This window comes from Gopherus flavomarginatus, chromosome 2 (assembly GCF_025201925.1).
Source record: "Gopherus flavomarginatus isolate rGopFla2 chromosome 2, rGopFla2.mat.asm, whole genome shotgun sequence".
Lineage (NCBI taxonomy): Eukaryota > Metazoa > Chordata > Testudines > Testudinidae > Gopherus > Gopherus flavomarginatus.
Genome location: NC_066618.1, coordinates 213,336,913 through 213,468,479, shown reverse-complemented (window position 1 = coordinate 213,468,479; position 131,567 = coordinate 213,336,913). Strand labels below are relative to the sequence as shown.

The 131,567-nt window shown below is 42.0% G+C and overlaps 1 protein-coding gene and 1 long non-coding RNA gene across 3 annotated transcripts; one reads left to right on the top strand and one right to left on the bottom strand.

The window, feature by feature from the left end:
- Nucleotides 1–12,694: 12,694 nt before the first annotated feature.
- On the bottom strand, nt 12,695–121,677 carry MYOM1 (myomesin 1). 2 transcript variants are annotated; one of them, XM_050942091.1, is made up of 38 exons: nt 121,542–121,677; nt 117,347–117,989; nt 101,118–101,255; nt 92,928–93,138; nt 92,125–92,282; nt 87,644–87,736; nt 84,140–84,228; nt 83,950–84,012; nt 82,815–82,979; nt 82,047–82,208; nt 75,611–75,752; nt 71,436–71,635; nt 69,296–69,352; nt 68,661–68,785; nt 66,686–66,869; nt 65,833–66,007; nt 63,582–63,703; nt 62,276–62,602; nt 60,205–60,401; nt 57,749–57,875; nt 55,920–56,104; nt 54,731–54,845; nt 49,217–49,373; nt 48,101–48,207; nt 47,907–47,951; nt 43,110–43,246; nt 41,151–41,295; nt 35,699–35,758; nt 35,355–35,422; nt 32,557–32,670; nt 31,722–31,809; nt 29,513–29,551; nt 29,314–29,419; nt 27,625–27,788; nt 25,719–25,755; nt 25,376–25,398; nt 23,451–23,506; nt 12,695–13,713 (listed from the first exon to the last, which is right to left on the bottom strand). In XM_050942091.1, the coding sequence occupies exons 2-38, from the start codon at nt 117,925–117,927 to the stop codon at nt 13,420–13,422; spliced, it is 5,256 nt and encodes a 1,751-aa protein (XP_050798048.1). In that variant the 5' UTR covers nt 117,928–117,989; nt 121,542–121,677; the 3' UTR covers nt 12,695–13,419. The 2 variants fall into 2 exon arrangements, with proteins under 2 accessions (XP_050798048.1, XP_050798049.1); XM_050942092.1 differs by lacking the exon at nt 62,276–62,602.
- Nucleotides 42,115–64,041, top strand: LOC127045742 (uncharacterized). Its single transcript, XR_007772808.1, has 3 exons — nt 42,115–42,345; nt 55,723–55,811; nt 62,084–64,041. It is a non-coding gene; the product is annotated as an uncharacterized LOC127045742 (long non-coding RNA).
- Nucleotides 121,678–131,567: the final 9,890 nt, after the last annotated feature.

Genomic DNA, 131,567 nt, shown 5'->3' with positions numbered 1-131,567 from the left:
TTAGAAAACATACACAGAATTGCATAGGCTATGCAAATATATATACATTTTAAAGTTATAGGTCAAATAGCAAGCCTAATTCTTCTTGATAATGTTGCTTTTTCGCATCAGCAATTGAATCAATATTGGAAAACTTTATGGGTCAGATTCTACTCCCCAGATACACACTTGCAATTCTCAGTCAAGTTAGTAGGGTTAATATTCACTCCTTCACTGCTGCACAAATATGCCTGTTTCAGCTGCTGCAGTTTTCTAAAGAACAACTTATTTGAATAGAATGTCAGGACTATGACCCAGCTATATTTTAATAATATCTTTCCTGAACATATGGTATCTCGGAACTAAGATTTAAAGATGTTAAATACATTCATCCTAAATTAAGTCCGGTTTCCCCTCCATTACTCTTTGTTATGTTCCTTATTCAATGTCTTAATTCAACTTTGGATAAGGGCAAAATAAGCATGTTAGTGTTTGTCCCCATAAAAGTATTTTCTTCCTCGATCCATGATATCTTTGCTGCACACAACAGAAGGAGCTTTTCCAGTTAAGAGGAATCTCCTTTCTCCTTTCTGGCACCAGAAAGGTTTAACTGCTTCTTCCCCCCTCCAAAAAATAAACCCTTCTTCTTTATGTTCTCAAAATGAAATCTTAAGCTGGAGCCTATTATAACATTAAACCAAATCCAGCAGCTGACTGACTGCTCAGATGGCAGAAAAATCTTTACTGGCAGGTGGTGTCACTTTAACTGATAATTCAGCCCTTCCATTTCAGCCTGTGACACAGATCGCTCCTGCATTCTGAACAAACCACTACCAAAACCTTAGTCAGGCCTAAAGAAACAAAAGATGTTTTATTTGGCTGTTGCCCACTTCAGGCAGGATACCGCCTGCTTCTACAGGCAAGTCATCAGTAGCAAATCAAAAGGACACATCAGAGCTATCTTCTCTGAGGGAAGCTCTGGCAGGCAGCCTTCTTTTATGCCATTTCCTGTCTCAGTGAGGCCTCTCCCACAGAGTGAGAGCTGAAGGTCTGCTGTCCTTCCTAGTCAGTCCCTAGCTGAGCTGTGATCCACGCCTCCCCCATTACCTTCCTTCCCCACAAGCCTGAGCCCTATGGTAAGTATAGCAGAGTGGGTCTGAGTCCACAGCTGCTCATTAACCTTTTCCTGGCACCTGTGTTGTACACGCTATCAAACAGCTCCAGAAAAGAGGGTCCTGATAATAGGGAAATCCATTTCAGAACAGTAGGTGGGATCTGTGAAGGGACTTAGGCATTACAAGGCTGAGCATCATGTTGTCTAGATAATCACGAGAAGCTGCAATCCACAAAGCTACATTAGGCACCTAGGCTCCCTATACAGTGGATGGGAAGAGATAGGTCTCAGACAGCCATCTACAAAAGCCAGCACACTAGGCAAGGAGCCACCTAAGCTAGCCATTGTGAGATGCCGACAACAAGGATATGTGCTAATCCCCATCCTTCTGTCATAAACAGATGATTAAGGGTTAATGTCTCTTTTACCTGTAAAGGGTTAACAAACAGGGAACCAAACACCTGACCAGGGGACCAATCAGGAGACAAGATACTTTCAAATTTCGGTGGAGGGAAGCCTTTGTTTGTGTTTTTTGGGTTTTGCTTTGTTCTCTCTGGGTCCTGGAAGGGACTAGACGTGCAACCAGGTTTCTTGCCAATCTCCCTGCTACAGTCTCTTATATATTCAGAATAATGAGTATTTAGTAGAGAAGGCAGTTATAGTCTTTTGATTGTTTTCTGTATTTGCAAACGTGTAGTTTGCTGGAAGTATTTTAAATTGTATTTTTGCTGGGGGGGAGGCTTCTTTCTAGTGTCTATAAGCTGTACGACCCTGTATCTTTTACCATCTAAATTACAGAGATAACTTTTACTTTTTTTCTTTCTTATTATTAAAAGTTTTGCTTTTTAAGACCTGTTTGATTTTTTCCCCTTGTTGAGGCTCAAGGGAATTGAGTCTGTACTTAACAGGGAAGGAAGAAGGGTGGAATCCGTTTGTTTTAGATTCACGGAGCTTGAATCTGTCTATCTCTCCAGGAGCCCAGGGAGGGAACACCTGGAGGGGAAGAGAAAGTGGGGGGGAACAAACCTGATTTCTCTGTGTTGTGATTCAAGGAATTTGAATCACAGTAATCTTCCAGGGTAACCCAGGGAGGGGAAATCTGGGAGAGGCAACGGTGAGGGAAGGGGTTTACTTTCCTTGTGTTAAGATCCAGAGGGTCTGGGTCTTGGGGGTCCCCGGGCAAGGTTTTGGGGGGGCCCAGAGTTTACCAGGCACTCCAAGTCCTGGTTGGTGGCAGCTTATCAGATCTAAACTGGTAATTAAGCTTAGGGGAATTCATGCTGGTACCCCAACTTTTGGACTCTAAGGTTCAGATTGGGGAAATATACCATGACACCCTCTGTCAGCGATAAGTGCCTAAATCCAGGCTGCAGGGAAGCATCTAGTTCTATTTAGCAATCTACGAATGGGAACCTGCTGCCTCTAGTCAGACAGCACAGGTTCCGAAAGATGATTCATGAGGGAATAAGTTAGGAACCTACCTCACACCACACAAAAAAGGGACAAGTAGTACCTACTTTAACTGTTGGTCCAGTGGTTAGTGTGCCCACTTGGGCTATTAGAGACCCAAGTTCAATTCCCCCACTCTGCTAGAAGGCAAGGAAGATTTTGGATGGGGGAGGCTATAGAAATATGCTGATATAAGGTTCCCTCCATCTGTCCTGATGAAGTTGTTGCATTGTGGATAAATAATGAAAGAATGGCTGGAGCACGTGGACTGGACCCAGGGTACTCCATCTCTCAGGTGAGTACCATAACCACTGAGCTAGAGAGTGATTCTCACTGGCCTAGTGACTTATTTAAATATTTATCCACAATGAAACAATCATTGGAGCGGGGGAGGGGCAGTGTTCCAGATCGCCTGGTAAGAGGGCAGTCAATATTCTTCTTGAATTCACCACCCAGTATTTCCCCCAATAAAATATTTAAAATAATGAGAAGACCATAAGACTCTCACGCTCAGGATTTTCAAATGCTGGTACACTTAAAACAGGAAAAAGGCTGAAAATTTCCACTCCCTTGTCACTTTCTCATCTTAACCTTGTTCTGGTTCTTTCCCACTCTGCTTTTATTATGAATAGATTTTGTAAGACGATTTTGAATGCAAAAACCTTTAATGATGGAGATTTTAAAACGAATTTCACTCAGTTGGAATAATTGTGTGAGTGGAGACATCCTGGGGAATCAGTGGAGGAGATAGGAGATGGAGGGAAAGGGAGAAGGAAAGGATAAAGAAGTGAGAAGAGGGACTAGAGGGAAAACAACGACATGTGAAAGGTGCAAGAGGAAGAACGTGTAAAGGGGACAAGACACAGACATAATGGAATGAAAAAGTCACTGTAAGGAAGTATTGCTTTTGATGTCTCTCTTCCACTCCTTTATGTCTCTATTCTGAACAGCCTCCTACATTCCTTGTTCTTAATTCTTTTCAGCTGTGTAAGAACCTGAACAGAACCAAACAGTTTCTTCTTGAACATTTTCCTCTTTATGTTTTCTGTTGCTTTTTGCTCCTTTCTACATTCATAAACATCACTTTGCCTCAGTTCTCCACCACAGAGAAATCTGTGGAGGTTATGTTTTTTTCCCAGCCATTCTAAGAAAATAGAAATGTAGCTTAAATGAAGTATCATTTGTGTATTCAGTTTATAGCTGTTGTTCAGGGAGAAACTCTGATTTATGCTAATTAGTTTAAGTACTGTGCCTCAATTTGCGGCTGGCTGCCACAAAAAATACGCCTTTTTGTATTATGAAATTAAGTTTTACCAGTCAGAGTTCATAGACAGAGCTTTCTTGATGACTAATCAACAAATCTGGAACTCATTCCCACAAGACATCAAAAAACCAAAAACCATAGAGTCATCACTGGAGTGAAATGCAAACTCAGTTCTACAGTCTAGGCTTCCCACAATAACACCACAAAAATAAATATTTATTTGTATGCATATAAACAAAGGACCAGACCCTCCTGACTGGACCATAGAAAAGAGAAATTCTTCATGCCTCCACTCTTCTGATCTTTAAAATGTACCCTTTAAAGTTTTGGGAGGTGATTGTATACCGCAGACGTCCAACATTCTCACTTTTTGTATCTGAAAAACTCAGTGCCTATGTTGTTGAATCCAGTTGTTAGATCATCAAGAGATGAGTTTATGATAGGATTGTAAACTAGAATATGAAGAACACTGTGTGCAGGAAAGAGATATTTAGATGATAAAAGGCATCCAAAAGCATTTAATGATCAGGATGTGTTTTCAAAATACAGTCACAGATAGGGTTGCCACCCATCCAGGTTTTACCCAGACAGTTTGGTTTTTGACTTCAGTGTCTGGGTGTCATTTAGGGTTGCCAGGTGTCCAGTTTTCGACCAAAAAGTCAGATAAAAAAGGGGACCTGGCTGTTTCCGGTCAGATGTACTGACCAGACACCAAAAGTCCAGTTACTGTGAGGTGAGGGTAGGTGCCGGGTAATTAATCCATGCCAGCTTCTGTACAGCCAGGGCCAACTCCTACCTACAGACAGGCTCCTTGTCAGGCTGCAGCAGCTCCTGTGACATCCCCCAAGCAGAGGAAGCCCAGCAGGATGGCAGGGGCACAGAGGGTGGTGGAGACGATCCAGCGAGGGACAGGGGAGAGGAGCAAACGACAGGATCGGGACCTTGGGGGGAAGAGGAGGAGAAGAGGGTGAGGCCTTGGGGAAGGGGTGGAGCAGGGAGCGGGACCTCGGGGATCTGGTTACCAGCAATTAGAAAGGTGGCAACACTAGTCACAAATGTCTGTACCTATCTGACTGCAGGATATAGAAATATTTCACTTTCTGTCATCATATAATGGACTGAAGACAAAAGAACAAAATTCCATGCTGTATCATGGATAATGGGACATATAATGAGCTCTCACATTAAAGATTCAAAACACAAGAAAAGTATGTATTCAATACCATGGCAAACTGAGTACACTCAACAGTTTGTATTTCAGTTTTATTGCAAGTAGTTTAGGGTCATGAAATCAGTTTTACAGAAACAAGATAAAAAGAATTTATTTTTAAAAGCACTTTCTTGCCTATGTGAATGACATTAAGTTAGTAATTTAAATAATAATTTTAAAGATTGTATTTAATTATCACAATTTTTGCTGTATGTTTACCTTTTGCCTTTCACTCACCTCTGATAATGACATTAGACCGGCTAGCGAGTATGCCCTAACAGAATATTGTTGTGTCCGTGTTCTGAGCTTTGTAGAGGAATTAAAAACAAAACAAAACAGAAATCTTGATCTACACCTCTACCTGGATATAACACGACCTGATATAACACGAATTCGGACATGACATGGTAAAGCAAAGCTCCGGGGGGAGGGGCTGCGCACTCCGATGGATCAAAGCAATTTCGATATAATGCGGTTTCACCTATAACGCGGTAAGATTTTTTGGCTCCCGAGGACAGTGTTATATCGAGGTAGAGGTGTATTTTCAGTGATAAAGCAAAAAAACCCTCTCATTTTCTATTCAGTGTGGGCTTTGATAAAAACAGCAACAATCTATTTTGTTTTAAACCAAAACTTACAGGCCCAATCCTGCTTCATTTAAGTTAATAAAGAATTCTGTCATTGATATCCATAGCCTAACTTTGAGGCTTCCTCTACTTGAGAATGGTCATCAGTTCAAACCTTCAAAGAACATTCAATGGAAACAAGTCAATGGAAAAGCCCCTACTGAGTTGAATAAGAGCTGGATCAGGCACTGAATGTAGGGTGACTAGATGTCCCGATTTTATAGGGACAGTCCCAATATTTGAGGCTTTTTCTTATATAGAAGCCTATTACCTCCCACTCCCGTCCCGATTTTTCACACCTGCTGTCTGGTCACCCTAACTGAATGGCAAAAGCCTGCATTATTGTTATATTTATCACGTATATAGCACCGCATATATTCATGGTACTTTGAAACAGGCAAAGACAAATTCCCTGCTCTGAAGAGCTTTAAAGACCGATTCATAAGATTATGCAAGTTTCAAATAATCACAACAATAAAGAAGAGTTAAGACACATACAAAACAAGCAGCAAATGCCAATTTTTGCATAGCAGTGACATTTTGAAAGGGCAGAGTTTCTCTAGCTGCTCCTCTCTCACTCAACAACATAATCATTATTTCTCCTCTGGACTAGTTACAATGTTTCTGCTGCAGTTAAAAGCCAATACATGCCTAACGATGTTTGTATCATTTGAGTTGCCATTAAAAAAATGTCATAGTGTAGAACCACTCCTTTCAGTGTTTCTGTATCAAACCAGTGTACACTAGCATATATGATTTGTCAGCCTGATTTGCCTGTGTGCTACTCCAGTTTTCTATTGATTTGAATGGAGTTACAATGATGTAAAACAGAAGTAATACAGTAGTGAGCAAGGCCCCAGGTGTCAAATAGTAACTGTGGCTGGTGGGAACAGTCTTAGCAATAGCTCAGTCTGAGATGTATGCATTCTTAGGGGTTGTTTTGTTTTCTGTATTTCTTGCTTAATCCATACTTTGCTGTGTATTGTTTAGCATTGGGGCGACTCTAGGCACCAGCACGCCAAACGCATGCCTGGGACAGCAGGCCATGGGGGGCGCTCTGCTGGTTGCCGCGAGGGCGGCAGGCAGGTTGCCTTCGGCGGCATGCCTGCGGAGGGTCCGATGATCCTGCGGCTTCGGTGGACCTCCCACAGGCATGCCGCCGAATCCGTGGGACCGGGGACCTCCCGCTGGCAAGTTGCCAAAGGCAGCCTGCCTGCTGTGCTTGGGGTGGCAAAATACCTAGAGCCGTCCCTGTTTAGCATCTACTAGCAATTTGCTGTCTCTCAGAGTGAATCACTCTGTATCACACATCTTAAGTTGTTCAAGTTCTGGTTTGTCTGGTGACAACCTCCTTGTTTACAGGAAAGTTGTTAGCATTGCCAGAGTGAAAACTTACTCAAATTGCCTCCAAAACAAGGCCCAATTTAACTACCATTTAAGTCACTGGGAGTCTTTCCATTGTTTTTAATGGGAGTTACATGGGGCCATTGGATCCCTGTTCAATAAGAAGCATCAAAGTATCAGCAAATGATTTAAACATTTTAAACTTTTCTTTCTTGAATATATTTCTGTACAATTTCATTAAAAATGGCTGGTATTTAGGTTTTTCCATATTCCAAGATTTGTCATAGAGCTTATACCCTGGAAATATGTTATGAGCCTAATTCTTTTAATTGGATAATAATCCTCTGAACTATCGGAGGAAAACCCAGAGGACTCCCCTAGGTAAAGCAATTAGAATTTGGCCTTGAGGGTCTTAAAATCAATTTAAAAACATTCCATAGAAATGTACAAACTTCAAAAGGTATGAGTTATCCAAATACCAGTAACCACACACACACACACACACACACACACACACGTTAAAAATGGTTAAGCTTGTGTTACAAATCAACAGAAGACATTTTGAATGCATTATTGTTCTTTTCACCTTGTTTCTAGGCATCCACTTTTCAACTTCTGCGATTTTTATGCAAAGATAGCTAAGTAGCCAAAGATCTGGGATTCCTTAGCACAAACCTGAATCACTGACTTATGTATGAATATTGTAATGCTGTAAAGCATGATGATTAGTATGCATTGGCCTAACCCTTCTACATAGCTCTATACAATATCAATGCATGCCTTTTGCAGAGTAGTAAATATGATGTTTCTTGACAGGATATATCATAAGGTGTTCTAATCACGCTTGTGATTGTGCCATTGCATAGAATCATTTTATCAAAGCCTGAATCACTGGCCAGCCAGATACATTCTAAAGAATATTTAGAAGCAACTGCAATGTATTTAATCAATGATATTAAGATGTGAATGTACTCTAAAAAAATCTATAACCCACTGCATGTGAAGCCATTACAAGGGTAATAAGCAGAATTAGGAGGTCTTTCTATAAACATATTATGGAGATGCTAAATTCCATGAAAGTTCAACGCAAGATCGATATCTATTTCATAATAAAATCATTGTTACACACATACAGTAACATCACAGTTTTATTCAGGTGTTTGTTTCTACTGATTTCTCTCCCTGTCTAATCAAGCTTCCTGGGGGATGAAGAATTATTTCTGGTACTGTTGACTTCACATCACCCTCCTTTGCTGCTTGCCCGCTACCATCTCGATCATCTCCCTCTTCCACAATCAGGATTTCATTTGGATCAGGTGTCTCTTCTGTAGCAATAATCTCTTCTACATGTGGCTTAACAAAATCTGATTTAGGAGAAGCAATACAGATTCTCACATATTTACTCTGCTTGACATAACACAAAGGCATGTAGAGTGTTGATTTGTTTTAACTTTGTTTATGACCTTTTGCTCTTCCTTTCCCTCTTCCAACACCTATTTAAGGAGATTCTGCACTAGAACTCATGTTGTAATTTTATATAGAGAGCCTAAAGTGAGCTTGTCCTTTTACAGACATGTAAATAAACAGATCCATGCCTAAAGAGTTTGTATACTAAGGGACAGAACCTGAAAACATTTACTCACAGAAGAAAATTGGCCAAGATTTTCTAAAGTGACTCGTCATTTTGGGTGCTTAACTTGAGACACCAAAAGGGGCCTGATTTTCTGAAAGTGTGGAGCACCCAGCTCTCTGAAAACCAGACATCTCAAGTTAGGCATGCTAAACACTTGTCACTTTTGAAAATCTTGCCCATTATATGTATATGTGGTTTAAGAACTCACATCTAGGAAGTAATGATCTGCATAGACTTCTAAGAGCAGAATGTCACTTATTTTTCTTCTTGGAGCTGCACCCGTATAAATGAAGGAGCTCTTACCTTCTTTCTCCCCTTCATTGTGATAATTATTTGTGGCAGTTGCTTTTTCCCTTTTAGCTATAGTAATTGTATTTAGATTAGGTCCCTGCACATCACCATCATGCATAACCATGCCAATCTGTGCCATCGCAGGAGTCACAATCACCTATACCAAAGCAAGAACAAAGAATGCACAAGAAAGAAATGCAGACACATCAGAAATTACCTTTTAAACAGCAGTGATAGAACCCCTATAATCAGTATATTCAGAAATGGGTATCAGCCTAAATTCTTCATCCAGATATACATACACAATGTCTGTTGAAGTGAAGAGACACAGACTTTGACCCTTATTTAGTAGATGATCAGTGTATCTAATTAATGCTCTCCATTACACCATTCATAATGGGAATATTCCCCTGTAGCTCTGTCAAATATATGGAGGAATGATGGGGACAGATTTCTGGAGAGAAAACAAAATTCTGCAAGAAAAATTAAACTATTAAAAATATACTTGCAAGAAATAAGAAAGATTAGTTCTTCTACTACTCCAATGAGAAGTGGCCAAACTATGCTCTCAGCTACACCTCTGAAATCCTATTGATTTCACTGATCATGCAAAAGTGTAACTTGAAGCAGGTTTAGTCAATTGTGCTTTATAATTCCAGCATAAGGAATGATGTAATTATCAGCTTTCAATTGGCTTCATGTCATACTGAGTGAAAGTATCAAATTCATTGGCAACATTTGTATTTAAAAAGGTTGTTCATGGAATATTAAACAATGAGGCTACTTTTCCCTGCTTTCATTTTGAAAATAAAAAGTAAGGAGCACGTTTACTTAGTTTACTATATAGAAATTCTGTGTAAACAAAGTTCCAGTTGATCTTTTTAATTCCTTAAGCCTTCATCCAAAGTATTTACACATCTGCTTAAACTTTAAGCTTGTTAGTTGTTCCATTGAATCCAGGGGACTACTTGTGCTTAAAGTTAAGCACATACTTAAATGCTTTGGTGGACCAGACCTACCAGACAAATCCTGCTTGCCTTATTTACGTAAGTGTTGCAGTTGAAGTCAGTTACTGCACAAACATAGACAGGTTTTGCTTTGGATGGATAAATTCAAAATCTTCAACCTTTCTTAGAAATTAGTCAAAATGTTACTAATCCAGTGCAAAAATGACGTACATCAATGTTGATAAATGCATTAAAATGTGTCCTGTTACCTGAGCCATACAGAATTTAGTAATTTCAGTTCACAAAGGTTTGCACAATTCCTTCTCTTCAGTTTTGATCTACAGGGGATTTGTGCCACTTGAGTGTCACTTTTCTGCTGATTTCTTAGCAATCTATTAGAAACTGCAAGTTCTTCAGGATTTCAAACAGAAGTCAGCCTAGGTTAATTCAAAATGTCTGTCTGTCAAGGTCATGAATCTTTTGGAGAGAACCTGAGGTCAGCTTCAGATTTATAACAAAAAAACCCAAACTGGGCGAATGTTGCATGGTTTTATGTTTCATGCTGAATGTTTTATAGTCTTCTTAGCTTTAAAATTTGAGATTTCTTTTTCTAAAAGTATCAGAATTACCCTGTTACTCTTTCATACACTAGACTTCAGAGGTCAATCCTGCAACCAATGAAATCCTCACATGAATAAGGGCTACACACTAAACCACAAATGGCAAGGATTTAATTACCATCAGCACTTACCTGTTTGATCCTCACAGAGCTGCCATTACTACAGCAAGGGAAACTGCAGGATTTGTGGGTTCACAATAGTTGAGATGTTATAGGAGATAAAAGTGTGTGAAAAGGTGAGCATATATCATGCTTAAATAAAATGCTGTAAATATGTTAGTTCTATAGATTTTGTTGTGACAAATCATGCTGCTGTGAGATCTATTCTGAAAAAAAATACATAACATGGTGTATTCCACCTATTAAGATAAGTTTGCTCTCAAGTTAGAGACTGAGTTGGTAATGACTTAAGATACTGGAAATACATATGAATTCCATTGTTCCAGCTCATTTAATAATGAGCAAAGGCACTTTTGTAAATCACTGACTAATATACGGTATTACCACTGCCACCACAGAAGGCAGTTGTTGCAAAGGATCAAAGATTTGGATTACTGATTATATAAAGCTTTCAGCTAAAAAATAGTTTTTCTAGGATTTGATGAATACCTACTTTGTAACCTTCGTAAGAACAATGGGGAAAAAACTACAGAGACTATGAATTAAGAAAAGTAGAGTTAATCTGTTATTGCTCATGTCTGTGAAGGCTGAGGCATTCAGTGAAACTAGCTGAATTTTAAGAAGTGAACTGACTTTATTGGAGCTTCATATTCTACAGCTTCTACTCTTTGTCTACTTTATTATAAGCAAAAGCTGTAGGTAACAATAAATTTCAAAGAATACATTACCAATTCATTCCTGATTTTCACCCACAATGGCCAGTTAAAGACAAGGTACAAAGTTCTTGGGAGCAGAAAGACTGCTGGAGGAAGATTGTTGTTGAGCTAGGCTGCCACAATCTCCCTTCTACCAGAGGCCCATAGGAACCATCAGAGCATCTCACACAGGTGGAATGGGGGTTTAAATGTGTGGTTCAGCAGAGCTGGGTGATGTGCTGAGGTGATCTGGCACACCCACACTGCAGTGTCCACTGGCAAGCTTCTGATCCTGACCCCAACAGAAGCTTATGCTGATCTTTCCTAGAGCAAACCTCAGGAAGGGCAGTGAGGGAAAGAATACATGCCTTTCTCCATGAGTGAATCCCCTCCTGAAATGGAGCAGGCCTTGCTGTCACAGTGTAATGTAAGCTATGCCTCTCTGTACCTGATAGGGTGTATCTGCCAGTGGCCCCTCTTCAGAAGTCAATAAGTTCTCTGCAGCAACAGGGCTTGGCACTTATATAACATTTCATCTTCAAACAAAAATTATTAATAGTCATAATGTCCCTGTTGGTTAAGTAAATAATACTGTCCTAATTTTATATAGGGGAAAACAAAACAGAGAATTTAAGAGACTTGGTTAAGTCAACTTCACTGGAGGCACAATAGGGTTAAATCTGGCCAACGAATCAATGGTAGAACTGAAATTAAGAATTTAGGAGTTTCTGGGTCCTATCACTATGCTTAGTTCACCAGACGATGCTGCTTCTACTCTACATGGTGTAACTGAGAAAAATTTCAGTCACCACAGCTTATATCCCTTGGAAATAAATGTATAAAAAGACAATATTGAATGTACAATTTATCAGCTTACATTACTTCTATTACTCATTGCTAGTTTTCTGTGGTGTTAATGTCCAGTAACAGATGTTAATATGCTGAACTTTAAGAAAGGGATTTTCTATGGCCTCAATTAAGCAAAATACTTATGTACATGCTTAACTTTAAGTACATGAGTAGGACTGTCAAAATCAATGGAACTACTCATGTGCTTTAACTTGTGAATGTGCTTACGTGCCTTGTTGAACTAGGGTGACCAGATGTCCCGATTTTGGGTTATTTTTCTTATATAGGCTCCTATAACTCTCCACCCCATCCCAATTTTTCACACTTGCTGTCTGGTCACCCTAGTCTGAAGTTGGTGAAGATCAGAATTGAAACATGTGGAGGTTTCAGTGATTTCACTCTGTGATTTATAGTAAAGACCAAAGTGAAGATTACCACAGTCAAAAGGGCCACTACAGGAAGTTGCAATGGTGAAGAAGTTGTTAGCTGGAAGGTGTGGTGAACAACTACCAGACCAGTGACCAACAAGACAAGACAGTGAAACAAGGCGGAAGTAGAGATGAAAGAAATGTGTTCCGTTTATTTGTAACCATTGAGGAGGAATCATACACTGTTGTTGACATGAGTTCACATTAATATTATAGCAACACATAGGACATATTTGTTGATTTAGCATCCTGGGGCTCATTCTCATTTATACTACAGCCCCTTACACTACTCAGACAGTATAAACAAGCCTTAAAGTGGTTATAAATTACATTTACTCCCATTTCTTTATACTGCCAAAACTGTGTCAAAGGGCCTTCGTGTAAATAAGAATCAGGCCCTCTGTTTCTAATAGCTATAGTACACTGCAGATACACTACTTTACCAAAGTCTGACCAAATCTAAATCGTTGCTCAGAAAACCATCTCCTTTAAGCCTTGATCATTCTTAATCCTTTCAGCCACCTCATTAATTGCCTCCCTTGAAACTCTCCCTCACTATTCTTGTTTGTGTTGTATCGAGGAAGAGGGTTAAATCTTGGACCTGATGTTGCATTCAGTAGGAATTTAAGATTTGCAGGGTTAGGCTCTGTGTGGTTAGCTATAAGAGAATGGTGTTTAAATATGTATTTGTAAAGGCACTATTTTACTTGGTGTAAATAAGTGTAGTAAAAACACAAGTGAAGTGAGTGGAAGGATCCAAGGCTATTTGCTATGCATAAAACAATTTACACACATGAATTATGCCAGTATATTCAATCTCTCCCCCGGACTTCTGTTTCCTAGTCTCAAATTCACACTTTCTTTTTATCTCCTTTACTGGGCTCAGGCTTAGATACTTCATCTTCTCCCTCAGGTATGAACACACTTACTGTGAAATCACTTGTTTCTGTGCCGTATTTGTTTTTCACCAAAATGCTGTATCTCCCAGAGTCGATTGTGTTGACCCCAGTCATAGTGAAGCTGGCGCTTTTTCCAGATTCGTATTTCAGGATGCAGTGGGCATCTGCTGTCAACGGTTTCTCATTCTTCAGCCATGTGACCTCTGGGACAGGATCTCCCCAGACATTGCAAGTAAGATTAAGCGCCTACAAAAATGTACAAATGGGTTACAAATAACAATTGTTAATTGATTTTTTTGCATCCATTTGGATGAATAATTCCCTCAAAGTCCCCTCTTAGCTTCCTGCTATTAGACAATGGATACCCATAAGCATCCAAGATCAATAATTTCTGATGTAGTCTGATCCATCAGGAAGGAAGAGAATGAACACAACTAATTAAAAAGCTCCATTAAAAACCTCTTCCCTCATGACCATTACCGCAACCCCTCTGCATTGTTTAATGCAAAAATTAAACATTAGCAGCACCTGAATGTTAGGCCTTAAATGAAAATTTGAAGAACCATCTTCAAATTGGATGGATTTGTTCAGGTTAATTCTATAAGTATACCACAAAAATAAAGGCAAATCTCCCTAAATATAATCAATGCTTAATCATTAAATGATCATGAATTAATCTCAAATTTAAGAATGCCCTAAATTATATCCTGACAATTTCACAAACAGATCGAGTTGTTTTACAGACTCCCATAAAACTGCATAACATCTAACTGCTACTATTTTTATCTGAAATCAATACAGTTTTCAGGGCCAATTTCTGCTCTTGGATGCTCACACACATATTTCTCTTTGAACTTAATCAGAGCTAAGTCTGCATGAGTGCTGAATTTGGTCCTAACATTAAGGCATTATCTTCATTAGCAGAGGGCCAGTTGTTAGAAAGATCACCTTGACAGTTCACTAACTGCTGCAGGTTTGCAAATCTCTCTCATGCACTGGTAGTCAGAGCTCCTTTATTTTTTCTCTCTCAATGCCAACCCAGAAATACCCACAGGGAAGATATTCAGACATGTAAATGTGTAGCATGCCATTCACTTCAATACAAAGGATGAAACTGGTCCTTAATTATTAAAGAAAGTACTAAGTTAAAATAAAATTAGGATACAATCACTAAAGAATGAAGGCTCTCACAGCTGGGGCATATCCTGTCCCTTCCCTTTAGGGACATATAGGATCTCCAGGAATGGAACCTTATTTGTCTCAGAATGTTGCATTAAGTAAGAGCAGTTGCCTGGAAAGGAGGCTTAATGTGTCCTAAAAATGTCATCCTGCTTAAGTTAGCTGCTACTTCTCCCAAGAGATTCAAAGCCCTGGTGGCTTTTTCAAGCCCTACTCCTATTTGTAAGTTTCACTCTTCCAATCACAATGCCATATGACTTATGTGACTGACTGCGACTAATAAATACAGCAATAAATATTCACAGCAGATTGTCGGGAATCAATTCATAGTAAAAAAAACAGTCACAAAATTATCTCTCATTGAGGGTTTGGCTACCCTTGCAGCTGTACAGCGCTGGGAGTTAAAGCTGTCTTCATACAGCTGTGTAGGGAAAGCGCTGCAGTGTGGCCACACTGACAGCTACCAGCGCTGCAGTGTGGCCACATTTGCAGCATTTGCAGCGGTGTTGGGAGTGGTGCATTATGAGCAGTAAATTCAAATAACGAGTACATTTGCTGACCAACATTCCACAAGCAAAAAGAAAGGCTAAATAAGTCAAATCAATTATTCTGTGTGAATTAATGACTTCTCTCTCTACATCCCTGGTCCCCCCAGTCAGACACAGGTGAGTATGCTGGGGTCTAGGATTCAGAACGTGTCTAATTTTTTCTTTTTTGCTTAGGTTTTCCACTGTGTGCAAATATTGCCCCTTCTCTTGAGTCAATGTATTGAATTCAGCTCACTAAAATGTTGTGAAAAGTAGTTAACTGGTGATTGTGTTCAAGATAGTCACTTCAAAAGCTAACATCTCAAGCTGAAGTGTTAGCTTTAATTCTGAATACCCTGGATGTGTGTGTTGAGCTGGGAGTCAAGCAGTGGGTAATGTCTGTTTCCTGGGGTTAAACATTTCCTCCTCTCCTTTACCCCATTTTTTAAAATAATTAGCTTGTAAACAATTACAGTACAAATTCTTTCAAAGACAGTATGCAGGAATCAATAATAGGTCACATATAAGAAAATATAAAAATAAGGTCCATCAAATCTTATTTGAAAAGTCCATAGAAATGAACACTTCAGAGACAGTCAAGTGTAGAGAAGTATGGTTTAAGTGGAACTTGAATGGTGTGCGGGTCTTAGGCTGGCACTCTGCACTGAGGGGAATTTCATCTCTATGATGCTGAGCCCTCCAGGCAGAGCTTCAGCCCTAACATTCTGAACAGAAAAATCGATCATAATATCAGTCTCACTGTTTCTTTTCTTACATCTGTAATATATTGCTTGCAATGTAAAATATTATTTAAAACAGTCCGTTTCAAATGTAGTTTGAAGGGTTTTATTCCAGAGAAAATCATCTCTTGTGAGACGATAGGAGTGGAATGTAGTGAAAAACGAGAATCAGCTTTCTGTTCCAACTTCCTCTAATTCAGTGGCTCTCAACCTTTTCAGACAACTGTACCTCTTTCAGGAGTCTGATTTGTCTTGAGTACCCCCAAGTTTCACCTCACTTAAAATCTACTTGTTTACTAAATCAGGCAAAAAAAATACAGAAATGTCACAGGACCCTATTACTGAAGAATTGCTTACTTTCTCATTTTTACCATATAATTATAAAACAAATCAATTGGAATATAAATATTGTACTTACATTTCAGTGTTTATTATATAGAGCAGTATAAACAAGTCATTGTCTGTATAAAATTTTAGTTTGTACTGATTTTGCTGGTTCTTTTTATGTAACAAGTTGTAAAACTAGGCAAATACTAGATGAGTTGATGTACCCCTGGAAGACCTTTGCATACCCCTGGGGGAATGCATACCTCTGGCTGAGAACCACATCTCTAAATTACCTGCTCCTAATGCAGATTCAGGTGACTGTGGACGGGACTTAAAATATTCCTACCCCTGTTGTTAGCCCCAGTTAGAGTCATGGAAAGATCAATGGTAAAAAATATCCAATAGACTTCCCTCTTTCCCTTCCTGCCTCGGGAATAATGATGAAAGGTGAAAGAGATCCACCCATAAAATCAAGAAAAGGGGGAGATAGAAAAAAATATCTCCTCAAACGTAAAGTACTTCTTCATGGTGGGCCTCACTGCAGCGGATCCCCAGAAACAATAAACAAAACTCCAAGAGATTAAAAAGGGAATAAGAGGGAAAAAAAATCCCTCCTCCTCCAAAAAATATGTAACTTGGTGAGAACAGAGAAAAGGTAGACTCTGGGTGCCAGGAGGTCAAAGCCTGCTGAAATGGAGACCCTATCTGGTCTCCAGCAGCAGCGATGGTTGGAGAGTAAGTGGGGCTCTTAAACCTGTTTTCTTGGAGTCCTGTGGCATTAAATAAACATGTTTTTGATTGCAGAGATGCTTAAGAAGCTGAAGAAAAAAGGGAAAAACTCCCAAATTATTCCTGGCTATTCATGGTCTCTGAATATGGACAGCTCAGCCACTATTCATGGTCTCTGAATATGGACAGCTCAGCCACACCTGGACTCTGCAGCCAGTGAAGAGTCTATAGTTTCATTCTCTATTCAGTACTTCTATATCAGGGGTTCTCAAATGGGGGGTTGTGTCCCCTCAGCTGGTCACAAGGTGGTTACACGGGGGTCATGAGCTGTTAGCTCCCTGGGGCTGACAGCCAGGGCCGGTGCAAGGAAGTTTCGCGCTGTCATAAACAGATAGTTAAGGGTCAATAGAACAGGAGTACTTCATGTCTCTTTTGACTGTAAAGGGTTAACAAATTCAGTGAGCCTGGCTGTCACCTGACCAGAGGACCAATCAGGGGACAGGATACTTTCAAATCTTGAGGGAGGGAAGTTTGTGTGTGTGCTGTTAGTTTTTTGTTGTTGTTCACTCTGGGGGCTCAGAGGGACCAGACGTGCAACCAGGTTTCTCTCCAATCTCTCTGATACAGTCTCTTATAAGTTCAGAATAGTAAGTACTAGGTAGATAAGGCAAGTTAGGCTTATGTTTATTTGCAAATGTGTATTTGGCTGGAAGGAGTTCAAATGTGTATTTGGCTGGAAGGATTTTAATTTGTACTTGTATACTTAGGCTGGGAGGGTATTCCCAGTGTCTATAGCTGAAAGACCCTGTACCTATTCCATCTTAAATTTACTGTTTTTTCTTTCTTTAATTAAAAGCTTTTCTTGTTTAAGAACCTAATTGTTTTTTTATTCTGGTGAGACCCCAGGGGATGGGGTCTGGATTCACCAGGGAATTGGTGGGGAGAAAGGTTAATTTTCTCTCTGTGTTAGGATTACTTTCTCTCTCAGGGAGAATCTGAGAGGGGGAGAGAGAAGGAGGGGGGAAGGTGAATTTTTCTCTCTGTTTTAAGATTCAAGGAGTTTGAATCACAGTGATCTTCCAGGGTAACCCAGGGAGGGGAAGTCTGGGAGAGGCAACAGTGAGGGAAAGGGTTTACTTTCCTTGTGTTAAGATCCAGAGGGACTGGGTCTTGGGGGTCCCCAGGCAAGGTTTTGGGGGGGGGGACCAGAGTGTACCAGGCACTGGAATTCCTGGTTGGTGGCAGTGCTACAAGTACTAAGCTGGTAATTGAGCTTAGAGGAATTCATGCTGGTACCCCATCTTTTGGACGCTAAGGTTCAGAGTGGGGAATTATACCATGACACGCGCCCTAGGTGAAACTTCCACCTTGAGCCCCTCTCCCCAGCCCTGCGGCAGCTCTCAGCACCCCCCTCTGCCCTGAGGTGCCTTTCCCCCCGTGGCAGCGCCCCCCCGGGGGAGCTCCTGCCACCTCCCCACCCCAGCTTACCTCTGCTCCGCTCCTCTCCAAGCACGCTGCCCCCACTCTAATTCTCCTCCCCTCCCAGGCTTGCTGTGCCAAACAGCTGGTTGGCACTGCAAGCCTGGGAGGCAGGAGAAGTGGAACAGTGACAGCGCACTCGGGGAGGAACGCTGTAAAAAAAATTGGGGCCACTGCTTTTTAGTGCTCCCAAATCTTGGCGCCCTAGACAACCGCCTAGTTCACCTTAATGGTAGCACCGACCCTGCTGACAGTCCCAAGCCCCCATTACATTAAATCCCCCCATTTTTAATTTATAAGGTGGGGGGGTCACACTCAGCGGCTTGCTGTGTGAAAGGGGTCACCAATACAAAAAGTTTGAAAACCACTGTTCCATATTGTGTCCGCATTCTTTGACACATAAGGGATCAGTATTGAATTGTCCTTATTGTCACTGCAAGGTTCTAATGAGTTACTGTCAGTGACGCAGAGAGCTGTATTGGATGCATCACTCAAACCCTAACGGTCTATAGTTGTGCCAATTTTTCCCTCACTGAGAGAAACGGCAGCACCAATAACACTTCTCTCCTTCAAATTGTTTCTTAAAATAACTTCCCCTTTTGCTTAGCCTTACGTCACTGATCTGATCACCGGTGCTGTTTATTCCCACTCTGATGCACCCACTTTATTGTTTGTGTTCTGCCTATTTATGTGGAAAGATAATTCTTATATTTCAGTATGAAGATAGTAAGCTCCCTGGTCATTTTAAAATCTTATGGGTGGGAGTTTCATTACAGTGGGCCTGCTGCCAAGGCCTGATCCTTTGTACCTAGCATTGCATCTATCTGTTTTAGACATTTTTACCCTTGGGACAGAGACCTTATCAACATATGTGTTGGTAAAACACTATGCACGCCTATGGCATTATAGAAATCACTGATTATAAAACAGGTCAAATCCTGAGGTCTTTCTTCTAGTACGAGCTGCAAAACATTCTGTCCTGCTCCTGTTGGGAAGGGCAGCTTCCCCCTGCAAGGATCATTCCCTTTCTTCAGGGGAACTCTCCATCACTCGTGCTTGGCGTAATGAGGGGGAAAGAGGAAAGGACTAGAAACTCCCTCTGGATAGTTGGCAGGAGATTTTCACACCCTCAAGGAGACCAGGTGACCTATATTCCAAATTAGCAGATCTCCTAACAGAAACTCAGATTACAAAACAGGATAAAAACTTCTGTTTTTAAAAAGTCACTTCTTACTCAGTTAACACACCCATGTAAATCACTGGAAGTTTTGCCCGAGTAAAAACAGAATGAGAATTTCAAAATTACAGTAGTACCCACTGCCAACTCAAATCCTCACCTGACATGCTGTGATTTGAGATTTAGGCTTTTTAGATTACATAACAAGACTGAAACCATTTATGTATATCAGTGCAAACATCTTTGTCCATCTGGAACATTATCATATGCTGTTAAAACAAACATCAATTCATATATTCCACTACACACAATTCAATACAAAAAATGCATGTAAATAACATTTGGTTATGTTTTTAAATTAAAGGGCCAAATCTGCATACCACTGGAAATTCAAAGTCAAGGATGAAAAATCTGCTCCCCTCAGTTTATATGATTGCACTAGATGTAGCAGCTGTTATGTATACTGTGATAAAAGAACATCATAAGGCTCCTTGTAACTGCCACACCCTGCATTACCTCACTCTACATTTTAAAATGTCATTGAGGATTATAAGAGTTGCATGAATTACACACCAGGTGTAAACAGATGCTCCCATCTCTCCAGAATACAAACACACACTGGGGACACATGGGCCACTCCCACCCCTACAAGTACTATTTGTTCAGTAGACAATTCTATCAATATGGAAGTAAGCAGTTACTGTAACTTCACTGTATATGGTAGACTAGAATGCCTTCAATGTATATAATTTTATTTTGGTGGGTTTTATTTTATTTTTCTTTTTGAAAACTTCCTGGCTCATGTTATAGGATGGTGACTAGCAAAATTATATTTTTTAACCAAGTCTTTATTTCAGTTATATAATTACAATCATACATCAAGTGTTAGTAAAAGGCTATTTTTTAAACAAGCTTCATTTCAAAATGGTCAGAACATTGTGTATTTGTATAATTGTGTTTTCTTAAGAAGAATAGATCCCTGTCTGTGATCTTGAATACCAAGATTCAACGTGGAATGAATTTTTATTACCCATTCATACAATATTGAGACTATTGTTCCATTATGTATGTGCTGGGACACACTGAATTATATGGGCAAGATCATGAGCCTACAGGGCTAGATTATGGCTACTCTGTATGAGGAGGCTGAAGTGAGAGAATGACATGAGCCTCCCCTCTTCTGTCCTATTGCAGACATCAGAATCAATCCTAGTCTGTGTATTCATGGCTCACAAGCATCAGGAAACTCTAGCAGCTATAGTATTAGTAGATACTGTGTAGAGATGGGCTGAGAGCAGGACTATGTTATCAACTGCCAGCACTGATCTAACACAGGGGGAAGAATATCTTGCATTACAGCAGTGTCAAACAAATGGGCCATGGGCTGGATCCAGACCTCATGACACACTCCGATTGTACAGAAACTAAGTTTTCTATTTTAAAAAAAAGAGTAAATTTCTAGCCCTTGTGACTGAAGAGATAACCTTCCAAATGTGAACTAAACATAAACCAATGGCATGTCTGCCTGAGTCTAAAGAGAACCTGAAACAATGAGTTATCAGGATGAACTCCTCTGTCCCCTATTAATGGTTTATGTGTCAGATTTAAAGCCCAGCAATGACATCTATCAGTCAATGCTGACATTTATTGTAGTGGATGGAACAGGATAAGGGGTAAGAGTAAAGCTCTTAAGAGTTGGCAGTTGCTGCAGAATAGGAAATACAGGAATAAATAAAAGTTTAGTTACTACATAAAATCTGGATTGTTCCCTTGATCTCTGGGTGAACCTCCCATTGCCCTGCTCTAACATCAATTCCTTCCTTCACTGACAGAGCACAGAGGCTCCAGTTCATGACCAGCAAGCTTTCTGTGTTCCCTGTGTAGATCTCATGCAGGTGTATAGGGTGAAGTAATGAAGCAGGGCAGGTGTCTGAACTCAGCAAATGATAAACACAGCTACCTAGGCAAGAGAAGGTGAGAGTTTTCTGAGGAGGCAAAGTACCACACCCATTTGCTAGAGGGCTGTAGCCCAAATGGAGATTTTTCTGAGCCTTTGTTTTATGTCAAAACTTTTGAACAAGACTTGAGCAGAGACTTTTCTCTTGTTTCTTGACCCAGTCCACCAACTTAGATGACTATACACAAATCCTGTACTATATTAATTGTAAAAGACTTTATAACTCTGTCTACATTTCTCGTGAATAAAACAAGGTCTCTTAACATCCTATTGAATCCATAGTTGTTGGTCCAAAGATACTCATCCTGAGTGCTCTGAGTTTTTAGTAACATCCAGCCTTCCTCTATTCACAACATCTCAAATATCCTTGTGGTTTTGAGTAATGAATGTGGAAGCCTTTACAGCTCACTTTGCATAATTCCAACCAATCTCCCTATATATATCACTGCATTTTGCTTCTGAAAGCTCATACTTAACTGTATTGTTTTATTTCAAATCTTCTCTGGCAAAGAATTCTCAACTGCTATAATCACCCAGGTTTTCCCACTGCAATCGCATATCAGACTCATCTCTTAGCAAAAGCACCTATTTCAGCTGAAAATTGGCAAATTCACTCACTTTCCTCCTGCCTTCTTCCCCACTCTGTTGCAGTTGCAAGAATTCTCTGTGAGAATATCTAATTACTATAGCATTCCCTTCAACTACTAATCAACACCACATACAATATTTGTACCAGTTCCACCTATGATGTCTCTGGCAGACAGTGGGAATTAAATGGCCTGATTTGGTTCCAAACACTGAGTGCTTGAGAGCTGCAACATTACAGGCATCAAAGCTTTTTTAGTGAGAGTGTTGCTGAGATGGTGCAGTCATGTGGTCAGTATGTCTGACAATAAGATACAAAGGCTGACTGTTATGGAGAATCGGACTGGAACTCTTTGTAACGTTCTCTTGATCTGCCCTTAAAATGACATTCTCAAAGCCAACATCCAATCTTGCAATGTTGACCTCAACACCTGGGAGCTCTTAGCCCATGACAAGATCCATGGCAGCAGCTCTGCCACCTTGGACTGAAAGACTTTGAGAGCTCATGGATTGCTGCAATCAAGGAGAGATGTGCAAGGCATAAAGCTAAAAGCAGTGCACATTCATCTACACTTGTCTTCACCTATGGCACCTGCAGACAGGGTTGCAGGTCTGAAATTGGTCTTTGGTCTCATCTAAGGACTCACAATAAGTGACTGTAGCTCATCTGTCAAACTCAACAGTAGATTTATCATCATCATCATCATCTATAAATCCAGAGTAATTAGATTGACTTCATTTGTTTTATCTCAGATTTACCCTAGTATAACAGATAAGAATGTCTCCTTTGTCTCTTAGGATGGTGAGGTAGGAGGTTGTGTAGGTTTCTACCACACTTTACTCCCCAACTCTTCAGATCTGACTGGTGCCATGCTTTGAGGGACTACCATCATCCATACAGATTGACTGGCTGTCTTGGGTGTAAGGAATTCAGCATTACTCAATATCCCATAGAAAAAGGCAACTATGAAGTCTCTGTGCATAATGTAAATTTTTAAAGATATGGTTGCATCTGAATTTCCTAAGAAGTACACTGTTCACATTTTAGTCCTGACTGGCATTGTCATCTCACTTTTATCTTATGCTTAACAAATGAAACTGCCCCAAATACATAAACCTATCTGTCCAAGAAATTCAAATTATGTACAGATGATAGAGAATGAATAAAAAATGCAACATATTTTTTAAATGGAACCTTTGAAATAATTCTTATGTTTTCCCCTTTTTTGCAAGATATAGAAGCTGCTCAGCTACAGTATAAAGCTATAGTTCATTTACTGTACCTTGCCTTCCTGGATGGTGACAACGTCGGGCAAACCTCCAAGTATCCGGGCACGATCTGAAAATACATGAATGAAGTTTCCTTTAATGTCTGCAAAAATAACTCTGTCCCAGATTTCATTTCCCCTCTAGCACTGTTCTTTTATCTTATTTTTGTACAAGTCTCTGTATATGCAAATGAAGAGAGTTATTCAGTATTCCTAGCACACCATTTATACATGTAAAATCATGTCACTGTGCTGCAAAAAGCAGACATCTTAATATCTTACTATCAGTCACCTCCTCAGTGAAATTAAAGTATGGGCCTTATCCTTACCTCCACTGAATTCAGTTTGAGTTTTGAGTGCACAAAGAATATAGAATCAGGCCCAATGTTTCTAAGTTTCCAAGGTAAAAGTCTGACAATTCAGAGTTTATGAAAAGAGATGAGTTGCAGCCAACAGAAGAGACTCTCAGAAACCAGTGAAGTTTAGGGTTCAGATCTAAATAAAAAGACAAATTCTGATCTCAATTCCACCGGTGTAAATCTGGAATAATTCCATTGACTTCAGTGGTATTCCTCTGGATTTATCCTGGTGTAAACAAAATCAGAATCTAGCCATTTGCTTTTAGTTTCAAAACCCTACTGCAATCCGATATAAGTAAAGTGACCCTAGCATGCACATTCTCTGCTGCAGCTATTCAGAAAGTGAAATTCAACCTTTGTTAGTAGTGAGGGAGCTATGAAGAGGCAGAAAGTGGCTACATGGAATGCTCCCCTTCAACATAGGTGTCCTTCCCCCTCTGTAAAATAGAGACCTTGTGGAGAAATGTGTTGAAGCCAGAGGTGGAAGGAGCAGGAGTGGGGAGCTAACCTATACCCAGGGGCGTGCCTTCTCCCCACTATCCATGACCACCCAAAGTCAGAGTCAAAGTACAGCTGAGGAACAACATCTAGGGGCAGCACGTTTACTAGTCCTGTCATATTGGTTTAGGTGTGCATAGTGATGAGGGCTGCAGCAGAGTATGAAGAAGCTGGCCAGGATCTTTAGGGTTAGGGACTCAGAATGCTGTATACCAATTCCTCTCCACTGCCTTTTCAGACTTCATCTTTGCCTACACTATCTCTATGCTGGTCCCAAACATATAGAGAGAGGGGTGACTTTGCTGAGATGTTGCATTAATCTGTCCCACCTCATGCACTTTTAAATAGAAGGGAAAGTGTGTAGAGCTTAAGCTTTGTAGTTAATTTATAGTGGCTTTGTTAATTAAACTAATGATTAAATAATTTTTTTCTCTTTTTAAATTACTCTGTATTTTGTTTCAGAGTAGCAGCCGTGTTAGTCTGTATTCGCAAAAAAAACAGGAGTACTTGTGGCACCTTAGAGACTAACAAATTTATTTCAGCATAAGCTTTTGTGGGCTACAGCTCACTTCTTCGGATGCAATATTGTGTCTTCAGGGTAATGCTGTGATTGAGATTTTTAAATGCACAGATGTCAGGAAGCTCAAACTTCTGGTTCCCAGAGCACCTGTGACTTGGCCCAGTTATCCATATGTAAAATTTTTCATCGGCGCTTGTGATGTGAAGCCATTTACCATGTAGGATAATTCAAAAACAACTAAATAATTTTCTTCAGACTTTCAAAAACAAAGTCATTTTTGTGTTGAAAGCAGGTATGAGAAATTTCAGCTCCAAAAAAAGGTAATTTTTAGGGAAAGTTATTTGGCTGTGAAAACAGAAGCTAAGACTGGAAAAAGTTAACACCATAATTATATGGTCACTAGCTGATTGTTATAATATTAGCTATCAAACAGGTCACTTTTCCTGTTTCTCCTTGGATTCAGGATAAACTAGTTTTATCAAACGCACATAACCATAGCCAGGAGAATAAAAGAAACTTCATAACCGGTTTATGGAGAACATTGTAAAAGAAAGCTCACTTACTTTTTTCTGCAACAGCAGCTTGTCTGTAGTTGAGGGAAACAAAAAGAAAATTAAATTTTAGTTGAGATTAGTTTAGGATGACTAACAAATGGCTAATCTTTGAGACTGCTTTAAATCACTTAAGGAAAATCTTTCTGCACACTACATCACTTGATAGTACTTTTTCCTTATAAACAAAGACTCAGATCCTCATCCAATAGAAGTCAATGGCAAATCTCTTATTGACTTCAGTGGGACCAGGATTTGACTCAAAGGATTTTTTTTAGTGTTAAACAAAGTGAACATGAGTACGATTTCTTGCTTTATTAGCAGCATATTGTATTCAAAATAATACTTTACTTACTTTAATCTTTGGAATTCAGCACAGGCTTCATCAAAAGCTTTTAAAAGAGAAAAACTGATGTTAAAGGTAGTTTTCACAGACCAGTCATCACAAGAAGGTAATTTATATTTTAAGATGCAGATTAAAATGTAATCAATGTAAGAAAAATTAACATTTGCAGTCTTTGCTTTGATACAAGACTTAAAATGACTAAAGGTTTAATTAAATGAAGTGATCTATAGGTAACTGAGGGCTGAATGCGATGATAATAATAAAAAATCATCAGTCTTTAATACACATAGAGATGCTAAGATTATCTCACTAAAGATACCTCAGGAACAAAACTGCAGTGTTCCAAATTAATTATAGCTTTCAGGATTTAAAAAAAATCTATTTTTGACAAATATTTTCATGCCCACTACAAAGTTTCACTTTGATGCTCAGGTAACCAATTGAACAGCAAGATTTATTCCTGTTGTAGCTTCTCCATATGCTGTTTGATGTAACCTTTTCTCCTCTTGAGTGAGAAGAAGGGACAAAATTTTTGCCAGAAACTGGGCAAAGGGCACAGAATGGAAAATAATTATTTCACTACATGACAGTGCCGGGTTTACAATGGCGCTAGTGGCGCCACGGAGCTGGCCCATGCTCAGAAGGGGCCCCGGCCTGCTCTGCTTGCCCTGAGACCCCGCCAGTCACTTGCTTCTCTCGGCCTGCTCACCCACCGGCCAAGGGCTCCTCTCCACCCCCTGCTCCCACCCGCCAGTTTCTCTCTGCCTCCCAGCCAGACCCCAGTGCACCTCTGGCTCCAGGCAGTCTCTGCTTCCCACTACCTGGGAGCACCTGTCTCCCTGGAGCTGAGCTGCCTGGGACTGATGCAGAAGCCTGGCCAATCTCAGCCAGGTGGTGGGGGCTTGGCTGGGCCCCTCCAGACAAGTGGGTCCTAAGGGAGCCTGGGCAGAGCAGGCCCTGGCTTGGCTGATCGTGCCACTCCTGAGGAACCGGAGCAATTCCCCGCCCTGCAACCAGCCCTGGCTGCACTGCTTGCTGAGCCCGGCAGACACAGTTGCCTCCCAGCAGGACCAGTGAGTGCGGCAAGGAGGCAGGGCATGGAGGAGTGGGTCTCTGGAGGGTCTTGGGGGGTGCTGGGTGGGGGCGGGGAAGATCTCTATGTGTTGGGGCACTAGGGAGTGGGGGTTATGTGGGGGGTGCTGGGCAGTTGTGGTGGGGTTATGTGCAGGGGGGTGCTGGGCAGGGGTGGTTTTGTGCAGGGCACTGTGCATTTGTGGCAGGTTCTAGGGGGGCACGCTGGACATAGCGGATCCAGGGGTTGGCTCTGGCCATTGGGAATGGGGGGGGATGTTCTGGTGTTGGGGGGATGTGTGGCATGGCATGGACCTCCTCCCAAGGGAAAGGGGCATGCTGGAAGCACAGGGCCAGGTGGGCCACTGTGCGTCTGGCAACTGCCAGTTTGTAAACAGTGCCCTCTCACTGGGCTGGGCAGAGTGGGGCTGCCCTCTCCATGTCATGCCCCATTGACCCTAGCTGGCCCCTTGCTCCGGGGATTGACACCCACCCACCTGTGCCATGTTCCATTGCCCCGATGGGGGCCTATAAATCTGTTTGGAGCCAGGCCCACAAAAGTTTAATCTGTCCCTGCTAAATGATTCCCCCATCACCTAGAGCCCACAAACACAATGTGGGTAGAAATGGCTGTGGACGGAAAGGTTGGACCTTGGGTGCAGCCTGTTTCTAGCACATGTTCTCCTTAGGACTCAAGAGCCTTCAGGGTGGAAATCTATCCCAGAATTAATCCAAGAACCATTAGCTTTCCCTCTACACCTTTAACCCCTGTTCTGAATGCTGGTGAAAGATATCAGCACTGACAACTCTGAAGAATTAGGTATTTATAGTGTGACTCCTTTACCTTGTCCAGAGAGATCCAGCTTCCTCGTATGTGTAGTTTTACCATCAAAGAGCTCCATTATATATTTGCCCTTGTCCTGTGGAGTTGGCTCACTGATCTGTAACCAGATCTGCTCCCCAGTAACACCAGTCTTAACTCTGTCTGTATACTTAATCTTGGCATCACTGAAAAATAAAAAGCAACATCATCCCTTCCTTTTTATCATATTATAAATGTGAATGACCTTTGTGGTCTCACTGGCCAAGTCTGCACTAGAGAATTTTTGCAAATGGTTCCTGTGCTGCTATGCTATGAATTCAAAATTTCAAACTTTTTAGATCAAATTCTGGCTGGAGACTGTGTCATACTAGGAAAACTGAGGACCAAAGTGGGGCACAAGAGGGAATTTTTCTATTCCAATTCTAGCTCTCCTCACAGCCCACCAAGAGGCTGTGACATGTGCCCTCCATGACCAGAGCTGCAGAACTCAAGACTCCAGGATCGGTGGGAGAGATCCATGCGTTTCAGCATGTAACCCGAGAATGCATCCCACATTCATATCTCTATCTCATCACATGTTGCTTCTGAATGAGGTGAAAAGGGAGTTTGTACAAGGGGCTATGAATGGCCAGGACATGAATAGACAACAAAGCTGCTTTTGTAGCAACAGTATATTTCCATTTAGGGGGCAATTTGGCACAGTGCCAGAAATTGGTTCTTTAGGTAAATACATGCATACATTAGTATATCTCTTTCCACAAAAGTATCCATTTCCCAGCTTTCTAATTGAAACATTAATTACCCTAGACAAGGGAGGAAGGTCTTTGTCAAGTCAGTCGCTCAATTTCTTTTTATCCTTAAACTAATGCTCTGGAATGTAACAGAGGGCCAGGGAGAAATTTACTAACCCTTGTGAATTAATGTGATCATTCTAACATAAAATTAGTTTTTAAAAAATAAAACATGAGAGTGAGAGCAAGCAACAAATCTGCAGCATTTGATATTAGCTTCCAGTTTTCAAATGTGTAGGGACTCCTGGCAATGCAAAGCTGAAAGTAAAGATGGTACTAAGTAGATTTAAAATAATCCTAATCAGCCAGTTCTTTGGATTTCCCAGTGCACCCTGTCTACTCTGGCTGAGATTTCAAAGCTGTCCAAGGGATTCTGATGCCCAAGTGCCATTAATTTAAATGAGGTTTGAAAAATCTCATTTTCTGTCTTGTTTTGATTGTAAGCTCTCCAAGGTAGAGACTGTCTGTGTTTTGTGGGTTTTTTTTTTTTTTTACTGCCTCAGGCACATGTTGGAGTTCAATAGATAAGGGGTCTTATAAGGATGAAACCAGAGATATATATTGCACCTGTTAGTTCTGTAACTGTCCTGCACCTGCAATTTTGTAAAAAGGTGCAGTTCAGGGAGACAGACTGGCTGACCTCGAGCTAAACATTTCTGAACTCCAAATGTTCTTCAGTTTCATGGACCTTCTGGTCATAAATACTTTACTCATGTTCTTCCTCCAGACTGCTAAAAATTAATGGGTCCAATTCCCCTCTGACAGACTGATATAATTCCATGGACTTCAATGGAGCTACGCATGATTACTTGTGAGTAAATGAAAGGAGAACAGGGCCCAGGATTTTAACATATCACTTCCTGTTGAATGTGTAAAACCAAAGAATTTGTAGACTGCTAGTAAGCTTTCATACACTTACTTGTGTAACCAGCTCACTCGCAGATCTTCCAAGTAATAATTAACAAAAGAGAATAATCTGATACCCTCTGCCGTGCTCTGGATTTTCAGTTCTGTTGCAGATACAGCTGAAAGAAGAGCACATGTTTTATGCAACCCTACTGCCACTCATGAAGAAGCACGAGTCATTTGTCTGACAGGGGAATTAAATAAATACTTACCAATCTTTCTGCACACTTCATTCATCAGATCTGCAAAAGCTGTTGAAACAAAATCCATAGGCTGAGACTCAGTGACCACAGCTCAAACATACTCACTAATAGGTTGAAAATTTGGCATGCAGTGTTATGACTCTAATACGGGGATTGGTAACCTTTCAGAAGTGGTGTGCCGAGTCTTCATTTATTCACTGTAATTTAAGGTTTTGCATGCCGGTAATACATTTTAATGTTTTTAGAAGGTCTATTTCTATAAGTCTATAATATATAACTAAACTATTGTTGTAGGTAAAGTTAATAAGGTTTCAAAATGTTTATGAAGCTTCATTTAAAATTAAATTAAAATGCAGAGCCCCCAGACTGGTAGCCAGGACCCAGGCAGTGTAAGTGCCACTGAAAATCAGCTCGCGTGCCACCTTCGGCACCTGTGCCATAGGTTACTTACCCCTGCTCTAATGCATTCCCTCTAAAGAGTTCCTAACAGAAATCTGATTTGCATTTTAAAATGTATCAGACCCTTATATTCCTCAGTTTCAAGCACAACAAAGCTAAGGAGTGTTTTCAGGGAGCTCGCCTGTCTGGTCCATGGTTTCAGCACCATGTTTAAATCCTTCACTACTGAACAGGGCAACATTCTTTTTTCTAAAGGTGACAATAGTCAACTGGAATTTTGGCCCTTCCATATCAATATATTAGATACCGAGTATGAATTTTGCTCCATGTACTGGGCATAGTAAGTAGCAATGAAATCTTTAAAATATACAGAGTTCTATGACTAGAAGTACCCTTAAATAAATTACTGGCAAAACAGATTAATTAAAGAAGTCTGAAAGTGCATCCCCATAGGAACCTAAAATATATCATATTCATAAAATGACCTAGATCCACAACATTCTTCTACATTAATGGAATTACTTTTAGTATAGTGAGCACCCAATTTGAAAACTGTTATAATTGTGAATACCCTCAACTAGGATTGTCAAGGTCTCCTTCCCACTTTGAACTTTAGCATCCAGAAAGTGAGGACCTGCATGTACCCCTCTAAACTTAATTCCTAACTTAGATCTGATAATGCTGCCATCAACCAAAATATAGTGTTTCGTACACTTTCTGTCCCCCAAAAACCATCCCTGAGGAACCCTGAGATATACACTGATCCAAACTCCTTGGATCCTAAAACAGAGAGGAACTAACCTTTTCCCCTCTTCTCTCCCCCTCCCAGACTTTCCCTGAGAGAGACACTGATCCAAACTCCTTGGATCCTAAAACAGAGAGGAATTAACCTTTCCCTCTCCCTTCCCCCTCCCAGACTTTCCCTGAGAGAGACACTGATCCAAACTCCTTGGATCCTAAAACAGAGAGGAATTAACCTTTTCCTCCCTCTTCCCTCTCCCAGACTTTCCCTGGTGAGTTCAGACCCACTCCCCTTGGGTCTTACACAAGAATAAAAAAAATCAATCAGGTTCTTAAAAAGAAAAGCTTTTAATTAAAGAAAGAAAAAATAAAAATTATCTCTGTAAAATCAAGATGGAAAAATGTTTACAGGGTCTCAGCTTTACATAGACCAGAGGGACTCCCTCCCCCTAGCCTAAGTATAAGTTACAGCAAACAGAGGTAAAATATCCTTCCAGCAAAATACACATTTGCAAATTAAGAAAACAAATATAAAGACCAATTCGCCTTCTATCTAGTACTTACTAGTTAGAACATGAGAGACTGTTTCAGAAAGATTGGAGAAACCTAGTTGCATGTCTGGCTCCTCTTAATCCCAAGAGAGAACAAAGAACAACCCAAAAAGCACAAACAAAGACTTCCCTCCACCAAGATTTGAAAGTATCTTGTCCCCCGATTTGTCCTTTGGTCAGGTGTCAGCCAGGTTCACTGAGCTTGTTAACCCTTTACAGGTAAAAGAGACATTAACCCTTAACTATCTGTTTATGACAGGGGTATCCTGAGGAAATATTACAAATAATCTAATTAACAAAAGTACATTGGAATGCTCTGTTACTGAAAAGTCACCATCAGGATGGTCTCATGGCATCTGTGATAACTTTTGGTTTAGGAAACTGTTTAATATGCAGGAGAAGCAAAAACCACTTGAAAAAGATACTGAAATTTGCCTATGCAAAACTCTTGTGCAGACAAAGAAACACTGTCACTTCAGGTACTTATGACCCAGTATGGGATAAATCATTCAGAATGTTCTCCTGACCTGCTTCCACAAGCTTCAGTTTGCTTTTGTCCTTTCCTCTGTCATCCTTCAGTATTACTTCATAAATACCAGCATCTTTCTTGGAAAACTGTAAAGCAATAACAACAAACAGTAGCATTCAAAACTGGTGATTTATGTGGCTGGCAAAAAAAATATATGGACACCAAATTTAACCTTCTATCTATATACTCGTCCTCACTAGGTATAAAATTAACGTTGTTCCTTTTACAGTTTGGGAACTGAGGCACAGAGACACTAAGTGACTTGTTCTAGAGCACACATGAAACCTGCAGCAGATCTAGGAACTGAACCAATATCTTATTAATTTTAGGGTAGTGCCTTAAGCACAAGACCAGGGTTCCTCTCGCCAATTGATAGGAGCACACTTTAGTGTTTAACCCTTTTCTAATTAGGGTGACCAGACAGCAAATGTGAAAAATCAGGATGGGGGTGGGAGTGGGAGTAATAGGAGCCTATATAAAAAAATACCCAAAAATCGAGACTGTCCCTATAAAATCAGGACATCTGGTCAGTCTATTTCTAATGTATAATCAGCACTGCAGTCTGATGTAATCCTCCAGCTCTTTAAACTGATTTAAAAGGAAAATGTGAAGCTCTTTAGCTCTTTCTCAGAGTTTCCTGAAAATCTGAATTCACAAGGATTTAAATAGAAATTTGCTGTAGCCAAAAAATAAATGCAAGGTAAGCCTTTTATTTATAAACTGTATCCCAGTTCCCACCTATAATGGATACGTTGGAATATAAGATTAGATCATATCTATGAACTGAACTGACTACAGTGGATCTGTACATCAAAAAACCAAGAGTCACTCACCTCTGATATCAGCAGAGTACATACGCCATCCTTAAAGTCATGCTCCTCATCCACCATTATCTCTCTCCCATCTTTGTACCAAACAATGTGCGTTTCCTTCTTAATATTAGCCACCTAAAATGTATGAAAAGCACATCAGTATTATCCTATTATTTTAATATAGTGAATTGAGTGCTAGGTGTATCAGCCTATGTAAATTCTGGGATCATCCACCAGAACAGTGAAAGACGCAACCCCCTCAGATGAGAAAGGGGACACAGAATCCAGAATTTAACTGGTTACAGGTGTAAGCAGAGTCAGAATGGGCTATTCCCTGACACCTTGTGGTGAGCTGTGGAAAGGGACTTCAGGGGCTGATCTTATTTGCATAAGCACACCCATTCTGCCTAGCATGATAGGACTGCTTGCCCAAATGGTCACTTTGGCTGCTGTGGGATCCCCAGTCTCTTTGTTATTGGGGCAGGAGTAATAAAGGGTTGTTATCCTCATTATGTAAAACAAGGACAGTACAACTGTTCTTGACATTTTATGATGGAGGGACTTGCCCTCAGCTTAGTAGCACTTGCTAGGCAAGGGACATGGGTCCTAACGCCCAATTAATTGAGAAATGCTGGAAATATGTATGTGTATCCGGGAGTGTGAGCCCTTTCCAAGAGCCTGAAAGACTGCTCTTATTCTTCCTTTCTCCACTGTGCAATAACAGAGCAAATTTTGATTTTATTAGGAGTTTTGTTATATACAGAGTTGAAATCATTAATACCTGGGCTAAAGCATTTGATCTACTTTGGGCTAGTGGTACACCAGCACTGAGGCTCCCTTGCTGCCAGCTAAAATCACAGAGAGCTGTGTTAAGTGGGGGGGGGGGCAGAAGACAAGTTGGCAAGCAGCTAGCAGAGTGGAGAGGTGCAGCTGGCAGTGAATACTGCAGCAGAACCCCATGGAGAGGCGTGGCAATCGGCAGTCAACCCAAGTAGCAGAGCATGTAAGATCCCCCTGTACCTCCCCCACTTCCACCCAGGCTGGGAGATAAACTCTGCAGATGAACTTCTGATCTCTGGGATGGGGCTGCACAGACCAAAGACAGAAACTGAGGGAGGGATGACTGTTGGGTTGCTGGACTCAAGAACCAATCTGGAACTGCACCGACCAAGGTCTGAAACTGTGGGTGGGGTGACTGTTGTGTTGCTGGACTTAAGACCCTGAGGGGAAAAGGACACTGCCAAACTTACTTGGGGGTGGGTCTTTTGCTCATGGTTTGTGTTATGAATCCTGTTTGTGGTGTTTCCTCAACATAATGCCGCATTGTTTCCCTCCTTTATGAAAAGGCTTTTGCTATACTCAGACTCCATGCTTGCGAGGGGGGAAGTATTGCCTCTCAGAGGCACCCAGGGCGGGTGGTATGTAATTGTCCCAGGTCACTGGGTGGGGGCTCGAGCCAGTTTTGCATTGTGTTATTGAAACAGAACCCTTAGATACTGAACCTAACCCTTGTTCCTGCCAACTCTGATGGGCAGAAGGGTTACAAGGGACAAAAAGTGAAAAACAGGGAAAGTGCTGCAGGTCCAAGGGTCAAATGAGAGATCCAGGGGAAACACAGAGCAGGGAACCCTGAACAATCTCCACTGCTCTGAGAAGGAGTCAGCAGACACCACCCAGAGGAACTCTGCCCAAATCAGAGCAAAGAATAGGAACCAAAAAAAGGCTTCAGAGCATTCTGAGAGAGATACCCCCACACACACATCTTGCTTGCTCCTCCTGGACTGAAGGATGGTTGACAGTGCTGGAGAACAAAGCCTTTTTATCCACACCTGGATTCAGGAATGGGTTGTTCAGTCTACTTGTTCATTATATACTTGGCCTTTCTTCTGAGACAGCACACAAGAGCATACTGTTTTTGTGGCATGTACATATATGCACTAGGGATTGGACTGATATCACCGATGCATTTCAGAAAGGACACAAGAAAGCTGCCAAATTATAACATTATGACCTAGAGATGAAATGCTTGGTATCCCTTTAGAACATAGTCTCCTTCCTCTCTCTCACCCCTGCTCCCTGGTTCTCCTTACTATTTAATGTTTATAGCACAAGAAGACCAAGAGGCCTCCAGTCAGGTTCAGGGTATCATTGTGCTAAGCCCTGTACAAACTTCAATAAAAGCAGAGTCCCTGCCCTGAGGAGCTAACTCTCCCTCCTGATTGCTTTCTCTCCCATACTCAAAGACTAAGACTTTACTGTTAGCTTGAGAAGCTATTCCTGCTAAAAGAAACAGTGGTTTGACCATATCAGTTATAGTGATAGCGCCTGCTAGGCACATCCCTGAGGAAAGGGAGGTATGGAGTTAAAACATCCCAGTGGGAGCCTATGGAGCCCAAAACAGAAAGAGGGGAGTACAGTGACGAAGTCAACCTTAAATTCCAAATCACCCAAGTCCAACAGTCAGAGGCTCAGTTCCTCATGGCACGATCCAATACGTAGATGAAGCATGTCTGTTTGTGACACCCCTTAATGGCATGTAGTATGTGTTCCCTTCTTCTGACCTGCTCTGCTTAGAAGGGCCCTGCCTCTTCCCCACAGATCACCCTTTGTGAGCATTAAGAAGAAAGCAGTTTGTGCTCAAGACAGCACAGAATCTTTGACTGTGTCCAGATGTCATTGGGGGAATACAAAGGGAAAGAAAACCTCTTTGCATTCTTCCCCACCTTGCATGCTTGTGCAGTGACTGGCCACAATCTGGTCTAGTATATCTCTTGCTTTTATAACTATCTGAACAGTGTTGAAAACCAACCAACTCTTACCTTGCATTTCAACAACACATTGCAATCAGCGGTAACTTCCCATCCCAGATACTCAATAAAATGAGGACCTGTTTAAAATGAGTTTTTACAAAATCATATGAGCAATAATCACAATACAAAAGACAAGTCAAATAAAATTTTCTTGCTAGATATACTGTTATTTTTATAGTGTCAGAAATATAGGCTTTTATTCTTTATTCTATGTAAAAAATGAGGTAAGGAATTAATTAGAATTGACTAGGCATTTGTATTTCAAAATACCACATTTAAACCTGCTCCTACATTTAATCAGCCAAAAGATGCCTGAACTCCTTTCATTTGCATATGATTATACTGTTCATTACCTTGTTTCCTGAACCACTCTTGCCTCTGAAAGTCTGCTTCGTTCTGTAGCTTCTTGAACACTAGGGATCAAAAACAGTCAGGAAAACAAATATGAGCCTTCTAGACAGAGGCCTGGTCTACACTACGAGTTTAAACCGATTTTAGTAGCGTTAAACCGATTTAACCCTGCACCTGTCCTCACAATGATGCCCTTTATATCAAGATAAAGAGATCTTAAAACCAGTTTCTGTATTCCTCCCCAATGAGAGGAGTAGCGCTGAAATTGGTACTGCCATGTCGGATAAGGGTTAGTGTGGCCACAAATCTACCGTATTGGCCTCTGGGCAGTATCCCAGAGTGCACCACTGTGACCGCTCTGGAAAGCAATCTGAACTCAGATGCACTGGCCAGGTAGACAGGAAAAGCCCCATGAACTTTTGAATGGCATTTCATGTTTGCCCAGCTTGGAGCTCTGATCAGCACGGGTGGCAATGCACTCCCAAATCCAAAAAGAGCTCCAGCATGGACCGTACGGGAGATACTGGATCTGATCGCTGTATGGGGAGACAAATCTGTTCTATCAGAGCTCCGTTACAGAAGACAAAATGCCAAAGCATTTGAAAAAAATCTCCAGGCTATGATACAGAGTCCACAGCACAGTGCTGTGTGACAAGCATAACGGAAAGCCAAAGAATCAAATGGACGCTCAAGGAGGAAGGGAGGGGGTACTGAGGACTCCAGCTATCCCACAGTCCCCGCAGTCTCCGAAAAGTATTTGCATCCTTGGCTGAGCTCCCAATGCCTGTAGGGTCAAACACACTGTCCGGGATGTTTCAGGGTATATCTCAATTTACTCCCCCTCCCCCCGTGAAATAAAAGGGAAAAAAATCGTTTCGTGACTTTTTTCAATGTCACCCTATGTCTACTGCATGCTGCTGGTATATGGGGTGCTGCGGCACTGAACAGCAGCATCTTTTCCCCTCCCATCCCTGGTGGCAGACGGTACAGTGCAGAAGGATTGGTAGCCGTCCTTGTTATCATCCCATGAGTGCTCCTCGCTGGCCTCAGATGAGGTCAGCCGGGGGCATCTGGGTAAAAATAGGAATGACTCCCTGTTCTTCCCAGCAGATGGTACAGAATGGCTGGTAACCGTCCTCATCATAGCAACTGGGGGCTGAGCTCCATCAGCCCCCCCCTTTCATGTCTAAAGAAAAGATTCTGTACTGCCTGAACTATCATAGCAGTGGGATGCTGGGCTCTTCTCCCCACCACCGTTTAATGTCCTGCCTAGACTATCATAGCAGCTGGAGGTTGCCTCCCCATCATTTTATCTCACTAAAAAGTCAGTGTTTCTTATTCCTGCATTCTTTATTACTTCATCACACAAATGGGGGACCCTGCAACTGTAGTCCAGGAGGGTTGGGGGAGGAGGGAAGCAATGGGTGGGGCTGTTGCAGGGGCACCCCCTAGAATGGCATGCAGCTCATCATTTCTGCGGGATCTGACATGGAGCAGCTGTGCTCTCTGGTACTCTGGTTCTCTAGTACACTTGCCCCATATTGTAGGCAGGACTGACTCTATTTTTAGATACAGCATAAAGGAAGGAATGACCCGGGGAGTCATTCCCATTTTTGTCTTTGCACCCCCGGCCGACCTCAGCGAAGGTCAGCCAGGAGCACCCATGACAGCAGCAGATGGTACAGAATGACTGATAACCGTCATCTCATCGCCAATTTACAATGGCACGGCAGACGGTACAGAATGACTGGTAACTGTCTCTGCTACCTTGCAAAGGCAAATGAATGCTGCTGTATAGCACTGCAGTACTGCCTCTGTCAGCAGCATCCAGTACGCATCCGGTGACAGTGACAAAAGGCAAAACAGGCTCCAGGGTTGCCATGCTATGGCGTCTGCCAGGGCAATCCAGAAATCGATTCTAGCCTCGGTACATGGACACACACCACTAAATTATCGTGCTTTGTGTGGCCGCGTGCACTCGACTTTATACAGTCTGTTTTACAAAACCGGTTTATGTAAAATCGGTATAATCCTGTAGCGTAGACGTACCCAGAGTATCTCCTTAGTTGGGAATGGGATATTACTGTATTGCAGAAGTGAAATCCTGTCCCTGCTGAAATCAATGGGAGTTTTGCTATTAACTTCAATGGGGCCAGCTTTTCACCCCAGGTCGCTGATAGTAAATAGACTCATAGACTCATAGGTCAGAAGGGACCAATCTGATCATCTAATCTGACCTCCTGCACAAGGCAGGCCACAGAACCCCACCCATCCAATTTTATAACAACCCCTATCCCAGGACAGAGTTATTGAAATCCTCAAAAATGGTTTGAAGACCTCAAGCTGCAGAGAAACCACCAGCAAGCAACCCGTGCCCCATGCTGCAGGGGAAGGCGAAAAACCTCCAGGGCACCTGCCAATCCGCCCTGGAGGAAAATTCCTTCCCAACCCCAAATATGGCGATCAGCTAAACCCTGAGCATGTGGGCAAGAGTCACCAGCCAGCACCCAAGAAGGAATTCTCTGCAGCAACTCAGTACCCATCCCATCCAACATCTCCCCGCAGACCATTGAGCAGACCTGTCTGGTGGTAATTCAAGATCAATTGCCCAAATTAACGATCCTATCATAACATCCCCTCCATATACTTATCAAGCTTTGTCTTAAAGCCAGGAAAGTCTTTTGCCCCTACTACTTCCCTCGGAAGGCTGTTCCAGAACTTCACTCCCCTAATGGTCAGAAACCTTCGTCTAATTTCAAGTCTAAACTTCCTAATATCCAGTTTATACCCATTCGTCCTTGTGCCTACATTAGTACTAAACTTAAATAATTCCTCTCCCTCCCTAACGTTAACCCCCTTGATATATTTATATAGAGCGAGCATATCCCCCCTCAGCCTTCTTTTGGCCAGGCTAAACAAGCCAAGCTCTTTGAGTCTCCTTTCATAAGGCAGTTTTTCCATTCCTCGGATCATCCTTGTAGCCCGTCTCTGAACCTGTTCCAGTTTGAATTCATCCTTCTTGAACATGGGACACCAGAACTGCACACAGTATTCCAGATGGGGTCTCACCAACGCCTTATATAACGGTCTAACACATCCTTATCCTTGCAGGAAATACCCCGCCTGATGCATCCCAAAATCGCATTTGCTTTTTTAACAGCCGTATCACATTGGCGACTCATAGTCATCCTGCTATCAACCAGTACCCCAAGGTCCTTCTCCTCCTCTGTCGCTTCCAACTGATGCTCCCCCAACGTATATCCAAAATTCTTATTATTAATTCCTAAATGCATGACCTTGCACTTTTCACTATTGTATTTCATCCTATTTCTATTACTCCAGTTTACAAGGTGGTTCAGATCTTCCTGAATAATATCCCTGTCCTTCTCCATGTTAGCAATACCCCCCAGCTTCGTGTCATCCGCAAACTTTATTAGCACATTCCCACTCTTTGTTCCAAGGTCAGTAATAAAAAGGTTAAATAAGATCGGTCCCAAAACCGATCCTTGAGGGACTCCACTAGTGACCTCCTTCCAGCCTGACAGTTCACCTTTCAATACGACTCTCTGGAGTCTCCCCTTTAACCAGTTCCTTATCCACCTTACAACTTTCATATTCATTCCCATCTTTTCCAATTTAACTAACAGCTCCCTGTGCGGAACCGTGTCGAACGCCTTACTGAAATCTAGGTTAATTATATCTACCGCATTTCCTTTATCTAAGTAATCCATCACCTTCTCAAAGAAGGAGATCAGATTGGTTTGACATGATCTACCTTTAGTAAATCCGTGTTGCAATTCGTCCCAATTACCATTGACCTCTATGTCCTTAACTACTTTCTCCCTTAAAATTTTTTCCAAGACCTTACATACTACAGACGTCAAGCTAACAGGCCTATAATTACCCGGATCACTCTTATTCCCTTTCTTAAAAATAGGAACTACATTAGCAATCCTCCAGTCATACGGCACAACCCCCGAGTTCGTCGATTGCTTAAAAATTCTCGCTAACGGGCTCGCAATTTCACGCGCCAGTTCCTTTAATATCCTCGGATGGAGATTGTCCGGGCCCTCCGACTTTGTCCCATCGAGCTGTTCAAGTACGGCCTCTACCTCAGTTGCGGTAATATCCACTTCCATATCCACATTCCCGTTTATCATCCCTCCATCATCGCAAGGTTCCTCACCAGTCTTATTAAAAACTGAGGCAAAGTACTTGTTTAGATGTTGGGCCATGCCTAGGTTATCCTTAACCTCCATTCCATCCTCAGTATATAGCGGCCCCACTTCTTCCTTCTTTGTTTTCTTCTTATTTATGTGGCTGTAGAACCTTTTACTATTGGTTTTGATTCCCTTTGCAAGTTCCAGTTCAATGCGGCTTTTAGCCTTCCTCACTTTATCCCTACATGTTCTGACCTCACCAAGGTAGCTTTCCTTACTAATCCTGCCTTTCTTCCACTCCCTGTAAGCTTTCTGCTTTTGTCTAATCCCCTCTCTGAGTTGCTTGCTCATCCAGTTTGGCCTACAACTCCTGCCCATGTTTTTTTTCCCCTTTCTCGGGATGCAGGCTTCATGTGTTGAGTATTTCAGCTGTCACAATGTTATTACAGCTGACCCACGCTCTCCTAGCCACCCACAGACATTAAACCTTTTACATGTATCCAACTCTTTTGAGGAAATGTATGTTATCGATGGTGATTCATTCAGCACTTGAGGACCCTCAAACTCATTTGTTATAGTAAATGTCAATGTAATGCTACAATGAATAATATTTAATTCATGTAACAGAAAAGATCAAAGAGAAAAGTATGACTTGTAAATATATCTGAATATATGCTACCAAAAGGAGAAGACATTTAATGTCACTCATCTAATCACATTTGATCCTCTGAGGAAGGAAAACAAGACTGGCAGCAGAATCATCAAGCAGTTAAAATGTAGGCAGCTGTAGGTATATCTGAATATCTAACTTGAAATAGGAGAGCACTCCCAAGCATCTGCAACAACATTTGCATCATATTAGCATTGTGGGACATTTTCATTGTAGATATAGGAAAGCTAGCTAGACAGATGCAAGAGAGACATTTTAGGTAGTATATGGTACCTGCTATCTTCCAAGCATGCTGCTTAATTAATTATTCCACACAATGACCCTGTGAGGCATGTAAGTAATAGAGATGGTTGGAAAATGTGAATATTTTTCCTAAAGATTATAATGGAAAATTTTCCTTTTTTCCCATTTAAAAAAAAATCTGAAACTTGACCAGATCTAGTAGGTGTTATTATCCCCATTCTACAGATAGGTAAACTGAAGCAGAGATGTTAAGTGACTTGCTCAAGGACATGATCGATATTAAGAAATTAGTGTAAGAGCACAGATCAAGACTCAGGAGTCACTGGTCCTTAGTTCATCACACTGCACTAGTTGTAAAAGTGAAGTTCTAGATGAGCTTACCATCACCAATAAGGACAAGACTGGATTGGTTCGTTGCTTTTCCATCCTGAAGTTGGAAGGTATAAGTCCCTTCATCACTGTCCTCAATTTTATCCATGATCATTTCAATAAGGCCAGTATTATGGTCCACCTTCATCTTATATTTCTTCAGGAACAAAAAGAAAAGTGAGAGTAATGGTCTTCTTCAGAATCAGAAAAGACTCATCTATCTGGCCACATGCTATAGTACACTTAATAAAATTCTTTATTTTCTTTATTCAGATTTGTTCATTGTCTCTGTCCTGGGATGTATGCACATAACCAAACATATTCATAAAACATGTTACTCAAATATAATATAAGCATATTTATTATTATCATAATTATTTATATCTGTTCTGTACTGAGCATCATGTTCTGTTCCATTAGAAAGGATTTTTTTAAATATATGAAAACTATTGCCCAACTCTTCAAAACAATATTTTCCCTGAGATGATGCTTTTATATCTTACTTCTATAGAATGCCCTGTCCATGCCTGCTAACCAGTGTAGTGGAATGCTAGAGATTTCATATGTTTTGGGGTTAAAAAAGTTCTCTGCCTATTGCTTATGGGAACTTGCACATAACATAGGCCCTGATTTTGGGTTACATGCAGAACTTTGGTTAGTGATGTAGTCAGAATTCTGGGAGTGGGCACATGGATGAGGAAATGTGAGGATGTGGTTTGAATGCACTGCACTCTGTGAATTTTGGTCTCCTGGAATAGAGGGATATGGATGATAGCTAAATTACAGGACTGCCTTGGTCTAAGGATTGGAATGGTCCCTAGCTGCTTAGAGAATCTGGATGCCCACGAAGGTGGCCAGAGGTGATTGCGGTGAGGGGACATGTAGGGTCACAGGCCTCACCAGATTTCTCAGGCCACCTCTCGCCAGGATGCCCAACAGCAGCTCCCCCTGGTGGTGGCACTCACCATGTGTCTGTACAGCATGCAGGGGGAGGGAGGAAGCAGCAGGGCACTGAGCTGGCTGTGAGCTGAGCTCCCTGGGGCTGCTGCTTCTTCCCTGCTGCTGGAGTCCCAATACTTCCTGCTTCACAGACTGCTCACTGATGTAAGTGAGGGGGACATCTTCAAGATCGGGAAGAGGAACTGTGACATGGTGCCTAGCACTAGGCAACTCAGGTGGAGCCCCATCCAGCCGAAGAGCCCTGGAGGTGAGTGAGGAGAGGAGGCTGGGGGGCAGAGTGGGAAAGTGGGGTGGACTATGCTGTTGCTGCTGCTTGCTGCTCCAATGCACTTCCAGCAGCAGCAGCCTTCAATGTGCCTATCAAGGTGAAGGCAATTTGGGGGTATCACATTCCTCCCTCCAAAGTGACTGATAATTCTTCAACTTGTTCACTGAGACGATCCAGTCCCCAAGCACCATCCCACCCTGGTGCCACCCATCCTGATGGAGTGTGGGGGATTGTGCCTCCCAACTGTGTTGCTCCTTTTGTTGGTCTTGTTTTGAACACTGGCTAAATTGATTGAGGAGCGTTCAGGCAGGGAGGGATGCCTGCAAGCTCTGCAGGGGGCTGGGCACTCACAAGATAGAGAGCAGGAGGAGGAGGAGGTAGTTGCTAGTGTATGTTGTCTACATACATACCAAGTTTCCGGGAGTGGTGGCTGAGGCAACACATGGGGCGGTCAAGTGCCCCCACAGAACTGTTTAATTGTGCCCTCCCGCACTATCCACAGTTACGTATTGCCTCTGCAGGTGGCAGAAAGCCACACTGAGTGCACCCTCTGGAACTGCATCCAGCAGTGCTCACCCACAGCTCAGAATGTGGGCACAATCTTTATACTGATGTTTTCATGTTCTGTTTTCCATGTAAATGCATTAGAGCAGTGGGGCCTGATTATATTCGAAGTGCTTAGCTGGAACAGTGATACTCATTGCTTATAAAAGTCAGAAAACCATAAGCAATAGAAGTCATACCTCTCCATTAACAATTTCCTTGTCATTAAATACAAAGTTGACTTTTGCATTGCCAGACAGCTTTTCAGCCTGCAGCCAGAATCGCACTTGTCCCTTCTCCAGAAGTTCAGCTGCCAGCTCAGACTTAAGTGGGACAGCTACGAAAAGGAAAGAAAAGACTGAAGAGAATCTTTCCTGTGTTTCACAACTGTTCTTTTCTATCGTCAAAAAGCCAATTCTCCCATTGATAGGTGTAGAATTTATGGAAGTGTGTTGTCTGCCCCCACCCTCTGTGTAGTTGTTCTGGGTCACTAGGGCTGTGTAGAGCTAGAAATATTCAGCATTTGAGTTATGTTTGATGCTGCTCCATTCTAACTCAAAGAAAAATCTGTCTCGAAGATAAACTGAAAATATCTCTGCAGCATGATGTGTGTATGGCCCAGAAAGAACCATGCTTTATGACTCACTCTGTAATGTTATAATAAAATGTCAAAATGACTCAGCAGAAAAAAATAGCCTGCAAAGTCCTGCTTTCAAGGGTAATCAGAAAGTAAACAGCTGCACCCCACGCTGGTCCTTCATTCCTAGAATTGATCATGTGTGTCATATCATGCCAAAAATTTCAGCAGTACACTCCGTTTTCAAAGAGATAACCAGAAACACTGACAATACGAGCCACATTCATTATTGATGTAAGCAGGGTCAACTCCACTGAATGGCATTGTGGCCATTTATGTCACAGTACAAACATTTAGCCATGGTTTTAGTTTTCCCATTATTGACAAGTTCAAGTCTTCATCTTATTTTCATTCTAACTTTTCCTTAGGCTTTAGCTTAGTTGGAAAACACAAGCAATTAGACCTAGTGATATAAGGGCTGATTTTTGAAAGGCGTTGAACATCTAAATAGCTCTCATTGATTTTTCCCTAGATTCAAAGAGCCATGCAAACAGTACATTAACACTTCTCTACTCTCTTATAGGTATAAAGCATATACAAGCAAAGTATATGTGGAGCTCCCAAAATATAATAAGGACATGTCCAATCTGTAGTCTAAATTAGTGAGTCATTGTTTTTCATCTGTGAGAATACTGTAAAGTGTATGCATGGAAGGGTGTGACATTGTTCCAGAGCTACTGAGATGGATCTACAAATATCTTTGTGAGACAATCAGGGGGAGAATCTTTTCATTTGTTTATATAGCCTGGTAGTGGCTGTAGAACTAAATGTGAAACTCTCTTATCATATAGATATTGGTAGAGGTCTGTTTCTTTAAATTTGACATATATAAAGGACTCAACAACAGTAAAGTGGAGCTATGCATGCTATACTGTAAAACAGAATACCCAGAGTATGAACAGCACAACTCTGGGTTGTGAAACTGTTTCAGATACAAGGCTGTACTGCAGGGCATATTAGCCTGTTTTATAGCAGAGCTAGTCTGGCATTTTTCCTTCATCATCTCCATTGCTCAGCTCCACTTACCAGCAGCAGGATGTGAAACAGACAAATCTTTTCTTCCTACTTCTCACTCATGGAAATGGCTCCTTTAAAGATTTTCACCTCTTCACTTGCTTGCTCCTCCCAGAGCCCTAGCGCACCTTCTGGAGCAGGCAACATGCATGAAAGCAGCTGCCTCCCAGTCTGCTCTGAATCAGGCTGTAAAGCGCAGGTGGAAGCTTCACTCTGCACGTGAGACTCTCTCTCTCACACACGTGTGCACATGTCCTTGTCCTGAGTAGCAGGGAACCCTCTTCCTTTCTCCCCCACCTGAAGACATCTGATAGGTAGGGAAATGGGGAAATAGCCAAAAGGTGAAGGAGGATGGGCAGTAGCTAGCAGGAAAAGGGGAAGGTGGCAAATAGAGTCATCAGGGGATTGGCGATGGCAACTGGGACGCAAGCAGAGCACCACCACCACTTTATCCTCATTTTGAGTCCTGTATGTTAGTGCAATGGTGCTGTAAAATGCTTCCTCATTTCCTATGAGAAATGAGAGCCTTGGATCTTAATCTCTAAAAACAAAAAGAGAGAAATGCCAGATGCACCAGTGTTTGCAACAGGAAGTGGGTGTAAATGAAGAAATTAGGCTGTGCTGCTTTTGTTTTACTGTCAGGTTTGTGGCAATTTTAAACTCTTAACTTGATTTGTATGTAATTAACTATGAATATCTTAGCCTAAAATGGAAAGAAAAATACCAAGCTTCCCAGAGGCTGTTCTACAAAGGACTAAAATAAGCTAAAGGCATGTTCTTTTGTGAAAAGAAGTCACTCCTCAGTCCACAAGACTAACAAGACCAAGTCCAACAAAAGCGTTCATTTAAAAATGTGTCCGCATTATGAAGCACTAACTGGCAGCTGTATTGGAAACGTCTAACAATCCTGCTTCTGAGTTTTACTTCCTATTCTGTATAGTGTCTCAACTTATCACAAGCACCTGATTAAACCTCCTTTAGCAGTTACCAAGTTGAAGAGCAGCTATACAGAGGACTTTCCCATCCTTCTTGGCCCTGTGCAGCTACTACACTCATGCATTGTCTATGTTCAGTAAAGGTATGTCCACACAGCAAAGGAAAACCCGTGGCTGGCCTGTGCCAACCACTCAGGCTCGTGGGCCTGTGGCTGAGGGGCTGTTTCACTGCTTCCCAAGCTCTGGGACCTCCCTCCCTGCAGGGTCCTAAAAGCCAGGCTCCAGCTCAAGCCCAGAAATCTACACAGCAATGAAACAGCCTTGCAGCCTGAGCCATGTGAGCCTGAGTCTGTTGGTATGGACCAGCCATGGGTTTTTCTTTGCTGCATAGATATACTTTTTGTGTGGAGTACTCAAGCAGCCCACTTACCAATAAGCTTGCCAGCTGTAGTTGTTTCTGAACACAAGTTAAATGTGTTAAAGTAAGCACTGAGCAGTTTAAATGAATTAACATGCAAGTGTTTAAGTTGAACATGCAAGTTCTAGTGATTAATTTTCACATACACTACTAATTTTGTTAGTGCTTGTAAAAATAGTTTATCCAGAGATGAGACTGAAGCTACTCATATACCAAGGGGGTCTCATTACTATTTTCTCTTCTCTTAGGCATTTGTGGATACAACTCATCTTATTGTTACTTAATACTTTACAGTGCCTAGATATATGGTGGGTCCCTGACAATACAAAGGCAGAGACGTGATCTCTGCCCTGAAGAACTCACACTCTTATATAGAACATGACAGAGTCGGGGGAACAATCAACAGAGAAGGGATGGGGTGAAGAAGGGCAAAGGGTGATGGAATACGACTTTGTGGTTACTAACTTTGGGTATGGACGTGCAATTAGGAAATTATTTTTGTTGCTGATTTTACTATAAATTAATAATATTGTTGACTTGCTTTTGGTGACATCATAGAAGAAGTAAGTCTTAAAAAGAGATTTGAATGATGAGGAGGTAGCAGATTGTGGGGTTTGGGAGGTCATTCCACATGCAGGGAATAGCATAGAAAAAGTCATGGAGTTGTTGAGGAAGAAGCAAACAAGTGGGACATCGAGGTTGTTATCACTGGATCAGAAAAGGCCAGTCAGTGCGTGACACAATAAGAGACCATGTCGGATATGTAGACCAGAGTACATTGTGTAGGGCCTTGAAGTGGTATAGAAAAGGGAGGAATGGAAGGGATTCAGAATGAGAGATGTTGTGGTCAGACTGATAGGCAAGGAAGACCATTTTAGCAGTCACAGTTTGGATGGACTGGAGGGGTGGGGGTTTCAGTAGCTGAGATAAAGCTAGGAGGTGATGGACAAGAACTTTAGCTACTGGGATTGAGAGGACTAGTCAGAGTTTAGACATATAGTGGAGGAAGATATGGCAAGATTTAGACCATTAGACACCATTGTGTTACTCCGGTTATATGCTATTGTTTAAAACAGTGGTATTGCACCAGCTTAAAACTGGGGTAGCACAGTGATAAATAAAACCTGTAGCTAGAAGCAGAGGGAATCATTAAATATAGTCCCCAAGGTACAGACCTGTGTAACAGGAAGAATGGTCAGGTTGTCTACAGTAACAGAAAAAGAAGAAGGTGGGGCAGTTCAGAAGGAAAACTCCTGTGCAGATGGCGCATTCTAGCTGGACTTGCTGTGATGTTTTATTTTGTTAACCTCGAATTTGGTCTTAACTTACATGGCACTAATGTTGCCAGCTAAAGTTAAAGGGGCAGAAAATTATAAACTCTCACGCTGGCTTGGCAACTCATAGGGACCTGAGTAAATATAAAATTTGGTGCTCTAGAAAAAACAAATCCATTGGGATGATTACTACACATCCAAAATATGGACTATACTGTACAGCTAGAGAGCAGCATCTAAATAAGCAGAAAAGGCATCAATTAATACATTAATGTACCAGGAAGAATTGAAAGACTGACTAGTAGAAACCATGACCCAGGGGTGGCTCCAGGCCCCAGCATGCCAAGCACATGCTTGGGATGGCATGCTGCAGGGGGCACTCTGCCGGTCGCCGGGAGGGCGGCAGGCAGGGTGCCTTCAGCAGCATGCCTGCGGAGGGTCCGCTGGTCCCGCGGCTTCAGTGGATCTCCCGCAGGCGTCCACCGAAGCCGTGGGACTGGCGAGCGGCAGAGCCCCCCGCGGCATGATGCTGTGCTTGGGGCGGCGAAATATCTGGAGCCGCCCCTGCACGAGCTCAGCTTCACACACCGCATGCTTTTCTCATGAGCCAGCGGAGCAGCTCCCCTAGCTGTTGCTGGCAGGGACTCTGTAATATACATCCCAGAACTCTTCACACCGCATGCCAGTATCTCTTCTATGAGCATGCTCATTTCACTTACTTGGGAATTTGTGCTCATGGCTGAGAGCGAGGAGGCGTTTCATCTCTACAAAAATTTTAAAAAGAAATATTACGTATGCATTTCTGTTTTACCAGTTATAATGATCACAGATTCTCTTACTTTTTCATGTAGTGCAGAAGAAGTGAGATGTGAAAGATAAAGCAGGCATTGTAAGAAATAGGTTTTTTCCTTACCTTCCTCATCTATTGTGTAGCTTGATGAAACTCCATCAGTGTCTGTGACAGCACAAGAGTAAATGCCCAAATCATCTTCCCCAAGATCTTTAAAAGCAGCTTTTGACCTTCAGACAAAAACATTTTGATTAAAAGCCTTAACCAAACCCTGAATCAGAACACCTCCCTTTCCCCCTACTAATGGGTGCTGCATCTGCTGTGGCTCTGGCTCAGCAGGAGAGTATGGGGAATAACCAGTGAAAAAAGGTGGGTATATCCATGGTGTTTACATGTTGAACCCCACAGTCTGTATCTGGTACAAGAAAGATCTGAATAAATCCAGCTTAGTCCTGCAGGGTAGAGCGTATGAGAGATGCCAGAAAGGGTTCACATGGGTTCATATTGCTGGGAGTATGGTAAATACAGGCTGGTTCTAGGAAACATCCCTCTGGACTTCGTTTTCATGTGAGATGTCAGGGATGTGTTAGGGATGGCTATAAACAGGGAGGGGAATGTCACATGGTTTCTAGGGTGCTGATTGGCAGGGCTTATACATCTATTTCTTCTTCCGTATATGTTACTTTTGCACCTGTATATTTGCATCTCCTTCCTCTGTAGAAAAAGCCTGGGGAAACAAGTGATCCAGACCATGCTGAAAGTCACCAAATCTGGGATCTGATGAACAAAAATGTTCCAATATTCACTGAGAATGCCCCACCACCAGCTCCCTCCTGATCAAACCAGAGTGTTGTTTGCTCCAGCACCTCAAAGGACTGCAACTAGTGCAGTATAATATGGGAAAGTTTTTGAAACAGTCAGGACCAAAACAATTTAGGTTAAATATGTTTAAAAATACTAAATTGCACCTGCAAATCTGGTAGCCAGTGCAGGTCAGAGAGCACAAGTGTAGTGCGCTCTTTATGTGAAGCACTGCTTAAACAAGTGGGATGCATCATTGTGTGTGTGTAATTTCTGCATAGTCTACATGGGAGACCACCTTCAGATAACACTGTAATAATCTAACCTTCTACTGACAGGGGCATGAATAATCTTGGTGAGGTCACCTCCAAAGGGATAGATTTCTGAAATTCCTAGGATTTCTAAATACAACAGAGTTCTATAAGTAAGGCTCCTTACTTTCCGCCTTTGGCGTCAAAGTCTAATCGAGATTCATCCTCAATTGGTTCATAATTCTTGGACCAGACAAACTTAGAGTCTGGAGACATCTGGTCGCATTCAAAGTTCAGGGAAATGACTCCATTATCATCCACATCTACTTCCATTTCTTTAGTTCCTGGAAGATCAAAACAAAGCACGTCTACTTTTTAATAAAAAGCAGCATAAATTATTTGCTTACACATCATTCACAGGATAAATTAAGCAGAGCCCTTTCCTTCCTTCTGCACATACATAAGCTGCTGCAACAGGCTACTGTCCTTGATCCTTTACTCAAGAGAAGAGTCTTTATCTAGGTGCGTAATTCCATGGAAGTAATGAACAAATTAAAAAGGGTACATAGGTCAATGAGATTATTTGCACATGATTAAGGACTATGCATACATGAAGGTTGCAGCATTGGGCCCTAGGCTGAAAGAAGCCTTAACTCAGGCTTAAAAATAAAATTAAATGCGCTGGAAAAATGGAACAGGAACAAATGCAGTCCATTAAAATCCATTAAATGTTGAAAATATTGTAAAAGCAACAACTTCCACAGTAAGGGCTATTCATTGTATTCCTAAAATAGGGAAAACTTCTAATTTTCTAGTAAAATACAAGTTTATGCCACGTACACAAGAGTATACTTGGGAAAGGTGGAGGGGTGAATAGGAAATTAACAGTTCATGTTAATTTCACAAATGAATCATCACAGTAGCACTCACTTGTGCAACTAATAGTGTTACACACAGCAGCTCATTCACACGTACAGATGTTGGATTAATCAAGTCTGACATATTGCCCTGAAATGGCCTATGGAACGCATCCTGTGCACCCCAGTAGGGAGTGTATCTATGACTGGCAGCTAAATGCAACACCTTGGTTCAAATCAAGAGCTGGTTTTGAATACTGCTTGCTACTCCAGTGCCTGCAGGCCTTGGTAAGGGCAGGACCATCCAGTGTGCACTCGTAGGGCACTGAATGGGAAATAAGTCCAGGGCCAGAATATACCTAAAATCTGCCTTTCATGCATACCTATGCAGCCAAGAGAACTGCATGTCTTGAACTGCCTAAAATGTCAATGACATACTTTTCCTCTAAAATGTTATATCTTAAAGAAAAGGACCTCATTCACAAAAAGCCATCAGAATATCCAGAAATTAGTAATAAATGCTTTATTTCCAGTACATTTCTTGAGTCCTGTTCCCATAATCCTAATACCATACATGGCTTCTCCAATACTGTGAGCAGCAGCACATTCCTTGGTAATGAAATAGTTTGTGAACATGTAACTGACTGTCTTATTGCTTATAGCTTGCCATAAATGTTTAATAAAAAGAGAGATCAATATTTGTTGCTATACCAGTATTATCATTTATCAGCCCTTTCCTAAATGCAATATGCAGTTCAGAAATACATGTAAAGTACCTATGAATGATAAATGAAGTCTGAGGTCTACATATCTCTTACTGGGCAGTAACATGTTTGTAAATTTACCACTGTAATCCATTATATGGAAATTCACCATTTGACCTGTCATTAAGTGTTTGTTTCCACTGCAGATTGTTAGTGTATCAATCTTTTGATGACAGTGTAGGTAATGTGCAAAAACTCTGCTATAAGAGCGATTCAAAAGGCAATATGCTTGACACTTCATTAGCTTGCATTCACTGTATATATTACTACCACCAGTCAGCACTTATATCTGGCAGTGGTGTTGTTTATACAACTCAGGGTGCATTTTTATAAGTTCATTTTTTCTCATTTTGCTTTACCTCTACCATAAATACTGAAATAGGTCACTAAGAAACTAAAGCATGTTTCTAGATCAGGGATTGGCAACCTTTGGCACACAGCCCATCAGGGAAATCCACTGGCGGGGCAAGAAGGTTTGTTCACCTGCAGCATCCGCAGGTTTGGCTGATCGCAGCTCCCACTGGCTGCAGTTTGCTGTTCCAGGCCAATGAGGGCTGCGGGAAGTGGCACGGGCCGAGGGATGTGCTGGCTGTTGCATCCCGCAGCCCCCATTGGCCTCAAATGGTGAACCATAGCCAGTGAAAGCTGCAATCGATCGAACCTGCAGATATTGCAGGTAAACAAACCGTCCTGGCCCGCTAGCGGATTTCCCTGATGGGCTGCCGATCCCTGTTCTAGCAGCTGAAGATTGCCAGAGCACAGCAGCATGCTAGACAGGACCTCATCTAAAAGCCACTCTTCCAATATGCCCCTGTGTTGGCTCTAAGGAGAACCCTCAGCCGGAGACACAGGTGAGGTTTAAGGCCCTGATCCTGCAATCTGATACCTGTGGGTAGACCCTTATGTCTGGGCAGAGTCCTACTATAGTTAATGGTGCTTCACACAGGTGCAATGGTCTGCCCACACAGATGATTTTGCAGAATCAGGACCTAATTCTACTTTGCAGTGAGCAGTATCAGAGCTGGGGGCTGGCACAATGGGATTTGAAAAAGGATTAAAGCATACTCCTCAGAGCCCTGGGATTTTCTGTGGAAAACATACACAATGAAATCACTTTGATGAAATCAAGACTAAGTTATAGCTAAAGATATAGGTTTGTTTGAGGGTTTGCTGTTTGTTTGGGCCAATTGTTTTATTTTATTTTACCTTTTAAAACATTATAAGAAAAAAGTTACATAGTTGGCAAATTAGAAACAAAAAAATACAAAATATTTGACCATATTACCTGCACATGCTGGAAATAGGAGATTGCCTCCAGTCCTACTGACAGAAATAATTCTTTCAGTATATTTATTTAAGTTTCTATTCCTCTTGGGTTAGAGATCTTGCTCTCCTGCTGATATTTCTGACTTATTCGCCAAAAGTAACATTGCAATTCTATTTGCAAAATGCAGGAATTCTCCATCTGACCAAAATACTATTTTGCATCTATCCAAGATCTTAATAATGCCAACATTAGTTGGGAAACTACCTTTCCAGAAGATTTGAGACCAGATTTTAAAATCATGATTGTGCCTGAGATTTGTATGGTTTGAGTGAAAAAGCATTTTTAACCAGATTTTTGCCTTTCTGAGAGATTTGTTTTGTCTTTTCTTAACCCTTCATGAGAAGTATAGTTTGGCAGAGATTATATTTACAGATCTGAGCTAAGAGTATGTGACAACAAAGTCACTACAAGATTAATTAGCCCTGAGCTTCCCGGAGAACTTTGTTGGGCCAAATCTTGACTCTCTTGCTTTGGGGACTTGGAATCCAATCCCAGCTCTGTGCCCCTGAGCAGTAACAAAATCCTGAGACAAGAGTCCCATATGGGTAGCAGCCAGGGTGCAGCTCTGCAGCCCTGCCCCCAGCGTTAAGGGCTGTGGGCATTCTCTGCTGAACTTGGCCCTATTACTTTAGGCACACACCTTACTGCAGCCATCCTAGATCTCAATGGAAATTACGTGGCTAAATCTCCTTGCAGGTGGTAAAGTATCTCCAGCTCTGAATGTCTGCTTCAATTCTCAGTCTGTTGGAACTGAAATTAGATGTGAAGTTCCTTATTTGATATGTGTGTGGGCTGCTATTGCATGACAAGCTTGTGTTATCAGTCTGAAGGCTAAGCATTAACCCTCAAAGGGAAGCAGAAACTTTGGGGCAAATGTTCATCCAGTTGTTATTTCATGAATAAGATGTTTCCATTGTGCATAACTCAATGTCAGAACAACAGGACTCTATGGGTAGGTCTACACTTCATTGAAACACCTGCAGCTTGACTATGTCAACTGACTTGGGATCACAGGGCTCAGGCTGTGGGGCTGTAAAAATGCAGAATAGACATCAGGTACTAGTGGAGCCTGGGCTCTGGAATCCTCCCCCGACCCATGGGATCCCAAAGTCAGGGCTCCAAGTGTGAGCCCAAATGTCTACACTGCCATTTTATTAACCCCATAGCCTGAGCCCCACAAGCCTGAGTCAACTGACATGGGATGTTTTATTGAAGTGTAGACATATCTCAAGGGCCCTGTCCTGCTCTCATTGGCTACTGCCAAAAGTCCCAATGGCTCAAGGAGCTCCTGAGAACTAGTCTGCAGCCTTAAATATGTTTATCTTATACTAAATTATGTATTTTAAGGAGATTTTTGGGGTACATTTTTCATCATGGAATATCAGGTTTAGAAGGGACCTCAGGCAGTCATCTCATCTCATCCAACCCCCTGCTCAAAGCAGGACCAATCCCCTACTATATTTTTTGCCCCAGATCCCTACATGGCCCCTTCAAGGACTGAACTCACAATCCTGGGTTTAAGCAGACTAATGCTCAAAGCACTGAGCTATCCCTCCCCCCTCTTGCAGTGTGTGTTTACAGCACAAAAAATATACCTGCATGAACCTCAGAGTCTTAGATGTTTTACTTTTGTGTTTGTTTTTATTAATTTCATGTATTGTGTGTCAGTTCTAACAACAGTACTATCTCTTATGAGTAGGTGAAAAATCTATGGGCCCAACAGCCTCTTCCTATGGAAATACCAATGGAAAGGATCTGGAGACTCAGAGTTTCCTCCATGTTTTTTCTGTTTTATTAAGGGCTATGTCCTCTGTGGAAATAGCAGGGGTCCAGAGCCCAAAACCACAGATACTCAGATACCTGTATGAAACCCATGGATCCACTGGAGTTCTGGATCCAGCTGGGTGGGGATTCTGTGCCTCCACAGTGATTCTTGGGGTCCCTGCTTCTCTCCACACCTTTCTAGCACTGTGGATTCATTGTAGCCATGTTGCAAGCATCTCTCCAATCAGCAGCTGCCCTGGGCTCTCCTTGTAAAGGTAGTCTCCACAGCAAGGAGGGTGTCTGTGTCAACTTGTGAAAGGATTTACTGTTGGTGCCAAAGGAGAAAAAGAACATTCTCCTTGGCCCATTTACAGCCTGTCCCCTCCCCAAGAACTCTCTGTGAGTCAAGAGACAGAAGGGATATGAGCTGCAGTGGCAGCAGCAGCTGATCTCCCTTCTGTCTGGGGAAGAGTAAAACTTAAGTGTGGAAGTTACACTCCATGCCCTGATCTAGGGGAACAACTGGACCCCCTATTTATGTATTTATCTGCAATTGCACACAAATATTATTTTACCATACTTTACCCAGGGAGGAGGGATAGCTCAGTGGTTTGAGCTTGGCCTGCTAAACACAGGGTTGTGAGTTCAGTCCTTGAGGGGACCATCTGTGGAAAAAATCTGTCTGGGGATTGGTCCTGCTTTGAGCAGGGGGTTGGACTAGATGATCTCCTGATATCCCTGATATTCTATGATTCTATTTGTGTGTATATATAGTATGGGCACCCAAGTGTATTCAGAAAACTTATTTTATAAAGGAGGTAAAGAGTCACACTCAGCTGGTATCCTTTATAGGAAAAGGGCTTGGTGCATTGGTAATACATCAAAGGACAGATGGGTTCAGTTCCTTTGTGTGTATTCTCTGGTTATGAGCATGTCTGATAAATATGAACCAGTATTAATGCAGATGCAAAACAAGAGTGTAAACGAACCTGGTCGTGTTTCTGCTATGACAGGGTCAGTGGTATCAGAAGGTTTCCCGACACCAGCCTGATTTGTTGCTCGCACCCGGAATAGATAGCTGACACCTTCCTTTAGGCCACTGACCTAGAACAAGCAAGTAGAGAAGCACAGTACACTACTGAGCACTTCATTTTACTCTTCCATATCTATAATACTAGTTTGGGGGCTTGACAATAATATATCTTCCTCCTTTTTTTTTCTTCTCTTTTTTGCCTTGGAAACTTCCACTTTTCTCATGTCCCTCCCATCCGGGCTAACATGACTGTAACTTATTTTTGTTTGCTACTTGAGTTTAGCCAGCATTTTTGATGATGTTATCAATGATGTTAGCACATTTCTGGGAACAGGATGTTTTTAACTCTTGTGCAGTCCATCTGCTTCTGCAGCAGCAGAACAAAAATACTGCAGATCAATTCTGGCTTTTAAAAAAAGTTGTAGTCAGAGTTAATAATTCAAACCATAGATATTTAGAATCTGGATGTCACTCTCTATTGGCTTATAATGATTTTAACATCCAGTTTGAGACTACACTACATTCCAATGTCCCTTTAAAAATACACAAGCAAAGATCACATTTTAAAATGAGGTGGTTTTTAAAATGACCTTTGAAATGTACAAATTTCATATGTATGTATACATTTGTACACTCTTGGAAGAATGTTTAGACTGAAAATACAGTTGGAAGAATGTTTAGACTGAAGATACAGTTAATCTTATATTTAGAAATTGCTCCATTAAATTATGTACCATAATAGCCTAGCCATCTAAATTACAAACTCAAAAAAATGAGATGACAGGGTATATTATGTTAAAACCAATCATCCTGTCATATTTTCACAGCACACACCTCAGTGATTTGCCACTTGTGTTCACCTTTGAGTCAGGAAATAGAGAGGATACATCTGTGTTATAACCTATTTTAGGAATGCCATACTTTAGTAATGCGTTCTTTTATTTTTAGACTTATTGGGCCAAAGTTTTTTCCAAGTTAAACCCCTATGTGACTCTGCTAGGATTACATGGATGTAACTGAGGGCACAACATAGCTTGGTAAGTCTAAAACTACAAGGAAGCACTACCAAAATAGAATGGAATACCTAGAACTGACTTCACAGAAGTTGCACTGGTGTAATTGAATTTGGTTCCAAAACTGATTACCTTTAAGAATTTATTTGCAATTGGCTTCTCATTGACACTCCTCCAATGTTCGTCTGTTGCTTCTGTTTCCTTCACATCAACATAGTAACCAGTTACAGGATTACGGCCAATATAAACTGGTGGTTTCCACAGTAAAACCAAAGAGTCTTTTCTAACTTCAGTGCATAAGAGATCATGAGGCGGTCCTAAAGGATAAAAAAAAAGTTGTAATCTTGTGATGCAGGCCATTGCATAAAACAAATGAAAAAAGACCGTGCATAAAACCATCTAAAAAAGACCGTGGGTTAAATTCAGAGTGGATGTAAGTAGATACAATTCCATTGTACCTGTGAACTTACACAGTCCTAACCATGTTCAAAATGAACTAGCTCCCAAAATGATCCAATTTCCATTTTTTCTAACCTACAATATCTCAATCAAACATAAATGACCAGCCTCATCAAATAACAGGGAGAGAAGTTAATTATTAAACTCATTCATTTGTTGAGAGCCTGATCTAATGCCCATTGATGTCAGTGGGAGTCTTCTCATTAACTTCAGTGGGTATTGGATCTGGCCCTGAACTGACATGCCTAGGACAGGGTCAAAATTCAAAATGATCTGGACAAATTGGAGAAATGGTCTGAGGTAAACAGGATGAAGGTCAATAAAGATAAATGCAAAGTGCTCCACTTAGGAAGAAACAATCAGTTTCACACATACAGAATGGGAAGAGACTGTCTAGGAAGGGGTATGGCAGAAAGAGATCTAGGGGTCATAGTGGACCACAAGCTTAATATGAGTCAACAGTGTGATACTGTTGCAAAAAAAGCAAACTTGATTCTGGGATGCATTAACAGATGTGTTGTAAACAAGACACGAGAAGTCATTCTTCTGCTTTACTCTGCGCTGGTTAGGCCTCAACTGGAGTATTGTGTCCAGTTCTGGGCACTGCATTTCAAGAAAGATGTGGAGAAACTGGAGAGGGTCCAGAGAAGAGCAACAAGAATGATTAAAGGTCTTGAGAACATGACCTATGAAGGAAGGCTGAAAGAATTGGGTTTGTTTAGTTTGGAAAAGAGAAGACTGACAGGGGACATGATAGCAGTTTTCAGGTATCTAAAAGGGTGTCATCAGAAGGAGGGAGAAAACTTTTTCACCTTAGCCTCCAATGGTAGAACAAGAAGCAATGGGCTTAAACTGCAGCAAGGGAGATTTAGATTGGACATCAGGAAAAAGTTCCTAACTGTCAGGGTAGTTAAACACTGGAATAGATTGCCTAGGGAAGTTGTGGAATCTCCATCTCTGGAGATATTTAAGAGTAGGTTAGATAAATGTCTATTAGGGATGGTCTAGACAGTATTTGGTCCTGCCATGAGGGCAGGGGACTGGACTCGATGACCTCTCGAGGTCCCTTCCAGTCCTAGAGTCTATGAGTTTCTTCACTGCCTTGCACCTTGTGTAGACATCTACACCAGGCATAGATGTAGTATAGGAATCTAAATAGAAAAGAAATAAACAATTAGCTGCAAAGTGGGTATTAAATGCTACCAGATCAAATGAGCAATGTTTAACACCCACTTTGCACAGGTGTAAATGACTCTGCAAAGCAGTGAAGAGCCTTATGTGCAGAGCAACTTTACTTCCATTGACTTCTATTGGAAGTGGAACTGAGAGCACACAGCAGGTGTAGCAGCAAACCCATAGCAGACCTCAGGATGCAGCCTGCTGAGAATAAGAACAGAACACTGTTCTAGCCAGCAGCATTCCTCTTTCATTTTGTGTAGAGTGTAGGTTTGGTACACTCCACTGAATGATGCTGAGCTTTGATATTTTGTTTAGATTTTTACCTGGAACAGCAATGGTCCATTCTTCACATTTGAAGGATCGAGTAGGTGGGGAGGGTGTGCCAACCCCAGCTAGGTTAGCAGCAGCCACTTGGAATTGGTACACCATGTTTTCCTTCAAATTGTGAATCTTCAGGATTAATAAAAACAATACTCATTATCCTTGCTTTAAAGTTGTAGAAGGAGGTTATACTTATGACTGTCACATATGTAAACTCTAGGATACAAATCCTCTTTATAAAGCCTGTACAATGAACAGGTGAAAGCAATATTAAAAATCAGTTATGTATACTTTCATTTCTTTTCAATTTTTTAAGAATGAAAAGGCACCACAAAAGCTACCTTTGTGCACTGACACCCAGGCAATACCTTCTACAGGCAGCCACTTCTGAGCAAACTGAGGAATGCTTGAGACTATGGGCTTGTCTTCGTGTACAGCACTACAGTGGTGCAGTTGCACTGTTCTAGTTCTTTAGTGAAGACACTACTACACCTGACAGCAGAGCTTCTCCCATCATCATAGTTAATCAACCCCCAGAGGGGGAAGCTATGTTGGGGGAAACTATGTCGGGGGAGAAGCTCTCCCATCGACATAGCACTGTCTACACAGGGGGTTAGGTTGGTATAACTACATCGCTCAGGGGTATGGATTTTTCACACTGCTCAGTGACATATTTATACCAATATAGGTCTGTAGTATAGACCTAGCCTATGAATGTTCTAAATGTGCATAAACTGTAAAAAAATAAACAAGACTGTTAGACATTGTGCTAGGTAAGTAGGGAGCAGAGTGTCACCAGCCATGCGTTAATTACATAATTCAGCCTGCTGACGTAGGAGCTGTCCCTGCAGTGGGGTGTACGCTGGCACTCATTTGAAAAGCAGCTGTATTCACCTCTGGCAATTATGTGCTGCAGTTGGTAGAATACTTGCAAGCTGGATCAGGATCTAGCTCCAAACCATGACTTCTTTAGGCCACAGCCAGTCAGCACAGGAGTGGCTCAACCCCCTCATACTCTATTAAGTGCTAATGGCTTCATTTTCAAAGACGCTGGGCATGTGTAGCTTCTATTGGTGACATGAGTTCTTAGATACTATGGTGATGGTGCCAGACTGAAAGATAGTTTGTAGCTCGTTCAATAGATAAGTTTGTAGATTTATGAGTACATTCAGGGTATGTCTACACTGCCCATGTTACAGCGTGGCTGTGGCATGACGTGGGCAGTGTAGTCATGCTTTATCGCCATGGGAGAGCTCTCCTGGCAATAAAAAAACAGCAAGGGGTGGCAGCTTTATCACCGGGAGCACTGTCTATACTGGCGCTTTTCAGTGCTAAAACTTTTATCGCTCAGTGGGGTGTTTTTTCACACCCCTGAATGACTAAAGTTTTATCACTGAAAGTGGCACTATAGACACAGCCTTCCTGAATGCAGATAATTTGTACTCACACATTTAGGATACGTCTACACTACACTGGCAATTGAATGACAAAACTTTTGTCTTTCACAGACGTTAACTCCCCTCTCCTGAAAGACCAAAGTTTTGCTGCGACAAGCACCAGTATGAACAGCACGTTGTCGGCAGGAGCGCTCTCCTGCCAATAGGGTGACCAGATAGCAAGTGTAAAAAAATCAGGACAGAGGGTGGAGGGTAATAGGTGCCTATATAAGAAAAAGCCCCCAAAATTGGGACTGTCCCTATAAAATCGGGATATCTGGTCACTCTACCTGCCGACAACGCATATGCCGCTTATTGGGAGTGGAAGTTTTTTGTTGGCAGGAGAGGCAACAAACAGTGGCAACATGGTGCGAGTTTTAGCAGCATGGCTGTAGTGACACAGCCATGTCGCTAAAAGCTGTGTAGTGTAGACATAGCCATAGGAAAAAGCTTACCCTACTCTACTCCCACCCACAAAACAGAGGGCAGAGTATGGCACTAAACATTTATATACAAACCCTCTGCATCCGAGAAGTGTTAACTGGTGACTTTTATCATGCTTTAGAAAAAACACTGACAAGAAGCAAAGGACTAGAAGAATAAGTTGTTTTACTTTTCATCCTAATACATACCTGATGTAGCATCACAAATCATTGCGGGCAACGTATTAACCATCTAGGACATGACACAGCTGAATACCCTCTATTAAATTGTAGACCAGGTTTCTGAGTCACATTTAATAGAGTAATAATACTTTTTCACTTATATAGCATCATTCTATCAAGGAACCCAAAATACTTCAAAAAAAAAAAAAAGGACAGCATAGCTCTTATTATATCTGTGGCATTAAAGAATGAGCAAACCAAGCAAATATTAGACTAGCATTTGTTTGCTAAGGAGTATCTCTGACATAAACATCTCAATCCACTGGAAACAATGAATTAGAAGCTGTTTTTCCTAATCTGTTTTGTTACATATATACTTCTGATGCATGATCAGCAATATGAAAATTAACCTCTTACCCTGTATGCCCTTTCACTAACTGGTTTAATGTTGGCCTCGTTCCATTTTCCAGGAACTCCATCAATCACTTCACGATAGTTCACATAGTAGCCAGTAATTTCAGCTCCGCCAATGATTTTGGGCTGTTTCCATCCCAGCACCATTGAGTCACGAACACTTTCAAGTACAGTGATGTCATAAGGTGGAGATGGGGCAGCTGTGTCAACATGAACATCATATGAATAGGCAGTAATCATTCTACTAGTCAAATGAGCATTTGTCTGGCTTTCTCATCTTGTCAGGAAAAACTTCATTTGTAGTCAATGGAAATTTTGCTGGTATAAGAAATGCAGGATTAAGGCCTCCATAAGCCCAATAAAAAACTAAGCTACATAAGCATTAGTTATACAGCAGTGTTTGATATTTGAGAAACGAGCTGATACACAGTGAAAGTGTGTGTCGCAACTGCAGCTCTCATACAAGTGAGCAGGTTTCATTTTCAATACAGTGAAAGATCAGAAACTAAAACTAACCATAGCAGACTTGCAAAATGTTGGAGATGCAATGATTTGTTTTCTTTTGCTGAAACCAAACTTTTTCCCACACTCAATTTTTTCTTTAGTTCCTTTTTTACCCCACAGTCCCTTGATGAGAAAAGAGGTAATGCAACACCTCCTACTTCCTCATTTTTGGTCTCTTAATGTTATAATGATATCATTGCACCCTTTGGGTACACTTACCTTACTGAAGGAAAGCACAGTCACAGCCACAGCTGTCTGATCAGAAATGGAAGAGGCCTGTTTCTGGAGCTTACTTCAAAAATATCTGGAGCACAATTCTTTTTTTTTTTTAAACCAACACAGAAATCATGAAACTTCAGTCCTGTAACTGCACCCACCTTCTTACAATATATCCTACATACATGTCAGTGGAATATTTGTACATAGAGTATTTACCACTGGTCAGCTGTTGGCAATACTTAGGAACTCCTTGTCTCACTTTGGATGTAGCTCAGATAGAATTTTGAATGACCTCATTTGCTGAATGTTCTTCCAGAATAACTCATCATCCAGTCAGCAAAAACTTTTTTTAATTAGTAAAGGAAAGCCGCAGAAAAAACCCTATTGCCTTTGAAATCAAGGATAACTCTATCAATAATTAACTACATTTAATTGAATATATTGTGCAGGAAACTATTGCTGAAGTGTACTCAACTGTAGGTAGGTATACCTTTAGACAGGTGCTCAGATATCACAATGATGGGCATCTATTGTGGATGATGTATAAGAAAAGTCTAATTGTGTATTTATTACAGTAATTCCCCCTGATTTCTTATTGTCCTGTTTAACAGACTATATCAGCTGGTGTCAGCATAGCTCTACTGAATAACCAGTTTATACCAGCTGAAGATCTAGCCCAGTGTCCTTAAGTATGGTGAATGCTAAAGTGTTGATTGCATATAACTGCTGTATGTGCACTTATGGGTTTTCTCCATTAAAGTATTACTGTCAACTAACAAATACAATATATACCATTCACTAGCACTATACCTTAAAGTATAAGAAGAAGTCTAAGCATAAATCCACAAAGGAACTCAAAATATCCGATAACAGCAGAGGTGTTTCTGCTCACTATCATGTAACAATTAATTCACAAGATTTTATTTCCTTTGTATATAACATAGAGTCTGAATACCAAAACTCCTTATAGAGAATGAATTGCTGGCAAGTGTTAAAAATCCCTCTGACTATGCAATACAAGCTTTGTTGCTATCCTCAGAAATACCACCAAAGTGATTTAGAAGTCATGATATTTTTGGATACATAGCTGTAATATATAAAGTAAAGTAAAGCAAGCTATTAAATTAGTAAATGATTTTAAATGTTTTGCTGTCAACAGACACACTGTATGGGAAATGGTTCCCCATACCATTCCATGCATAATAACCCTTAATGAGAAGCTGAGCATGTAAATGGATTTGATGGAAGATGCATCATTGGTGAGAATGTCCACTGTGACTTGGATGATAAGAGATGAAAATTGTCTGAGATGAATGCACTGAAATGGTGAAATCTATTTATTAGCTCTCACCTATATCTTTCTTCTCTTTCATTTTCTCCAATGCCAAAGGGTCACCAGGTTGAGTCTTACTTGCCTGCTTAGCAGCTCCCTTCTGTGGTGAAGGTGTAGGAACATTCTTAACCATTTCTCTTACTTCACTGACTCCTGTACTCCCCAGCTTATCAGAGCTACTGGGTAGCACGTGTCTGTTAAATTTAGCATTGCATTTTAGCAAAGCATCTGTGTCAAAGATAGGCTGGGAGGACTCATGCATGCCTTCCCAGCAGGTAGTGTAGTCTGTTAGTCCACCAGCTTTACCACTCAGTTCAGGACACACACCATGAAGCCATCCTCCCCCTGCAATTGCCAGAAAATAACAGACATTTTGAATTAGACATCATTCCTTTTTCTTCATTTATTCAACAGAATGAAGAAATGACCACAAAGAACAACACAGGCAGGACATGAATAAACATGATTTTTGCTGACATTATGATATGTTTCGACTCACAAGAAAGTGGAAAGCATATAGTATCTCCCAACCTTCTCACTACAAGTAACGTTTTTTTTAATGGTGTATATTTTACAGCACAGATGTGACATTCCATAATCTGGAAAGCTAATAGAAGTAAAATGATTGTCACTTGCCACACTTCTTTTAAGATTAGATCCTTTTACCCATATCTGTGATCATTTCAGCTAATCTTTAGAAGTGCCTCTTTCCTCTGCCACACTTGTCTTCTGAGGTTGGGAGGTATGTCAGTTTGATACAAATAGAGTTAGAATGTTGAAAACATACAATTTATTCTGGTTCAGTGAGTTCATTAGTCTCCTTATGTTAGTTCAGGCAAAACAGAAATAGCTCATCAACAGTATGGAGGATGCACAGGGCTTTAGGAGGTTTACAGAAGAGAACGACAGCATTATTAGTAGGTTCAGGTATGAAAATAAATCAAGCCCTTAGATTTAGGAACTGACTTCACGCAGGATGATGTGTATTAGAGGTGATTTATATCACAATATGAAATTAGATTGGCATTCCATTTTTCAGCGTAACTATGACGTGAACTTAACAGAGTTTTCATACAGTGGTTCATGAATAACATCTGAGGAAGCCTGGATGGTGAAGATGAACAATCTACAAGTGCGCAGTGACTGAGTGACTGTAAAAGTATGGCTGTGAAGCATTATACATGATATGACCAATGGGAAAATCATTATCTGTGAACAATACTGTAAAACAATATAATTAGTTACAAATAATTACTAAAAAAAAATTTCTGGAATCATTCAATTTTTTGTTTACTATTGATCATGGCAATGGAACATAGCTTACCAATGGCTGCTTTGACTTCAATAGCCTCTGATTCCTGTGAATATTCACTGAGTCCAGCTGCATTAACAGCTCTGACTCGGAAAATGTAGTTCTCACCAGTGAGGAGTCCATGGCAAATGAATCTAAAGCAAAACAGTAAAGGAACACTTAGAAAACCCTTACCGCGCTGTAGTGAATGGAAGTTTCCTACTGACCAGGATTTCACCCCTTTAGTAGCTATACTGCAGTGAGACAACATACAAAGGAGACTTGGATATCAGCAAGAAGGCTAATATGAAATTTTATCTCAAGGAAGCAAGTAGGTTTGTTTCAGTAATAATGTCTGGAAATGACTGTCAAACCGATTTGTATGTGAGCAGTTCTTATGCTAATTTAAGGATTCTGTCGCATAAAAGTGAGGCTTATGGAAGTGTGCAAACAGAGGTGAAATATGGAAAAATAAAATGAGCATGTTACTTTTTGTGAAGAAGTTAATGATCATTGCTCCTTTTAAAAATGAAATATTCATTTAATTGCCATATTAACCCCCTATGGGATTGATCTTGCACAGCCCAAGTATGGATAGTGGCAGGGCAGGGATAAGTACAAGTTATAATGTGATGGGCAGGATAAGGAGCACTTCTCAGTAAGCAATCAATTACTTCTGCCTAGTAGGAGGAGAAAGGTCAAAGAATGGAGGGCACAGCTAAGCACCCTATTTGCATAACAAGGATCGAACTCATGTCTCCTGAGACATGCCCATACTCTAACACCTACCACTTTTTTCCCTGAGCTTATGAGAGTATGGAAGTTGCTGTGGCAGAGGGTAGCTTCCTTCTGCTCAGTGCAGAGGAGTACACAGACTTAACTGCACCCACATGTAGCCTCTGCTCACGCTTGTACTTTTCAACGGGTATATCACAAAGACTTGCAAGACCTAGACCTGTCTGCTTCAGTGCCATGCTTATAATGCTAGGTGTAAAGTTATGTGGTTAGTATGAGTTTCTGCTAGAATTTGTCTTCAACCATACTAGAAAAATTACAATAACAATGGAAGTTACAGTAACTATAGGGAATAAGAGCAGAAAAAAAAGATTCAGAATTTCAGCTTCAATTTCTTGCTTCTAAACATCACACAGTAACCTCCTTAACATTTAAATAGAGGAGTCAATAGTGGACCGAAGGTTGATGTACATTTTTGCCCAGGCAACATCTTCATTACACTATCGCATAATAAATAGTAATGGTTGTAAGCGTTTCATGGCAGGGACCATCTTTTACTCTGTGTTTGTAAAGTCTTCAATACAACGAAAGCCCCTCAATGCTGACTGGAACCCAAGCATGCTAGTTATACAAATAAATAATAATTCTCTATCATGGTGGCTAATAATTGTAATGTTAACAATATTAATCAGTTATTATAATAGGTTATAATAACCAGAGCTGGCTTTCAATTACAACATAAATATTCAATAACTCCCTTGAATTCAATGGAATTTCTCTGGATTTACAGCAGTGTAACCAGGATCAGCTCAGAATTTGCTAATTAAGAGCCTGATTCTTAGATTCTTACTCAGGCAAAATTCCTGTTAGGACAAATTTTGGTTTAATTTATGAAGGTGTAAATCTGGAGTAACTTCATTGACTGACAGAATGAATTTAGTATGAATAAAGGATGTGAGTTCTGTATGCAAGGAATTAGTACATTTGCAATGTAGCATGGAGTTTTCTAATGTGCTCATGAGTCTCTTTGATGATGAAAGTGAAATAGCAGTGACAGGAAGGGCAGTTGGAGGGAAAGCAGGCACATTTGCTGGTGTCATATTAGTTATACAGTTCTAGAAATATTTACCATTGCCCTTCAAAATTGAGAGCTTTGCTCCCAAACACCATGCAATCTAGTTTTCTACGTTTGCAAGCTCACTCATTCTTTATCTTACTATTTTGTATTATTGTACAATAGCTAACCTATTTATTACTCTGGTTCTTCCCTTGCTTGCTGCCACTGACCTTTTTTGTTTGTTTGTTACACTTATTTGTTGCCTCTGAATTCAAATTAGCTTGTAGGTTTTTTGGGGTCAGAGACCATGATTTAATATAAGTTTGTATAACACCTAGTGAAATGTGGCCCCATCTTGATTCAGACCTTGGTTTGCTACCACAATACTAGTTATACTATTATTGTTATAGCCAAAAAGTAGGTAAAGCAGCAAACAAACTTGCCGTGCTTGGGGACCAGCAAACCTGCTTTCCATGTTTTTATGTCCACTACCTTGTGCCTTTCACTGGATTGTTATTGCTTGGTTCCCAACGGCCAGATCCAGCTATGCTTGCTTCTACGTAGTACCCAACCAACTCCTTGGCATCTTTAGATTCTGTCCAAGTGACAACCACTGAGGTATCTGTATTCCTGGTTGGTATAATACGGCCTGGGGCTTTGGGAATATCTGGAGGGACAAATAAAAACAAATTAGTGACCAATAAGGGTAAAATTTACCAACATCAAAATAAGGATCACATTCTGCTCTTGATTATGAACGTGTGAATCCAAGCAACTCCAATGACTTCATCTGAGTTTCTATATTCCAAATTTACACTAGTACAACTCTGAGTAGAAGTCAGCCCTCAACTTTTAAAGCTTCTAAAGTAGCCAGTGTTACTCTATTGTGGCTACTATCTTGGATTTTCCTCCACAAGAAGTCCCTGTATCAACTTTAGAAGTATAAGATTTAGTTTTGGTTTAGACTGCATAATTTGACAAAATAAAAACAATTAGAGTTGGTCAAATCTGGAAATTCTTTTCTGTGAAAATTTTCAAATGAAATAAAACATTTTTTATCCAAAAAAATTACCAATTTTTTATTATTATTTGTGGTCTTTGCAGTTATTTGCATGATTATTTGAAGCCTTTGATGCCCTTGGTTAGCATCTGCCACCTCAATATATACTAAAGGATCCCCAATTCAAGTCACAATGAACAATGAAATAAAGAACAAATCACGGTCTACCATTCACAGTTGTATCAATTATGGAGCATCCATGTGTCCGCTTCAAGCAAAATAGCTACCCGATGCTCTTAAAGGATAGCCACAGACATAGGATAATACATCTGATTATACACTTACCAAGTTTGTCACCCACCACAGTAGCTTCAGTTGCTTCTGAGGGCTCACCAATGCCAGCTGAATTACAACAGCGAACACGGAAACGGTAAGATTTCCCTTCAGCCAGGTCAAAAACAGCAAAGCGAGGAGACTTTACAGGGATCTCAGTGTTCACTCTCTGCCAGTTCTCTGTGCCTGCAGTACACTACATTCAAAACAAGAAACAGCCATTAGGACAGATTTATTCAATGCACACAACTTAGTAGACAATCTAGACTGCCAAGAAGTTCCATCTGACTACCAACCCCACAGCTATTATGGAAGATGGGGAGCCACATTCTTCTTCTTGGCCAGGCCTCAGAATGTGTAAATAGACTTCCCACCTCACGAGTTCTCCAAGTGATCACCCATTCCTAAAGGCTTCCTGTTTTCACTGTCATAGCTGATACATCCTAGAATCCTTTTTGCGTAGGAAGCACTGCCACTGCTAGGACTAATTCTGCATCATATCCTGGGATCAGTGCTCCAGTCCTTGCTTTGGCTGTAGAATTTTCAGGAAGGGAAAAGAAGCAACTTTTCCAGTACCATCAGAGGGGCAAAATAGTAACATCACTACAGTGCTTCTTGGAGCTCTCTGGCCACTCCAGAACATCCTTTGAGGGTGGTCTGCAGCACAGAATGCACTAGCAATGTGCAGTCCCTGCTCTCTTCTAAATTCAAAGAATGTGATTGTTGGAGGCTGCTGTGAAGGGCTTCAAAGTAGAGGTGGTTCCTTGCACTTTCTCCCTTCTCTTATGTACTAGGTCATGATCAGCCACAATATGGCCTTGATTTTTCAGGGGCAGGGGAGGGAAAAGCAAGTGCATTGAATTTGTGGCTGATGCTTATTCCAGGTGACCAGAAGTATTGCATATGATGAACACTTCTGCTACCAATATTATTGAGAAAATAAAGAATATGTTCATTCCATGTGCGTTACCTAAATAGTCCTCAATTTGTTTGAGGAATTTCAAATATTCCTCGGGAAAACGTTAGTAGCACACACCACATCTGCGGTCTGTCACTCAGCATTCAATGGGCTAGCAAAACATTTACTTGTGCAGATGCTTAAAAGGGCATGAAGGTAAAAAATTGAGGGAGAACCCTGCCATGCTGTGTTGCAGATTTTCTTCTGTCATGTATACCACAGTCTGCTGTACAGAAAATTCATCATTCTTTAAATGTACTTTGCTAATTAGATTTGATTTACCAGATTCACAAAGTAGAGAACCCACAAAGTATGTCTCTCATGATTTTACGCCTAGACCAGTAGGGAACAAAGAGGGGGAAAAAACAAGCATTGTCAGGAGGATTTGGGGAGCAGTAACAGACCTGGAAGAGCTGAAAGGGGAGAAAATTAAGAATTACATTGGCCAGCAGGTACAACATAAAGATTCAGAAAAGAAAGGGCACTAAAATTAAGACTGATGATTGTGTATGACTGGAAAAGAAATGTGTTGTGCTTGTTATCAGCCAATGAAAATATTACTATAGAGGATGAATGTGAGAATACAGATGAAGAAGGAAAAGAAGAGTTGATGCCAAATGGCCCTCCTGAGGAACAACTCCAGCCACAGTGTGAACCCAGACCTCCCACAAGACTAGCCTTATTTACATAGGTCAGAATCCTACACATACCTCCTTTCCCTGTACTGCACCCTTATGTAGAAAGTCTATCTGTTAAGAGGTGGGCCCATGATGTAGTTCAAGTGAGAGGCACACTCTGCTTTCACTTTCGTGGAGATTTTATCTTTGTTCTTTTTTTCTCTGTGGTTTTCCTCAATCAACAGTAAAAATCATCTAGACTGAGTGCACGTTATGCTCTTCGAATATGGAAAAGACAATAGTCCGAAGGTCTCAGTATAAAGGGTACAGTAGCTTGGGAAGATTAGACAAGATGACAGAGCAAACTTTTAAGACGATGACACTTCACTTTACTTTGATGCCGCGATTTTACCTTTTCCACAAAGTACATGACACCCTCATGACCCCGTTCTCCAGGGGGTTTCCAGCTGAGCACAACATAGTTCTTGGTGGCTTCAATAACATGGAGGTCTGAAGGTGGGCCAGGAACAACACCCTCTGTAGAACAGGACAGAAGAGAAGGAAGTTTATGTTTGAATCAGGTAGCTAGGTTAGCCGAGTCCCTAGCCCTGCCCCAGGCGCTCCTGAGAAAACATCAATAGACTTATTTCTGTCAAGTCAGATAATTTCAAAGCTAAGTGATTTTATAATTCCTCAAAATGTGCACTGACTTATTTGCATTTTTGAATCATTATCCTGATGAAAGCATAAATCAAGTATCTCATGCAGATCTCACTGTTTTGGGGTTTGATTTCTTTAAAAAATAGCAGAGTTAAAAATAACTAAATACTGTTTTGGAATTTGCATAAATTGTTTTCATGTTTATTTATTTGGACCTAAATAACAGAAGCCATGACAGCTAACTTCAGAGGTATTTTAGGCTACAAAGATTTTAACTGTAAAGAACTTTGGGTCCGATCCAAAGCCCATTGAAGTCAGTAGACTTCAATCAGCATTGACTTCAATCAGCGTTAGGTCAGACCTTTTTAAGAGAAGATATGTGTTTACCTGCAGGTTCTTCCTCAGTGACAATAATCTGTCCTGTCCAGGGAGCGGAAGGATGACCTGAAATAGAGAGTAGAGTTATCATAGGAGTGAAACAGTAATGAAAAAGTAACTCATTTACTATTCAAAGCAAATGGTTGGAATGACATGAGATTTATGTAATCTCCATCTAAGATACTGAATGTTCTGGACAAACGTTTTAAAAAATGATTTTAGAGTTATTATTCAAATGTCAGTTTAAAAACAACAACAACAAAAACTATACACACAGTATTTAAGAAATCCTGGACACATTGGGTAGTGCACTGCAACCCATTAGCTGCACTGTAAGCCTCCTTTATTTGTACCAAGAAAACTAGCCTGTGCCAACGGGGTTTCAATAATGAAAATGGACTACATTAACAGAAGGCCAGATTGAAAGCTTGAGTCCATTATCCAACAGATGGACTGGCTGGAAGACATTTTATTCTAAGTGGCAGAAATCCTGCAATGGTTATAAGATTGACCCAGGAACTGGGAAAGCCTCCCAGATTTTCTCTCTTCCAGTCCAGTGCGTTGTTCTGCCTATTAGACTATTAACCTGTTCAATGCACCTTCACCTTGGAGTAGCAGATCTCCTCACAGATGAAAGTCAAATCTGCTGAGTTACTTTTCTGAATTGCTGCAGGGCCATGAAAGGTAGAAAGGAGAGAAGAAAAGAAGGGGATTGAAGAGAGGATCATCCAGGAGTAAGATAGACTAAGCGAGGGGCAGCATGGAGGTGAGGAAGGGGAGAGACAACAAAGAGGAGGAGAGTATGCTATGTAGATCAGGCTTCCTTCTCATGGACAAGCTCCTCACTCACTCCAAGTCTTGTCTTTCCACTCTCCCCAACAAGAAAACAATAGAACAATGCCTCCCAAGTCCCAGGTTGCACAACTCCTCTCTGAGCAAGGTGGCAATTAACTTTCCTGGGCCTTTAGAGCCAGAGCCTTTTCCTAACATTTCCTTTTTTTTCATTTCAAGTGGGGTATTTTGGTCATCTGACTACAGCGCTGGCTGGCGACCCCTGTGGCATCACTCCTGTGGCTCCGCATGCCATTTGAACAACTGAGGACAGGGTTCAGTACAGTATTTCCCTCACCCTAACTTGTTTTAATGACAAAAACTTGAGAACAGAGTAGGAAGATCTGGACTTTAGGCTTGTGTTTCGCCATGGGATGGATACTTGGAAGTAAAAATAAACATTTAAATAAAAATCTACCATCAGCGCTTGGAAGGTCTTTTTGTCATTGAAAGAACAAAACTGGCAGTCCACAGGATAAGGAGTGTGACTCACAAAACATTAAATTTCAGGTAAAGAGTTTGAGCTTGATTCTCCACTGGCCTACTCCAGTTTTATGCTGGTGTTACTCCATGGCTTGACTGAATTAGGCTCCCCTACCTGCTACACAGCAAGAGACTATTCATGGAATCTGTAAATAAAACAAAAGCAGCACTCTCCAAGAAACTGCTCTGCTCCTTTTTTTTAATTTTCTGTAAGTACACAGCTTTGTATTTCAGATAACAAAAGACAAGCTTTGGCGAGAAGGTTCAGCCTTCAAGTTTGGGGGTTTTTCTTGGCAAATCCAAGTTTACAAAAGATGATATTTTGTTTTTGCATTACTCCCTCTTGTGGAACCTTTGAGGACTTACAAAACAAATGTGCATATATTCTTGCAGAAGTAAAATTTCCTAAGCCTCTTAGGGCAGTGGGTCTCAACTTTCCAGACTAATGTATCCTTTTTAGGAGTCTGATTTGTCTTGCGTACCCCAAGTTTCACCTCACTTAAAAACTACTTGCTTACAAAATCAGACAAAAATTTGAAAGTGTCACAGTGCACTCTTACTGAGAAATTGCTTACTTTCTTGTTTTTATCATTTGGAATATAAATATTGTCCTTGCATTTCAATGTATAGTATATAGAGCAATATAAACAAGAAATCGTCTATATGAAATTTTAATTTGTATTGACTTCGCTAGTGCTTTTTATGTAGCCTGTTGTAAAACTAGGCAGATATCTAGATGAGTTGTACCCCATGGAAGACCTCTGTGAACCCCCACTGGTATGTGTACCCCTAGTTGAGAACAACTGTCTTAGGGAATATATTGAAAAACTCTTACTTCTAAGCCTAGCTCTGTCAGCAGGATCCAGAGCTGCCACAGGCTCAGAAACCCGGGATGGTATGCTTATTCCAGCTTTATTCACAGCCCGGACTCGGAATATATAGGAGCGACCTTCTATCAAACCCGTGACAGGAAAACGAGCAAACTTCACCGGAGTCTCATTGCATTGGGACCAGTGAGTAGTGCCAACCTCACATCTGAAAAAACAAACATTTCAAGTAGTACTGAAGATGGAAAGAGAAAGAGAACTCCGAGCACACACCCCTAATACTCCAAACAGCTGTTCATGTACATTGTTGATCCTACCAGCCTGCCGAACAGCTTCACCTATTGCCAACATAAAAACAGCCTCACAAAGCGCTCAGGGCTCAAATACCTTATGTGATAAAGCTTGATAAGTATATGGAGGGGATGTTATGATAGGATCGTTAATTTGGGCATTTGATCTTGGATTACCACCAGATAGGTCTGCTCAATGGTCTGCGGGGAGATGTTGGATGGGATGGGAACTGAGTTACTGCAGAGAATTCCTTCTTGGGTGCTGGCTGGTGAGTCTTGCCCACATGCTCAGAGTTTAGCTGATCGCCATATTTGGGGTCGGGAAGGAATTTTCCTCCAGGGCGGATTGGCAGGGGCCCTGGAGGTTTTTCGCCTTCCCCTGCAGCGTGGGGCACGGGTCGCTTGCTGGTGGTTTCTCTGCAGCTTGAGGTCTTCAAACCAATTTTGAGGATTTCAATAACTCGGTCCTGGGATAGGGGTTGTTATAAAATTGGATGGGTGGGGTTCTGTGGCCTGCCTTGTGCAGGAGGTCAGACTAGATGATCATATTGGTCCCTTCTGACCTATGAGTCTATGAGTCTATGAATGCTGGCACTAAATCCCCTGCAGCTGCATTCCTTCTTTCCTGAGGTAGTGAAAAAGAAATTTAACACTATTCACTGATTAAACGCTTTAAAGTGTGCCTCAGAATGTTCAATGGGAGTTTCGAATTCAGCATGGGAAATGAAACACACAACTCCCCTTCCTGTTTATAGGAGACAAACTCCTCTGCCTTTGCACTGAAAATTTACATCCTCTGCTGAACATCCAGCATATATAATTGGCTTCATAGGACATAAAAACATATGCTGTGTGTTCTGTGGGAAGGTGGATAGACCCCACACAGCACCTAGACAGGATAGGGTAAAAAAACCCTCTAGCATATAGTCAGACATCACAGCACATTGAATGCTGCCACGATTATCAAGGGAGGCAGTGACTGCAAGCAGTGCATCAGCAAGGCTTAGTTGTCCAGCAGTAGTTCCATGGCAAAATGCTGGTGAGCCTACCAGGCAGCAATAACCTGAGTCTCTGGGGAAGAGAAATGTAACTCACGGCAGGGAAGGTGTTCAGGAGACGCTGAGGTTTTTAGGAGACCAGGCTGGTGGTCTAATTAATTTGTTTCTTCGTATGCGCAATAAAGCTGAAAGTAACTCTGCACTTCTCTCATGCTTGAACTATGGGCTGAAGGAAGCTTTTTTCCTTGTGGGGAATCAGTTATGGAAAAGCCAATTTATCTTATTAGAAACCCAGCACGGCAGTTTCATTTTGTCTTATCTGTCACTGCTCTAGCCAGGCCATCTGCACTCATGATATATAACAAGACAAAGATCTATCTTCACTGGCCTCCCAGTTTCTAGGAACATGATAAATAAGAAGATAAACTAGCAGCTGCATTAACATTTTTGTTGCCTCTGAAATAACTGTTTGGGTAGATATTACTCTGCCTAAATAGTTCTCAGAACCCATAAGAAAGCCTTTGCTTTTTGACAGCTATTATTGTTTGTATTACAGTAGCACCCAAAGGTCCCAATCAGGATTGCAGCATGATAGTCTTGTGGCCAAGGTGTTGGGCTGGGTCTCAGGAAATGCGAGTTTAATTCCTGGCTCTACTACTGCCTCTGTAATCTTGGGCAAGTCACTTAGGGGCTAGGCACCAAGTGGGCTTATCAAAAGTCAGTATCTTCAGGCACTTAAATACCTTTGAAAATTTGTCCCCTGCTGCTTCTGTTCCCTACCTGTAAAACAGGGACAATCTATCTGCCCTAGGTATTTAATTGTATCACATCCTGTAGTAGATGAGCACCTCACTCTCTTTAATGTATTTATCATCAGAACAATCTCTGAAGAAAGGAAGTACGATCATCCCCTTTTACAACTAAGGCAGAGGGAGAGTGACTTGCCCAAGGTCACGCAGGAAGTCTGGGGTGGTGCAGGGACTTGAACCAGCCTCTCCTGAGTCCCAACTGCCCTAACCACTGGACCCTTTCCCACCCTTTATCTGTCTTCTGTATTTTATATTGTAAGTTCTTTGGGGGCAGTGACTGTCTCTTGTTCTATGTTCATATAGTGAATGGGCTCTGATCCTGTTGATGTAATAGGTACTATTACAATATAAAGAATTAAAAACAGATGTGCTCAGCACTGCACAGACAAATAAAGAGAGCAAGTCCCTACCCCAAAGACTTCACAGTCTAATTTACGACAAGATGTAACAAATGAGTATGGAAGGGAGGGTGAAGGTAACAATAATGGGAACAGGTGGTTACATACACAATAAGCAGCTTTTGAGTCAATTTATTAAAATGATATAAACAAACAAAAGAAGTAGTGATCTCAGTAAGCCCTACTGACCACATGCCTGGCCATTATCTGTTGACAATTTACTATAGGCACCAAGGCAGAAATAAGTCTTGAGGAGGGATTTAAGAATAGTGATGAATATTTGCATTTGTAAGATCTAAACATAAGTACAGAGCTAAAAGTAGAATATTAACATCCTCTATGGATTGACAAACCAGAGGGTAATAAGAGACATCCTGTGGCTGAGCTAGCAGTTACCTGAATTGTTGACTAACATTGTTTGATATTAGTTCAGTTTCAAAATTAATTATTTTTCAGTGTCTTGTTCTGTTGTTTTTTAATTTCTGGGGGGGTCAGGGGGGGAATGGAATTTAGACCAAGCTCATTTCAGTTAGGACACTATGGGACACTGTAAAATGATCAAACAAAAGAAAATGTGCTTGAATTGAACACTGATCTACTTAGACCTGCCCCACGGTCTAGGTCTCTCATTATAAATCCTTATGCACACTTCCGAATAAACAGATTAGAGCTGCCAACTCTCATGATTTTATCAGGAGTCTTACAATATTTGGTGTATTCCATAAAGCCCCAGCTCCTGGAATTCTGTGATTACATGTCAGAATAGCTGCCTGGCTGGCTGAGGCAGAAGCAGACACAGGTTGAAGCTTGGACTGGCTAGTGTGGAAACAGGGATGAACTAGAGCAGGAGCACAGGCAAGCTGTCATGTCAGAACTACCAAGCAATGAGAATGCTCCTAGTCAAGTAATAATGTTGAAGAGAGTGGAGAGACTGCTTTGCTTAGGCGCTTATGTACCTGCTTTGGGATCAGGTGAGTGGGTCCTCACCAGTGGTTTGGCTGAACCCTGGTTAAATGGCACAGGCCTTATCACAAGACCTGCAGCAAATTGCCTCTGATGACTCATCACACTTTCTGGCTCAGGGATGACTTATCAGGTTTAAACAGGCTCAGGGGTAACTCAGAGCTGACTCATCACATTATGTGAGCATCTCAGCTCTCATTTTTTTAAAAAGTAATTTGCAGAGAAAAGCTTGGCAATATGATTTGAGCGTACCCCAAAGGTTCAGAAACCTAAAGGCAAATATAAAGAACTCAGCATATATTATCTGATAACCAATACCATGATTTTTTGGTGCCTGACATGATTTCTGAATACTTGGGGTTGGCAATACTGCAGAAGGAATCCCAGGCTGACTCATTAAGGGCCTGATTCTGCAAATTACTGAACGCTGTCTGCATGTTACTGAGGACTCAACTCCAACTGAAGTCAAAGGGAATGCAGGGTAAGGAGCAACTCATAAGATTATTTCCTAAATAATTAAGGGCCCAAACCAAATCCCACTAAACTTAATGGAAATAAAATTAGGCCCTAGGAGTCTGAATCAGAAAAAGAAAAGCAGTATTTTTAGCTATTAAGAAGAACTACAAATGACAATATAGCATTTTATGCCACTAAATTATGATGAGGCTGTTGAATAACAATGATCATCAATACATTAGTAGGTATAGTTTGACATAAATACTGACTTATCAATAAAGTATCCAAGGATGGGGCTTCCTCCATCAACAGCAGGTTGTTTCCAGGAGATGATGACATAATCTTTGTTAGCATCCAAGCACTCCACATCCAGTGGCGAAGCCGGGGCTCCTGGCATTTCAGCATCTGCATCTATGAAGATGGAGATTTACATTTTTAAATCTGAGTCACAGTTTTTTCAAAGTTACTCTTTAAGAGCCAAACTCTGCTCCCATTGAAACCAATGAAAGTTTTACCACTCACTTCAGTGGGACCAAGATTGGGTCCTACATCTTCCATATTACTATAGATTTCTTTTTCTTTTATCAATATTTACTAACATCCAGTATGTTGCAGTTTATTGTAATCATTGATTGAGGCCCTCTAAAACAAACCAAATCAGGAATCTTGCATCTTGATTAAGATACTACCATACTTCAAGTGAAATCTCTTGGATGATTAAATATCATCCTGTTGCTTTATTGAAGTAAAATATCAAACTCTATTCTCTTAGCACTGGACTGTAGCTCAGGCAATGTTGTTGGGATCTAGAGTGTTGTAGTTTTCAAGGACAAAGAGTGATATGGTACACTTTTGTGAGCTCACTGACATGTTTTATAATGAAATTACAAGTTGATGAAATGTTATTCAGTTTCAGACTCCCCGCCCCCAACCCCAGCAACAGCTGGGTAGACAGAGTGTCCCTCTTAAAAGGTATAGTTTTAACCAGGCTGCCCCGGAAACAATCATCTTCATGAAATGATTGTTTGCTAGACTCCTGAACTTTGCAGGTGGGGGAGAAGATGGAGATTTTTTTAAGGAGATACAACTCTATTTTAGATGGATGAACTGTGGTGGGTGATTTGGGAAGGATAACAGAAACATTGATGAATTCCATAAAAAGGTTGGATAAAATAAATAACCAGAAACCAATCCCAAACTCAGTCCAAGCCATTCTTTGAAATCTGAAAAATTCTGAATATATTTTTTGTTCAAAATGTGAATATAAATGGAAATTTCTTATTTCCTTTCTCATTTTCACCCCCTCCTCCCCATCCCTTCCTTGCTTGTTCTGGCTGGGCTTGGAAGAAAAGCTATTCTTGTAGGATATTCAGTCCACTAGGAGGCAGGAATCACTGGGGCTGGCACAAGAAAATGTATTCTCTTGAGCTTTCCAGCCCAGTTTTTTAGACTGAAGGTAGGGCTAGATAAATCTTTTGTGGGCCCAGTGTCAAACATATTTGTGGGCCCCCATGGCGGCAATGAGGCATGGCGCAGGGAGACAGGAGGGGTCAGTCCCCGGAGTGAAGGGCCGGTTGGGGACAATTGGGCCCAGCCCAGCATGAGGGCACCATTTACAAACTGGCAGCCACCAGACTCACACTGGCCCACCCAGCCCTGTGCTGCCAGTGCACCCCTTTCCTCCTCGGGGGCAGCTTGCGCCACATACCACACCACCTCCTCCCTGTCCCCTATGCCCAGTGCCCCCCTACCCAAAGACCCCCTCAACAAGCTCCTATGTCCAACGCCCCCCTGCCCAGAGACCCCTCCTGACAGACCACCCCACAACAATTGCACAGCACCTTGCAAACCACCACCACCCTGCCCAGTGTCCCCCCATCCAAAGACCCCCCCATTGCCCCACCCACAGCCCCACAACTGCACAGCACCCCACATCGACTCCCCCACAGCCAAGTGTCACACCACACACAGACCTCTCCCACCTCCCACAGCCCAGCACCCCACCACAAAGCCCCCTATGCCCAGCACCCCAAAACATACAAACCTTCCCCACTGCCCATGCCTCCCTCACAGACTCCCCACTGCCTAGTGTCCCAAAAGTCACAAACCTCCTGCACCCAGCCGCTGCCCAGTGCCCCTGCCTCCTCACTGCCCAGCACCCTGCCACAGGCCCCCAGAGACCCACTCCCCTGTGCTCTGCCCCCTGGCCACACTCACCAGCCCTGCTGGGACGTGACAGTGTCTGCGGGGCTGAATCAGCAGTGCAGCCGGGGCCAGTCCCACGGCAGGGATTGTTCCGGCCCCTTGGGAGCAGCACGATCAGCCAGATCGGAACAGGAATGGGACCTGTCCAGGCCAGGCTACCTCAGGACCCATTTGCCTGGCACAGCCCAGCCAATCTCCCCAAACTACTCCCCCCACTGGCAGAGACTGCACCAACCTCTGCATTGGTCCGAGGCAGTTCAGCCCCCAGGAAGACGGGCAGTGCTCCACAGGTGGTGGATAGCAGAGATCTCTCGGAGCTGGAGCTCACTCGACCTGGCCGCACCCACCAGCCAGCAGTCCTGCCCAGCCCACATGGCAGAGCCCAGGTGCTGGGCAGCAAGCCCCCTAACAGGCGAGTGGGACTTGCTGGCTGGGAGCCGCTCAGACAGTAAGACCTGGATGCTGGACTGCCATAGGCAAGAGGCCAGACCCAGCCATGTGGATGGGTTAGACAGTTCTGTAATGGGTCCCTTCCCAGCGTGGACCTGGTGCCCCGGTGCCTTTGATGCCATTGTAAACTGGGAACTGACTGAAGGGGTTTGATTCTGGTCTCACTTCCATTAGTGTGAATCAGGAGTAAATACACTGAAGTCAACAGTGCAAATCCAGAATAAATGAGAAGACATTTAGGCACAAGGAATTCTGATAAGCAAGGATGCTTATAAGAAATACCCTTTGAGGTCTATCTATTACTACTTTAGACAGACTCATTTTGGAAAATAAACTGAAGAAGGGTATATATGTACTTCCTGTCAAATGTTTGTTACAAGTCTGGGCCTATGTGTCAGAGGAGCCCCGATTTTGATTCTCTAGAGTCTGTTTTTAGGTAAATCTTATCAAAAACTTAAAATGCCGAAGTGCAGTGCTAGATATAGGGGACTGAAAATGTTTATGCAACTGTATCCTCATTTGTGGGACATGACTTGTTTGTGTAGCTGTATGTTTATTAGCATATTTGTGGTGAAAATAAACATTTTGTAACCTTTCCAAGAAGACCGTGTGACAAGTTTTCATACAAGAAGCATTGTTTCTTTCTGGATCAACATCAGTTTGTCCAATTACTCCTGGCATTTTCCCAGTCCTGTTGTGAGCTACTTCACAGGACAGGGGCATGGGTTAGGTCTAGACAAAAAGGAGCCCCACACTTGAAGGAAAACAGTACATCTCTGATAAGTAAACATTTTTACAGTCTATCTAGAATCAAAAGTTTTAAAACTGCTGGATCCCAGGGTATTATAACATTATTTATTATAAAGATCTTATTTACAATGTTTCCAACCCTTATTCTTTCTAGCTCCAAAATAACAACATGAAAAGATCATTCAGCACTCTAATTTAAAGCTTTGGAAAAGACCATATTACACTGTTTTTCCTTGCAGGTAATGCAGTGTAATTTGGGAGATTTTGGAGCTATGCCAATGTTACTGAGCCTGGCTTCTATATGACTTTTTTCCTGTTCTATCACAGCATTGGTGTTATCTTTAAAAACTACTATTTACACAATAGATAATCCATTAAATATAACTCAGTAATAAGCATTATTAATGGCAATGTACGTCTAGTGGTCAACATTTAAAGGCCTTTACTTGCCAATATTTACACATAGGGCCCTGCCAAATTCACAGCCATTAAAAACATGTCACAGACCATGGTCTTCCCCGTGAAATCTGGTCTTCCCCGTGAAATCTGGACTTCTGTGTACTTTTACCCTACCCTTCAGAGCTGGGCAGCTGGAGAGCAGCAGCTGCTGGCCAGGTGCCCAGCTCTGAAGGCAGCACGACCACCAGCAGCAGAGCAGAAATAAGGACGGCAATACTGCTGCCACCATACCATGCCACCTTTATCTCTGTGCTGCTGCTGGTGGGGGCACAGCCTTCAGAGCTAGGCTCCCAGCCAGCAACCACCACTCTCTGGCACCGAGCTCTGAAGGCAGTGCACAGGGGCGGCTCTAGGCATTTTGCTGCCCCAAGCACAGCAGGAAGGCTGCCTTCGGCGGCTTGCCTGTGGAGGGTCCGCTGGTCCCGCGGCTTTGGCGAACCTCCCGCAGGCGTGCCTGTGGGAGGTCCTCCGAAGCCACAGGACCAGTGGATCCTTCACAGGCATGCCTACAGGAGGTCCGCCAAAGCCGCGGGACCAGCGGACCCTCCGCAGGCAAGCCACCGAAGGCGGTGACTGGCAGAGCGCCCCCAGTGGCTTGCCGCCCCAAGCATGCGCTTGGCATGCTGGGGTCTGGAGCTACCCCTGGCAGTGCCGAAGAAAGGGTGCCAATACCACTACCCCCCACAATAGCTTTCCATCCCTCTTTTTGGTCGGGACCCTCAGTTTGAGAAACAGTTGAGTCTTAAGGGCTTTATAATTTGCTGTTTTAAAAATACATATTCCTTGTTGTTACAACACTGTGAAATTTAAGATTTAAATATCTGAAATCATGAAATTCAAGACTTTTTAAATGCTATGATGATGAAATTTTCAAAAATGGACCTTGAATTGGGTAGGGCCCTACACATAGTGGTATCTGAGTACTACACTTCCTCTCCAATAGTTAGATTAGGAAATAACTGTGGTAAAACTCCCACTGATTTCAATAGGGTCAGGATTTCATCCCTACTGGTGACCAGTGTACAGTAGTACAGGAGGCTCACAAAACAATTTAGAAACTTTACTAATGCACTTAATATAGGGGCCTGATCCTGCGCAGTGCTCTGCACCTCACAAGTTGGAGGCCTATAGATGGGAATTTCTATAAGGGTAACCACTTCAGAGTAAATATGGCAGCTGATGAACTGTATGTAGCATCATTACACAACTGTTTAGGACAGGAAGTGAAGTATGTATTATCCAATTGAAACTGTAGGAGGAATTTAAATAAGCAAGACTGTAAGTCACCTAATTTGAATTTGCCAGGATACCAAAGCTACATCCATACTCTTGCAAAAAGTGCTATGTGACCTTTAATGGTCACAATTAGTTAAGACCTCAATTCTCTGTCTCATCCCAGAGATGTAATACACCACTACCCCAATATAACTGGTCGTGGGGAGCCAAAAATCCCTACCGCTATATAGGTGAAACGCTGTTATATCGGGGTAGCAGCAGCAGGGCTCCAGCGGTGACTTAAAGAGCTCCGGGCTCCGGCCGTGGGGAGCCCTGGGCCCTTTAAATCACCAGCCTAGCCCTGCTGCCACAGCCCCATAGGTAGCAGCGATAGGTCTCCGGCTGTGATTTAAAGAGCTCCATGCTCTGGCCACTGCAGGGAACCCGGGCCCTTTAAATCATCAGCCCAGCCCCGCTGCTGCAGCCCCGGGGTAGTGGCAGCAGGGCTCCAGCAGTGATTTAAAGGGCCCTGGGCTTCCCGCAGCAGCCGGAGCCCTGGACCCTTTAAAGCACCGCCAGAGCCTGGCTGCTACCGTGCTATATGCGAACTCTTGTTATATCGAGTGGCGTTATAGAGGGATAGAGGTATACTAACAAAAATGATAATTTACGTATATACCAACACAACTTTTGATATGTCTGTTTTCCCATCTTTCTATTTTGTTGTGAGGTCACAAACAAACCTTTTGATAGGTTCTTTCTACAAATTGTGAGCCTTACTGCTTTAGTCATGATCTCCAGGCAGGCTGTAATCTGCATATCACCAGGTTCTGCTATATTTGGCAAAGTGGCGCCATTCTGGGCATGTTTACAGAGCCAAGAATTTCAAGGGCCTTTAGGATTAGCATTACACACTTCAGCTGCCTTCAGCAGCTGAGACAGATTTAGAAGCAGTGCATGGACCAGTGAAATTTGATAATCAAGGCTCTTTTTAAAGGGACATTCTCTCCAAGAGAAAATCTAGGAAGTTTATCAATGTACAAGAATATAAAACCAAGATAGACAGAAAACTAATCTTTTAGTGCGTTCTGAATTTTAAATAACTTCTACACTTTACTTGCCTCAAAAACTTCCTAATGTACTTTAACTTATTACACTGTGTGTTAAAGAGAGCCAAATAGTTATTGCACAGTATCTTGGTCAAAACAATGGGCTGTAGTTAGCAACAAAATGGCCAGAATAATATATTCATAATTTGTTACATGGGTTTCTCCTCTTTATCATTAGTGCTCATTACTGTCCACAGGCTATTTGTTCATCTGAATAATGGTGGTATCAGTAGGGTTCAAAGACCCTCAAGAACATGGCGGTGCCACCCAGGTATGAGGTATCTTATCAAGTTTTCCATATGACAATAATGGGAAATTATAATGCTAAACAACTGACATTTCTTCAATGTCACAGCATTTTGTCCATCTTTATTAACAAGCTCTTTAAAAGTATCCCACAGTTTTCAATAATTACACTGTTTTCATTTGAAAAAAAGCTGAAATTAATGGGATTGATTTCTCCTCACTTTGTTTAGTTATCCTGCTTTCTTCATAGGGTAACATTACCAGATCTTACCTCGAACAAAGACATAAGCACTGTACTGTTCATAGTAGTCCCCCATGACCACACGAAGAGTGTAAAGACCTTCATCCTCCTTGTTAGCATGAGCAAGGGTTAACGTAGCCCGCTCCCCACTCCAATGCATCTGGACCCACTTGGATGGTGTAATAAGAACACCTAGAAATTAGAGAGTTCTATAATGAGAGATGACTGAATTGAACCTATTCCTAAATACAATGAAACCTGTACAAGAGATCATCTGTATTAGACAACTTCCTGTCCTAAAAGAGAATCACAAAAGTATCTCTAATTCTTCTTTCATACCTATTTTACACTGACTTCAGTGATCTAACTCCATTAGGCAACTGATTTTTCTCAGTCTCTGGAGTGATCAGTTAAGAGAGGTTTCAACATATCAATGAATAACAAATGTCACAAGCACTGAATGGCTATATAGATACTAAAGCTGGTTGAAATGTTGGAGATTTAAAAATATTGAAAAGAAAAGGGAAAAATTCAGATATTTTCCCAAACTTTTCCTCTAATTTTTGACCAACTGTAGAGCTAATTGAAATTTTTTGCATTTCAAAATTTTGCCATTTTTAATTAAAAAGGGGAAATTTTTGAAAAAAAATTCATTAACATTTCCCTCTTGTTTTTATACTATATCTTACAGCTACAATATACTCTTATGTTTCCTCTTTTCATTCTTCAATTGGATATGAAAGGGAAAGAAGCTCTGTGTCAGACAAGTTTAAAATTCATTTTGTAATATGTGCTTACCATTCCTATACCACTGGATCTCTGGGTGGAAGCGCTTAATGTCGGGATGAATGATAACTGTACAACCCAGACTCATTGTCTCTCCTTCTCTTCCAAAGGATACCTCAAACTTGTCAACAAAGTGGATTTCAAACTTGGAGGCATAGCCATGCGGGGTAACACCAACTGTGTAAAGAAAATTGTCTGATTATTTGATTTTTTATCTTTTTGTAATGATAAATGACAAAAACCAGCAAAAGCTACTGTATATAAATGGAACCTTCTATATTTTGATAGCACATCCCTCACATTATTACTACATTGTCACAATAATAATAATAATAATAAAATAATAAAAACACCCCAAATCCCCGTCTTTCAAATCTTCCAAATACAGAGCTCCCAGTGCCTTGCAAAAGCAAGTCCAATATACATTATTTAGGTGAACAGCATTGCTACAACTCCTCAAATTTCAATGTACTTATGTAAAACTTTAAAGTAATTCCAAGTGTAAGGCCAGATCCTCAGCTGGTGTAAATCAGCATATCCCCATTGGTTTTGGCAGAGCTACTTGGTTACCAGCTGAGGATCTGGTCCACTGATTACTTATACCTAGAATACTTAACTTCAGGTTCTGACTATTTGATCTCTATTACTTGTCCTCATGAAATCATGAAATCACAGAAGTTAGAGATGAACAAGAGCTATCAAGTCATCCAGTCTCTCCCATGAAGCCAATGCAAGACTGTCCTCTAATGTTTTATCCAGTCTAGTCTTACAGGTTTCAAGGGATGAGGCTTCCACCTCTTTCTTTGATCATTTATATTCCAGAGCTAAGTACAATGCCAAAGGTACAAACACAAAGCATGTATCAGTGTCTATCTCACTATTCCATCAGATAAGTACAGTAGACAGTTGTAAAATAAACAAAAATTGCTGTGGACACCAAGAGATAACATCAGTTTATATCATACAAGGTCTGATTTTCAGAGGTGCTGAGCATCTGCTGCTCTCAATAATTTCAGCTGAAGTTGCGGCTGTTCAGAGCTTCTGTAAATCAGACCCATTTTGCCACCAAATAATCTGCTTGGTTGTTTTGTCACAGTGGCACAATTTTTAAAGGATTAGGTCAGGCAAACACATTTTTTGAACTTACAGCTGAGAGGCATGGTAACAGTTCCAGCATGAAAATAACTTTCATCAAACTCTCCCTTATATCCTATAAAAAAGAGAACAACTCTAGTTACTAATCATCTAGAAATAATCAGCACTTTGAGCCACGTAAACAGAATTTTTAATGTGCCCCCTCAAAGAAAAATCAAAGGAAATATGTCCTGCAAACCTACTCTTTACCACAAGGGAAGCATACGCTGAAAGTTCTCCTTTAACATTCATGGCAGAAGCTCGATACTGAGCGGTGTCTTCAAAATCACATCTGAAATGATGCAAATGATTAGGCAGGGCACCTAGTACTCTGACATTTCTAGGATCTATGCCTGATATCAAAACATCGTTTTATAAACATTATTTTCACAAGGTGATGTAGCAAATGGTTACTAAGTGTGGATTTAAATGCTTTTCTCTCTCATTCAATTAACAAGGGGCCTAAACCTTACTCAGGTAAAACTCCCATTGAAGTCAATATAAATTACACCTGATTAAACTTAGACTGTCATTGATTTAAATGGATTTTGAAGCAGGCCATGAGTGAGGAGTGCTGGACTGGGCATTATGAGATTATTGAAAGCACAAGCCTCCTTTAGTCATTAACTAGAAGAAGTGAATTGGTCTTAAAAGTAGAATTTGCTTGAACCTTTATCCATTCTCCATAATGACTTGAACTTGAATGTTCATTATGCTTGGATTCGCTTGTATGACTTGCTTATCTCCCACCTTTATTCTCTTCAGCAACCAGCATGGCTGTGCTTTCTTACCTATAACTAAGGCTACGTTTTTGTGTATTTTTAGTAAAAGTAATGGAGATGTCCTGGGCAGTAAACTAAAATTCACGGCCCATGACCTGACCATGATTTTTACTATATGCCTCTGACTAAAATTTGGGGAGGGGGCAGTTCGGGGGGCACCTCAGGTGCTGAGGAGGGTGGACCGGGGGTGCAATGGGTGCTGGTGTTGGTGGAGCTGGGGAAGGTTCCTTACTTAGTTCCTGGAAGCAGCGACCTCCAGCTCCTAGCTCTATGTGCTGCCTCTGCTCCACCCCAAGTCCCAGTTCTGCTGCTCCCATTGGCTGGGAACTGCGGCCAATGGGAGCTGTGGGGACGGTGCCTGCGGGTGGAGGCAGCACGTGGAGCTAGGAGTTGAAGAAGCAAAATTCCTGTTGCCCTTATGGGGAGCTCCCATCCCCTCAGGTAAACACCACCCCACACCCAACCCTCAGCTCTGAGCGCCCCACCCCCAACTCCTACTGCTGGGGTGGGGGAGCCTGAGACTGCCCCTGCAGCAGCCAGTGCAACTGGCCATGGGGCTGCCCAAGCTGCTCAGGCGGCTCCCAGGCCATCCACATGGGCCACTGCAGAAGTCACAGAAAGTCACGGATTCCGTGACCTCTGCGACAAACATGGAGCCTTACGTATAACCTCTCATTAGATCCCCATTCCTCTTTCCCTTCTTCCAACCCTTTAGTACGCCCTATTCCTTCCATGCAAACATCCAATTCATTCCCCAATTCACCCTTCACACAACTCTACTGATCATGTCCAAACACCTATCATATTCCATTTGTTTAGTCCTTGTCCGTGCTGAATTCAAATGTCAAACTCTCTGGAGCACTTAGTCCCAGAGGGCAGAATTCAGTAGAGGCCAGAGGCCAGCAGAAACTCTTCCAGAGCTATTGGAAAGCAGCAGGGAGTTGAAAAGGATTCAGGGAATTAACTGACTGGTAGGAACAGGGAAGGGAGTGAGTGGTTATTGAAGGGTCTGAGGCAGTGAAAGAGAGAAAAGTGGTCTTTATAGAGTTTCTTTGTTTCTTAATTCTTTAAACCTTTCCTCAGGCTCCTAATTAAATTTCCTAACTAAAATTGTACGTTGCTGACTATTTTTCTTCACAATACAACTTTACTACATGTAAGCACAGTTTTGTTTTGCCAGTCAAAGCATTTCAGTAAAGACTCTACTAAACTGTACTCTGAAAAGTTTTGGGATGCAATCCTCACTCAGCTACTTATTCCCCCTCCTCTCCATTTTTACTTAGTCCATACTCATGAACTCCCACTGACTTCAATGGAAACAAGATCAGGCCCTAGACTGTTGTACAGAAGGGGTTTGAGTCTCCCCTCACTAGTCTTTACATCAATACAACACCATTTAACTAAACTGATTCACTCCTGATATAATAAGAGAAGAATCAGATCCAATATTCCTTACAAATGGTTTGATACTGTGAAGTGCTGAATACTTTCAGCTTTCATCGGGAGGAGCTCAGCATCTTCCTAGATGTTGTACAGATGCCAAGGGAAGGTTCAGTTTTATTCATTTGAACAAATTCTCTGAATTTCACCTGGTACGATGTGCAAGGAGTATGTGCGTGTTTCTTTATTTAATTAATAACATACTAATACTTTTCTCCATTATGTGGATATGGAAGAGTAAAGACAAACAAATAAAAAACCTTGCATAGACGTTCAAACAATTGTTCAGATTCAAATAAGCTAGCTCAAGAAATAAGAAATAAAGCTGAATTAAATACATGAACAAGTTAAAACTGTTGGGAACATAATGTTGAAGAGATAAGTATTTCTAATTGGTATTGTTAGTAAATATTAAGTTTCTCCAGGACTCAAATCCAATCTACCGAAGGAATAATTATTTTAAAATGTCTCTTTGAAGTTCAGGATGAGAATCAATGAATAGAAGAAGTAGGAAAAAAATGTACTGATTATTATCCTTGGGATGTAGTCCATGTTATTATATCCCGCAGAGAGGTCTAATGTGGGACCTATGGGAACTGTTTGGTGAACTCTGCAATGTGAGAATCTTACTATGATGTCACAATTTCACATCTGTATGCTCCAATCAGCACTTAGGCACACTAAGTGGGGGGAGGGATAGCTCAGTGGTTTGAGCATTCACCTGCTAAACCCAGGGTTGTGAGTTCAATCCTTCAGGGAGCCACTTAGGGATCTGGGGCAAAAATTGGTCCTGCTAGTGAAGGCAGGGGGCTGGACTCAATGACATTTCAAGGTCCCTTCCAGTTCTAGGAGATAGGTATGTCTCCAATTATTATTTTATTATTTTTAATATAAAGTAGGTACTTGAATGCTGAAGGCAGAACTGATCACTCAAGGAGCCTCACATTACAAAGAGGTCTCCATGTTTCAATATTTCTTGAATACAGGCAACTGCAAAAATTTCCCAATTTTGATGAGGAATATTGCTAAAACCCTTCTTGTGTCTGTATGGGTGGCACCCAATACTGTTCTTTTCTGTAAGACTAACATCCAAGATTTGTATTTGAAAATAGAGCTAAATAAATCATCAAATATTGTTCTTGTCACAACTGTAAGCCTGGACAATATTATTTATCATGTTTCTACTATAAATGGGAGGATAAGAAGGTGGCAGATGTATCAAAAGTAGCCCAAGTATTTGTGACTCAACTATAAATTGAACTACAATCCAGCTATAACTCACGTAGGAAGACTGCTTATCCTTGATAGATGAGAACCGGAGCTTCTTACATTTTTAGGAGACACTATTCTGCTCAAATGTACCAATTTTGTAGCTCTTATCCCTTAACTCCCAAGAGACACACACACACACACACACATTAGGCAGTTGTAAATCAACAGTAACCTTTTTTACTGAAATCATTTAATTATCTGGTACTCCCTTACTTGTTAATCTCCAGTGAGTGCATCCCATATCGACTTTCAATGATATACTTGCCAGGGTGAGTATGCACATTGATGGGCACATTGTTTTTGTACCTATGGAACAACAAAAACAAGATATAGTAATCTGAACTGTAAATCATTTACAATGAAAGGGCAAATGCTTGGTGTTTGGGTTACAATCAATATCATATTATTAAAGAGTAGCAGAGCCACAAGTGAGATATTTCAGACCTCTATATATCAATGACAATAATAACTCTGTGGCTCCCTATATCACCATATATTCAATCTAATGCCTGGATGACACTTAAAACTTACGTTACCAATCTATGCTGGTATAACCCCCGGGGTAGACTCAGTTATACCCACAAAAAAGCCCTTTTTCCAGTATAGTTTATTTTATTTGGGAAACCAGTATAACAGTGTTCACTTTTGAAACAGATCAAGCCAAAGCTATCGCTGCTAATCAATCCTTACACTGAAAGCTCCTTTCAAGTCTTCCTACTGTTGGGAATAACAGACATTACTCACACCAGCAAATTTATGGCCACAGGGCTAAGTGTGGAGTTTTCAAAAATGCTTAAGTGAGTTAACATCACAAGTCCCATTAACTTTCAGTCTGAACATCCTCTCAGTGCAAAGTCTAAAGAAATGGGTTTGGTGCAAGGTTATTCCACAGGGATGGGGGGTGAAGAAATCCTATCCCTCAGATTGTGCACAACACCAGAGTTGTTTGATAGGCACTATTGCCCTGCTATTCTGGTATCCTGTCTTACAGGGAACAATGGTCAGAAGATCTACATAACAGTGGAGCCAACTGCCACCACTTCTTCCCTGGACTAGTCAGTGGTGCTCCCCAGCTGCATTGCATGGGGATGTGCAGGGAGTCTATGCAGAACTTATCTCTGACCACATGCACTGGCTCCCCCGACAGTAACACACAAAACAAGGGACTTGATCCAGCAAGCTATCAAACACTGTGACTGTTCTGAGCACCCACTGAAGTTTGTAGGAATTGAAGTCATTCAGTGCTGAGCACTGTGCAGGATCAAATCCTAAATGAATTATATCAGTTTTTAGAATCCTTGCGCTCCTTTTCTTTTCATGATCATGTTAATGAAAAATAAATGATTACATTGAATTTATGGCAGGTTTATATTCATCTGCCTCACACTTTTGAAGGACCGCTTGTTATTTCTGGAAAGTCAAATAAATTCCAGAACAGCCACATCGTTAGCAAATGTTGGATTGCAACCAGCCCACTATCATTATGCGCTAATAACTTTTACTTTCTACTGCAAGTCCCAAATATCCTTGGTTTTTCATATCTTCTTTCCAATGGAGCCAATAAAACTGCACCAGTTAATGAACCTGGATCACACTGTAAGGATTTCTAGAATGAAAGCCCCTGAAGCTTTTGAATTTGTCACCCACAGCATTCAAAATTCTTTATTGTTCACATAATGAACAACAGCTTGGAATATGTGAATGACATTTGATTAACAAATGCTGCATTAATGTTATCAGATACAGTTCAGTGCTCTTCTTATGTCTGAGCAAAACCCCCTGCTGTAAGGGCTCTGAATTCATTCTTTCCATTGGTAACCAAGCGCAGAGTACAGACTCTTTGAAGTAAAATAATGTACTAAATTCCACCACCCAAATTTAATTCAAGAGCCAGTTTGTCCTTGCATACATGTTGGAGACTCTCATTGACTTCAATGAGAGGCAAGGGCAGATATCTGAAACCTTCATTTAGCCCGAAATGAATATGTCAATCTTTTGGAATAATTTAAAGATGGATCTGAGCTGAAGTTAAAAAGGGTTCAAATCTGGTGTTTTGGTTTGGATCCATCTTTTAGGGCTGGGCTCCAGCTACGAATTTTAATCCAAAACTGGATGTTTTCCTATGTTCGAAATGAGTCAGATCTGAAATACCAGTTTTAGATTATCTTTTGAATAAATGCAACTAAAATATTAAATTTGTACACAACTGAAACAATTTGTCCGCAGAGCACTTGATCTGAATTCAGACTTCCATTAACTTCAGTGGGTTTTGGATCAGGCCCCTAGGAAATTTTTGGTAGTGAGCTATTTGTCTAAGAGCACAATGCTAAGGAAATATAGATAGTAAATAAAATGGCAATTACAGCAGAGTTCCTGTAGGATACTAAATAATTCAGGCAGCAGAGCCAAATATTTGTTTAGTATTTAAAGTACTGATATGAGAGCAGGTTTCAGAGTGGTAGTCGTGTTAGTCTTTATCAGTTTTTCTAATGCCTCCACAAATGCAGTTTCAGTTCTAGTTTATAGATACTTTAATGCTTAGTACTGAACATAAATTAATTTTCTGTCAGCTCTTAGTTGTAAATATTTATGGCTTGATAGACACAATCTCAAAGTATTGTATAAGATAAAAACAAGTATTAAATTCCATTTAAAGTCTGAAAAAACACCAGTACGTCCCCATCTAATTGTCTCAACAACTTGATTGTAATTCTGTATAGCACAGGCCAGATTTAAAAAAAGAGATAGAAAGGCTCCACAGCTCAGCACTAATTGAACATAAATTAAATTCCAGTCAGGAAAGACACTAATCCAAGAGACTTAGACTTTCTTCTATGCTCCACACATCCGTAAAAGAATATTTTGGGACCTCGTAGGGCAAGTCTGCACTACAGGGTTAAGCTGACCTGAGTTATGCAACTCCAGATACATGAATAATGTAGCTGTAGTCGACGTACCTTAGGTCGACTTATTGCGGTGTCTACACCACAGTAGGTCAACGGGAGAAACTCTTCTTTCAACTTACCTTATGCTTCTTGTTCCGGTGGAGTACTGGAGTTGATGGGAGAGCGAGCAGCAGTTGATTTAGCGGGTCTTCACTAAACCTGCTAAATCAACCCCTGGTGGATCGATCGCTGCAGCATTGATCCACAGTAAGTGGAGACAAGCCCTTAGACTAAAGCCTTGATCCAAAGCCCACTGAAGTGAAAGGAAAGATTCCCACTGGGTTTAATGGACTTTGCATCAGGCCCTAAATCTATCTATGGCATATAACTTAAATAATTATGATGTGACCTCCAGGAACATGCTCATAGACTCATAGACTTTAGGGTCAGAAGGGACCAATGTGATCATCTAGTCTGACCTCCTGCACAAAGCAGGCCACAGAACCCTACCCATCCACTTCTATAACAAACCCCTAACCTATGTCCGAGTTATTGAAGTCTTCAAATTGTGGTTTGAAGACCTCAGGCTGCAGAGAATCCACCAGCAAGTGACCCATGCCCCATGCTGCAGAGGAAGGCGAAAAACCTCCAGGGCCTCTGCCAATCTGCCCTGGAGGAAAATTCCTTCCTGACCTCAAATATGGCGATCAGCTAAACCCTGAGCATGTGGGCAAGACTCACCAGCCAGCACTCAGGAAAGAATTCTCTGCATCCTCGCATGGAGAGAAACTAACTGAGGGTATGGCTACATTTGGAATTTCAAAGCGCTGCCGCGGCAGCGCTGCGGGAGCGCTGCCGCGGCAGCGCTTTGAAGTGTGAGTGTCGTCAGAGCGGCAGCGCTGGGAGAGAGCTCTCCCAGCGCTGCATGTAAACCACATCCCTTACGGGTGTAGCGTGCAGCGCTGGGAGCCGCGCTCCCAGCGCTGCTGCCCTGATTACACTGACGCTTTACAGCGCTGTATCTTGCAGCGCTCAGGGGGGTGTTTTTTCACACCCCAGTTGCAGCGCTGTAAAGTGTGAGTGTAGCCAAGCCCTGAATCAGCGGCTAAGCAGCTGCTCTTAACCAAGTAGCCTTTAATGCTCCAGAGACAATAAAGGCTCTCTGATGCCTCAAAGAAAAACATTCCCTTTGAGATGGCCTTGATAATATATTTTATTTCCATTTTTTTCTTCTTGGTTTTCTTTTTTTCTTTTTTCTTTTTTCTTTTTTTTTTGTTAGTTGGGACATTTTTATAAAAAACAGCAGTTTTGCACCTTAAAGATGACCTGCAAAGGATTTGTTTTTTAAATTGAGCTTGTTTGTATCCTTTATGTTTCTTTCTCTGAAAGGTGGTCTGAAAAGTGTTTTTTAAAAAGGGAAGGGGGTCTGGGAGGATGGCCTCTACTTGTTTTTTATCTTAGAAATATAAAAAATGTCAAATCTGGTCTTCCTTTGTTTTGTTGGAGGACTTCTGGGGAGTCTCAGAGTATGTTCATTAGAGCTCTCTCAGCTTAATTTAAAGTGTGCTAAGTATTGAAATTAGTGGGCCTACTCATGGAGTAAGGAGCTACTCATTGTGAATAAGGGTGTGTGGCATTCTTTCCTGCTTCTCATGAACGCCTTTGCTTTTTTCATCACTGCTTTGCATTGATCACATATCTGCACTGTGCTTTCTTCAGTGTCACACACATAGATTTCCCGAGAATTTACAAATTCAGAATGCATATTTGCAATCAAGAACAGTATTGCTGATGAAGATACAAGCCTACCATGTAAGACGGGGTTCTGGCCAGCCAGTCACAGTACAATGTAATTTGACATTCTGTTTCTCCCAGACAGTATGGGAACGAGGCTTGATAACAAACTCAGGAGCGTGTAAAAGTTTATCTTCATTCAGCTTTCTGTGAAATTCCTCAGTCTCTTCTAACTAAAACAGAAATATTTCATCATAAAACTCGCCACTTACGTATACTACTGTTCCACACCCCAAGAAGTTTTAGGGCTTTTTCTAGGGCAATACGCAGAATGCTATTTTTATTTTAAAATCCAGATTATATTTAATATATCCTTCTTACTTAGACAGACAGACAATATTCTTCAGCTTCCAGATGGTCTTCTAAAATTACTAGTGATGCCATCTCCAAGGCACACAGAAATCAGCCATCTGTGGGTGGGGCCAGGTGCCAAGGGAGGCAAGTCTGGTCTGTGGACAGAGCCAGGTTGCAGGGCTGGGGGATGCTGGTCTGTGGGCAGGGCCAGGTCCCAGGGCTGGGGGATGCTGGTCTGTAGGCAGGGCCAGGTCCCAGGGCTGAGGGGAACCTTAGTGAAAGGCTCAACTGTTGGAAAGTTGCATAAGAGTTGGAAGGATTTAGGGGCAGGACTAAGAGGCTGCTTCCCCATTGACTGTTGTCTGCCCCTGTAATGATGTAAGCATGCAGAGTGGGAGCTGGGTGCTGGCTAGACAGCCATGATATGCCACATTGTGCCAGACACTATACAAACAAAAGTAAAAAAAAAACCAATCCCAGGCCCAAAGTTCTTACACTCGATGGATTCATTTGTGTCTTATTACCGTTTTCTTCAGCGCCAGACGTTCAGCTGACTCTCGTATTGCTACTTTCCTTGACTTCTTTTCATGCTGCTCTTCTGTAGAGGACGAAGTGGCCACTCTAGTTGCACTAATTCCTTCGCCTGTAGCAAAGAGGTTCCTTCTGGCAATGTATGCAGCACTTTCCTTAATTCTTTCTTGTTCTGTATCTGTAATCCCACTGACATACACCTGACTAAAGGAATTAAAAAAGCACAATTACACCGGAAAGTCGTAAGAAAACATTTCATTTCTAACACTTCATTTTAGCTTGGCCCTCTCGATTGAATAACGGGCCTTAGACTCTTCAGAATGCATTTCTACTTTAAGGATCATTACCCAGGAAACAATTTCATATTATATTAATAACAGCTACACAGAAGGGTACAGCTCACTGACTGACTATATCATGCTATCTAAGGTAATTATCATTTTCAGAGAATTTCTCTGTGACAAGTGTGTCATGCAGGTTTTCATTTTAATACATTTCCTGTTGTGCTTTCACATGTCCAAGGCTATAAAGAACAGTGTAAGACATACCCATAGAGCTATCACAATAACACTTCAAATAGTGATTTGAAGCAGTGGCACTTATACCACCACCACAAACTGGAGATTACAGCAGCAGTATAACAAAGTTCTCACTTCTGATTTATATGAAAAAGAACAATCCCAGGCACTACAAAAAGCTCTCTGCAATCAAACGAGCACTTTATTCTTTAATGTCGGTGAAGTCATTTGTTCTTTAAAATATTTTAAAAAGATGTTTCATGAACACTTTTATTCTCTTTTCTGCATCCCCCTAAGGCATTCAACAATGGAGGATACCATCAACATCAGCTTTAATAATATTGTCACATTCAGGTGTGCAATCCAGATTAGTGAAGTATTGTGTTACCTCTTACCCTGTAACCCCAAGTGCCTCACAATACCTTGCCCCAGCTCACTTCCTGGGATGCCCATAGTCAGCAACAAGCATGCACTCTGTCTGTGTACTGGGCAGCCCTGCTCCAATGCTTTTTGGATCCTGGCACCTGCCAGCAATACCACAGATTTCCAGCAGCTGTGGTTAACAACTGGTATGGTGACTCCACACCCTCCCCAGCCCTGAATTTTCCCAGAAATGTGTGTTCTGAAATATCCTGCCCTGTCGTGGAAAAATCAAAGGCATATTATGGTTTGTTGCCCCTCTAAGGAGGTAATATTCTACAGTTTGCTACTTTAATTGGAGTTATCAACCAGTTCAGTTTAAACACAGCACTGGATTGGTTTAGATTAAAAATAAAATGGGTTTATTAACAAAAGAAGATAGGATTTAAGTGAATTCGAGTATAAGAGTTAATCTTGCAAAGTTTGGTTCAAGGCATTGTTCAAGATGGCCTTTCTTTTCCACAGTGTACTAGCAAGATGGTGAATGCCCTTCTTCTCGATCAGGATCTCGCGCAGAGGCCCAAAGGTGCTGGTGCCTTTGTCTTCTGAGGTCAAAGAGACAACTTAGGGTTCTCTGACCCTTTATTTTATAGTCCAGTAAATCTTTGAAGTGGATTCTTCTGAAGGTTACCCCTCAAATTAAAGTTTATTTAAGCAGTGAAGAAGGTGACATGGAATCCAGTGACGAAGAAAGCTCCATACTCATTTTTTCCCCACTTGTGTTTGCTGAAATGCAAATTGTTCTGTTCCCTGCCATCCTCTCCCCTTGCTGTCTTGATGACCCTGTTTATTACTTATATGTAAATTAAGGTAAACACACATTCTTTTGTTTAGGATGGACCTTGTTAACAACTTTTTGCCTAGGCAGGGCTGGTTTTGAACAAGTAACACTATTGAGGGGGAAATCATAACTTTACATATAAACAGGGCTGTCCCCATCCATATGCAAAGTATGCAGCTATGTAGCACACCAGGAAATTTGGGGCACCAAATTTCCTGATGCCCTGCACAGCTACGTGCTGCTCCAGCCCCTGCCCTGCCTCTTCACCATTGTTCCCAACCCAGCTCTGCCCCAGCCTCGTCTCTTCCCATCCCTGCTCTGCCCCAGCCCTGCCCCCACGCCCCTAAGGACCGCAACAGGGTTGGGTCTGCACTCCCCAGCATTGGGAAGTGCTTCAACCTGGCCTCAGCCGGCCACCGGTGAGTGCAGGGGTGATGGTTACTCCCAGACCCCCAAGCCAATCCCCCCTGCCGCAGAGGCCTGGGGCCCCACACACACCCCAATGAGGGGGCTGCGTAGGGCCCCAGAATACCTATGGATGACCCTGCATATGATGTTGCTATATACATTTCACCATTATATTATTGATCAGAGAGTTATTAGTTTTCAAATATTGCCTCACAAGGCATATTTTGTACAAAGATTTAATAGAACAATGTGTAGGGTGTGAATACAGGGTGCTTTTGGTCACAAATATCACCATGTCAAATTCTGCCTTCAGAATCACATGTGGGAACAGTATTGCAGCCTTTTTGCTTTAGAAGTGTCAGAGCTTCAGAGCTGTTTCAGTGTGCAGTGCGGGTTCCCTGATGTGAGGGGTTTCTGGTGAATACAGCTACTGCATAACATTTGGTTTAGCAAAATAAATGGCTTTACTTTAAAATTGCTAAGTGCTTTACTGCAGATTCTGTAGTACCCATTCATTTTAGGTAAAACTGACAACTTTTTCAGTCTCACACTATATGTATCATTATATATTCATGACACTAAGCAAAGGACCCAATCTTATGTTTGGATACAGGGCTAGAGCTTCCTTTCACTTATTATAACTGAAAGAGATTGGGGGGAGAAATTCCTTTTTTTCTAAATTTGCTAATGTTGTGCATTAGACAGCACTTTTGTAATGTCATTTTCACTGTTTCACCTGTATGCTCTGTTACAGAATCAGTTGTCCCTGTTTATGTGGGCCTTCCACGCAGCAACAGGTTAGAGGAAAACATTTTTTTTAAATTTAAATGTAAACCAGTAACAACTGTCAGGGATAACCAGGGACAGAGAAGTAATTGAAACTACTTTTAACTCTCTCTTTTTTTAAAACAACTAGATTTCCAGTTGACAGTATCCATTTAACTATAAGACATCTAAAGAGGAATTCTGACTGAAACACCCAAAGTTCAGGGAGTTTGGATCTGGGGAATTACTTGAGGCCACCTCTAAAGAAAAACATAAATAACTGCCGAAGCTGCCACCTTTACAGTTTGGTGTTAATGTCAATAAAGAGAAGCAATGCAACTCAGCATTGGAATGAACTGTTAAATTAACCACACATATAAAATCCTGAAAGTACTGAGGCAACTTATATGACAGCATTGACTGTCTCCTGTCTTTCTCATATATTCAAATTCTGAAGTCAGCTGTTGGTGTTTTGAGCTACTTTGGCAGATAGGACTTCCTGGGAAGTACCAGTAAAATGGTTTCTCTTCCTCAGTGTTGGCAACACCATTCACAATCACCACATGAAACTACAGAAACAGTGATGGAGATTTCTAAAAATTGTTTTAAAAACTCATTTCTCAGGCCAGGTCTACACTACGAACTTACATTGGTATAATTATGTTGCTCAGGATGTGAAAAATCCATGCCCCTGAGCAACACAATTACTCCAATCTAACCTCCAGTGCAGACAGTGCTGTGTCGATGGGTGGTCTTCTCCAGTCAGCATAGCTACTTCCTCTCTCAGAGGTGGATTAACTACTCTGACAGGAGAAGCTCTCCCATCAGCACAGTAACATCTGAAGCGATGCAGCAGTGCAGCTGCACCAATGCAGATTTTTAAATGTAGATCTGCCCTAATTCAATAAATATAAATGTAGCTATCTAAATTCACTTTGGCTGAATCAATGACATTTTTATTTTAAAGGCAACCTGACCTTGTTTTCTTTTTCATTACAAATGGTTAGCGCCCTACCAATTTCACTGCCATGAAAAATGTGTCACGGACAGTGAAATAAGCCCATCCCCATGAAATATGATCTCCCCTTGCTGGTGGCAGTGCCCCAGCCAAGAGGCTTCTAGCTGCAAGTCTCTGCTGGGCTGGGGAGGGAGAGGACTTATCCTTTCGTTGCATGGCAGCTGGGGGGTGTGGAGATTAGACCTACGTCCAAGGGCCTCCCCCTGCTGCAGGAAGCTCCCTGCCCACCACTGGAGGTTCCTGCAGTTGGAAGAGATTGGTGGAGGGGGGTCCGATCTCCCCCTCCTGCTCAGAGTGCCCCAGCCAGGGTGCTCCTAACTGCTTGTCTCTGCTGGGCTGGGGAGGGACGGAACTTGTCCTTCCCTTGCATGACAGCTCTGAGAGGGGCAAGATCAGACCAATTTCTGGGTACCTTTTGGGTTGGGATGCCCATGGTTACAACACTATGAAATTTCAGATGTAAACAGATGAAAATGTGAAATTGACCAATTTTAAAACCCTCTGGCCATGAAAGTGATCAAAATGGACCATGAATTTGGTAGCGTTTGATACCACAATGTTAATGGAACTTGGATTTGATCCTTAAGCTGCTGAGCAGCTTCTGTGAGTTAATAAGCATCCCCAGCTCCAAACACGGGCTTAGCACCTTGCAGGAGTGGCCCTCAGGTGTGTAGATCTACAGCTTATAAATAATTTAATTTTAAAACAAAAGAGAAACTAATTTCTTCCTTTCCTTATCTGCCAAGGCCAAAGATCAGGATTCAGTGTTCCCTGAAAGGGTGAATCACAGCAAAAACAACAGAGCATTTAGGGCCTGATTCCGCATTCCTTATAAAGTCAAAACTCTCACTGACATAAGTGGGAACTTTACCTGGGTATAGACTGCAGGTTCAAGCCTAAATTTATATATTTAAAATACTTTCTTCAAGAAAACAGTTCTCGGTATATGGCACCCACAAGTTTACAGCTTACATGTGTTGTTGGGTACAGAGTTCCAGTCTATGAGCCAGATTCTGTTTCAATTAACTTTAGTGGAAATGTTCTCACTGGCTTCAGTGGTAGTTGGATTGGGCACTCAGTGCTTGATATGCTAGAACAGCAACACGTTTTCCCTAATTTTATCCTCCATGGACCAAATTCTGCATTGACTTATACCCTGCAATCCCACAGAAGCTGATGTTGACTCTGTGTGTGTAAGAACAAATAATAATGAGTTGAGTCTTTGTATTCCATGTGAGTGAATTTTTACAGCAGATTTTGAAACCCCTGAAAACAGAGGGAACAGTGGAAACATTATTGAAACAGTACCACAGCCAATATAATAGCACTGTAGAATGGCTAGAATGCTGACCTTTTTAAGTACCTACTCCTTGTACAAACTATCTGTGCATGGGAAACTGTGGATTGGTTTCACAGGAGAATTTAGGTCTGATTTATAACATGCACATGGTTCAATGAGTCTGGGCTATTACCCTTCAATAAGAATAAATACTTGATGCTATTGCAACATATCACTTCCACAATCCTGGCACACAAACATCAATATGATGCCAAAAAATTCACAAAAACAAAAACACGTGATAAAATGCCTACTTGGACACTTAATGACCATCATGTGCCTTTTAAAACTCTTAAACTAATTCAAAATCACAGTGCTGGCCAACAAAATGGCCCCAAAGCATTCACAACATTCTGAGTTGCCATGTGCAGGAAATAGGGTCGACAATAGGTAGTAGTATAAGGCATAATAATTGTACTGATGATAATATTTTGGAATTCTATAGCACCTTTTATTTTAGGATTTCCAGGTGCTGTACAGACAGAAATTAATTAAGCTTCAGAACTCCTTTCTGAGTTAGGAACTATTATACTAATTTTACAAACAAGTAAAATGAATTACAGAGTGGTCATGACATGCCCCAAATCACATAACCCAGTAGTAAAGCAACACAAAGTAAAGCAAATCAGGATTAATGTCATCCAGTTGCTGGACAACACTTCCTTCCAAAAGGAGGAATAAATCCTGTATTTGTAAAGATTAGGCACACCTAAAAGGAGACATGTTTGTCTTGGAGAGATGGGGAAGCAGCTAATGGAACATGCCAAAAGGCAACACTCTTTAAAACAGCCCAGTTAGCTGAGCACAGGTTTACACTACTACTGAAGTCGATCTAACTTGCATCGCTCAGGGGTATGAAAAAGGCATCGCCTCAGTGGCACAAGTTACAGCAACTTAAGCGCTGTCCACATTGGCGCTATGTTGGCAGGAGAGTGTCTCCCACCTACATAACTTCCACCTCTTGTGGAGGTGGAGTAATTATGCCAATGGGTGAGCACTCTCCCAGCAGCTTCGAGTGGCTTCACCAGACATGCTACAGCGGTGCAACTTCTAGTGTAGACCTGCCCTAAATCACATAGTGCCATAAATTGTAAGTAGCCTTAAAGTAGATTTATTGCAAATTGTGCATGACATTTTAAATTTATCTATTTCCATCATGAGAGACATACTTAAAACTCCAAAATAGTGCTTTGTAGGGGGCATATATCTTTGTATCTTAGTTGAATTAAAGAGTAGTGAATCTCTGGCCTGGAGGAGTAGGAAAAGTAAAAGAAAAATGGCTCTTGGATTTAGAGATAATGGGAGGGAATAGAACAAGAAAGAAAACCTCTGGGCTAGAGATGCCTTATCTCAAAAACAGGGTATTAAAAAGGCAAAAGCAAATGTGTCCCACTAACGAGATGAAAATCTGAATTCCACACAAAAGCATGAGGTTACAAACACAGTAGAAGTGCTACAATTTACAAATGTAAATTCAGCAGTAGCCCATGATACCACTGAATTCCACACCTTCTCCCATTGGGGAACACTTTTCACATAGCAACCACTCCACATCTGACCTCTCAATCCTCATCCTGAAAGGAAACGTGCAGAACACCTTCAACAGATGAGCCTGGGAACCTAAATTCATAACTCCACCGGACAGTAACAGAGATTTAACAGCGACATTGGTTTTATGGCCCTTTGCAACAACTTACAACACATGCTGCCCACTGACCCTCCATTGTCCTACAATCATACAAGTATGAATTACTTCATTTTATGTGGCCTCCTACAATATCTGTGAACCCTTTATGATTAATCTGTCCAGCCTTGTATTTAGCTTGGACATTCTAGTTTCCTTCTCCAGACCTGAAGAAGAGCCTGTGAAACTCAAAAGCTTGTCCCTTCCACCAACAGAAGTTCGTCCAATAAAAGATATTACTTCATCTACCTTGTCTCTCACACTTCATAAATGTCATGTGAAAAGCACAGCTTTGCAGGAGACATAAAAGCTAAACAGAGGTGTGTATTTGACAACAAATGGGCTTTTCTCCTAATCTCCAATCACAAGTTAGTTTTCCATGACCTGTCCTGGTATGAATAAACCTGAACAAATGACTATGCCTGGACTGTCATTATCTCATAATAAATCATTACACCATATCCCAGGAAAGTCTCCATGTTTGCCTTGGTTTTGGCTACTATGTATAGTTCACATTCAGATTTACTTAGGACATTGCTGCAGCAGAAATTTATCACATCAACAGCAGATATGATATAAATACCACCAGTACTTGGGAGAATTAGAGTTGATTATGTTGAACTTAAGATCTTAATTAGTTTTATCATTAACATTTTTTCCTCTACCAGGGCAAAACATGACCACGTTTTCTCAATTTTGCCATATTTAACACTGACTTGATAAGAGACATTTAAATTATAGAGAAAATCTTTAAACTAGAAAAGCCAACAAAATTGTGTGTACAAACTTATTTCTCAGATTTCGAGGAACATGACCCTTCAAATTCACCACAGATTCACAGATGTGAAAAGCCAGAAAAGCCATTATGATGATCTAATCTGACGTATGGCATATAATTTTACTCAGTAATTCCTGCATCAAGCCCAGTTTTCATGGCTAAATGTCCATAACTCTGTTTCCTTCTCATAGGAAATAAGGTGTGCACAGTCCAGATAACAAGGGCACAAAACTAAATCAGAATACCTGAGTTTCTTTCCTGGCTTTGTCATTGATACATTCAGTGACCGGGGGCAAGACACTTAACTTCTGTGTGTTTCCTATATGTAAAGTAGAGAAAACTAACCCATCTTTTTAAAAGCATTTTGATGTTGATAGATAAAAAAAAGAGATGGATTATTAATTATTATCATAAGGAATATTTTATAAATTAACAAGTACACCAAGAAAAAGGGAAAGGAAAACAAACATACCGTCCTGTGAACACTGGTACTACATAGTCAATGGCTTTATTTTCTTTTTCCTCAGAGAATAAACTCTGTTTTGCCCTCTTTGCTTTGGGACTCAACTTATAGGATCGATCTTCTATCATTATATTGGAATCTTTTAGTCTGAAATAAAAGCCACATTATTAGACTCACAAAGAAAATTGAGAAGCTGTTGAAAAAAACATTCAGAAAACTAGAAGAAATACTAGACATTTTATAATAATTTAAGCTCTCGTAAGCTTTCTTAGCAAACAGTTATGATGTTTCAGTTACCAACTTTTCAAAATGCATTTTATCTCACTGTTCATTAAAGGTGCCAAAGTGATGGGCCTTGAAATTAAATCCCTCTATGTACGGAGAATGTCCAGCATACCTAGTAGCAATGCACATTTCACCACTCCTGTAAGCTGGGCCTGTCATAAACAGATAGCTAAGGGTTAATGTCTCTTTCACCTATAAAGGGTTAACAAACAGTGACCTGCAAACACCTGACCAGAGGACCAATCAGGAGACAAGATATTTTCAAATCTCGTGGAGGGAAGCCTTTGTTTGTGGGTTTTGAGTTTGGCTTTGTTCTCTCTGGGTCCTGGACGGGACTAGAGGTGCAACCAGGTTTCTGCCAATCTCCCTGCTAGTCTCTTATCTATTCAGAATTGTGAGTAAGAAAAAAGGCAGTTGTAGTCTTTTAATTTGTTTCTTATTTGCATATGTGTACTTGCTGGAAGTAGCTTAAATTGTGTTTCTGCTGGAGAAAGTTTCTTTCTATTGTTTATAAGTTGAAAGACCCTGTAATTGTTTACCATCTAAAGTGCAGAGATAAACCTTTTACTTTTTTCTTTCTTTTTTATTAAAAGTTTTGCTTTTAAGACCTGTTGATTTTTCTCTCCTAATTAAGGCTCAAAGAAATTGAGTCTGTATATACCAGGGAATTGGTGGGAAGCAAGGAGGGAAAGGTAAATTTGTATTGCCTCTGGGTGAGGGGGAGAGAGAAACTTGATCTCTTTGTGTTGTGTTTCAAGGAATTGATTCACAGTATCTCCTAGTGTTCCCAGGGCGGGAAGGAGCTGGGAGGAAGAAGGGAGGGGGAAGGGAATGGTTTATTTCCCTTTGTTGTGAGACTCAAGGAATTTGGGTCTTGGGGCCCCCTGGGAAGTTTTTGAGGAGACCAGAGTCTATCAGGCACTCTACTCTAAGTCCTGATTGGTGGCAGCCTATCAGATCTAAGCTGGTAATTAAGCTTAGGGGAATTCATGCTAGTACCCATATCCTGGATGCTAAGGTCCAGATTTGGGAATTATACCTGACAGGGCCTTCTAGAGTTTCTATACCCCTGTCCATGGCTAGTCTGCAGAGCCTGTCAATCAAGACAGGCAGGTTCCAATTCATGTAAATTGTAATGAGATTTTTTGTGATGTGGATACCTATCTACTAGATCCTAGACTAGGACTACCTCACCTGCTACCAAGGGCCATTGAACATCTAACAATTCCTAAAGAATTCTAATCCTCTGGAATCGATTTAAACCAGTGAACTATAAGTGAAAAGCTCTGTATTCTGCAACCAGCCATGAAGTTATCTAGTTCCCCTAGCTGGAATAATTTTTGATAAGCAAAACACTTCAGTGTGCTAATGTTTTTTAAACTATATGTATGCAAACTATATGGCAACATGACTTTCAGTGACTGATGAGACCCTGTACTACTACTATACCATGCTACCCCACTACCAAATAAAGAAATAAAGCAAGCACAATGAATTAATATGTCATTTAACGAAGGAAAAGTAGAGAAGGGGAGAAACAGAGGAAAAGGGAATGCCACAATTGCCGAATCCATAGATTCCCCTCAACCTTGGACAAGTTTCTGAATACAATCAGAATACATTTAAGGCATGCGTAGTCGTACTGTATTTTGGTTTATTTTTAGAAGTGTCATAATTTAGTTTAAAAATGGAATACCAAATGCCTTCCTCTTTCCAAAAGCATAGGTCCTCCTTACTGATATTTTCAGTATTACACAATACAACAATGTATTACAAATGAACAATAACTTATTATTAGCCATTTTTTCCTCATATTCATAATATGCTCCAAAGGTATAAGTCCCAAATAAGCATCAGCCTTTTCTAAATCCTTGGCTTGTCTACCCACTTGCAAATAGAACATGCCACAAGAAATCCAAGGATATCCGGTTTTCAGACTGTATGTCGCCAAGATCCATGTTAACATCAGCTATAAATGGCAGCCTGAAAGGACTTGACCTTAGTTATCAGTCACATCTTAAATCCAGGTATTTGGTATTGGAACCTTTGGATGAAAATGCAAGATGATCTCCAAATCTATACTGTTAGTGCTAATACATGAAATATTCAGGCATCTATGGGTTTGTGTAGTCTGTAGGCTGAAGTCTGAGTCTAGAAGGTAACATACTTTAGAGAGACCAGTCAGGGCCGGTGCAACCATTTAGGGGACCTAGGCGGTCGCCTAGGGTGCTGGGATTTGGGGGGCGCCATTTTCTTCGGCAGCGACCGCAGCGGCTGGATCTTCGGCTGCCCCAGTTGCTGCTGGCATTTAGGTGGAGGGAGCTGGGGCAGGGGAGCGCTGGGAGGGCCGCCTGCAGCAAGGAAGGGAGGGGCGGCACGCAGAGGAACTCCCTGCCTCAGCTCACCCCTGCCCCACCTACTCCCTGAGCACACCATGGCTGTTTCACTTCTCCTGCCTCCCAGGCTCATGGCACCTAAGCTGATTGGCGCCGCAAGCCTGGGAGGCGGGAGAAGTGAAGCAGCAACGGCGTGCTCGGGGTGCTCGTGTGCGGAGCAGGGGTGAGCTGGGGCGGGGAGGTGCCTCAGGGCGGAGGGTGGAGAGCTGCTGCGGGGGGGGGCGCCTTAGGGCAGAGTGAGAGAGCTGCCGCGGGGTCGTCACCTCAGGATGGGGGAGCGGGGGGACGGCGCAAGGTGGAAGTTTCGCCTAGGGCACAAAACATCCTTGCACCAGCCCTGATGCCAGTACCATAATTTGTATTCCAAGAAGGAACTTCCTGATATTCCAAAATATGTGCTAAATCCCACCCTCACTTGCAATAGTCCTGAAGGAAGAAAAAAATTACGGGCTCTCACAAACTTGGAACAAGCAGCGTTGTTCCAGGTTTGGTTGTCAGGCAGAATCTCTCCATAGTGCTCAAGAAAGTGCAAGCAGAGATGTACATCTTCAGGGCAAAGACTAGCATGTCCGCTGCTACAAACTGCACACATTGACCAACAAATGGTGGTCATGTCAATTGTTTCTGCTTGGAGTTCTAGCAAATGGTATCTCACAATACATTGCTCCTGGCCACTCTGTGAAATCTTAGAAAGGATGATACCTATATGATAAACTATGAATTACACCTCATATCTACAGTTGTGTCTAAATGGATAGATATATACCACACAAAAATATATTAAAAGAACATTATTAAGGTTGCAAAGGCAAGCACTCAAAAGTTAGAAAATGCCAGAATTAAGATTGTTGCTCTGAAACATTAATTTGCTCCCTTGCGTGTCTCCATTATAAGACAGTCTTTAATTACATAATCACATGTTTGGGCAACCTGAATAATAGGCAGTGCTATGAGCTCTGCCTATAATGTAGCAGATATCCATATGCAAAATAGAACTGGCTGCATCTTTGACCATTGCATTTATACTCCATTCACTACTGCACTATGTCTGGACTTCTCCTAATGTTTCTCCCATATTCATACACACAAAACGGATTTATTGGATGAAATCACCCTCTGCAGCAGAAAAGCCCAAAGAAGAGGGCTACGAGTGGGGAGAAAAATTCCGTTCATAGAATTTTCCCAATACCTCTCAGATCAGAGACATTTAGGGGATGGTTTCTGCTCCACTAGCCTCCATGCCCTGTGGCAATATGGCTCCTTCAGGAGCTGTAGTGGCATTGGCTGGATTTGCTTGCACTGTTCAGCTGCAGCCACAGAGCAAATCCATTAGAAACTCCAAGCTTTATAACCTTCTGCACCAAAATCCAGGCATAAACAGAGAGCCTGACCAACAATCTAGACAAAGCAACACAGAGCATGAGAGATAGTGAAACAAGATATGCAGTAGTATAATGTTAGATAATGTACTCATCTTTAGGATTTGTGGATGATTAATATGAACATTGCAGCCAACCACAAATGCACTGTGACAAGTCATCAAACAAGTGGTAAAAATATTACATCAAACCCAAAGCATGTTAGTTACTGTTCATAAATGAGCTCTACTCAAAAGGAAAACTACGTTTTTTACCCACCAAAAAGTCTTATTCATGTATTATTTTAAAATGGTACAAAACTAGCATCTTGAATTTGAACCCCTTCAAATTTCCTAGGGTTCAGATTTGAAAACCTGCACCTGAACCTGCCTTTTGATTCTTGGTTGTTTCCAAATCTAGAGAGACCAATTTTGAATTCTCATTTAGATTTAACTGAAACATAAGGGAACATCTGTTTTCTTTAGATGTCAGGCCCAAAGTGATGGAAATCTAAGTTCACTCAATTTTTCAGCACCATTAAATCCAACTCAGGCCTTTTCCACCCTTGATTCTTCCTGAAGCACAAACCCAGAACAGTAGTGTTATGGGGAGTCGGCCCAACACTGGCCTGTAAGGGGTTAATAGAGTCCTAGGGAGGCTTTGCAGGAGGCAGCCAGTCAGAGAGGGGCTGAAAGGAACAGCCATTCAGGGCCTGGTAGACTCATATAAGAAGAGCTGCAGGGCAGGGCCGTCACTTACTCCCTGGAGCTTAAGGACGGAGGACTGGGTGTCTGGCAGGCAGAAAGAAGCTAGCACCCTGGACAGAGCAGTGCTGCTAGCAGGGACTAGGGGAGCTAGAGAGAGCTCCTGGCTGGCTGCTGGGATTTGCAGGCTGAGTCCCTGAGGTAAGGGCAAAGAGGCTGCTGGAGTAACAGGGAAGTGGCCAAACCAGTGGCTGCTGTTGCCACTGGGGAAATGGTGGGACGGTTGGACTGCAGCACTTACCCTTGGAATGGGGGAGCACACATTGTGACATGGCCGGAGTGCTGTGTCATGAAGAGGATACCGCAGTCTTTGGAGTGACGAGGGTCCAGGACCAGGTGACAGCAGGCAATGCACCATCTGGAGAGGGCATACTAGCCTGCAGAGCTAATCCCCAAGATGGACAGCAGGAGGCACCGGCATGGTGAGTGGAGCCCTGTCACATCTAACCTAAACCTAACCCTGATTCAGAACTGAACCTCACTTCCTTGGCTCATATCTAGTTCTAGTCAATTCTTTTCTCAAACCAGGCTGTGCACCAGACTAGAAGCCAGACTCTATACTCACACAAGGAATTTGGGAGGGGGAGCATAAAGAACCCCCTCACTTCCCTGTGCAGGTTATTCACATCACATGTCACAATGCTGTTGGGAGAACAAGCACCAAGGGGCTGCTACTCCTCTTCCCATAAAGTGGGTGGGAATGGCCCTTGGTGGAGCCTTGGTGTGGAAGGGAAAGTAAAGTAACACAAATATAGGTATAAAAAGGCTCACAGAAGGCTTTAGAGCTATAGTAAAAATACAGGGCCCATTAATCTATGGTTCAAAGCACTTTGCCGAATGGAGTACAGTGATTGTCAGATAGGCAGAAAAGAAAACAACAAATGAAGAATGAATACAATCAAATTATATTTAAAAAGGGTAAAAATTACCTGTATTTGAGACTACCACTGTCCTTCCCTTTGCTTTACCTGTGATTTCTTTTTCCAAGTATCTTTCCAAGTGTGCCTTTAAATATTTGCAGCTGAATATCCCCTCTTTTATTTTCTCTACAACTGGTATTACTGAAAAGGTCAGTTCCATTCCTGCAGGTCCCTCAGGTACTGCAGATTCATGTTGGGAATTTCCATTACAATGTGTAGTCCTGGCCAGCAGGAATGGACCTGAGATTTTCATTGAGAGCCATTGCACATGATAAAAATATCACACATACCCCTGCCCTGCCTTAAATTTCCCACTCACTGCCTTTAACTAAATCGACTGAGCTGAATCTCTCGTGACAGCTACCTCCTACAGTCTCTTTTGCGACAGGTAGCATTCAGTATAGTGGTAGCTGTGCCAGTCCCAGGATATTAGACACAAGATGGGTGAGGAATATCTTTCACTGGTTAGTCCAATATCTCACCCATCTTGTCTCTCTTTTGCGACAGAAAGCTGTGATTATTCCCTGTATCCTTTTGACCAGACTCTGGTCTGCCCCTGTGAGAGTAAGAAAAGCGCTGGAGCTGTCACCTTTCTTGTGCCCCTGGTCTAAGGGCCAGCTACAGTTGCAGCCCCTGTGCTCTCCAGAGTGCAGAAACTGCCCCCTGATGAAGTGTTTCTTGTAGAAGATAAGAGACACCACTCTATTATAGAGCATACCAATGGGATTCCTTAGTCCAGCTACTGGACCCACACTGACCCTATAATTCTTCCTGGCTTTTGTTATTCACAGACTAACTACTTTAACAATCAGCACTTCCTAAACCCTGCCCTGGAGTAAACAGTCAGAGAAAGACTGAGGATATGTCTTCACTACCGGCCGTATCGGCGGGTAGCAATCGATTTCTCAGGGATTGATATATCACGTCTCATCTAGAGACTCATGGACTCCCCCTGAGGGTCGAAATGACAGTCTGGACCTATACATTGAATGCTTCCGCCAACGTGCACAGGCAGAAATTGTGGAAAAACAACATCGCTTGCCTCATAACCTAAGTCGTGCAGAACGCAATGCCATCCACAGCCTCAGAAACCACCCTGACGTTATCATCAAAGAGGCTGATAAAGGAGGTGCTGTTGTCATCATGAACAGGTCTGACTACCAAAAGGAGGCTGCCAGACAACTCTCCAACACCAAATTCTACAGGCCACTTCCCTCAGATCCCACTGAGTAATATACTAAGAAACTGTAACATCTACTCAGGACACTCCCTACACTAACACTGGAACAAATCAACATACCCTTAGAGCCCCGACCAGGGTTATTCTATCTACTACCCAAGATCCATAAACCTGGAAATCCTGGATGCCCCATCATCTCGGGCATTGGCACTCTCACTGAAGGACTGTCTGGATATGTGGACTCTCTACTCAGACCCTATGCCATCAGCACTCCCAGCTATCTCCATGACACCACTGATTTCCTGAGGAAACTACAATGCATTGGTGACCTTCCAGAAAACACCATCCTAGCCGCTATGGACATAGAGGATCTCTACACGAACATCCCACACACAGATGGAATACAAGCTGTCAGGAACAGTATCCCTGATGATGCCACAGCACAATTGGCTGCTGAGCTCTGTGCCTTTATCCTCACACACAAATATTTCAAATTTGATGACAATTCATATCTCCAGATCAGTGGCACCGCTATGGGCACCCGCATGGCCCCACAATATGCCAATATTTTTATGGCCGACATGGAACAACGCTTCCTCAGCTCTCGTCCACTCACGCCCCTTCTCTACCTACACTATATTGATGACATCTTCATCATCTGGACCCATGGGAAGGAGACTCTGGAAAATTCCACCATGATTTCAACAGCTTCCACCCCACCATCAACCTCAGCCTGAACCAATCTACACGGGAGGTCCACTTCCTGGACACCACGGTGCAAATAAGTGATGGTCACATTAACACCACCTTATACCGAAAACCTACCGACCGCTATGCCTACCTTCATGCCTCCAGCTTCCATCCCGGGCACATCACACGATCCATTGTCTACAGCCAAGCACTGAGGTACAATCGCATCTGTTCTAACCCCTCAGACAGAGACCAACACCTACAAAATCTCCACCAAGCATTCTCAAAACCACAATACCCACACAAGGAAATAAGGAAACAGATCAACAGAGCCAGACGTGTACCCAGAAGCCTCCTACTGCAAGACAAACCCAAGAAAGAAACCAACAGGACTCCACTGGCCATCACATACAGTCCCCAGCTAAAACCCCTCCAACGCATCATCAGGGAACTACAACCCACCCTGGACAACGATCTCACACTTTCACAGGCCTTGGGTGGCAGGCCAGTCCTCGCCCACAGGCAACCTGCCAACCTGAAACATATTCTCACCAGTAACTGCACACTGCACCATAGTAACTCTAGCTCAGGAACCAATCCATGCAACAAACCTCGATGCCAACTCTGTCCACATATCTATACCAGCGACACCATCACAGGACCTAACCAGATCAGCCATACCATCACCGGTTCATTCACCTGCACCTCCACCAATGTAATATATGCCATCATATGCCAGCAATGCCCCTCTGCTATGTACATCGGCCAAACTGGACAGTCGCTACGGAAAAGGATACATGGACACAAATCAGATATTAGGAATGGCAATATACAAAAACCTGTGGGAGAACACTTCAACCTCCCTGGCCACACTATAGCAGACCTTAAGGTGGCCAACCTGCAGCAAAAAAAACTTCAGGACTAGACTTCAAAGAGAAACTGCTGAGCTTCAATTCATCTGCAAATTTGACACCATCAGCTCAGGATTAAATGAAGAATGTGAATGGCTTGCCAACTACAAAACCAGTTTCTCCTCCCTTGGTTTTCCTCACACCTCAACTGCTAGAACAGGGCCTCATCCTCCCTGATTGAACTTACCTCATTATCTCTAGCTTGCCTACATACATATATCTGCCCCTGGACATTTCCACTACATGCATCTGACGAAGTGGGTATTCACCCACGAAAGCTCATGCTCCAAAACATCTGTTAGTCTATAAGGTCCACAGGATTCTTTGCTGCTTTTACAGATCCAGACTAACACGGCTACCCCTCTGATACTTAATGCATATTAGCTACTCAACTCTGCACTGATCCTAGTTTCATTACTTTGCTCATGACGTTTATTTGTTGTTGACAGAAGCATTAATTGCACATACTGAAGAAAATACCCTGTTTTTCTGTTTGTTTGGTTTGTCTCAGTCATGTCCCCATGATCATTATTTTTCTGCAAATAAGTGAATGTGTTTCAAGCTCAAGCCTTGCCAAATATTTTGTATTTTCTCTTTAAGGAAACCTCTGACCCATGCTGTGGTGAATAACAAGTCTACAGCACAACTTCCTTGGCACTGGATTATTAGCTGCTGTCAGTGAACAATATGGTGTCATCCATGAAAAATACACTGAAAAACCACTGAAATCTTGCACACAAATTTGAATGATTAAGCCTTCAATGTAAGAAAATAAGTGGGATTAGTCTAGCTCTGCCATTGTACAGACATGAGGGGCAGAGCTGGTGGCAATGCCTATCGGTAAAGTTGCCTAACACTTTCCATTCTAAACCTTGGATTTAGTTGTTTATAATTTGGACAAACTGTAACCATTAAGGCTGAAATTCTCCATGGTTGGTATCTGCCTGAGGCTGAATATCTTTGAATAGTTTCACTGAAAATGATTCAACCATTTCCAAAAACAATGCTAGCAAACAACAGGCAGTTTTGCCACTGTTAATTTTTTCCTCTTCATTTCTTCAAAGAGCTCTAGCACATCCATGCTTTGGATCAGGGAAAAGTAATCTGGTGGTGTTTGAAGCATCACCAGGGTGTCAGAAAGATGACTTTTTTTTGGTCCCCCTGAAAATCTACCCAGATTTGACTGAGTTAAAAGTGTAACAGATTGTGCTGTATGTGGTCAGGCGTAGGGGCGGAGACGAGAGTTCAGCCAACTAGTTACAGCTAGATCCAGGGTGGGCAGAGTATAGGAAATGAAGGTCAGCATTGGAGGGACAGAAGCCAAATGCCAGTGCTGAAGGGTAAACCAGAGTCATAAGCCAGAGGCGGAGCCAGTGATCAGTATTGGAAACAGAAGCCAAATGCCAAAACCAAAAGGAAACCAGAGTCATAAATCAGAGGCAGAGCCAGGGATCAAAGCTGTAAGTCTGAAGGGAGCAGGAACTGGAAGCAGGCTGGAGCAGGGACTGAAAACAAGGGCAAGCACAGCTGTGGGCATGGTACTTGTAGAGCAGCCACTGAGCCACTGTGGGGTGAGGGTGGGGGAAGGCTTATAAGCAGGACTACCAGTCCTACAGCCAATCAGGTACTGTGACCATTCTGTCAGTTCCAAGGCATTAGACCAGTAGTCCCCAACCTTTTCATCTGGCGGGCGCCAGAAGAAGGACCGTGGCGGTGGTGGAGCACCTGCCAAAATGCCGCTAAATTTCAGCGGCGTTTCGGTGGCGATGCTTCTCGATGATGTCACTTGCTACCAACAAGTGACGTCATAGAGAGGTGTCACTGCTGAATTTCTGCTGTGTTTCGGTGGCGACGCCTTGATGTCACTTGCCGCTGACAAGTGACATCATTGAGAGGCGTCGCCACCGAAACACTGCAGAAATTCAGCGGCATTTCAGCGGATGCTCCACCACTGGCCAGGATGCAGGCGCATTTAGATGCCCCTGCGGGCACCATCGCACCCACAGGCACTGCGTTGGGGACCCCTGCATTAGAATATATAATGGCTTCAGAGGTCCCAAGTTCACTGACAACCAGGGTCTGTCAGCATTACAAGTAGGGGCTTGGAGCTATTGCATGAGGCTCTACTGCATGACCTAAAAGCCACATGACTCTTAGCCAAGGCTGTAGTTGATATCCTGGGTGGGCCTAGTCAAAATACATGGGTTCTGGAACAGGTGCATTGTTGAGGGTGGGAAGGCCTGGGTTTTGTCATGGCTCACGGGGTTGGGCCATATTCATGGTGCTGCTCAGAAAGGCAGTTGTCAGTTCTGATACATAGGTTGATCAGGTTGTGAGACAGGATGGCAGCTCAACTCACATCAGTGCATCCTTTGTATCATCGTTTGGCCCAATCTGAAATGGATGACTCTGTGAACACCACTAATGAGACTGTGCAGCAAGGTGATGGAATTTGGCAGCATATTGGTGGCTGATTGACACCCTTGTTGTAGTGCTTGTGGCACAGCTTCAGCAGTTTGGGTGTGGTGAGGGTCACTGAAGAGAACCAACATGGCCTGAATTAACTGCTTCAACTGACCCATGAGGGGGATATACCGTTTCAAGTTGGGAGGCCCAGACCAAGGTTTCCCCAGTGAGCAGACTAATGATGAGCCATACTCAGGCCTGCTTTGTGCGGAACAACTGAGGGTGTAACAAGAAGAGGAACCTGAATTGATTTAAGAAACCTCAGAACTGACTACAATTACCACTAAACTTGTCTGGGAGTGGGGCCTTTGGCTCCTGGTGGGCGAGAGCCAAGGTTGATAGTGAAGCCTCCTGGGCTTGTAGGGCCTCATTGTGCACCTGCAAGTTCTGTATGGGTCCCCACCAGTTCCGCCAGGGAAAAACTGGCCTGAGTGGGGTCCATGCCAGCAATGTGGGTCCTTAGCCTTTGTATTGGGGCTGCTCAAACTATAGCTGACTGGGCCATGGCTGGTCAGGCTTAGTGGTGGAAGCAAGAGTTCGGCCTACCAGTTAGAGCTGGGTCCAGGATGGCCAGAGTCCAAGAAACAGGCCAAGAGTCAGTACTGAAGGGACAGAAGCCAAATGCCCAACCTGGGTAACTCAGAGTTGGAGCCAGCGTTCAGTATTGGAGAGGCAGAAGCCAAATGTTAGAACTGGAGGTTCAACCAGAGTGGTAAGTCATGCAGAGCTGGGGATTGAAGCCAGAAGTCTGAAGCCAGAAGGGAGCAGGGACTGGAACAAGGGCAAGCACAGCTGCAGGCACGATATGCATTAAACAGCTGCTGATCTGCTGTCAGGGCCAGGATTATAAGCAGGGCTTCTAAACCAGCAGCCAGTCAGGGGCTGTGGCCACTCTGTCAGTTCCCAGGCAGTGCGGATTGGCTCATGGCTCTGTAGCACTGAAGTTAGTCAGGGAGCAGGCCAGCAGTTGGTCCTAGCTGATCTGGTCTCTGACAATAAGCCTCCGAAAATTGTCATTTCTCCATACTCAGCAAAGCTTGGTAGAAGCATGCTGCTAAAACTGACAAGCATTCCATTTACACTGAGCATGATACAGCCCCACAAAACTCTCTACAGTATATGCCAAATGCACAGAGAATGCTTTCTGCACCTCTGAGCCTCCTACATTAGTTTTCAGCCTGTGGTCAGTGGACCTCTGGGGGTCTGCAGTCTAAGTCTAAGATTTCCAAAGGGGTCCACATCTCCATTTGAAATTTGTTAGGGGTCAGCAAATGAAAAAAGGTTGAAAACCACTGTCCTACACGACAGGCATCTGGGGATCAAGTCAAATGCTGTGCAATCCACTCTGCATCTCAGCATGCCTTTCCTGACACATCCCCCACACAAAGTGAGGGATGCAGGTAGCATAGACTGTCTCTCAAGGAATCCTTGGCTGCCCCTGTAGTAACGCTTTCTGAACATGAGAACATAATGGCCATCCGGGGTCAGACCAGTGGTCTATGTGGCCCAGGATCCTTGTCTTTCAATAATGGCCAGTGCTAGGTGCTTCAGAGGGAATGAACAGACCAGGGCAATTATCAAGTGATCCATCCCCTGTCATCCAGTCCCAGCTTCTGGCAGTCAGAGATTTAGGGACCCCCCCAGAGCCTTGGTTGCATTTCTATCCTCCATGAACATATCTAATTCTTTTTAACCGAGTTATACTTTTGGCCTTCACAACCTCCCCTGGCAATGAGTTCCAGAAGTTGACAGTGTGCTGTGTGAAGAAGTACTTCCTTATATTTGTTTTAAACCTGCTGCCCATTAATTTCATTGGGTGACCCTTGGTTCTTGTGTTATGCGAAGGGGTAAATAACACTTCACTTACTTACCTTCTTGACACCATTCATGATTTTCCAGACCTCTCTCATAGTCCTATGTTAGTCATCTCTTTTCTAAGCTGAACAATCCTAATCTTTTTAAATTCTCCTTACGTGGAAGCTGTTTCATATCCCTAATCATTTTCATTGCCTTTCTCTGTACCTTTTCCAATATGGCTACTTTGTGCTACTGAGGCAGTGTAAGGAAGCCACAGGAGGGGTGAGAATCTGGTCCTATGCATATGGCCAGCAGTGCAAGTACGCTGGTACACTCGAGTACACCATACCAGCAAGTTATTTATACCCAGTACAGCGGGAAAGACACAGGAGGAGTTGGCAGCCCCACGTGGCTATACTACCCCCAGCCCCACCCCCCAGCCCTGTCCTCCCCTGGGGCTGCTGCTGTACTGATGGAGCTGGAGGAGAGGCAGTTCTGTGAAAGGGCAGGAGAGAGCTGCTGACATTCTGCTCCTTTTCCCTGCTGCCCCTCCCTATGGGGAAATAAGCAGAACCCCCAGCCCTGACCCCTCTGCCCTGTCCTCCAGTGAGGCCACTGCTGTACAGAGGAAGATGCAGCTCTGTGGAAAGACAGGGGTGAGGCTGCGGGTTCTGCTCTTTTCCCAGCAGGGAGGGGCAGCAAGGAAAAGGAGCAGGATGCCGGCAGCTCCTCCGGCAACTGTACCGCCCCCAGCCCTATCGTCTGGCTGGGCTGCTGCTGTAGTACGAGGATGGAGATCCAGCTCCATGAAAGGGCAGGGCGTGGGGCTGAGGGTTCTGCTCATAGACTCATAGACTCTAGGACTGGAAGGGACCTCGAGAGGTCATCGAGTCCAGTCCCTTGCCCTCATGGCAGGACCAAATACTGTCTAGACCATCCCTAATAGATATTTATCTAACCTACTCTTAAATATCTCCAGAGATGGAGATTCCACAACTTCCCTAGGCAATCCATTCCAGTGTTTAACTACCCTGACAGTTAGGAACTTTTTCCTAATGTCCAACCTGAATCTCCCTTGCTGCAGTTTAAGTCCATTGCTTCTTGTTCTATCATTGGAGGTTAAGGTGAACAAGTTTTCTCCCTCCTCCTGATGACACCCTTTTAGATACCTGAAAACTGCTATCATGTCCCCTCTCAGTCTTCTCTTTTCCAAACTAAACAAACCCAATTCTTTCAGCCTTCCTTCATAGGTCATGTTCTCAAGACCTTTAATCATTCTTGTTGCTCTTCTCTGGACCCTCTCCAATTTCTCCACATCTTTCTTGAAATGCGTGCCCAGAACTGAACACAATACTCCAGTTGAGGCCTAACCAGCGCAGAGTAAAGCGGAAGAATGACTTCTCGTGGTTTGTTTACAACACACCTGTTTATGCATCCCAGAATCACGTTTTCTTTTTTTGAAACAGTATCACACTGTTGACTCATATTAAGCTTATGGTCTACTATGACCCCTAGATCTCTTTCTGCCATACTCCTTCCTAGACAGTCTCTTCCCATTCTGTATGTGTGAAACTGATTGTTCCTTCCTAAGTGGAGCACTTTGCATTTATCTTTATTGAACTTCATCCTGTTTACCTCAGACCATTTCTGCAATTTGTCCTTTCCCTGCTGTGGTTCCTGGAAGAGCCTGAAAGGAGCAGGACACCAGAAACTCCTCTCTGGCACAGCTGTACGCTTCCAGCCCTGCCCCCCGGCAGGGCTGCTGTACAGACGGAGGAGCTGCAGCTGTGTGGAAGGGGAGGGGCTGAGGGTGGTACAGCCATGCTGGAGGAGCTGCCAGCATGGGGCTGCCCAGTGGCCCCATGTTCTGCTCCTTTTCCAAAGTCTCTGGTGCAGCAGGAGGAGGACAGAGCCCCCGCACTCTCCCATAGGTAAGGTGGGATGGATCATGGGGAGAGGATGGGGATAGCCTTGGGGCTCCAGGCTGGGGTTGGGGTGGGGAGGAGTCACATGGATGGTCACATGGGTAGGTCACACGCCTCCCCTTAGCTAGTGCCCCCACCTGTACCAGCAAGAAATGGATTTTACTTGCACCCTGAGTATGACAGAGCCTAAAGGATCCAGTTTGGATAAAATAAGAACTGATGTGAGCATAATTTCATAAGAACATAAGAATGGCCATACTGAGTCAGACCGATGGTCCATCTAACCCAGTATCCTGTCTTCTGACAGTGGCAAGTGTTGGACGCTTCAGAGGGAATGAACAGAACAGGGCAATTATCCCCTGTCAGCCAGTCCCCACTTCTGGCAGTGAGAGTCTTAAGGACATGGGGTTGTGTCCCTGACCATCTTGGCTAATAGTCATTGATGGACCTATCCTCCATAAATTTAGCTCAAAATTCAAATGGCATATTTTTTCCCAAGATAGGCTTAAGCTACACAATTAAAATCTAGATTTGTATTTAGTATCCAGTGTCATGCATCAGCCCGTTATAAGAACAGAGGTTATTTAAAAATTTCTGATCTAGATCTATATTTGGGTTTGGATTTGAGGGTTAGACTAGCTTTTAAAAGCTGTTGGCAAATGGTTTAAAGTAGAGCAGCCTGGAAGCCATCATAATATATATGACTTAAAATAAAAATCAAATCTATTTACTCATATGAAAAATTTATAACTGGAAACATATTAAGGTTATGTTTCGGTAAGAAAATTGTTTAATGCATTAGGCCAAATTCATTATCTCTGGTGTAACTCTATTGACCTGAGTGTAGAATTCACCACTGATATCAGAAGAGTTTTACCAAGCATGAATTTGGCCTAACAGATCAAATTCTCCTATCAAGTACACTGGTGACTTTAATGAGTTTACGCTGATGTAATTGAGAATAGATGTTTTCTGCTATGACTTGATGTTCATTTCTTTTATTGCTAACTGCAGTACCAATCTTGCTTTAATACTACCCTAGCTGCTTTTATTATCACTGAGATTCCTGAGGCCAGGAAATATAGCACATTCCACTAATCTAATTGTTTAGACAATGTTTTATTATATTATTTCAGTGTCAATTATGATATGCTCTTCTTGCACCTGACAAAAACTTCATGTTGTTTCTGCTTTGAAAATACCAAGCTTTTCAACCAATTTACAGTGTGACAATTTGAACATTAATACGAACTGTGCATATAATGTAAAAACACAGTCATTGCATCTAAGAAGAGCTATTTAGTTGTCTATGTTCTTCTTATAGTGGGGCCATCACCACAGTACTTCCAACAAGTGGACTAAATTTCTCCCACCTCCCCAGACCTAACTGAAAGCAGTAAGTATGGAAAATATATTAACATTACTGATTACAGTGCCTGCTCCTGTTGACGTCAATAGGAGTGTTGACACTGATCTAAGGGGGGCAGGTTCAGCAAACAAGTTTTCCCCACCATTGCCCCAAAAATATGACTGTGTTTTGTCCTACCCATGACTGTAGGCTTCAGATCCAAGACTGTAGGCAGCAGACCTCTTACTGAGGGATTCTGATCCAAGACTATCGGCTGCAGACCTCCTACTTAGAGCTGCAGATTCATGATCATAGGCTGCAGACATCTTACTGAGGGATTCTGATCCAAGACTGTAGGCAGCAGACCTCCTACTGTGAGCTGCAGATTCATGATCATAGGCTGAAGACATCTTACTAAGGGATTCTGATCCAAGACTGTAGGCAGCAGACCTCCTACTGTGAGCTGCAGATTCATGATCATAGGCTGCAGATCCATGACTGTAGGCTGCAGACTCATGACCATAGGCTGCTGATCCATGACTGTAGGCTGCTGCAGACTCATGACTGTAGGCTGCTGCAGACCCATGACTGTAGGCTGCTGCAGACCCATGGCGGTAGGCGGCAGATCCACGAGAGTAGGCTGTAGACCCATGACTGTAGACAGCCGATTTACGCTTCTCTTCCTTTTGGTACTGGCTCAGAGTGGATTGCAGCTCTTTGTGGCGGTATGCACGGTCATAGTGTTCGTGATGTTTCTGGTAGAAAGGTAAAGCCATCATGGTGCCTCCTAACTCACTGTCCACTGCACTTTTCTGCCTGGAAATGCTAAGGTGTGCACCGTCTGAAAAATAGATTAAACTGATGAAAACTCAAATCCGGGAAACCTCTGAATTAACATATAACATAAAACCTAAAACTTTTCCTTATGTCAAATCAATGCACTTAGGACAATCTTCATACAATTTTCATAGAGTTCAGGAAACTCACATTTCATTCATAGGGTTCAGAAATCCTGTTCTGATCTGGAGTCAACCAAGCAATCCCCAGGACTAAATCAAACTATGAAAAAAGGATAGAGTTTTAATGTTCCTATGCCCACTGATACAACTTAGCCAAAGTCTCACAGCTACATTGTCCTGATAACAAAACTGATAATTTCAGTGGCAAAGTCAACAGCATTGTATTCTTTCAGAAGTTCTCAACTGTCACTAAATATCTGGGTGAAAACCTGTCCCACTGAAGTCAATAACAGTGTTGCTATTGACTTCACTGGGGCCAGAATTTCACCTCCATTTTTATTTTTACCTTCAAAATGTGGCACTGGGGAGACACCTGCCTATTGTCCTCTTTGACGAAAACTGGTGCAAACAAATCACTTAGTTTCTTTCCAATGTCCTTATTTTTCTTGACTGCTCTTTTTATCTCTGGAAATCTAGTGATCCCACTAACTCTTGTGCAGGATCCCCATTTCTAATATACTTTAAAAGTTTTTTCATTCATTTTTATGTCTTTGGCAATTTGCTCTTTATAGTTCCTCTTAACCTTCCTAATTTCATCATACATTTTTCCAGTTATAGTTTATCTTCTGTTACGGGTCTCTGAGGTATCAAAAGAAGAGGTGTTAGAACCAAAATGATCATTTAAATTACAAGTATATAGCAGCATTGTGGAATATTCATTCAAGAGTTTTTAACTATCATTAAAAAAAAACTGCTATAATCAAAGGGCTGGAGGGTAGCCAATATTGTACTTATCTTTTAAAAAGATGCAACTTGTGATCCTGTAAATGATAGACCAAAGAGCTGGCCAGTACAAGGTAAACAAGTAACCAAAAAATGAAGGACAGAGTTATTAAATAGCTAGATGAGCATGATAGGATAGGGACAAACCAGATGGTTTCTGTAAAGGAAAATCACACCTCTCTAATCTGTTAGAATTTCATGAAGGACCCAATGAGTTATGGTAGTGCATAAAAGAAAACCAGAAGGTATATTTTATTTGGACTTTCAAAAAATATTTGAAGTCTCTCATAAGAGGCAATTAAATAATTAGTTATGGGGTGAGAGATTAACTTCTATCTTGAAGTTGGAACTTGTTATAAGAAAGAAAATAAAGACTAGGAATAAACTCATTTTCAACAAGAAGTAGGTTGATATGTGCAAACCAGGGGTTCTGACAACAAAAATTACTGCACAGCTCCTGGAGGGGGTATCAAAGCCTGAACTCACCTGAGCCCCATCATCTTGGGGGCGGGGAGGGAGCCCACAAAGCCCAAGCCCCACCGGCCCAGGCTGGTGAGGCCAAAGCCCAAGACCAAGGGCTTCAATCCTAGGCAGCAAGGCCTGTAACCTGAGCCCCATAACCTGAGCTGAAGCTCTTGGGTTCAGACTCTGGCTCCAGGTGGTGGAGCTCTGGTTTTGGCTTTGGCCCCAGGCCTCAGCAAGTCTAATGCCAACCCTGGTGACCCCATTAAAATGGGGTCACGACCCACTTTGAGAACTGCTGGTGTAAACTATATGTCATCTTATTCATATAGCACTAATCACTGTAGTCTAAGTCTTATTCTTTTCTTCTGCTACATCTTCATCACCTTCATTCTCCCACAAAAAGATAGGGATATGGCTTGCCAGCCAGAGTGAATCCATGTCCAGAGAAGACAGGCTAGTGTAAAGAGATGAGTCTTGCTCTATACATTAAAAGGAAGCAAGACACTCTGATTTCTTGTCGTAGAGAATGCTACAGCTGATCCCCATTCATCTTCACCAGCTTTGTCTCCAGCACCGGCAAGCTTCACTCTGGACACTAGCAGTTGCATTGTTCCTGTTACTTATGCTATGCCCTCATCTTGAATATTTCAGCATTGAGTTCTCATCAACCAATCTCAAAAAGAATATGAAATAAACAGAAAAGGTCCAGAGCAAGGCAATTAAAATGATTAGAGGACTAGACAGACTTCCTTAGGAGGAGAGATTAAAAAGAATAGAACTGATTAATTTAGAGAACAAGACAAAGTAAGAGGAGGCATGATGGAGGAGTATAAAATACTGCATAAAATGCACAGTAGAGAGAAGTTAAATCAGGCATTCCTATGTACATTTTTAGAAGATAAAAACAAGAGAACAGTCCGTGAATTTAAAGTTAGCTTATTTAACATTTTTAAAAGGAAACAATGTTTTCTGCAATACTTAATTAACTTATGAACCTCATTGCCACAAGAAATCACTGTAGCAAAGAGCTCATTAGGATTCTTAGAAGGATTATACATTTATACAGCTACGAATATGCACTAACTAGTTACACTAACTAGTATACAAACTAACATGAGATATCAAACCTCATGGTGCAGGACATAAGCCAACTGCTAACTGCCTGATATTAGCTAGAAACTAATGTTAGGCATGTTATTGTATAATTGTCCATTAGAAAGGTTTTACACTTTCCTCTGAGAATCTGGTAATGACCACTGGTAGGAACAGGTTACCGTACAAGAGGAACCATTAGTCTGATCTGATATGGCAATTCCTATGTTCCTTTGAAAACCCACAAGAAAATCTGGGACCCTTGTAAGGAATTTATCACTGCATCCTGTCCCCATTGAAATCAATGGGAGTGTTGTCTTTGGCTTCAGTGGAGTAGGATTGAGTCCTATGTCTTTATTTTTATAACATGCTCAGTACATCCTGACAGTACCCAGCTATGTGTGAGGGTAGCATTTCCCCTTGGAATTTGTATATGCTTTTGTGACTGCAAAGCCACGCCTAGACATGGGTGGCCAATGGTCTATATCATAGGTACCCACAAGTACAGCTTTTGGGTCCATATATTCTGTACTTATTTGTACAATATAAACATACTATAGAAATATTTTATTTGTAACCTATCCATTGAGCTAGTAGCAAGTATGACTAGTTTATGCTTTTAAAATCTACTCAAAATCCCTTTAAAAATATATTGCAATAGAAAAACAAAAATGTTGAGAGAGGAAAAAATATCAGATTTTCCTCTGAGCTTAGTCAGTGTCACCTCATCTGCTTCAGAATTCACAATAAATCCCATACAATTAGAAAATATTTAGAAAATTATTTACACTTTCTTTCATTCAAGATGAATTTATACAACAAAAGTCACCTGTACTTCTGATAATTCATGCATTGTTTGAAAAGTCCCATACCTGTCTGTTCAGATAGCTGAGCTGGTAATAACTGAGCCCCTGTACTGATTGGTTTTGTCTCTGTAGCTACGCTTTCAGATTTCTCCAACCTGTTACCACAACTCCCTCAACTAACTACTGAGCTCAAAAGATTAAAGGGAGCTACTATCAATCCAGTGTACAGATTCAAAATAAAGAGAGCTTACAAGTTAGAAATATTTCCTGTCTAAATGGAACACTTACCAGTTGCCAAATGAACAATAACGAATATAAAAGTCCTGAAGTGGATGAATGATAGAGACCAAAATCCAGCAAAATTGAATCCAGCAAAGAGGTGTTAGGACCGGGGCTAAGAACTGGACTCCGAGATCCAGAACAAAAATAATGCCTGTAGTCAGTGGAATGTCAGAGCCACAGTTCAGACCTTTTATGGCCAGGAAGGCTGATAAATATAGCAGCAAAGAGGGAGAGAGATAGAGACAGATACAGGGAGTTATCTCTATGCAAACACATGATGACTGTAGCTTCAAGCTACGAGTTCTCTCTTTTAAGTATCCTCACTAAATTCAGCACAAAATCTGTATCTCAGTTCAGAATCATTTCTATATATTTTTGTCACTGAAAAGCAATCAGATTTAGAAAAAGGAAGAGAATGTTCTGCAGCATGATTTAAAAGTAGAAAAGAGAAGTCTCCATACTTGCAGAAGCCTGTAACCTGAATTTTATATGGACTCCTTGGATTTTTTTTATGTCCAAATTACACTACAGGATTTTATCAACATAACATGTATAGCTGTGTACAGAACAGATTCCAACTAAATGAAAGAGACTTCAGAGAAGTAATTAATGGCTAATGTCCATAAGGTGAAGCAGTGAGGTTCAGTTAAATAGAAAACATGATTTTTCTGGTCTGTTGACATACTGTCACATTTTTTGTATTCATATTTAAGATAAGATTCTAAATTAAGGACATAACCTCATGCCAGGCATTTAACTAGATATAAACACCACAGTTCTAAGAGCCAACATTTTTTTCTAAATTAATAAAAGTATTCTCTACTAAGCTATAGTTAGGAAAAGCTTCCTTTAGCTTTAGCCCAGAGATAATTAAATGGAGTTTTTTTTTCCTTCATTTAAGTCACAGAAACTTGACACAGACATTATATGCAATTACTATGGCTGAATATAACAGAGGAATCTCTGTGACTGGAAATATCCATGTATAATATGTGGCATGTATTGTGACTTTACAACAAACAAGTATTTTCTCCAGCAGTGTGCATTTTATTTAAGATACAAGCTATTAGGTTGTATAAATCTACATGCACAAAATAAAATAAATACAGGCCTTAACTCACAGGTCCACTATGATTGTTTTGCATCATCCAAGCCATGCAAACCAGTTGAAAAGTCTGCTGAAAACACCCTCCATAGGAGACCTCTTTCCTAGGTGGAATCCCTGGGTGGGGTAGATTAGATCCATCATAGTAGCTTTGAGTCACTTGCTCCCCAGCAAAGAGGACATGGCCAGTAAAAAGGAGCACAGCTGAGTCATCCCTTTGCCTTAGCTGTATTTGGCCACTGGAATCACTCCTTGGAGCTGTTAGCAGCTGGGCTTCAGGGGTTGGTCAGACCCTCTTTTGGCCCCAGGACTCGGGAAATGCAAAGTTGACACTGTAAAGTCACCTTTTCTCCCAATCCGCAGTCCTGTGCCTCTCCAGCTGCAGCTAGGCCAGAAAATCTGGGCCATAATATGTTAATATAGATAAGGTAGGAAATTGAGTTTCAGGATTTCTGAGGTCTGCTATTGATTCCCAAATTTGGTTCCTCAGTTCAACCATCTGTAAAATAGATACAATAATACATAGAAATATTTTATGAGGCTTTGTTAGGGCTTGCCAACACATGAAGTTATTCCCATTTAATTGCACGTGTGGACATACTTATTCCAGAGTAAGAGTGACTTGTTCCCATTATCCAAAAGCACTTTCAAAGCTAGATGGGAACAAAATAAGAGTGTCCACACATGGAACTATTCAGGAACAGCCATTGCACTTTAAATTTCACACCTTTTCTTAATTAGAAACACTTTTAAGTGCAGACTAGATCTTATGTGCAAAGCACATTGGAATCTTTCAATGAAAGACAGTAAAGAAGTGCAAAATATTAATAGTATGTATTAATTTACTTTTATTATACCATAAATTGCCTACATGACAGATCAGATATTAAAATCTGCAAAAGATTATATTACTATTATTTATTATGATCAAATGCCACTACCATGCATGGTGCTTTATAGATATATAAGGAAACAGGATCCCTGTCCTGAATGGCTTACATTGTAAATAAGATACATATAGGGTATTAAAAGTAAATTCCTCTGGGTTCCTTCATTAAACCTGGCAGTTAAATTTAGACCTTTCAGGGGTATATAATCTGTTTCAGACTATACGAAGGGATGCTATTCAGGTGCTAATTTCAAACCATTTAACTTCTATCTAAATAAACAGTGCAAATCACAGAGCATTTAGGGTCTAAAAACTCCTGTGACATGGTGTGTCAACATATGTTTAGTTACCTAGACATTGGGAGATCATAATCATTGGAATTTTAACTCAGCCTCCTGCTATTTAGAATTACAAAGTGACAGACACCCAACACAATTTTCTAAATGGGAAAACTGGAAACCACATTTAGAGTGTGATTTGGCAGAAAAAGCTTCCCAGGCTACTAGCCCATAACCGTTCCACAGGCCTTCTACTCTCTGCAGTTATGGGTACTAATTTTTGTGGAGCAGGGATTTCAACCTTTTTTCATTTGCAGACCCCTAAAAAATTTTGAATGGAGGTGTGGATCTCTGTGGAAACTACAGGTTGAAAATTGCTGTTGTAGAGGCAATCGTCTCTTCTTTTGCTGGATGTGGAATGCCTCATAAGGTATTCTGCATTCCCATTTCCCTAGGTAGAGTCCCAGATTCCACTCATGACAATTACCATATAATGCCAGGCTCTTGAGAGTGTTGTCAGGGAGCTCACAGAACAAGATCAAGTGGTCCCTACATAGCCAAATGCAGGGGCAGGTTTGAGCTCATAACCACACAGTGGGAAAATAAAGGGATTACTGCCCAAATTTGCTGTTGGTCTTTTGCCAGCCATTTGCCTTTATACCAACTATTGTGAGGAAGGTAATGACAAATTACATAATAGTTCTTCTCGTTGATCTCATCAAAAGACCTATCATTCAGAGAAGAGCAGTAGCGAGCTTATGCAGTGACCAAGCCAATAGTCTGGTGGCTTTTAACTGATTTTTTCAATCAGACGGCAGTCCAAGGACATTTTGCCCAACAATTTCTGGTCACAGTAAGTGGCTTAACCTGCCATATATATTGCTTCTGATTTCTTGTTGTGCCAAGTTTGTCACGCATACTCAAAGCACCGAGGTCATTAAAACTTTCAGGTGTTGTTACTTCACACACAAAAGTAGCAGTCTCACTGCCCTCCTAAGACATAGAAGCTGTGGACCTGATTCCCCATTGCCTTACACCTTATGACATTTGCCCTCGTGTAAAGCCATGACAAAGTGGGTTTAACGACACCTCATTTTACATCAACTGCACACCCTCTTTGCACAGGTGTGAATGACTACATAGAATGGAAGGCAGCTGAGAAGCAGCCCCTCTTATCTTTGTGCAGGTTTAACCAGGCTCAGCCAAGATTCCAAATGCATGAGATACATGACAAGCTGCTACAAGTGGTTACCACTAAACAGCACTTCAGATGTTGTGCATTACTGCTGAGTGTATTAGTCACTGTATAGGGCCTGTGGCCCACCCTTCCCCTTGGTTGAAAGGTTGGATCTTTAATTTTGGGCAGGCTTAGACCCACCTATCCCAGTATATGCATAAGGTACAGATGAGTATATACACATTAGATCTGTGTTGTAAAGGAATATTTTCTTAACAGTCTTGATGACATACTTCTGCCTCATTTTCCTCTCCAGAATTATTCCTGCATTTCAAAAGTGGAATTGTTATCCAAAAATATCAACATGTCCATATTTTCAGGTGATGTGTATGCTTGGTAACCAAGGAGCCAATAGGAGTAAAAATCACTTCTATTTAACCACCAATGGTTGGTTATGAAAGATATTTGCAGTTAACTTATGCCACCCCAGGCCACATCTTTTATCATATTAATATCTTAATGGGGCTTCTCTTACTGCTCCCTTTAAACAGCTGTCTACCAGTAGCAGCAGCAACAGACTTTCTCCCTGGATCAGAAGTTTCTGAAGTATCATTAATCATTCCAAAAACCTTGTTCTGTGCGGTCAGCAACCTCTTGTCAAGTGACTGCTGTAGAATCAGCCAACTTCTCAGATTGAGATAGCTCAAAGCCAGAGACCAAACAACAGGTCTGATGAAAAAGGCTGGAACCTGATATATTGCCACACTGAGGAAATTAATGTACCCTCTCTGTTTCATAGTCTTTGGAAGCAGCTGAGCTACTCTGAAGCCTGAATCAAGCAATTTGGCCTGGATATTATCCAGGGGCAGCTCTAGACATTTCGCCGCCCCAAGCACAGCGTCATTCCCTGAGCACGCCTGCAGGAGGTCCACCGAAGCTGCGGGACCAGCGGACCCTCCGCAGGCAAACCGCCGAAGGCTACCTGCCTGCCACCCTTCCGGCAACCGGCAGAGCGCCCCCCGCGGCTTGACACCCCAAGCACACACTTGGTGTGCTGGGGCCTGGAGCCACCCCCGATATTATCCCATGATATTCCTCTTTGGTCAAATCTTTCATCATTGTACAATTTAGCTATCTTTGTCTCAGGAACTGATACTGCTCTCGGCATACCTCTCCAATTCTTGTCACCAAAAATAATCTTGACGGCACTCTTTCATGATACAAAAATCAGACTGTAGATATTATCTGGCACCGATTCAAGGCACTGCTACATAGTAAAGCAGATATGACTGCCTGATACAATTTCATTACACAGCATGTAATAACAACTTACATTTATATTGCACTTTCATTCGAAAAGACCTCAAATCATTTTATGGATCACTTTTGTAGCACCAAACCGCAGCCACTTTTGGAGTGGAGTGGAATGGAATGGTAGCCCCTTACTAGTTCCAACACTACATAATATTTTAGGACAGAAATTAAAAAAGAATAAATTATTAATTTTTACCACAGCACCTGCTATGACATGGTTCCTGGTATAATTATTCATTCGTTACTCACTATTACTCCAGAATATACTAAGCATGTAAAACAAAGTTCTACTGTCCCCCACTCCACCTTCCATTTAATGAAATATATAATTAATTGTTTGTTCTTATCACAGGATGCTTGGCAGTCAAAAACAAGTGAATTATGCAATTACATACAAAAGTAGTTATGTAGAGCAGTAGGAAGGGGATATGAAGACAACACTGCAAGGCTGGCCCACAACATTTTGGCACCTGAGACAGGAAGCTCAAATGATGCCCTCATAGCCCCTTGCTCGGGCCAAAAGTTTAAAAATGTCTCAATTCTGTCTTTTTCCTGTTCTACCTAAAGGTCCACAGTTTGGGCCAGCTCACCGCTATTGAGATGGTTGCAAGGCCAAACAGCCTCTCCTGTGTCATTGCGGAGCATAGATGTGTTTTTATTAACTTCAGCTTGGAGAAGCTGTGTTCTCCACTGGCAACTGTTACAGGAAGTGTTAAAAGTATGCTCAGAGCAACAAAAGCATTTGGAAAGAGGGAGTCATCTTATTTGTGCACATATACTCCAGAACAGCCTTTGGAGTTGATCCTTCTGAAATGTATCTTGAAAGGGCTTTCATTTCATCACCTAAAATCACTCGCATCAATATCGCGCATGTCATCATGTGTCAACACCGTCTCTAGTGCCCTGCATTGCTGGTGTAGGTCTTCTTCAGGTATAGTGAGGGAGTTTTGGAACATCATACAAAACACCCCAAATATACTCCTGTGTTCCTTGAGCTGCATGAAACGTTCTTCAACTGACTGTATTGCACAATCTAGCACCTGGTTAAATAATTCAACTTTGAATAGTTGATTGGGGTTTCTTATGGGATTATCCCATGCCTCATAATCAAAATGTCGTCTTTTTCAGTGACGCTTGTATTCTCGAATGAGTAGGAAAATAGCTTCAGTGTGAAGTTCCTCTGCCAACTTCTGTGCAGTCTACAGAACATTTTGAAATCCCCCATTTGACTAGTAAGACTGTAGGTATGACTTTGCTTTGTCCAGTTGTTCCATTGCTCCAGAGATATCAAGGTCAACACCTTGGAGTCTCTTGCTTACAACATTTATTTCAAACAGTATGTCATGCCACAACACTAAGCCACACAGAAATGTGAAGTTATGTATGTTTCTGGTGATTCCATTTCCCTCTTCCACTGTTCTCCCATGAACAGTTCCTGTCATAGCTAGGAGTGAAAGTAATTTACAGGACTTACCAGTACTGCTGGAGTCCTGAGGGGGCGTGGCCTCATCCGTAAGAGGCGTGTCCTCTCAAGATTTAAAGGCCCTGAGGCACCAGCTGTGGCTGGGAGACCCAGGGCCTTTAAATCAACCAGGGGCTCCCAGCTGAAGAGGTGGCTGGGAGCCCCCTGGGGCTCAGGGGCAAATTAAAGGGCCCGGGGCTCTGGCTGCCAGGGCCACCCCGAGCTTTGCGGGGCTGGGGCAGGGATTTAAAGGGCCCAGAGCTCCTGCCGCTGAGGGGAGCCCCGAGCCCTTTAAATCCTGGCCCCAGCCCGGCCACCAGAGCCATGGCCAGGACTCAAAGGGCTCTGGGCTGCCCGCAGCCCCCAGGAGCTATGAGCCCTTTAAATCTCGGCCCCAGCCTGGCTGCCAGAGCCGCAGCCGAGATTTAAAGGGCTCTGGGCTGCCCACAGCCGCGGGCAGCCCAGAGCCCTTTCAATCCCCACCGTGGAAGCCGGTGCAGTCAGCATGGTGTACAGGCTCTTGCCGGTACACCGGACCAGACTGGCTTACTTTCACCTCTGGTCATAGCATTATCCTTCATAATGGCAGCTATGGCATCATCTGTCTTCCCAATCTGGTGTTTGATAGGCTTTATTGCCTCCACTCGACTTTCCCATCCTGTGGCACTATGTGGTTTCAGTGTCAGAGAGGATGGTCCCAGATGTTGCTTCAAAATTTGTCATCAATGAGTTGATGCAGAGAAAAATACATAGATGCTTTGAATTACATTAAAAAATTCAGCAGCCTCACTAGAAGCTGATGCTGCATCACTGACCACCAAGTTCAATGAATGAGAACTGCATGGGACAAAAAAAGCTTGAGGGTTTAACTCTCGGATCTGTGTCTGCACTCCTCTGTTATTTCCTCTCATGTTGGCACCATTATTGTAGCCCTAAACAATAATGTCAGCTATCACAATTCCCATATCTTCCAGAGTTTTATGACACACATTTGTCATACCAGCTCCTGTAGAATCATCAATGTCAATAAATTCTAGAAGATGCTCTTTGACAGTCCCCAGTTGCAGGGACATTTTCACTAGGTTCTGTTATTGTTACAAAATGCATCAATAAAGTCATTTGTTCCATATGGCTGATGTCAGGTGTGCAGTCCAGAATAACAGAGTAATATCTTGCTGACTTCAGCTCTGCCACAGTCTTCTGTTTGACTTTTGTTTCCAGCAACTCTATGATCTCATTTTGAATTGTTTTTACAAGGTAGTGGTGTGTGGACATTTCTTGTGTGGTGACTCTTCATAGATGCTCCTGGAGTACAGCATCAAACTCAGACATCAGCTCCACAATTCTAAGGAAGTTTCCATTGTTTGGCACATACAACTGATCTGAAGTGCCACACAGTGCTAGGTTTTGGGTAGCAAGCATTCTCACAATGGCAATGAGCCTTTTCAGAACATTTTGCCAGTAAGAGACTCTGATGCAATCTTCTCTTGATGCTATAGTGGCCTTTAACCTTAGTCTCATCTCAAACTCTTTCCACCTATGGAATGCTCTCTGGTGATTTGCTGCCTTCTCATGGCATGTGAGATTTATAGCCAGATTTTTCCAGTCATTTGTTCCTGTAGAACCCAATGTGGCTGAAACATTAGGCTGGAAGAGTTTGCAACAAAAACAGTATGCAGCATTCTGAGTTTTTGAGTACATAAGCCCTGGGCTTCCACTTTGTCATCATAGGGGATTTCACTCCAGTAATGTGTTGGATGGAAACTTCTATTTTCATTGTCTTTGGGGAACATGACATTTTTCACTTGCTGTGGCCCATGCGGTACAAGGAAGTCCTCAGGCTACTGCTCAAGTGAGTTCACAGTCCTGGATCATCTAGACTTAAGGAACTAAACTCAGCAGCAGCTGTTTCTTGCGCCTCCACCACGCTCTTCTCTGATCTACACTGTTCTTCAGGAATGTGCGTGGTTACATCCATTTGAGATGGAGATATGGATGCTGCAGTAGTTGCCAGGTCACCTGCGCTCTGACTAATTGGAAGATCAGGCATCTCCTCACCACTCTCATCCTCACTGGGGCCGGAAGGCTCACTGTGAACATTTGTGTCTATGTATCTCAGGAGAGCTCCTTCCTGCTTAGATAGAAAAGCTTCCTTTGCTTGCTTTCTTTTTCTGAATGCTGCCCCAGAGGAGCATTTTCTTCTTTCACTCATGGCTGCTGTTCTGTGCCAGCTAAAGTGGCTCTCAACACTCAGTTGAAGGGGACAAATAAGCAGGCTGGTGGCAGGGCTTGAGTGAGGGAAGATATCAGCGTCTTAAGGGCCTAACTGGCTCCTACTATTTCAGTTGATGGCCTGTTCTCCTCAAGTGGGTTCAGGGAAGCAGCAGGAAACAGGAAGCTCCCTGAGAAGCTGGTGTTAATGAGTCCAGGCTGCTGAGGATGCTAGAGAGGTACATTAGAGGCTCCTCCTCCTCTCTCCCTGCAGCTCCTGCTGCTTTCTGTTATTCCCTCTCACCTTTTCTCCTGCCTGCCTGTTATGTCTCTTGTGCTCTCCTTCCTCCAGCCCAGCACTCCACCATCTCTGTACATCTAGAGCAGAGAGAATACATATGCACCAGCAGCAGACACAATTTTCTATACTCTGGGTCCTAGTGGCACTGCCCCCTTGTCTGGCACCAGAGGTGTGAGCCTCAGTTCGCCTCATGGTAAGACCAGCCCTGCAACACTGAAAAAAGCTTCAGAGAAAATGAGCCAGGGAAACCTGGAAATCTTTGGATTGTTTTACTGAAGATGGCCAAAAAGGGTTTTGATTAGAGATTTGAAATGTCAGGGTGTCAAATAAATACAGAGACTGTATTCAGAAGGTAAGGACACTTTGGAAGAAGGCTCTATCACTCACTGAGGAAAGAGAGGGAATGCACTGAAATCTGGTATTTGAAGAGCAAAAGGAATTCTCTCGAGAATAGAGAGGAATAAGATTGGAGAGATACAAAGGAGGGAGCACAAGTCCACAGGGGATTCTGATGACTAAGAGGAAGGATTTGTATTAAATTCTGAAATGGACAGGAAGCCGCTGGGAATTTTAGGTGATGAAAGTTTTGTGTTCCCACTTGTCAGTACAGATAGCGAAACAAATCTTTACTTTTTGAAGCAATTTAAGGGACAACAAAAAAACCCAACAACAACAAAAAACCCTATATCAGTTAAGATGAAAGGAGGCAAAGGCTTACAAGACAAATACAGGAGAAGAGGAGATAGGAACATAGGAATTGCCATACTGGATCAGTCCAGTGTCCTGATTGACTGTGGACAGTACCTTAAGAGAAAGGTGCAAGAAACCTCCTAGTGGACAATTATGGAATAACCTGCCCATAGAGAAATCTGCCCTAACATCTGTCATTCTTCTTTCATATGGAAACTTGAAAAGCAACACGAAAGATTGATATCCAAGTTTGCCATCCACTCTATGGCTTCTGGACATAGCTGCCCCTCTTGGGCAACAGTTCACTAGATGTTCCGGGGTTTATATGCCTTCTCAACAATCACATATTGGGCTGGCTTAAGACTTGAAGCATAAGGCTTTATAGTTTATGCATAGTATAAAAAGAGTAGTAGTGACCTATACTGAAATTGCCTACCACTTTCCTTTCTAAAAAATATTTTTTTACAAGCTCTGTGATCCCATGTTTTACAGTAAGACTTTAAAATTTGGCATGGTGATAGTTCTGAGCTCAAGTAGGTGCCTTTTGTTTGTCCCCTTGAAAATCCACTTGAATATGACTAAATTATATATTGTCAAAAATCACC

What these genes read in the sequence shown, in the direction of transcription:
- MYOM1 (XM_050942091.1), bottom strand. Translation starts at nt 117,927, where the DNA reads ATGATGGCTTTACCTTTCTACCAGAAACATCACGAACACTATGACCGT. An exon ending in AATCCAGTGAAAGGCACAAG is followed by an intron (nt 63,704 to 65,832) that starts GTAGTGGACATA and finishes GTTTTGCTTTAG; the next exon opens with ATTCATTTGCCATGGACTCC. An exon ending in GTACTCTGCTGATATCAGAG is followed by an intron (nt 31,810 to 32,556) that starts GTGAGTGACTCT and finishes ATTGCTTTACAG; the next exon opens with TTTTCCAAGAAAGATGCTGG.